Here is a 115,316-nt window from a genome sequence, read left to right on the forward strand (position 1 = left end):
GTGTATGAAACTCACACGTTTTGAATCTTGTTAACCAAAAGGTTGTAGTGGAACTTTTAGTGCTAGAATCAAATAGTGTTGCAGTGGCAATAACCAGAGAGGTTAATCAGCGTTCGATCAGCAGGCTTGTTATTGGACGCTCATGTAATGTTGGCTTGTACGGGTAAGTCTTATCCTTTTCTGGTTTAATGTTATGATTATTCCATAGCGTTTTCTCCATGATATATGTGATGAGACAAATTACAGGAATAATGATATTACCGAGAAAATATCAAACTATGTGTCAAACCTATGCACAGTCTATGTTGTCTCAAAAGGAGTGTATATTCTTTCGAAAGAGAAATTACCTTCAGCTTCAGACACAGAGAGAAATGAAATTTTAAGAGATACTGGTAGTGAGAGAAGCTCCAGCTGTTCTTCAGGTTCAGGGACTATCTCAGGTTCGGAGCTTTTTAAGCAGAGAGACTCATGTATGCATGATTGGAAATATTGTATTCGATTTTCATTTTTTATTTTATTTTTGGGTAGATGCAATGTCGTCAACAAATGCACTCAAATCCAAGTCTCTTGGTCTGTCCAATAAGAGATTGCAACATCTCCCGACAATAGTAAGAGGGGTTTCTGGTCGTGTGGAAACCGACTCTGATGAAACAAGAAGTGTGTGTTCGGATGCTCCAGAGGAAGTAAGCAAGATAGAAACATCCTATACTTTCGATGACAGAAAAGACGGAAACAGTCATATATCTAGCAACCCTGAATATCAAAATGTTACTGATCCAGGTGAAGATTACTTCACAGACGACCAGGTAGGTTTAACTTTCCATATTTGAACCTCTTCTTGTGGTGTTTCAAAAAAAAAACCTCTTCTTGTGAAATTATGGACAGCATTTGAAATGAGACGTGAGTTTTCATTGATATCAGGACACACTCCAAGAAATTACAAAGTTGAGAGATGAACTTAGACAAGCTCAGGAAATGTATGCAGTGGCTCAAGTAGAGACCTTGGATGCTTCTAGAAAGGTCCACCTCTAGTGTATTTCCTGAAGCTTCAAAGAAGAAATGGGTTTGTGTGTCTAAATAAAATCTTTCTTCTATGGTTTCAGCTCAATGAGCTAAAGTTGGAAGACCTAACACTAAAAGATCAAGGAACAAAGGGGTTAGCAGAAAAGGAAACACAGAAGAAGAGAATGGAAGAGAAAGAGACTGCACAGAGAAGAGAAGCTGAGATGAAAGTAGCCCGCGAAGCCAAAGAGAAGGAGAAGCTTGTAGAAAGCTCCCTTGTGGCTCCTAAGGTGGCTCCTAAAGTGCAATACCAAGAGTTCACTTGGGAAGAAATCAGTACCGCAACTTCATCATTCTCTCAAGAGCTTAAGATCGGAGAAGGAGCTTATGGCGCTGTTTACAAATGCAGTCTTCATCATACAGTCGCCGCTGTCAAAGTTTTGCATTCCCCTGAAAGTAATCTATCTAAGCAATTCGATCAAGAGGTACATATATATAAGGCTGCGCATTTTATTCGTTAAATTTGATTCGATTTGTTATTCATTTCGATCCGAAAAATCCGGTGCCCACCCCAACGTATGCATTCCTAACGTTTTCTCCCTACTTTAAAGAGAAAAATAACTGACATTTTCATATTCTCTCTTAGCTGGAGATCTTGAGCAAAATCAGGCATCCACACTTGGTTCTCCTCTTAGGAGCATGCCCTGAGAGTGGAACTCTAGTCTACGAGTACATGGAGAACGGTAGCTTGGAAGATAGAATCTTCCAAGTCAACAACAGCCAGCCACTCCCGTGGTTTGTACGTTTCAGAATCGCTTGGGAAGTTGCATCAGCGCTAGTTTTCCTCCACAAGTCAAAACCGACACCAATCATCCACCGTGATCTTAAACCAGCCAACATCCTTCTTGATCGCAACTTCGTAAGCAAAGTAGGAGATGTTGGTCTCTCCACAATGATCCAAACCGACCTCTTATCAACCAAGTTCACAATGTACAAACAGACGAGCCCCGTGGGAACATTATGTTACATCGATCCTGAATACCAACGAACCGGGATGTTATCTCCGAAGTCAGACGTCTATGCGTTGGGAATGATCATTCTCCAGCTTCTCACCGCTCAGCCGGCTATAGCACTGACCTATACAGTAGAAATAGCCATGGAGAACAATGATGACGACGAGCTGATACAGATTCTTGATAAAAAAGCAGGTGGCTGGCCAATGGAAGAAACCCGGAAACTAGCTGCATTAGCTCTACATTGCACAGAGATCCGAGCTAAAGACAGGCCAGACCTGGAAAAGCAGATTCTTCCAGTTTTAGAGAACTTGAAGAAGGTTGCTGAGAAAGCAAGAAAAACGATTGCCTCTGCGCCGAAGCAACCTCCAAGCCATTTCATCTGCCCATTACTTAAGGTAATATAACTTGGTCATCACGTCATCCGTTTGCTTGATAAAGAAGTCTCAGGTTGGTTTAGAGAAGAATGTTGTTATGATGTTTGCAGGATGTGATGAAGGATCCATGTATTGCGGCTGACGGATACACTTATGACCGGAAAGCCATAGAGAAGTGGATGGAGGACTACCGTAGCTCGCCGGTGACTGATTCCCCCTTAGAAAACATGACCCTTTTGCCCAACCACACTCTTCATGCAGCCATTGTCGAGTGGTGCCGTAGAAATCAGTAAGGCAAACAAAAGCGAGCGCACCGTGAGGAATGATGTTATTGGAGATTATGATATTATTATGGAGAATGATTGAAGCAATTATATGAAATTGTTGTGATTATATATCCTTAATTTTATGATATGTATTAGTACTATAACACATGAGATTGACCATGACTTGATTTTTATTAATCATATATATATTCCCAACTGATATGCTATTTTGTTACATTTCAAACATGTGATTCTGTTTTCTTTTGGATTTGATTTTCAAGCCGCAAGATAGAAATTACAGAATAGTCTTAATATGTAATTAACATAAACTAGTCCAGAACCGCGCGCTAAGCGTGAGTTGTGTTTCTTTCTAATTTGATTTACAGATTTAAAATTAAAATAATAATGACAAATTTTGAGATGATAATGTTGTGTTAATTTTGCCTTTTTGTGATGTTTATTTGAGTTTTAGATCAAGTATTTTGGTTTGTACCTTATTTTCAAGGTGCTGATCATATCAATATATATAGGATTTTTTTATCAGTTACAGTGCAAATATTATATTTAAATATTTTGTATAACACTTTTTCTTGACATCCGATCTTTACTTTATGACTTATAAAATCATGATAATTAAATTTAAAGTCAATATAACATGGCATAGACAATACTTGAATTAATTAGGGTTGTTACTCAATTGGAATTTCTAAATATAAACAAACTAGTGTTACTTACCGTGCTATACACGACCAAAATCTGTTATATTTTTAATTATCTTATTATAATTGTAAATTTAAATAAATTAGTAATTTTAAATATATTATAATGGATCATATTGCAGTAAATCTATTGAAACTATTTTATACAAATACCATATTGTGTTATGTTTGGTTATCACACTACATTTTTATCTTTAGAGATTTCTTTATTTTTCAGTTATTTAACTCCTTATCTGCTAAATTCCTCATACAAAATATTCATATATTAAGACTGGAGTCATAGATCTATTGGGTAATAGTTTCCTAGTACATTTCATTATAATTTGGGTGGAAGTCTATGTATGTTAAATGTTTTGATCATTTGACTATTCTCCCATTACATTACATTGCATTATTCATTTTTGTAAATTTTACAATATGTAGTAAATTAGTAATAATCAATATAAAATGATTGAATGAGTCTCCAATCTGTTATCTTGTCATAGAAGTAATCATATCAGAAGAACATAAATTAAACAAATGAAAGCATGTATATTTATATTCAGTTTTGGCCAATAGTGTACAAACAAGTTTTGTTCATAACAAGGATTTACAATAATTAATTTTCAAACTACTTAATTAACAATCAATACACATTAACAATTTAACACGGTATTCACGCGTAGCTGCTATGCGTGCATGCAAGTATCTGTTTTCAATGCTCTATTGTTTTTGTTTTAAAGAGTTCTGATTAGGATCCTAGCCAAATTTTATAAAGAGTGTAAGAATCTGTCAAAACATAGTTATATGATATCACCTATAAAATATAACTAGACCCTGATCTGCGCGCCAGCGCGGATTTGAATTTTCGGTTTTTGGTTATTTATTTAACTAAATAATGTATTTGTAATATTTGATATATTATATTCACCAAGTAAATAATTTTTTTTTGGTATCTTAAACCATCTATTTACGATGAATATTCGATATCATATAAAAAATTAAACAAATAGACGTAATTAGAGAATTGTATACTATATATAAAAATAATGGTTATTAATGTAAAATATGAAAAAATATTATATTATGACTTAGTATGACATAAAAGATTATAAATTAATTATACATGTTTAAAGAAAATAAAATAATTTTTAAACTTCTATGAAAAAATTAACATATAAAAAATGCGATGAATTAGTCATCAAATTGTAAATAATTTCATAATTTTATTAATAATAAATTATTTATAGTCTTTGTTTTTCGTCAAGATAATTATTAAATGTCCATAACATTAATATGTTCAAAGACCATATTATGAAATCCCATGTTGTAACCGTTTTTTTCCGGGAAGTGTAACAAAAAAAAAATTACATTTAACTCTTCGTTTTGTTTAAGTTTGGGTCGGTAAAAGATTAAAAAAAATCTCTCTATCTTTTTCAATGTTCAATTTGAAGCTTATTATGCGGAAATCATACGCAAATATAGGCAATTGGTTGGAATCTCTATATCTTTATATTCTTATAAATTTTAAATTTATTGTTTCATCTTCTGCAAGCAAATCAATTACCGAAGTAATAGATCAATTGGTTGGAATCAAATCTATTCTTATAATTAGTGTAATTATGGTTACAGTTTCTATATTTAATAGGTACATTAAAGATACGACATTGAAGATATTATGTTTTGATTAATAGAAGATATTGGATTTTGAGTTTGTATTTATTGATTTGTTTTTTTTATAAAGCTTAGAAAATCAATGGGATGATTGGTTGGTTGATACATCTTATAAAGAAAACGAAAACTATAGGTGGTTTGAATATTGTACATCGATCGATGCATGATGTAAGTTGACTATATAAAACTTGAACATGATCATTTCAAACTAAAGTATAGGTAGGTTATATGCATTTGTTATATTGTAGTTAATATATTTTAAATATTAGATAAATCAAGTGATTCACGTTTTCGTAAAAATAAAATTCAAGTTCATTATTGGGCCGTACTCGTACGTAATAAGCTACGTTAAATATGATGTATTTTTAGGTTTATTTAATGACATTAAGTTTAAATTTGATTAAAGAAAACTCATTAATTTAACTGGAAAATACAAACATTAAAATAAGTAGGTTTATTTAATTACATTAAGTTTAAATTTGATTAAGGAAAACTCATTAATTTAACTGGAAAAGACAAGCATTAAAATATGTAGTTTAATTTAATTCTTAGTGGCATGAAAGTGTAAATAAGTTAGAAAACTTAGGGGTATTTTTTAATGGGTACTTCTCTTTTAATAATAGAGACTAGACCCAGACCTGCGCGCCAGCGCTGGTATGAATTTTCAGTTTTTGTTTATTTATTTAACTAAGTGATGTATTTGTAATATTTGATGTATTATATTCACCAAGTAAATAATTTTTTTGGTATCTTAAACCATCCATTTATGACGAATATTCGATATCATATAAAAAATTGAACAAATAGACGTAATTAGAGAATTGTAGACGATATATAAAAACAATGGTTATTAATGTAAAATATGAAGAAATATTATATTATGACTTAGTATGACATAAAAGATTATAAATTAGTTATACATGTTTAAATAAAATAAAATGATTTTTAAACTTCTATGAAAAATTTAACATATAAAAAAGGGCGATGAATTAGTCATCAAATTGTAAATAATTTCATAATTTTATTAATAATAAATTATTTATAGTCTTTGTTTTTCGTCAAGATAATTATTAAATGTTCATAACATTAATATGTTAAAAGGCCATATTATGAAAACCCATGTTGTAACCGTTTTTTTTTTCCGGGAAGTGTAACAAAAAAAATTACCTTTAACTCTTCGTTTTGTTTAAGTTCTGTGTCGGTAAAAGATTAAAAAAAATCTCTCTATCTTTTTCAATGTTCAATTTGAAGCTTATTATGCGAAAATCATACGCAAATATAGGCAATTGGTTGGAATCTCTATATCTTTATATTCTTATAAATTTTAAATTTATTGTTTCATCTTCTGCAAGCAAATCAATTACTGAAGTAATAGATCAATTGGTTGGAATCAAATCTATTCTTATAATTACTGTAATTATGGTTATAGTTTCTATATTTAATAGGTACATTAAAGATACGACATTGAAGATATTTTGTTTTGATTAATAGAAGATATTGGATTTTGAGTTTGTATTTATTGATTTGTTTTTTTTATAAAGTTTAGAAAATCAATGCGATGATTGGTTTGTTGATACATCCTATAAAGAAAACGAAAGCTATAGGTGGTTTGAATATTGTACATCGATTGATGCATGATGTAAGTTGACTATATAAAACTCGAGCATGATCATTTCAAACTAAAGCATAGGTAGGTTATATGCATTTGTTATATTGTAGTTAATATATTTTAAATATTACATAAGTCAAGTGATTCACGTTTTCGTAAAAATAAAATTCAACTTCATTATTGAGTCGTACCCGTCCGTAATAAGCTACGTTAAATATGATGTATTTTTAGGTTCATTTAATGACATTAAGTTTAAATTTAATCAAAAACTCATTAATTTAACTGGAAAAGATAAGCATTAAAATATGTAGGTTTATTTAATGACATTAAGTTTAAATTTGATTAAAGAAAACTCATTAATTTAACTAGAAAAGACAAGCATTAAAATGTGTAGTTTAATTTAATTCTCAGTGGCTTGGAATTGTAAATAAGTTAGAAAATTTAGGGGTATTTTTTAACGGGTACTTCTCTTTTAATAATATATAGATTATGAATAACTCTTAAAGAAATTTCAGATGAACAATTCTATTTTCTTATAAAATTCATCACATAATACAAAATACGATTCAAATACATAGAATTTAAAAAATAACTGGAATTCTACACCTAAGCTTGGAAGAACCTATACATTAATCAGTAGGACCAACTTTTGTGATTAGGCATTAACCAAATGACCAGCTGTGGACCGGACCCCCCACAGAACATCTACGAATATTCGGATCATCCACCCAATCGGATCTGATCTTTAGATCCGAACCCTCAAAACGAACAGACACTTAAAAAAAAAAGACTTAATCTCCTCACACACGTCACCGGCCAGTCCTGTCTTTACCATTCCGATTAGATTTTTTTTTTTTCTTTCTCCATTGAATTAAAAAAAAATCGAAGCTTTCTTCTTCCTTACGAGTTAGGATACTCCGTTAATCCAATTTATACTTTTATATTCCTTGTTCAATAAACCCTCATTCGATTCAAATTTCTCGATTTGATTGCTAAAGAACCAATTGAACTTTCAATAAAACCTAAAGTTTGTGTGTTTTGATCGATTTGATTCTCCGATGATGATTCACGTCATTTTCCTCGTTGTTTCCTTGTTCTCCTCCGCGTTTTGCGGTGAACTCTCCGACCCGTCGTCGATTATCAAGTACCCGTCGGAGGAGCCCAAGAGAGACGACGGAGACGAGGTCAATTTGCATTGCACGAGCTGGAGATTCGCGGCGGAGACAAACAACCTCGCCTCGTGGAGCACGATTCCAGCGGAGTGCGCCGACTACGTAAAGGACTACGTGCTGGGTAAAGCTTACGTCGCCGATCTCGAGAGAGTCTCCGAAGAGGCTTCCGTCTTCGCGAGCACCGTCGATTTCTCCGCCGGCGACGGCAAAGACGCGTGGATTTTCGACATCGACGAGACTCTCTTGTCCAATCTTCCGTACTACATCGACCATGGCTTCGGGTACCTACACGTTTTCTCAATCTCAAAACTTGGTTTGGTTTAGTTACTCACTACCGAACAATGTTGCAGGCTTGAGCTGTTTGATCACTCAGAGTTCGATAAATGGGTAGAGAGAGGAGTGGCACCAGCCATAGCACCAAGCTTGAAGCTTTACCAAAGAGTTGTAGATTTGGGGTACAGAGTTTTCTTGCTTACCGGGAGGAAAGAGAGCCACAGGCTTGTCACTGTTGAGAACCTCATCAATGCCGGTTTCCAGAACTGGGACAAGCTCATTCTCAGGTATATTCTCTTACTCATGTAGCTCGTTGGTTTTACTCTTAAAGCTTTATTTATTTGGACTTGCAGATCTCCAGATGAACAGCACAAGATGGCGACGCTGTACAAATCTGAGAAGAGGGATGAGATGGTGAAAGAGGGATTTAGGCTTAGAGGCAACTCGGGTGACCAATGGAGTGATCTGTTGGGTTCCTCCATGTCTCAACGATCTTTCAAACTTGCAAATCCAATGTATTATATCCCCTGAAGATTGAAGGCAAGGGGAGCGTCATTCAGTATTATTATTTTCTAAATTGTATAGACTTACTTACCCGAGAGTAATCAAAGTTTTATGATTACCTAAGCTTGTAATTTGTCAGCTATTTTATGTATTAAATGACACAGAATTCTCTGTTTCAGTAACACTTGTTTCGAGGAAAAGAAAATAAATATAGAGTTTACAAGTAATATTACTTCCATTGTAATGCAGATTGGAAATTATTAAACTTTGGTTACTAACATCGTCTTAACAATTTGGAGGTAAACACAGGGACTATGTTACTAAATGAGGAGACTCATACGATAAGGCAAATCTTTATTACCAAAAAATTCAATCATATTATTAAATCATATTATTAAACTGCACAAATGCTAAGGCATTCCTTAAAGTTTCTCCTTGTTTCTCATGGTTAATCTCATTTAAATTTCCAATAACGATCCAGGGTTCTGATCTATTATGTGTAATCTTTCCACACCTATATGTTAGCTTTTGGACAGGATCCTCGTATACAAAAGTAAGAAATACTGTTTTACCATTATGCGTTGTTTCGATATCAGTAAATGATATTAACCATAGATTAGGGGTCATAAAGATGCTAGATCTTCTATTCTTTCCTCTTGGTTCCAATGTATGTAAATATCGATATCCAAAATAAAACTGAAAATTCTTAACAAAAATCAAAATTTTGTCTTGTTTCAGAGAAAAATAAAAAAGATGAGATTTTTCTCAAATAACTGATGGTATATTTGCGCCCCATACCTTAAGAATACCAACTTAATATTTTCATGATATACACAATCTTAATGAACATAACAATCTAAACGAAATATTTATGTTTATTATAAAGAAGATAAATGAGCAAAGCATAAAAGAATTCTGGTATATGAGTATTGTTTACTTTTCTGGCAACAACAAAAATGTCTTGTATGTACTTCGACTTCAGTACAATATATGTAGTACATCAGAGACGATGGCAAGGCCACTTTTTATATTCATGTTCTTTGAGCACATCACATCAGAGACGATGGCAAAGCCACGTTTGGTCAGGAACCTCAACACAACAAGGCCTGGGTCGGTTTGGTGCTTAGCGCAAGAGTCGTTACGTATTGTTGTGCCACAGAAGTAAAACAAAAAGGAGGAGAATTCATAAAGCTGTCAATCTCGAACACATTTTTTATAAGGGAAGGACAAAAGTATAAACACAAATATTGTGGTCACCAAGAATAGGAACTCGATCATAAGATCTGGAGTATCCTCCTCATTCGTTAAGAGTTCAACCAAAGACTCAACCACCGCTCGAGAGAACCTGCTATTGTTCAACACTTATGAATTACTCTTTGGTCCCTTTTATATGCCTTTGAAGAACATTTCAAGTGAAGCTCTTTGCATTCCCTTTTTTTTCAATAATGTTGGACAATTCTTTAGTCCCTTTTTACCAAATAATTATTATATCTTTCTGATAAATGTAATATTACCAAATCTTCTATATGTAAAGCAAAATAATAAACTCCTGAATAAAGAAATGTGAATTTTTTTTTATGTTAAACCTAAAATTGTTCTTCTCTCTCATTTTTTTTTTAATGTTGGCATTTCTCTTCTATTTAAACAGTTGTTTCTGGATTTTCAGTTTGGAGCTCTTCAAGAATGACATTACACTTGTCCATGGTTCGGGCGTCAAGAAGGCCGTGGTTCCATAGTTTCACCATAAACATTCTCCAGTCCCTACACAAGTACTCACCTTTATCAACAAAACCACTTTCTTCTATGAAAACAATATTCAAACTAAGAATATGGAGGAAATGAGAGTTAAATTACCAGATCAAATCGGGTCTTTGAACCATGATTGGTCCATGTAATCTTGAGAACGCCTCACATGCCCATGGAATGTGACCATCTGCTAATACTCTGCAAAGTGTCAAGGTAATGATTATCCTGAGATTATCCTCTAAGATATGCCTCTAAATTTGTTTGCAGTAAGAGTAAACATCATAGGTGTTATTAAAAAGAGATAAGACACATACTGTTGCTTCCTCACGAACGAGTTCCACATGTGCATCATCTCCTTCTCATCCTTAGTCACATCCACGAAATCATCGAGCATCTGAGAGAAAGTAAAGATTTACAGATAGTAAAAGAGAGAAAAATCATTCACTGTAAAAAAGTGAGGAATCAGACAAACTATGTAACAACCGAGAACAAACAGAGACAGTTTCGTTTTATAACAAGTGCTATATAAGCACATTATTAATCTGGTTCTACTGTTCCATATCAGACCATGAGGCTTGCTCACATATTTCTTATTGAGACCCCTACCATACTATTTAATAACAATTTAGCTCCTATAAAGTTCAATAGAAAGGAATATGGAAGACTTGGCTGCATTGGCATCATCATATTCATACCCTTCTATCTTCAAAATCTGCCACATCATCATCAACTTCATCTTCACTATCTCGGTCAGAAAGTACTTGTTCTATAGCCATGGGCTGCGATAGTACAAACACAATCAGTTGTAATCTTCGTAAGAAAGAGAGCTAAAGAAGAAATATGTCACCTGAGATCGGTGAGAGTGAAAGAACTGTCTCTTCTGAAGGAGGCTACGGCTGGAGGAGATAAAAACATTGAAAACATCAGTCACCTACTTTGGGACAGAGAATCAAAGAAAGTAAAAACATACTTCCTCAAGTCCGACCGTTCTATAGATAGCTTCCTCGTTTTTGCAAACTGCAGCATCGTACTTCCAGCTACTGACTGCACATTATCTGGATCACCACCTGATTGCACATCTGCAGGAGGAACTCTTTGACCAGACGACTCACCAACCCCATTTCCATGTGGTATCCGGCTCTTCTTACTTCTAACAGGATGAGCATCTGATAATAAAATTTTAAAAAGATGTACCAAATGATCCAATGATGTTGAATGCACATAAGAAAGTAAGACATCAAACTAGACAGGCTCTCATGGAAAAAGAAGCCAAATCCAAGTAAGCTGCATTACAATCGACCACTAACCATCAGTCTTATCTAGCACCTCGCAGCCTAGACCAAGTTGGCGCCCCTGCCTTGAGCTCCGTACTTGACTCTTTTGCTTCCTACGTCTGTATTTCTTTGAACTGTCACATAATATTCTTATGGTCTGTAAGACTGACACCCAAATGCTAGTAAGATAAGTAAAGGGGAAGATAATAGGCCATATAACTTACGAGAAATACAATGTTTGTTGCTTTGGGTCAACGCCGCCCTCATTAATCTGAGAATTTTTTTTTTATGAACATTTACATTTAGAAAATTTGGTAAGAGTGATCATCAAATTGGAAAAACTACGAAGACATAGAATATATTATCAAAAGTTAAGTGTCAAAGTCATTCCATTGTGATTTTAATCTCTTAAGTCAATGAGAACAATAACTATTTAACCACTCCAACAACTCATTGAGGATGTTAAGTTGGAAATTGAAATTACAGCACAAAAACTAATAAACATAAAGCGAATAAAGGAGATGCTCTAACCTCGGCGATCATTGTCTCACTCTTAAGAAACACATTTACAGCCTGGTATTCTTCACTTACCTAAAACCCAAGCGGAGCAGATTAGTGCCAAAATAATAGAAAAAAAGGAAAAAACAATACTGAGAAAGATCTCTAACTGAATTTTGAAGTTACTAACCCAAAACTCAAAATTGAAGAGATCATGGGTTGCTGGCAAATGATATTTCAGGCCCTACAACATGATTGGGAACAAAAACAAGGATTGCATCACTACAAGTACTAGTCACTATAGCTTTATATCTCTGTCTGAGAATGGAAATGAAAGTCCACCTTGAAACTGCCACATTTTACTAAGCAGATTGAACAAGAAAAGTCTTCAGTTACTGCAAGACACAAAGCAAACAGAATCCAACATGTTACTTACAACAAGAAAGATGATACCAAGATGGTCTTTACCTACATACGTTAGTGATTATAAAATACTACCTTCAGTCTTCTGCAGCTTGTTGTTATAGTATTTGTAATTGAAAACTACATTCCCTTTTCTCAACCTATGCAACGAATGTAGCATAGTGATTTAGAGTCGACATTATAAGTTGTAGGTAACACTTACAATTCAAGAAAACTGACAACTCTGGATTAAGAAAGGTCAACAGAGTTTATATAATTGCAATAAAACAATTGCAACAGAGTTTATACAATTGCAATAAAACACAATGAGATGAGGAAAGAAAGATTGTAGACTAAACTAAAGTTACCTGATAATTTGTACCAGAGAAGAGGCAGAGATGTCATTATATGAAAATGAACTATACGGAGATTTTTCTGTTGCCCCAACCAGTTCTGCAGATATGGTGACTTGCACTTGCTGGGGTGAGCTCTTCAAACAAGAAGTACAATAATTATAAGATACCATTGCACAACATTTTCAGAACAACGGATGGAAGTATAGCAAAGTTACCGAGGTGAGGGGGTTGCTGGGAACTTGAATCGAGACACACTTTTCCTCAGCCATAGACTTTAGCTGCAGAAATGGACAAGTTATATCAGTAATGGTTTCATTTAAATGGTGAAGAGCATAACATACTTGAACAGTAATTAAATAGAAAGATTTAGGAAATAATATTTACCTTAATGAAGCAAGGCTGCATTTCAACAAGAGAGACTGAGTTTACTTTCTGTCCCAATTCCAAGTCTGCAGAATTCTGCCACGTTGCATAGAGAGATTGAAGAGGTATTTTGCTCCATAGGCAATGTCCTCCTATATTTCCTGCAACAACAAAAAAAAACTCTTATTATCATAGAAGAAAGAGACTTTGAAAATAAAAAGATAAAAAAGTAGTATAAAATAACAATAATAGCATGAGGTTAGAACAAAAAAAAAAAACAAGAATTTCAAATCAGATATCATTTAAATCCCCAAACCGTGCTTGCATTTTTCATTACACATAGCTTTCTCTATTGTATACATAGAAAACTCAGTTTCTTTGGTTCCTTAAAAATAGGGCTGGGAGTTCAATACTCAGTAAATTTCATCTTAGTCTTACTGCTTTCTGCTTTGAAGAACTCTTAGGGTCAACACATAGCTATATCATTTAGCTATTAAACAGGACTGAGGTTTCTATATTTCCACAATATGACATGGAAAAAAATAGCACATAACTTTTATAATAAAAAAAATAGTACCTGAGTGTATAGTGCTTGAATCAATGCCAAACTGAGAGTTTTGCGCACCAGCTACAAGAAAGAAAAATCATTTAATCAGTTTATCTGTTGGATACAGGACATATATATGAATGTCTTCAAATAAATCTAACTCACCGAAGCTGATAAATAAGATAGCTAGAGATCCTGATTTTGCGTCCAAGGCAAGCCTGCTCAAATCAGGGAGAAGAAAGTTGGCTTGAGCTTGACTAACTCCATCGACCCCCAGGACACTAGTAAGGATGCATGCTCTACTGAACCTATATACTGCCGAATACTACAATTTGAAAATTTCAAAAGGAAAAAAGAAGAATGTTAGTGACATCAGATAATGATCAATCAAATTCATTTTGAGGTTCAAACGCATACCTCTGCAGCAGGCTTAGGAGAAACGAGTCTTGCCAGCAAAATATACAGAGGGAACAGCTTTTGAGTTTGTACCCCAGCATCTGTAGTCCCAGAAAGGAACACACTCATTTGTATTCTGCATCAAAGCGGAAAGTCTCATAAACTTAACAAAGCATTAAGGTGACTAGAAGAAGAAAAAACAATGAAGATTCTGAACAGAAGACAAGAAAAAAAAAAAACTTCACCTGCTTTTATGTTTTGCTTCAATCTTATAATTCAAACATCTCTGAAGAAACAAAGGCTACACCAGAGAGGGAGGAAAGAAATAGTTAGGATGGACTCATAACTAATCATACACATCCCTCAAAAGAAATGTAAAATGAAAAACATACTTTCTTAATAGCATGGCGCTGGATAATGTTGTAAAATTCAACGGGCTTGCAATACGCTTCCAAGCTCTCTTCAGCAGCAATCTTCTCCTCTTCAGACAAATGCACACGGGGGTCTTCATTGCACATCTGATCTGTGCTTCTTGAACACCTGCGATTTGCAAGCAACCTCATTACAAAGTGTTCTCCTGACTCATTTCTTGAGCTTTGTAAAATCTAAAAGTGTGTCAAGTGAAAGAGAACATACGAAGAGGTTTGACGAGTGACGAGAGGGATGCCTGGCATTCTCGCTTACGAGATCATCTTAAACTACTATTGCTTTTTCGCCTTCAGCCTGCGGAGAAGAAAAAAAAAAAGGGTCTTTCGTCAAAACAATCCACAAGTCGAGAATCAATTCCAAGCAATTAGAAGAACAGAAAATGGAAGAATGACCTTCGAAAATTCCGGAAAAAAGTCCAAAATTGAGGATAATAGGAAGAAAAGAATAAAACTTAAGAATTCAAAGAGATGTCCGATTGAAAGAGAGGATTAGGAAGTGGAGATGGAACAGTCTAACCCACACACACACAAAAACCCTAATTTTGAGAATTATCTTGGAAGCCAACAACAGAAGAGTGCTTTGGAGCCAGTAACCATTCTTGTCTGATTCTTACCGAGGCCAAATCTCTAAAATAACACGTCTAAGTTTATATCACAAAAATAGCACTCGAAAACTAAAATAACCAAAATAGCAATTTTTTAATTTTATCCTTTGAAAATTTTAATTTTTTTATTTTTCAAAATTTGAAATCTTCTCAACTCTAAACCCTAGACCCTAGACCCTAAACTCTAAACCTTAAACCCTAAACTTTAAATCTTAAACCCTAAACCATAAACCCTAAACCCTAAACTCTAAACCCTAAACCCTAAACCATAAACCCTAAACCCTAAACCATAAACCTTAATCCCTAAACTCTAAACCCTAAATCATAAACCCTAAACCCTAAAATCTAAACCCTAAACCCTAAACCCTAAACCCTAAATCCTAAATCCTAAACCCCACCATTTAACTCTAAACCTTAAGTTTGTGACTTTTGATAAAACATTAAATGCTATTTTTGTGACTTTTGACCTTAAATGCTAGTTTGGGAACATAAACTTGATTTATTGTTATTTTGTCTTTTTCTCTTTAGCTTATATATATATTAAAAATGGGTTTTCTGCAAAAAAACCCTCAATGTCGTTTTTTTTTCAAATTAATCCGCGAACTCAAAAACTCACGGGTCAACCCTCCAAGTGCCAGTCAAACCGCAATATAACCCTCGGCCATATTTATGTGTATTTGACTGTGTATAATTTTAACATTTTTTCAATACTAGGCCGTTTTGGCGCTAATTTTTTAATGAAAAAAATTTGTTGAACCCCACCTTCATTGTGCATTTACGCAAGCTCTCATGTCCGAGAAAAACAAGGTCATTTCGTTTTAGAAATCTATATAATTGCGTTTGTTAAGTAAACAAATATATTTGTTGGCCGAGATGGTTATATAGCATGCACATGGTATTTAAGGTTCAAATTTCAAACCACGATTTCAACAATTTTTTTTCATTAAAAAATTAGCGCCAAAACGATCTAGTATTGAAAAAATGTTAAAATTATACACAATCATATACACATAAATACAGCCGAGGGTTATATTGCGGGTTGACTGGCACTTGGAGGGTTGACCAATGGGTTTTTGAATTCGCGGATTAATTTGCAAAAAAAAACCACCTTGAGGGTTTTTTTGCAGAAAACCCATTAAAAATTGACAATCATGTTAAGAGTTTGAGATTTTTTTGGGTCATATGTTTAAACGTCATTCACATATACATAAAAGATTGAATTATGTTCAGGTTTAGTTCGAAACTTAGTGGGTTTGGTGGGGATTCGTCTACCCATTTATGTTTTGTAAATATATTATAAAATCTAAAATTACTTCAAAACTCAAAAATATATAAAACATAGCATATGACCAAATATTTAAATATATATTAAACCAAATATTTAAGTTATTTATCCATGTTTTAGATTCATTGAAATTTTTTGGGTACCTTTCAAGACTAAATTGAGGTTTATGTGGGTTTCATGGGTTTTTCATTTTTTGAAGTTTTATCGGATACTTATTCGGATTTGGTTTAAACCTAAAATATTGTAGAAAAACACTCATTTGGGTATTATGTCGGGTTTGATTCAGGGTCATTTTTATCAGTTCGGTTCGGAATTCTAAATATATTTTTAATCTCCCACTAGAATATATCATTAAATAACAAAAACAAAATTATTTGTTTTATATAATAAAATTTAGAAGTGATTAGCACAATTGTAAATTATTTATAAGACAAATTATAAGAAAATATTTAACCTAATTATTCAAGAATATCCTATAAATATATATATACATATATAATTATTTTTTTATGGTTTTCCTGAAATATTTCTTGATATTTAATTTTTATTAGATTAAATATTTAGTACTATTATATAATAATAATAATTGATAGTAATATTAATTAATAATCTGTTTTATATATTAATATAAAACTAAATTTTGATATTATTATATAAAAGGTCATTATATAAAATTATTTAAAGTATATAATATATTAAAATTGAAATTCTGTCAAAATTATTATGTGAAAGCATTGAAGAATAAAAAATGTATAGTTTTACACTTTTTAGTGATTTCCTAATTTTTTTATTAACAAAATTTCATTACATATCAAAAGCTTAATGTTTTTCAAAAACTCAACCAAGCAAGTTCTTAGTTAAAGTGTAAATTTCAAAAACTTAATTGTATAAGTGACAAAAGTTAAAAGCATAAACCAATTAGCATATGATCAAAGAGTACCTACCATTACAGAGATGTAACGAAGAGACCGAAAATCTACTATTAGGCAAATCAAGCAGAATACCGTAAAAACGAATCAAATTGAAAAATGACGCTATTTAAGATGCCGATTTAAAAAAGATACATGATTGATTTTAATGTTTGATATTGGTGAAAATGATTTTTTTTTTTTTTGCAAAACTATGTGGATATTTATAAGGGTTAATTTGCCTACTACCTATATTGGGAAACAATATTAACTGAATAATTATATAATAAAGTGGGTGATGGATGTGACAATTTGACATAAATGTGGACATAGTTCTTTTTTCATGCATGTGCTTGCATTTTATAAAATATACAACTTGCATATTATATTGTATATATTACACAAATAGTACAGTTCAATCAATTTATGTTAATACAATGTATTTTATTCATTTGCTCCATTCGTTTTAATAACTGCGAAGGGTAACAAGAAACACAAGGTGTAGGAAGAGAGTAAGGAGGAAGAGATATACCACCGGTAGGAAGGAAAACAATAATAATAAAGAAATAGAAGGAGAATGAAGAGGAAGAAGAGAATAAGCACAAAGAAAATGAGGATCAAGTGAAAAAATATGTAGGAGGATAACGGAAAAAATGGTAAAAAAGAGGAAAATATATAGAGAAACTGCATTCCCTATACACCGCTAACTACATAATTTTCATAGATGAAATTCAACATTTCTCGCTGATGTGTTTTTTTTTAATGTCTGTATCACCCATATTCATCATACAACACAACCTAAAAGCCTAACTGCTATACACTATAATCGATACACTCATCGTTTCGAAATCAACCCTATCATCTCTCATATGTCCCAATTTTATTGTTTACTCCGCTGGAACCCTTGTTCCAAATTAAGATTAATCTCACCGGATTCTCTAGGCTCTGTCAATTGTAAGTTTTCTTCATTAAATCTTATGTTGTTCATGACGAAATCATATGTTTTTTACATTCTTTATTCCGATTGGGACGATTAAATTTTTTTTTTTCGTTGTGAATTATTTTCCAGCATTAGGTCTCATATCATTTATCCTTCTATCTAAGGTCTTGATATCTATTCTATTAAACCAGGATCCTATTGTCCTTTTTACTTTAGTCTGCCCTTTCTTTACTAACATTGCATGTTTCATTAAGGGCAATCAAGTAATATTAATAACACATCTATATTGGGCCATTTTTTTTGGATCCAGCCCACTGTCCACATCAGATCTCTCTTGGGCCATTTGAGCCGATTAAGAAATCAGATCCAATTCTCACATTTTTTTTTTCTTTGGGCCATTTAGTCCAAGTTTAAAAAAAAAAAATTCAACCATTCTTAATTTTTTTTTCTTAATATAATTTAAGCATTCATAAAAAAATAGATTTTTTCATTGAAAAGTATAAATATTTATTAAAAGTATATAATTATTTTTATTAAAAATATTAACCACATAATAAAATTAATTTATCAGAGTTATACCAACTTAATTCATTAAAAAAATAAAGTTTAATTTTTTAAACATAAATAGTCATTTAAAATGAAACACAATAAAGAAAGATAAAAAGTTTAAGTCTTTTATAAAATAAAACACAAATATATGAAATATGACATTTACTAAATATTTGTCAACTGAAAAAAAAAGAAAATAAATCCGCGGATCAAAATCTAGTTATCTATTGTAAGTAGAGATGGAGACCATCAAGTTACCATGTCGAATTTTTGCTGCTGGCAAGGAACCCGTTGGTTTAAGAGTAAGTCCCTACCACAAACCATAGAGTCGCCGGAACTGGAGCCGGAGCACCATCGCGCACCACCTTCGGCTCTGTGTCGTCATGCTCGAGAGGTTGCAAGCGGAGTTGAAAGAAGTTATTCAAACGTATCAGCCACCACGTCTCAATCGATTTGCAGCATACGAGACTGAAGGATCAAAGCTTGAGGTCGAGGATGTCAGATCGAGCAGTTCTGGTGTGTCCACGAACCGATCGATTCCAGTAAGATTTCGGGTCGTGGGAGATCTGAGTTTTTCCACCTTTTGCGATTTTGCATGTTTGGTCCCTGATCTTTGTGACTTTTCGATTTTGGCCCCAAAACTTTCAAATAATCAGATTTTTCATCAATTTTCCCCAAAACCTCAAAATGTGATCCTGTTGCTTTCAAGGTTCTTATGACTCTTAGTGAAAGTTATTATACCTTTAGCCGACCATTGATCAAAACATTCAGCCAACAATAATGATATCCGGATAATTGATATAAACTACTTAACTTATTAGAGTTTGAGTCTATAGTGATAATCGGCTACTGATCAAAAAATCCAACTAACAATAATAATGTATGGATAATTATTTAAGTTAGCGGACCAATAACATAATAACTAGCTAATATGTAAAATATCCGGATAAATTGGAATATAACCGTGCTAATTTACGAAGGATATCAAATAATCACATTTTAACCGTGCTTATTTACATATCAAAATTGTATTTAAGTTAACATTACCCGAAATAAAATCAAGGAAGATGTAAACAAAAACATATGTTTATTAGCCGGCTAAACTAATTTATAGACTATAAATTACCATCTTTCTCTTTCCATAGGGTTATCAGTGTCATTTTACTGTTTCTCTATCCAACTTTTACTATTTTTTCATCCTTGCAAATTTTATTATTATCTAATATTTTCTATGCAATTGGCTCAAAAGTATAAGGAAGAGAATGAGGAAAAAAAGATGAAAAGAAAGAGAAAAAAGAAAAATGTTGTAATATATTATACTATTTATATAAAATAAAATAGTATACTATAATATTTATAATATAGTATCAATGATTATATATTGTTTTGTGAAGTAGAAAAAAATGAAATATGAAAGAAATTATGTTTTCATTGGATTTAAAATTTTGTTTTTCGAGAAATTTAAATCAATTAAATAATATCACAATATTTATATTAACATAAGCATGGTTTCTATTCTATATGTTATAAGCCAAAAAAATATCAGTTAAGGCCTGGTCGTCATGTTTTACAAGCAATGTGTGTTCAATTTATGATTGAACATAACCGTTCTTGAGTAAAACATCAAAAACTTCTTTTTCCACTATCGTGAGGCTGTTTTAAGCCCGTATAGGGACTTTAAACTTCCAACTGGATTCGGTGGTAGTTTCTAGCTAGGAGAAGAGATATATCCAGTAATTTCATATAAATATTTTCATTGAGGTCTCCATGTAAGAAAGCAATTGTCTAATCCATCTGGGTTAGTGGCCATCCATGTTTAGCTGCAAAATCTAGGATAAGTTTGACAGTGACAAGCTTCGCTACATGAGAGAAGGTATCAATGTAATCCACACACTAGAGTTGTCTATATTCTTTAGCTACCAAATGGGGTCTATATCCGTCAACGGTCTTGTATGCATTGTGTTTGATTTTATATAACCAGCTACATCTAGTTGGGTGTTTGCCTCCAGACATAGAAACCACTGGAAAGTACAAGTCCTGACACACGTATGTAGTTCTTCATTCATCGATTCAATCCATTTTCTGATCTAACAGCTTCCAGCAAATTCTTTGGTTATGTCTTAGCAGATATAGTAAAAATGAAGTTTTGATAATGAATGACCAGAAGAGAATAATCGAGAAAAAATGACAGTAAATGTGTTCTAATGGATGATGGTTCATGATAAAGCATATTGCAGTCGAATAAGATGGATCATTAATGTTCCTCTTAGGTCTGTGTGCATTCATATCGATAGTATTCTCAAAATATACTAGGAAACTACTGTCATTAGATAAATCTAGAGGAATGATTGTAGTGTTTAGACCAATAGAAGGAGATATGGTGTTTTGAATATGGATTATTGTATCTGGAAAATGTAAAGGAAGAATCAAAGAAGAAAACAAGTATAATTTGGAAGACTTAAGATATGAAGTTTGAAATAGAAAGACATCTTCATGGATAGCAACATTTCTGGTGATAGAGATTGAGTTAGTTTCCAGGTGAAGGACTTTATATCCTTCATATCCTTATAGATAACCAAGAGAAACATATGCATTTGACAGAGGAGTGAACTTATGTATGTCTCTAAGATGAGATGATGCATAACAAAGACAACCAAAAGTTTTTCAAAAAGAGTAATCAATTTTTGAGAAGTTTGAAAAGATTTTGCTTTAAAGAAGTGGTGAAGATACATATTTATAAGGAAGACAAAGGTTTGTATGCATGCAATCACTCCAATATCATAAATGAAAATTGGAATAAAAAGATGCCACATTTAAGATGTGTTGATGTTTTCTCTCAACAACAGAATTTCGTTGTGGGATATAATCACAAAAAATAGTGAATGATCCCTTTTGAAGCAAGAAGGGAATTGAAATAAAGCTCATCAGGAGCAGTATCTGAACGAATAGCTTTGAATGTCTTTGAATATTGTGTTTCTACAAGGTTGAGGAAATAAGGAAAAATTGTAAAACATAAACCGATGTAACTCTTGCTCAATTATCTACAAGAGTAAGGAAAATATCTAAAAACCCCTCAATAGAAACAACATAGAAAGGATCCTGTATATCCAATTGGACAAGTTCAAAAGGATATTTTGAGAGACTATTAAGAGAATCAAACATCAACATTTTTGTTTAGCTAAATGATAAGTCTTGCAGCGTGGCAAATTTTGAAGCTTTTTGGAATAAAAAGTTCTTTGGATAGAACTTGTATCTTTTGAAAATAAGGATGAACCATCCTTGAATGACAATGAGAGCTTGTATTAAAAGTGTTGAGATTGCATACAAAATTTTGTGTGGAAGATGATGACTGAGATTCTAGATCGAGCTAGTGGAGATTGTTAAGAAACTTACCTTTCCGAATAATCAAGCCATGAATAAGCTCGTGCATGCACAATACTGAAGAAAAGAGCTTACATTTATGAGATTTACATGAAAAGAAGGAATGAATATGACGTTTTGAAGGGAAAGAATATCTGATACTGACTATACCAGATTGATTGATTACAGTTCAAGTATTATCAGAAAGTTTCATAGTAGTTGTGGAAGCGGAAACCCGCACAATCGGAAGTTATAAGAAAATATCGGTGATCCAGATTCTACGATAGCCAACAACAAGTAATCAGGGACAAGATATGCGATAAAAATTATTCTAAAAGTAAAAACAAAAACGAGAAAAGAACAAATATGCTCTTTATTCCGAATTTACGCAAAAGCGTTGAAAAATGAAACAATACAAGGGGATAGTTTGAAAGAGAGAATACAATAGAACAGTATGGAAAGGCAATAAAGCTTCAAATTTCCGTTAGATTAACCACATAAGCCTAAAGTTCATATGCAATCGCAGCTCGTGTGTAAACAGTTGATAATTATAAAGCCTAAGTTCTAAGTTGTAGAGAGTTCCAACAGCGAAATTTATGTTTCTATTTCTCTGTCCTAGACTTGTTTATATACACCTCCAAGGTTGGCTATCTTTCCATTTTTCCGTATATCCCTATTTGTCTTGTTTCCGTAGTTCCCCCGATCTTTCCTATTTTGAGATTTTGAGTTTGTCTCTTATTCTCCGAATAGCATTTTTTTTTAATTTATACAAATTTATCTTAGCTGAAACGTTGTTAAATTCGGCACGACATATGCACATTTATTAACTCAAAATTTTCGGCTTGTAAACTTTTATGAAAAGGAACTTTTTCATTGTTAGTTCGTAGTTTTGGCCATTAATCTTGAATGACAAAATTTGATCCTAACAATGATAAGTTAAACTGAACAAAAAAATAAGAATTCATAATTCACGTTGTTAACATAATGTTTGTGTTCAAAAATCATCTCTTATATTATGAGTATTTATAATATTTTTTATATTATGAATATTTAAAAAAATCAATAACTATTGGAGATGAAAATTTATTTATGATAAACTTGAAAGATTACCAAAAAATATTTTCAAAAGTCAAATATATATAGTCAAACATTCTAAATATATAGTCAAACATTCTAAACATAATTGTATTTCTAAAATGGACCATCTTGTAATTCTATAAAGCTCTTTTCCAGTGGCCTCCGGTTTTTCAAGTCTATTATTATTCAAAGAAAAAAACAACCAATGGCTAGAGCAGCTTTTTCACTTGTTCTCCCAATCATCTTCATTGTCATGTTTTGCTTAGGTATACATTTATTAAGATTTATTCATGAAAGTGTTTTCAATTTTTCCTGTCACAGAACAATTATTTTAGTGCTATCTTCATTCATTAGCACATATCCCAAATACTGTATTTGTTGGGGGTCGGAATGTTAAGACCCAAATATTGTAACTGATTGTCATGTTAGCGTTAGCTAGGTATAACTTTATACATGTTTAAATTATGTTCATCCCAATATTTACAAAATTTTAACTCTTGTACACCATTAATTTTAGGTTCGGTTTGTTCACTGCGATGTTTAATAAATATTTTTATTTATTTTTTATTTAGTTGATGAAAATATGGGATGCGGTCAATATATCGGTCCCTGCCCTGTTCGTGGAACTTGTGATCAAGCATGCAAAGCTCAATTTGGACCAAAGGCAGATGGCATATGTGACTTCACGGGTACTAAACGGTGTGCTTGCAAATATCCTTGTATGACTGATAAGACTCGGATTTGATTTCTATTCTGATTTGAAATCCTAACTTCATTCAAAATGTAAGAAAATATCATCATTAATAACAATGCAAAAAAATGCAACTGTTATTGTTTTTGGCAATAATTTTAACAAATTCTAACTATTTTGTAACTTTGAAAATAGTTAGAAGCATATAAAATGTTTCCAAAATATTAAAGACATCCAAAGTAAAATGATACTATAATATTTATAAGCGTATCTAACCATTTCGATAATATATATGAATATATCTAACCATTTCTATTAAATATTAAATAATGTATAGAACTTTAATTAAATTTATGATAAAAGCTAATGTAAAGGCAGTAGTTTAAACTCCATAAAGAAACAATATTTTTTTTATGTTTTGTCAAAAATGAAAGAAAATTATCAATGTTAAAGAATTCAATAGACAAAAAGATATTATAACAATTTATGAAAAGAAAAGTATTTTTGAAATGCTGAAAGAGAAAGAAGAGATTCGTCAAATTATTTTGAACTTAAAAAAAATAATTCAAAATTCAAAAACAAAAACGAAAACGAAGGAGATCAACAGTATCAGAATGTGCAATTAAAAAAAGAAGTTATATATGGTATGAAAATTCTCCTTGGTGGTGGTACCAAATGCACAAATGTCTTCAAAAGGAATTAGTCAGTCAGAGTCCCAGAGTTTGATCATACTGTATTTATAACTCATGGTAAAAAAGGTATTATTGATGTCTTTATATTATACTAGGAGCACATACGCGTTTCACGCATAATATTTTTTATTGTTGTTAAATATGTTTTTTTTTGGATGATGTAAATATGTAATTGTGCAGTCGTCTTTATTTGTTAAGAGCATTACTTGGTATTTCTATTGTATTATATAATAGTATGTGATAAGTTAATATATTCTATGTTTTTTTCCAATAATGTATTGTTGCGTGTATAGTAGTACTTAGTTAATAGTGAAATGAGCCTCTGATGTAAAGCATATTAAATTTCAATAGCTTTGTATTTAGACATTTGTAGATTTGAAGATTAACAGTTTCAGCTTCAAAACTGTATTTTGTTTTTTCGGTATTCAACTTGGAGAAAATATTCAAAATAACATACTTGTTGCTTGTCCTCCATATGTGGATTGTTTTACTGCGCTTGAAAGAAGAGGGAGAGGAAGATGTTGATCTTGGTCAGTCTGTGTATGAGATCTACAATCATAATGTGGAAGTCAGGGTATTTAAAACCGGGGTACGTGCTAGAATTGGTTTTGCTATGCTTTAGTTTCGAAATAAATCTTTAAGATTCCTTAATAAATTAGATGGTGTTAATCTTTGTTGACAGTGCAGGTTAACTTGCTTCTGTTGACGTGGATGAAGGAATTTGAGAGAATATTTTATGGAAATGTTTATGACCCGGCGCTACTTCCGGACGCTAAACCAAATGATCTACAAATCAAGTTATGGAGGTAAAGCTTCTATAAAGCTTTATGCATTGAATTTGGCAAAGATTACGTAGTAAAATAGCTTGAGTCGAATGTAGAATGCATTATTGTAGCAGCCATAGATATTGGAACTTTCTCAGATCTTTAATGGAATTGGATTGTAGGAACATATTTTCTGATGATGGAGCAACAACACCTGATGAACCAGATTTTAAAGCTAAAGCATGAGTTTCCCTCTCTTTAGGCTTTGTATACCAAACTGTTTGAGACATTGCTTGTGTGTTTCAGGCAACAGAAAGATATGTCCGTGGAGAAGTCGGTTCTCTTTCTTTAACAGGTGAATAACACTAACCTATTTTATCTTTTAAGGGTATGCTTTTTATATAATGTTCTGTTTTGTAATGCACAGATAAAAGAGTCCATATTCTCCGGCAATTTCTTCTTCAATCCCTTGGAGAACAAAGCATCAATGACTTAAAAAAGCTGTGGCGTTAACCAGTCTTTCATTTGTTTATTTTTTTCTTCGGTGTCCTTATATCCAACTAGGGAATCATACACAATGGAATATGCTGGCTTTTTAGCATCCAGATGATCATGAAAACATGGTCAAAGTTAATTAGATCCTTGAAGTACATCTTTGACTTCAATTAATATCATAACGGTCCTTATAATTCTAGTGATTTAACCGAATCTCATTGACACATGGTTTATGTATTCCTTTTAGTTTTGAGTACGGTAAGGTTGTTTTTAACAATTGAACTGTCTGAAGTTTTAATTTTAGTTCAATTTAATGTCTCAGCTCATTAAACTGATGAACTTATTGGGATCATGGGAGGGAAGCATATTTTCTAAAATACTTTGGGCAAAATCCGAAATCTGAACAAAGTTCCAAAATTTGCAATTTCGACAACTGGATTATAGATTAGGTTTTAGTAATAAAATAAAAACTATCAAAACAAAATGCTGAGCATATTTACGATACAGAAAAATATTTCAATATCATAAAATCAGAACAGGAATTACGAATTAACTACTAAAACAATGATCATCGATATAGTAAATGAATAACTTGGGTCTATCAGGGAAGATTCAGAAGCTAAACATGGATAACATCAAATGCACATAGCATTAATCAGATCAAGTGTTGGATTAGATTTATTGCTTCATCATTATCACCACCGCCTATATAAATTCAAGATTAATCTGATTTAAAATCAAAGAATTATGATAAAAGTTTGCAAAATCATTTATGGGTGGGGTAAGAATATGACTCAGTGGTGGCTAGTAATATTAGGTTCGATTCTGCCAGCAAATTACTTCAGCTGAACTCAGAAGAGGGAGCGTTATATCCTCATCGTCATCTCCACACCACCAAAACAATTTCAAAATTCAATCGAATTTTCAAAGGAAAAAATTAAATAAAAAAAAAAACAAAGAGAGAAGGCTCAGTTCAGCGGGATTATCGACACGGAAACGAATCTCCGGTTAAGGAAGAAACGCCTCATTCCGGTCTGTTGAGCTTGATATTTTCCGAGTCGTCACTGCCTTCTCTATTTTAAATGAGAGGACATCTTTTGGAACAAAGACGAAACAATTTAACAAAAACAACGATAGAAGGATCTTCAAGAAAGATAAAACAAGGCAAGATGAAACTGATGATGATGAGGGCTAACGGCGAATGTTGTCTAATTATATATATTGTCAGGGGGTAGTTAGGGTTTTCTTAGGTCTTCGTTGGAGGCCCATTATCAAATCAGCCCGGTCGTTAGTTTTCGAGGATTTTTTTTTGGAGTTGGTTCAGTGTTATATTGGTTTTTGGTTTGATTTGGTTCAGTTAAATTGGCTAAAACTTCAAGTTACACAAGAGGTCAATATCGTATTCTTGTCTACCATATGAACCAACCAATCTGATTGTGTATACGATGAGATTTTTGAATTGGTTCATGCTTCACAGACAACTTGATTGATTTTAACAAGTGGCAAGTCTTTTGGAAATCACCACTTCAGGACTATCTGAGGTATGCTATAGTGAAGTGACCTTGACTGCTATCTCTTTGTATACTCAGTATCTCGTTTAGGCATCGGACTGATTCTTGTATCTTTGATTCAGATAAGTACGCATTTTGATGCCGTTAATGAAGTTTAAAAGCTTCACAGTGTGCCAGAGTTCTACAAGGTTCATTTTCTTTGCTGTATGCTACTTTGCAGCTACTAATACTTGATGCTATTTACTATTTCACTAATACTTAACCATCGGTTCTACGTCATTTTTTCTTTTCCTTTAGGATACGCGGCCGCATACATCATTGGTCTGGGCGTTGGGTGATATTAGAACTTCCCTAAAGGGAGCTGTTTACAGGGAACTGAGTATTGAGTATTGGACTTGAATGATTCTATTGATTAGTAGAGCTTAGCTCTTGTATGTACATCGATGGTTACAGTAAAGGTAAGACAATATTGAGATCATAATTACAGAGAATAAGAACGTTAGAGAGAATCTATAATATGGACTTTCCATTCTCTTACACACCCCCTCAAGACGGACGGCCATTGGAGAGTCCGATCTTGACACAAAGAGAGTCAAACCGAGAGCGTGGGAGTGGTTTAGTGAGTGCATCAGCTAGCTGGTCTGCAGATGCAATATGTGAGACACGAAGCTCACCACTCTGCACGAATTGTCTAACAAAGTGATAATCAAGTGCTATGTGTTTCATTCGTGAATGAAATACCGGATTTGCAGCTAAGTATGTGGCTCCAATATTGTCATAATAAATCACTGGTGATAAGAGAATGTATATATGTTTATTGAATTACCGCCCAGCCTCCCTCTCTTGTACTCTACACGCAGAGTTACAAGCCAATACAAGAACTCTCAAGACGACTCACTCGTCAAGAGCCAGTGATCAAGACCTTCTAGTCTAGATCCTAGTTACTCAGTACTCAAAAACTACTTGACTTTACAAACAGACTCCTATTTATAATAGACGAATGACTCAATTATCTAACGTCTGTAACTGCCTGTAACAACCCATAACCGTTATTGATCTGACTCCATATTGTCCACGTCAGCTGTGACGTTCTTTCCTGCTTGAATACTTTTCTCTTCATGCTTCTTCTTACGATAATAGACTCTCCATGGCTTATCAATACGTCCCCCCCCCCCACAATAAGACTGAGCTTGTCCTCAAGCTCGAACTCTGGAAAATCTCTATGCACATCCCGTACACGTAACCACGAAGATTCATGCTCTGGCAAACCTTTCCATTGAATCAATGCTTCCAAATGTCCCTCTGAATCATAGCGCAAACTTGTTATCTTCTCAGGCTGTAAGATAACTTCATCATTCTCTGAGAAAGACACTGGTAGTGTAGTCACCGTATGATCCTTTCCCAACACCGGTTTCAATTGGGAAACATGAAATACCGGGTGAATCTTACAGTCTGCAGGTAATTGCAAGCGATAAGCCACTGCTCCTATGCGTTCCAATACCGTAAAAGGCCCATAATATTTTGCCGAAAGCTTCTGACAAAATGTCTTAGCCAACGTCTTCTGTTGATAGGGTCGGAGCTTAAGGAAAACTGAAGAACCCACAGAAAACTGCAAGTCACGCCTGTGCTTGTCTGCACTATTCTTCATAGCTGCCTGTGTTTTCAGTAAATGTTCCTTTGCTTGCTTCAACATCTCATCACGTTCCCTTAACATACCCTCCAATTCCGAATTAACAGTCGAACCTTCCTCAAACCAAAGTAATGCTGGCGGTTCTCTACCATAAACCAACTTGAAAGGGGATGTATGAATCGACGTATGATACGAAGTATTGTACCAATATTCACACCACGCCAAGTACTTGTACCACAACTTCGGATTAGCAGAAGTAAAGCATCTCAAATAAGACTCCAGGCACCTGTTTACCACTTCGGTTTGTCCATCTGTTTGAGGGTGGTAAGCAGTGCTAAACTTTAGAGCTGTACCCGCTAGTCGAAAACACTCCTTCCAAAATTTACTAAGAAATACTCTGTCTCTATCTGATATGATCGACGCAGGGTAACCATGTAGCCTTACCACTTCTCTTATGAACTTCTCAGCCACTGATGTCGCTGTTATGGGTGCTTCAACCCGATGAAATGAGCGTATTTGCTCAATCTATCCACTACCACCATGATAACGCTAAAACCTTCTGATTTAGGCAAGCTGTCGATGAAATCCATCGAAACCTCTGACCAGATCACTGTAGGTAGCGGAATTGGTTGTAACAGACCACCAGGACTCAATGTGGAGTATTTGGGGGTCTGGCATATAGTGCACTCCGACACATAGTGTTGAACATCGTCTTTTAACTTAGACCAATGAAACAATCTTTGAATCCTCTTGATTGTCTTCAACACACCAGAGTGACCGCCAAATACCCCGTCATGATATTCCTGGAGTATAATTCCAATATACTTTGATGTCTTAGAGATAACCAATCTTCCTTTGTAAAACAACCTTCCCTTTACGATAGTAAACCCCTTCTTCATCATTTTACCATGAATAATATCTTGAATTTCTTGTTGTATCACCGGATCTGCATCTACTTCTTCAAAAATATCTTGAATTTGTAGGTTCGAAGATACCGTCAAAGCTCCAAATAGCCCTTCAACCGTGAAGCTATTCGCGTGCGGAATCCGAGATAACCCGTCTGCTGCTTTATTCTCAATCCCAGCTCTGTAAACTATCTCAAAATCAAACCCAAGCAGTTTAGTGAGCCACTTCTGATAATCCATTGATACATCCCTCTGATCCAACAAGAATTTCAAACTTTTCTGATCTGTATATACTAAGAAACGCCTGCCCATCAAGTAGTGTTTCCATCTTCTAACTGCCAGCACAATTGCCATCAATTCTCTTTCATATATCGGTTTCATTTGCTCTCTATTCGACAAAGCTTTACTGAAATAAGCAATGGGACGATGATTTTGCATCAATACCGCACCTAACCCAAATCCTGAAGCATCTGCTTCTACCACAAAAAGTTCCTTGAAATCAGGTAAACCGAGAACTGGAGCATTGACCATTGCATGCTTCAACTGATCAAAAGATGTTTGTGCTCTGCCTGTCCAGTCAAAGCTGTCTTTCTTCAACAGTTCTGTCAAGGGTCTTGCAATAACCCCATAAGCTTTAACAAAATTCCTATAGTATCCAGTCAAACCAAGAAAACCCCTCAAATCTTTCACATTTTTCGGTGAAGGCCACTTCTGCATTGCCGCTGTTTTACCCGGATCGGTAGCTACCCCTGAAGCTGAGATGATATGTCCAAGGTACTCCACTTGCGACTGCCCAAACGAGCATTTCTTGTGATTTGCTAGCAAACCGTGCTGTTTAAGTGTCTCCAAAACTTGTCGCAAGTGTTCCTGGTGATCCTCCATATTCTTGCTGTAAACCAGTATGTCATCAAAGAAAACTAGAACAAACCGTCTAAGAAAGGGTCTGAAAATAGCATTCATCAGTGATTGGAAAGTAGCAGGCGCATTGCTGAGGCCGAACGGCATAACAACAAATTCGTAATGACCCTCATGAGTTCTGAAAGCCGTTTTCTCAATGTCTGACTCCTTCATACGTATTTGATGATACCCTGATCGTAAATCCAATTTAGAGAAAACTGTGGCTCCAAATAACTCATCCAGCAATTGATCTATGACAGGAATTGGAAATTTGTCTGGCACTGTTATCTTGTTTAACCCTCTGTAATCTACACAAAACCTCCATCCTCCATCTTTCTTCTTAACCAGTAATATAGGACTCGCATACGGGCTTCTTCTAGGACGTATAACTCCCGACTGTAGCATTTGAGAAACCATCTGTTCTATCACTTCCATATGTGCACGAGGATAGCGATATGGTCTGACTGCTACTGTCCCAGCTCCTTCTATCAATCGTATTGAATGCTCATAACCCCTCTGTGGTGGTAATTCTGTAGGTTCCTGAAAAATACTTGAATATTGCTTCAGTAATCCTTCTAGTGATTGTGGAATCACACCACTCTTCTGATCTTCGCTTGTAAACAAGGAGCAAGTCCCGTTTTGAAGGGATATACCCGCTGATATTGTTTGCAATGCTGACCCCTTAGCTTTCGCGTCTCTATCACCCACCAATGTGACCCTTCCCGTTGGGGTAAAAAATGACAATTCTTGTTTCTCCCAATCGACCTCACATCTGCCCAATGTACGTAGCCATTGTATGCCTAGAACCACGTCTACACTTCCCGGGTCCAAAACCAGAAAATCTGATTTGATAAGCACTGATTGTAGTTGTAGAGAGACTCCTTTACAGAATCCTGAACCGTTGACCGTGATACCTGTTCCCACCAACACTTTAAAGGATGATGATTGAATTTCTGTTAACTGAGCCTTCTTCACTATATCTGGAGATAGAAAGTTGTGAGTAGCACCACTGTCTATTAAAACCACCACTCTTGTTTTCCCTATCTTCCCTTCAATCTTTGTTGTGGTTGGAGATGACCAACCCATGTACGAGTAAAACGTTAGTTCACAAATATCCGTCGTTGTACCGAATAATTCCTCACAAGAATCATGGAATTCTTCATCAACCAGCTCTACTTCACTCCCTTGTACTACCACCATCACTTGTAAGTTTTTGTTCTTACAGGTATTTGAGTGCGCTCTTGACCACTTCTCATCGCATGAGAAACAAATCCCATTCTTCCTCTTATGCTCAAACTCAGCATCCGATAGTTTAACTCGACCTTGCTTCGGATTCAACGATGTAGCTGATTGTCTTGCAGCTTGCTCGAAAGGTTTAGGCTTGTTAACGCTGTTTTGAGCTGACGATTGTAATGAACGAAAGGTGGAGCTTGATGATTGTTTGGTCACGCGATTCTCTTGACCTTTCACTGAAGCAAACAACTTGCAAAACTCACTGTCTTCCATCTTGAGGACTGTCTCAATATGATCTGAAAGTGTTTGAGGTTCCTTCATTTTGATCACTTCCTTCATTTCTCGTTTCAAACCATTAAAGAAGATGTCAATCTTATGTGCTTCCGCCAATTTGATTTGAGAAACCAACTCCTGAAACTCCCGAACATACTCAGCAATCGATCCCGTCTATTGTAAACAAAACAACCTCTTCCCAGGAGTTTTCTCAAAAGATTCTGCAAATCTGGCCAACAACCTCTTCTTGAAATCCATCCAATCTACAAAATCCCCATATTCAATCTCATAGTTGAACCAGCAGAGTGCGTCTTCTTCTAAACTCAAGGAAGCTAACTCTAACTTGTACTCTGGAGTAGCGTTCATCACCCGAAAGTACCTTTCTGCTTGCGCAATCCACCCAAACGGATTTTGACCAGAGAATATCGGCATCTCAACACGCTTATACAAACCTCTACGAATCTCATCTCTATTTTCTATTTGCCGATAACCTAACTCGTTTTCACCCCGGTGTTGATCGATAGTCGAAGGAAGTACCTGATTCGTGTGAATCGGAGCTTGCTGAGTCTGATTCGCTCCGCTCGACTCAGGTTGCGTAGATATGAAATTATGTTGTTGAATCGAGGTGATAAACGAAGTTAAAGTTGATTCGAGGATCGCGAATCTCTCATCCAACTTCGCTTCCTTCGACTGATTGTTTATCTCCGTAACAGCTTCGAATCGACTGAACCTCTCATCCAAGCTGTCGAATCGCCGTCGTAAATCGTCGACGTTGGAGTCCAGAGCTCCAATCCGTTGTATCGATTCTTCGAGAGTCGTTGATCTCGTCATCGCCTTCGATCGTCGCGAGATCCGAGAGCTCACCGCACCAAATGATAAGAGAATGTATATATGTTTATTGAATTACCGCCCAGCCTCCCTCTCTTGTACTCTACACGCAGAGTTACAAGCCAATACAAGAACTCTCAAGACGACTCACTCGTCAAGAGCCAGTGATCAAGACCTTCTAGTCTAGATCCTAGTTACTCAGTACTCAAAAAATACTTGACTTTACAAACAGACTCCTATTTATAATAGACGAATGACTCAATTATCTAACGTCTGTAACTGCCTGTAACAACCCATAACCGTTATTGATCTGACTCCATATTGTCCACGTCAGCTGTGACGTTCTTTCCTGCTTGAATACTCTTCTCTTCATGCTTCTTCTTACGATAATAGACTCTCCATGGCTTATCAACTGGTTTGGTAGAGGAAGGAGCGCCAAGTTCATGTAGTAGCATCTGGAGCCAGCAAACCTCAGCAGTAGTTGCAGCAAGTGATCGATATTCCGCTTCTGTGGACGAGCGAGCAACACCAGTTTGCTTCTTCGAGGACCATGCTATCGGGTGGCGACCAAGGTAGACGATGTATGCGCCAGTGGAGGTGTAGTCGTCTTTATTACCAGCCCAATCGGCATCCGTGAACGCATGTAAAGAAGGAGTATTGTGAGCAGAGAGAAAGAGGCCTCTTGTTATCGTCCCGGAAAGATAACGTAGAATTCTTTTCACAGCTTGCCAATGATATGTTGTTGGTTTGTGCATAAACTGTGACATTTTATTGACTGGAAACGAGATGTCTGGCCGGGTGAGGGAAAGATATTGCAGGCTCCCAACGACCGCACGATACTCAGTTGGATCAGCAAGAGGAGTACCTGAAAACAGAGTTAAAGGTGTGTTAGAACACATAGGTGTTTTAATTGGATTGCAATCTGTCATATTTGTCCTATGTAATAAATCTGAGATATAACAAGATTGATTTAAATAAAGACCATCCTTAGTTCTCTGCACTTCAATGCCAAGGAAAAAGGATAAATCATCTAAATCTTTAAGTGAAAAACGTTGAGATAAGGATTCGATAAACCGTGATGTGTGGTCTGAGTTGTTGCCGGTGATAATGAGGTCATCGACATAGACTAGCATGTAGATGAGGACGCCATTCGTGTTGTAGATGAACAGAGACGCATCTGCAATAGAATTTTTGAAACCTGATTGCAGAAGAAACGTTCGCAGTTCATTGTACCACGCTCGGGGAGCTTGTTTAAGGCCGTATATTGCCTTGCGTAATTTGCAGACAGCTTGAGGATGATCTTTATCAAGAAACCCCGGTGGTTGCATCATGTAGACATCTCCTTTGAGGTGACCTTGCAAAAAAACATTATTAACATCAAGTTGACGTAAGTTCCAGTTACGAGAAACAACTATACTGAGAACAGTATGGATAGTCGCAGGTTTTACAACCGGACTAAACGTATCATGATAATCAATTCCTGGACGCTGAGTAAAGCCTTTGGCGACTAGACGGGCTTTGTAACGAGCGATCGTGCCGTCAGGATTCCTTTTGATTGTGAAGATCCACCTGCAACCTACAACATTGACTTTGTTAGTTGCATCAGTTAAAGTTTTTAAATCCCAAGTGCGATTGCCTATTTGAGCATTGAACTCCTCGCTCACTGCTTTGCGCCAATGGGGGCTCTTTAGTGCTTCTTTTGTTGACGTGGGTATCTTATCTAGAGATGGAGATATTTTGGTATGGAGGTTGAGTTTCTGAACAGGTTTTCTGGTTCTAGTACTAACACGAGTTGGTTGAGAGGCTGTAGGTAATGGATCTATGGAGGTAGGAGCTTGGGTTGTTGTAGTTGGAGCCGTTGCAGGTTGAGTAGCAGAAGTATCAGGTTCTGTCTCAGGAGGGCCAGGTTGAACTATGGGCGTAGAGGCTTGTGGTACAACTAATGGATAGGGAGAAGTCGGTGGCTGACTAGTTTGTGGTACCACCGAAACTATAGGAAAAGAAGGAGTGAGACTATCTGCAGCATCATCTTCTTGGTCATTTGTGGTAGAAACCGAAAATGGAAAAACCGTTTCATGAAAAACTACATGCCTCGAAGTATAAATTCTAGATGTTTGTCTATCTAAACAAAAATATGCGCTTTGTGTCATGGAATATCCAAGAAAAACACAAGGGGTGGATTTTGCATCAAGCTTATGGGATGCATATGGATGAACCCATGGAAAACATAAGCACCCAAAGATGCGAAGTTTTTCATAACTAGGGACATGTCCATGTAAACATTGAAACGGAGTTTTAAAATCTAAAACCGAAGTTGGCATTCTATTAATGAGATAGACCGCTGTTGCAAAAGCATACGTCCAGAGCGTTTTAGGCATTGAAGCGTGAGATAGAAGAGAAAGACCTGTCTCGACAATATGTCTATGACGACGCTCAGATATCCCATTATGCTCTGGAGTGTGAGGCGGGCTTGTCATATGAGAGATGCCATGAGAAGCCAAAAACGAGGTTAAAGCAATATACTCACCCCCATTATCAGTGTATAGAGTTCTAAGCTTGGCTTGAAATCGATTTTCAACCAAGGCTTTGAATCTAGTAAAGACTTCGAAAACTTGTGATTTTTGTTTTAACGGATAAAGCCATGTGTAACGAGTAAAATGATCGACGAAAATTACGTAATATTTGAAACCATCAACCGAGATCAGTGAAGATGTCCACACATCGGAAAAGACAATATCAAGACGAAAAGACGAGTGTAAAGTCGAGTTTTGAAAAGGAAGCTTGTGCATTTTATTGATAGAACATGCATTGCATGGAGAAGCCATTAAAACATTCGAACTAATAGGTAAATGAAATTCAGAAATAAGTTTTTGAAGAATTGGAAAAGCGGGATGACCAAGACGCGAGTGCCAGTCAGACATGGATGTCTTCACAGCTGAAGCAAAGGCAAGAGATGGACGTTTGGGAGATGTGCTGATCGGCCATTCGTAAGTTCCGTCTTTAGGTGTTCCCTCCAGACGTAGAGCCCCCGTTAGCAGATCTCTGACCTGAAAATATGTTGGAGTGAAAGTAACAGCCACACCATTAGTGGTACACAATTGAAACACAGAGATAAGATTCTTTTCAAGTGATGGAACACATAGTACACTATTAAGAAAGAAAGGTTTAGTATAAGAGGGAAGAGATAAAGAACCATGAAGTCCGGACCCATCACCGAGTAGAACGTCATCACTTCCACCATACGGATTATGCAAAGAGAGATTAGCCAAGTCCGACGTCATGTGATGTGAGGCACCGCTATCAAACAACCATGTTGATGAATCGGACATGATGGCTTGATTTGCTTGTGGCTGCCATCCAGTATTGCGGTTCTGAGTCTGCCATGGTGGTTGAGTACGCATCTGAGGAACCGACGAAGGTTGTGTAGAGCCTTTAACGATACGGAACTCAGGACAATAGCGTGCACTGTGACCCTGTATACCACAGGCTTGACAGCGGTCTAAGTAAGGTTCAGAAAACCGTTGTTGAGTGGACTGCTGATTGTTGTTGTGGCGTGACTGACTATTGTTGTTGTTGTGTTGCTTCCATGGTTGACGTGTTCTAGTATCAGTGGCATGAGCAACGATTGGTCCAGGGACAGAGGGTTCCTTACACATGAGCATGGCTTCACGGTTGAGAAGCCTTTCGTGTAGTTCAGCAAAGGGAATAGTAGTATCACGCCCATTGATCGCATCTATCTCAGGTTTGTAGTCATCACTTAGACCATCAAGAATGCGCTATGTGAGATCTTCTGGGTCCATCGGTTTGCCTAGTAGAGCAAGTTCGTCTGCCTTCGATTTGATGGTGCGAAGATAGTCACTTATGGTTTGAGTACCTTTCACACAGATTTCGATTTGTTTCTTGAGCTGGCGTATGTGACCGCGAGTGGGATTCCCAAAAGTGGATGCTAACAGATCCCATACCTCCTTTGTGGTGGTAGCACTAGAGACACCGTCTGAACCGGTAAAGAAATAGCTCCGATGATTGAGCTGTAGAGGAGTCGATCTTGTCGTCTCCACGGTGTATACGCAGGATTTGGTTGCACTTCTCCAGCAATGTTATCTGTCGGAGATGGCGCTGCGTTTGTATTCTCAATAAAGTGATGGAGTTCGTGACCTTCAAGCAGTGCTCGAATTTGTCGACTCCACATCAGATAATTGGCAGTCGTGAGTTTGGTAACACCCGACATATTGACGGATAGTAAGGAGGTGCGAGGATTTGCGGGGTCAAAGACCAGAGCACGTTCAGTGGTATTATCAGCCATGGATATAGTCACAGAGGAACAGAGTGAAACAGAGAGAATAGAGAAGGGATTTTGGAGAACGGAGAAGAAGAAGAATGGGAACGCCGGAAAAGGAAAAAGAAAAATAGGTTTAGCCCTATGGTGGCTCTGATACCATATTGAGTATTGGACTTGAATGATTCTATTGATTAGTAGAGCTTAGCTCTTATATGTACATCGATGGTTACAGTAAAGGTAAGACAATATTGAGATCATAATTACAGAGAATAAGAACGTTAGAGAGAATCTATAATATGGACTTTCCATTCTCTTACACTGAGGATGCTTAGAGCTGCTGGTTTCGTGCAGAATCTTATCTTCACCTCTTAAGTTTTGTGTAAGATAGGAAACAAAAAAAACACGCCGAATTTGTAAACTCCCAGATGTATAATCTCTCTTTTGTTACAAGACCTATCAGGTATCTTTTTTGTAAGGACATAGAAGCATGAGTTTATGCTGTGATTAGGAAAAGATAGATATTGAGATGGCGTTTAACTCTAAAACCTCTCCATGAATATTGTGTATTGAAGGAATCTGATAGACAATATAACCAATTAGTTTATTGAATATCAAGTTAATACACAAAATCAAGAAACTTTCTTCTTGAGATCATACACTAGATACCTTTCTCTTTGTGTTCTACACAATTTCTCACAAAAATGTCTAATTCTAAATGAAGAAGATGAGTCACTTATATAAGACTTCCGATCGTTGACTTTGACTCTAACAGCCAACTCTACTCATCCATCTTCATTCATGCCTTGTCAGCTTCTTATTGCATCATGCTTGCCAGCTCATCTTTGTGCATACGGTACCAATCAGAATCAACAGATTTTTCTGTAGCATGGTGTTCCAGAGTTGACCGAGCCACCTCATCAAATCTGGTGTGGTAGCAGCGAAGACCGAGTGATGAAAACGCAGTTAAGCTTGACATGATAGGGCGCAACACTAATCATGGCCGCCTCTTCTGTTGTTGATTTGGTGTGTTCGTGCTCGTTCTGTTCATAGAAACATCAGGCATGTGACTTTCTTGCCAGGGTACACCTGGTGGAGTCAGACTGGCGTGAAACGTGGCTGTGGCGACCAGTAAAGCGCTACGTGCCTCTGAAGGGGAGTCTCTATACTTTTTGAAACTGAAATACTTAACAAGATCTTTGTGACTCCCTTTCTCCCACTGGGCATGTGGAAGTAAAAGCGGTTCACTCGACATTAGTGGTACCGATGAGTTTCTCATAGTTTTCTCTATCGCCAGCTTCGCTTGGAAACATAATCAGCAAATCCAATGCAGAGAGAGACTCATCTTGTTCATAGCATTCACCTCAAATGTCCTTGACTCTTATGGAATTGCTTGAACAACACTTCAATCACCTGTAAGGTAAAGAGGAAAAAAAAAACAGATTTGATTGGTGATTTTTTTCTTGAAGAGCTGTGTTACCCTGTTTATATTTCTTGTGCAACACTTCAACCTAATTCGTCTCTGTGCTCAACTCAGCAATGGCTACCACCGCTCCGATCTCTTGTGGCAGAACAGCAAGATGCAAACCGGTTTGACCTTGAACAGTATCGTCTTCTATGCCATCAACACAGCTCGATACAATCTCTCTCATCACATCGGTTTTACCTCTAACCGCTGCTACATGAAAAAGAGTCTTCCCATCTAATACCTTTAAGCCGGCAAAGCTTCTTATCAATTCCCAAAATCGCCCTCACATTCTGTACTTAGCCAGCTGCTTGCTGCAGCTGCTTGCTGCAGCTGCATGAAGAGGGCTAAAACTTTCTTTCTTCACGCAAACGTGTTTAACAACTTGCTAGGAAGAAGAAAACGCCAAGGCCTAAGAGGAAGACAAAACCTTGTATCTCTGTGTTACTCCATTTGTTTCTAAGTGAGTGATGGAATATGTGTTTGTAAACTCGGTTTATGGTTGTCGACTTTTGGAAGGTTGTTGCAGGTTTTTAACGATTGTGATTGCAGGTTTTTGAATGATTGTGATGTATGAAAGCTTGTTGCAGGTTTTTGAAATGTCGTTGTATGAAATGTCTCAGGTTTTTTGAAAAGTTTGTGGTTGCTCCATTTTATGTTCTTATTTTTGCAGAAATGATTCTAGAAATATAACTAGTACTAATTGGTACAACTAGTATTATTTCCTAGTTAAAAGAAGACAAAACATGTTAAATCGAATAAAACTGAACAACTTGGAAACGTGTCATCAATTTCAAATTACCAAAAAAACATTATTCTACAAAGTTATATTCAAAACTTTTAGGTGGTGTTATTCGTTGCAGATATTAGACTCAACTCCAACAGATTTAAAATGGGTAATATTTTGAGTGATTCATTAATGATTTATAGTTCTTTCTTATAATCAATACCAATAGATTTTAAAATAGATAAGATTTATAAAAAAATATTTTTGAATTATCAATCCAAATATGCTTGATTTTAGAATGATTCACTATTGATCTCTAGTGATTTGTCTCCGAATTGAACGTTCAATTTGATTCTCATATGCAGTGACGAGTGTTAATAACAAAACGTCTATATTAGAATCATCTTCCTCATAAATAATTTGTTCCATTGTTTCGAAACCTGCCACAAAATATGATAATAATACAGATCATAACAATTTTATAAATAATAAGAAGGTTTTTAAACTTCAAGGGCCTCAAGCAATCAAATATCATCATAGATTCGTAACTCTTGTGAAATTATAATGTAATCATTTATTACTGCCAGTTAAAAGAGCATTGAAGATGATTCAATGGAGTCAAAATAATAAGTTGATAGAATACCTTCGTTGTTGCAGAAAGAAATCTATTGTTGGGAATCTTGGGATGAAAATATTGATTGAGAGTCAAGAATAAAACTGAAAAATCTGATTCACCATGATAAGACTCGTCTGTTATTTGAAGAACAAGAAAATATGAAAGAAAAAAAAAGAAGAAAATAAAGATGACACACACCCGTAAGAAAAACGTGGGTTGATAACTCTGAATTTTCAACTGAAAATCTTTAGGTAAAGCTTGGATTCTGATTGCTAAAATTTACTCATAAAAGTAATATCAAAATCATTCAACTTCTATATAACTCTTTTTACTATGAAAATCAATCCATGCATGAATAACACTAGATTTAAAATCATAATTAGATTGAATAACAACAAATTTTAAATTCTTATGTTAATGATATTATAAATACAAGAACCAATAACACTAGATTTGAACTCTTTCAATAAAAAATATGTTAAATACAAGAACCAATAACACTAGATTTAAACTCTTTCAATAAAAAATATTTTAAATACAAGAACCAATAACACTGGATTTATAAAAAGAATTTAAAATTAACTATTGAATAACAACAGATTGTTCTTGGATTTAAATTATATTCAAGTCCATCAATGAATAACACCTTTAGTTGTACAACTTTGTAAAGAGTTGTATTTTGATGGTTTACATATATTATTAGTAGTAGTATCATACACGAAATTAAACTTTTTCAATTGTATTTATGTTTTTGTATACTCAATATTTATGATGTTTCTAACTTATTACATATGTATTAAAACGTGCATAGTATTTTTTTTCCTTTTTTAAGAGATTGATATTTCTAAATTAACCTTAAAAGTATATGGTAAAATATGTGAAAATATGTTGTTTATCTAACCAATGTTGAATATTTTTAGTTTCATCACAAAGATACTATCAAATCTATGTGTAGTAGACCTATTTAGTATTTTCATGCTAATCATATATGTAAATATGTGGCTCACTTGACCAAACACAAATAATCACAGTACAACTTAGTATACTAGTCATACTAGTTATACTAATTGTACTAGATGTACAAGTATTTTGAAATGTACTTGTTGTACGTTTTTTTGTTCACTTGACTTATAACTAGAATTATACCTAATAAAACCAAATACATTGCTATACAGAAAATAAGATCCTCAAACACAAATAACATCCTTAAAACAAAACTAACATAATCCACAAAACACGAATAACATCCACAAATCAAACACAATAACACATAAGAGTTACACACATGAAACACAATCAACATCATAAGTTTCACTATCAAGCATGCCAGTAATAAGCAAGGAATGTCTGGTAAACTTTTCAAGCATACTATCTTTAAGGTCCATGTCTAAAAGAGTAAATTCCCCTAGAGAAAAAAAGTAATTAATCTTAAATACTGTTATTATAAAGAAGATTAAATGAAATGTTTATTTGATTTATTATACTAATTTAAAATAGAACTAATGGATATATAAAGAGCCTACCTTACTTTCCACCTAATGATATGAAGCTTGACAAACACTCGATAGTAATGACAACTAGCGATATGACTAGAAGTCTTTTGATGAGGTTTTCAAAATAGTGTGGTGGATCAACTCCATTCTTCTTTCGGTGGATGATCATATAAAAATAACAAAAGATTAATAATTTAGGTTTATGCTAATAGCTTGACAACGTGGTTTGTCAATGATTCTTGGTTGATATTTATTCCAACTATACAGTAACTCAAGAGTACATGTTGTGGCCTGAGAAAAAAAGTCTTTTTTGTATCTAGTGATGAAAAATGTGTTACAACCATTGTTACGGTTGTGCAAGTTGTCATAGTCAAGTACTTTAATATTCAAAACTATTGAGCTAATTCTGTGCATTTTATTAAGTGCATTCATGAATTAAATCTAATTATTCATTAGTTTTATTAAAACTCTACTCATATGATCTATTATCTAATAAACAAATTCAGAATTTTATCATAAAATAATAATAGAAGATTTTAAAAAAAACTTCAGACTAGATCACCTTCAACTTTAGACAAACTGTTTAACAGAAAATGACATATACACATCTCTTTTTGGTTTCTTGAATATTTTGTTGATGCATATATACCACAAGTTTTAATATCCAATTACGATGTAGAAATGCCAAAGATGATTTACATAACCAAACCGAATTGAATTCCTTAACAAGAAGTGAACCATAGCAAATCAAACCATAACAAAGGTTCATTTAATATACAACTCAAAAACATGAATCTGAAGAGAAATAGAGATCAAATTCCAATACTTTGCATACATGCTTAAATTTGAAAAACAAGCAGAGCGGTGAAATATTTGTAACATACTTTCTACCAAATTGTATATATAATATTTGTCTTAAGAGTTAATCATTGATTACTGGCAAAAATATAAAGGAAAGAAACTCTGCCAATGTTGTCATCTCATTAGATGTCATTGGTAATTTTCTAAAAATCACTTTATTAGCTTTGCTTAAAAGCCTTCAATTTGCATATGCATTCTTTGGTAGCCGATCTTCGTTTATATCTAAAGAATGTAACTATATTTGAAAGTTAAAGAGAACATGTTATAAGTGAACATATTACAAGAAGTTCACTCATAGGCAAACTTCAAAATAACACTCGAAGAACCCATATCTGAAAAATACCATGTAAGAGAGTAACTATTGATTCTTAGATCTATAAACAAAGATTGACATAATTAAATCTATCAAAACGGTTTAAGGGTTTGGTGATGTTTGACAAATCTTCCGTCAATGTTTGCCAAAACAAAAAGTGTTTTCATGCAGAGTTACGAGAAATCATTATATTAGAATACCAAGGAAAATTCTCTATTAACAAATAATGATGCAGTTGTTTACTGTTTTTGGATAATGGCAGATGGATAATGTGGGGTGTCAGTTTCTTGTTAATTCAAGTAATAGGAGGAAATGTTTTTGTTGATGAAAAACAAATCAAATATGAAAGTTTTTCTCCACATGATTTGTGTAGATTATAACATGATTAAGGAGATGAAAGCAGTCGAGCTTTCTTATATGCTGCCTAAATACATATTGGGACAAATGTCCAGCAACAATTTTGATGTTTTTGAGTAATAATATACAACTTAGAAACTTTATCACAATGTCCAAAACGAGCAGTATGCACATTTGTGTCTAATTAAGAAAAAATCATGGCGGTCATGATGTGAATGGAAATCAAAAGTGTGTTGTCAAAGATGTGAAGAATGGTTCTCGTTTTAGTAGTGTAAACGGTCAGATTGGTCTAATGGGCCTTAGTGATGCGAAGATGCTTGACGGGCCGCGTCAGGAAAATCGAAGCCCATTCAGAAGGACTTAAAAGACGGAGCTGGTGATTGAGCTGAAGTCGTCGTCTTCTTTTCTTTTCTGTTACGAGAGCTGTAACTAATTCTCTGTAACGATCAATATCTAGTGCATTCCGGGATACCGATCCTGAAGAGAGAAGTACCCGGAGTTGGAGTGGGGAACTCTATAATTCGTGTGTGTACTTTAGTTCTTTACTCTTTAAACCAACATCACACGAGAGCGAGAGAGAGAGAGAGAGAGAAGTGAGCGAGTGCGATCGAGAACGTATCGGTAACAAGTGGTATCAGAGTGCTGGTTTCGCTGGAAAGGATACTAGATCGACTCAGGGTTCGCGAAGGAAGAAGGATCAGTTATATCATCCAGATCTGACGAGAAGCAGTCAAGATCATCTAGATCTAACTGGAAGCGAGCAAGAAGGACGAAGAGATAAGGAAGAAAGATTCGACGGGGATCGATCTATAAGATCTCCAGGGGAGTGATTCTTACCTTTCTTTGATAAGACCTTAGATCAATTTTGCCTAATATTGTATAATAATAAACATCCAAAACTAGTTTATCCTAGAAGTGCATTGATCTGAATCTGGAATTAGATTGCTACTGATTTATTCCTTTGAAATCTGATTGTTATCTGCAGGTGACAAACAGATTGAGGTGGAGTCAGCATGGATCCTACGCCGGGGAAATTTCATATGGATAAGTTTGACGGCAAGGGCGACTTTGGATTATGGAAGTATAAGCTGTTGGGGCAGCTAGAGATTCAAGGTCTAGGTTTAGTACTGAAGGAAGAATCCGAGCCAACTTCAGAAGAGAAGTCAGATGACTCAGATGTTAAGGAAGCTAAGGTGGATCCTAAAGCAGCTGAGAAAGACATCAGGGTCAAGAATCTATTGGGGACGTGTCTGAGTGATACTATCCTAAGGAAGATAATGCACGAGCCCACAGCTTTGGGAATGTGGAGAGCTCTGGAACAAGACTATCAGACGAAGTCTCTTCCAAATCGGATATACTTGAAGCAGAGCTTTGCAAGCTTCAAGATGGAAGAAAGAAAATCGATAGAGGAGAACCTTGAAACCTTCTTGAAACTAATTGCAGACCTGGCGAGCTTGAAGATCATGGTGAGTGATGAAGATCAAGCCATTCAACTCCTTACAAGCATCCCAATGCCATATGAACCTCTGGTTCACACACTGACATATGGGACTGGAAAGGAAACACTCACAGTGAATGAAGTCGTTTCATCGGCTTACGCAAAGGAGGCAGAGCTGAGACAAAAGGGAGTTCAGAGCAAGTCTAGGCAGGGAACAGAAGGGTTGTATGTGGAAAGCAGAGGGAGGTCTGAAAGAAATGGATCTCGAAATTCAAACATCCGAGGGAGGAGCAGAGATTATGACAGAGGAAGATCAAAGTCAAGACCAAAGTTTGGACCAAAAGCTTACTGGATCTGTGGAGATGAAAATCATTGGAAACGCGACTGTCCAAAGAGAGGTAGACAAGATAACAGCAAGCCATCTACTTCAGCAAACGTCGCTTCAAAGCTACCTACCTCCATAGCCTTGACATCAAGCTTACTTTCAAAGAGTGATGAATGGGTGCTAGACTCTGGGTGTACATTCCACATTACACCCAAACGGAAGTTTTTATCACAGTTTGAAGAGTTCGTAGGGAACAAGGTCCTCATGGGTAATAATACTCACTGTGTGGTGAAAGGACAGGGCACTATCACTATTGACAGTCCAGATGGAACAGTTGTAACCCTCAGTCAGGTGAGATATATTCCAGACATGAGAAGAAACTTGATCTCCTTTGGTCAATTGGAACAGTCAGGATGCAAGTACACTGGCGCAGGCTTCAAGGTGGATTTCTACAGAGGAGATCAGAGAGTGTTGACAGGACAGTATGACCAAGGCCTCTATTACCTTCAAGGGTCAGTCAGAGGAAACATGGATAAGGAGTCTTGCAACACAGTCGACATTACAAACAGATGGCACTCACGCTTGGCACATATGAGCCAGTCATCAATGGAGACTCTTGCAAGAAAGGGTTACTTAAAGAAGGAGGAGGTGAAGACTCTGGGGTTCTGTGAGGCATGTGCGATGGGAAAATCTCACAAGCTGAGTTTTCCAAAAGCAAAGCATTCAACAAAAGGAATACTTGACTACGTTCACTCAGATCTGTGGGGTTCGCCAAACGTCACTCCGAGCCTTTCAGGATGCAAATACTTCTTGACATTCATCGACGACTACTCCAGAAAAGTATAGATATACTTTCTCAGAACAAAGGACGAAGCATTTCAGAAGTTTGAGGAATGGAAGATACTCGTTGAAAACCATACACAACGAAGACTGAAGTGTCCAAGGACTGACAACGGCCTCGAGTTCTGCAACAATTCTTTTGATAAGGTTTGTAAAGACACAGGGGTGAAGCGACACAAGACATGTCCTTATACCCCTCAGCAGAACGGAGTCTCAGAGCGCATGAACATAACAATAATGGATAAAGTAAGGAGTATGTTACACGAAACTGGGTTAGGAGCAGAGTTTTGGGCTGAGGCAGCTTCAACAGCAGTGTATATCATCAACAGATCACCAGGTTCAGACATCAACTTCGAGATTCCAGAAGAGCTGTGGTCAGGTTCAGAACCGAGATATGAGCATTTGAGAAGGTTTGGATGTGTCTCCTATGTCCATACAGTGGCTGATAAGATATGTCCTCGAGCGACAAAGGGAGTACTTCTTGGCTATGCTCTTGGTACTAAGTCTGGCTCTTAGACGAGGAAAAGGTAGTGATCAGCAAAGATGTGGTGTTCAATGAGGAGAAGTTGTACAAGCAAAGGGAAGAGGTCACAGAAGTGACAATTGAAACTGTGAAGCAAACAAGCCCGAAGAAGAAAGTTTCATTCAAAGAAACTTTGGAGGAGTTTGAACCAGAAAACGAAACGGAAGGAGAGTCTTCTGCTCGAGGTGGAGTTAGTGTGCTAAAGGACCCAATAAACCTTTCAGACAGCAGTGACTCAGAGGAGGAAGATGAGTTGGCTACTGATGAAGCAGGTGAAGATTTGACCGACTACATACTGGCAAGATACATAGTCAGAAGGAAGATTAAGCCTCCATCGAAGTTCGGCGATACTGATCTTGTAGCATACGCTCTGGCAAGTTCAGAGGCCATAGAGATTGAAGAGCCAAAATCCTATGAAGAAGCAACAAGAAGTAAAGATTAGGGCTTGTGGAACGGAGCGATGAGTGAAGAAATGGTATCACATGACGTAAACCAGACTTGGGAGTTAACTGACAAGCCGAAGGACCAGAAAGTAATAGGCTGCAAGTGGGTTTACAAATACAAGCTCGGTATCCCAGGAGTAGAAGAACCAAGGCATAAAGGTAGATTGGTAGCAAAAGGTTTTTCTCAAGTTGAAGGGATAGATTACAACGAGGTGTTTGCCCCAGTTGTTAAGCACATGTCTATCAGGCTGCTTCTGTCAGCAGTTGTGAACTTCGACATGGAACTGGATCAGATGGACGTAAAAACGACATTTCTCCATGGGATTCTACAAGAAAGGATCTATATGTCACAACCTGAGGGTTTCGTGAAGAAGGGTCAAGAAGAAAAGATATGTCTCTTGAAGAAAGCGCTTTACGGGTTAAAGCAATCTCCACGTGAATGGAATCATCGTTTTGATGATTTCATGACAAAGAAGAAGTACATCAGAAGTCAATATGATCCCTGTGTATACATGAAGGGGAAGACAATAGAGTCGAAAGTTTATCTACTGCTTTATGTAGACGATATCTTGATAACGTCACATAGCAAGATGGAGGTTGATTTATTGAAGAAGCTTATGAGAACGGAATTTGAGATGAAGGATTTAGGTCCAGCTCGACGTATTCTTGGTATGGACATTCTGAGAGACAGAAGTAGTGGAGTGCTAAGGCTATCTCAAGAGAAGTATCTGGAGCAGGTCCTAAAGACTTTTGGAATGCAAGGTGTAAGTTCAGTTCAGACTCCGATTGGTTCGCAATTCAAGTTAAAGGCAGTGTCAAAGCCAGAAGAAGCAGATCAGATGAAGAAAATGGAGGATATTCCGTATGGAAGCGCAGTAGGTAGCTTGATGTACGCTATGGTAGGCTCGAGACCGGATCTTGCTTATGGTTTGGGACTAGTCAGTAGGTACATGGGGAAGCCTGGAACAGAACATTGGGCAGCGGTGAAGTGGATGTTGCGTTACGTTAAGGGAGCTGCGGGTTTGAGTTTGTTGTTCACAAAAGGATCAGACTTTCAGGTCAGAGGGTATTGTGATTCAGACTACGCATCAGATCGAGATCGGAGCAGGTCAATTACAGGTTTTGTATTTACAGTGGGAGGCAACACGGTGAGTTGGCGTTCGTGTCTACAAAAAGTGGTTGCGTGGTCTACTACAGAGGCTGAGTACATTTCGTTGTCAGAGTCGAGCAGAGAAGCGGTGTGGTTGAAAGGAATCTGCGAAGAATTGGGGTTCAAGCAGCAAGCAGCAGAGATATACTGCGACTCGCATAGTGCGATCTATTTGGCTAAGAACAGTATGTTCCATGAACGCACAAAGGATGTTAGAGTCAAGTATAATTTTATACGAGAGCTGGTGGCACATGGATTTGTGAAAGTCTTGAAGATTCACACTTCAGAGAATCCAGCGGATGCACTTACGAAAGTTTTGCCAGGAGAGAAGTTCAGTGGTCATGTCAAGACACTGAACATTTCTGAAGCTTGAAGTGAAGCTTCACGAGCCAGGATTATCTCGGAGGTTTCAGTAAAGAGAGATGATGCAGAGGCAGATAAGGCTAACGGTGCGGGAAAAGTTAACAGGTGTTTGACTGAAGGTGGAGCTTATGCTCGGGAAGTCTCAGTGATTGAGAGAGTGACAGTGTTACCAGGATCAGGAGTGCACAAGATCAGTATCAAGTTCTGGTGCTGAGAGAGAAACAAGAACCAAGGTGGAGTTTGTGAAGAATAGTTCTCGTTTTAGTAGTGTAAACGGTGGTCTAATGGGCCTTAGTGATGCGAAGATGCTTGACGGGCCGCGTCAGGAAAGTCGAAGCCCATTCAGAAGGACTTAAAAGACAGAGCTGGTGATTGAGCTGAAGTCGTCGTCTTCTTTTCTTTTCTGTTACGAGAGCTGTAACTAATTCTCTGTAACGATCAATCTCTAGTAAATTCCGGGACACCGATCCTGAAGAGAGAAATACCCGGAGTTGAAGTGGGGAACTCTATAATTCGTGTGTGTACTTTAGTTCTTTACTCTTTAAACCAACATCACACGAGAGCAAGAGAAAGAGAGAAGTGAGCGACTGCGAGAACGTATCGGTAACAAAAGATAACAATATTACAAAATTTGATAGTTTTGGAAATGTTCGATACAAGACTACGAAGTCAGCGCAACTTCGAAAAAGCGAAACCATTAAGGTTGATGACATATTAACTAATAATAAGGATTATAAAAAAAATTACACAAGCCTTTAATGATCGAAAAGTATGGTTCCAATAGCAAAATGTTTTGGAAATTCGTTGAATAGGAGTAAGCCTTACCGACAGACTAAAAGGAGGGCTTATGGGGGGTGGGGGGGGGGGGGGGGGGGGGGTGGGGTGTGGGATGGATGGACTACAAAATTTAATTAACGTCTTTCAATAAACTAAGATCGATTCAAGTTACGTTGTCCACAGAACATATGTAAGAAAATAAACTCTAAAATTTAAAGAACTTAGTCGAGTATAAAAAAAAGTAAAGAAAATTAGCTTAAAATATGTCTAAATAAAAAGGTAGAGGTCATGATCATTCACAAATACACACAAAGACGTAAAAAAGATTAGCTACAAACTTATAAACTTTTCTAAGATTTTATTTATTTATTGATTTGGCTCATTTTTTAATAATTTAGTAGATATTTTGATTACTTAATCGATGTTTCTAACGATTTAATTTTATTATAATTTTTGAATAAGTTTTTCAGAAAAATATATTTTTAAATATAAAATTTATTTAGAATATTTTGAGTATAAATGAAACATAGATTAGAGAGTGGGATTTGAACAAAGAAAAAAAAAAAAGATTAGAGAGTGGGGTTAAACCCAAAACTAATACAAGGCCTTGGGTTCAGAAGTTATTAGAATTGGGGTTTGTACATTGACAACGACCTTAAAGATTTTATTCTTAAATAAAAAAGAGCAAAGGGACCTGAAACGAAAGATGCAAGATGAGGCCGTAGACTCTTCAGACAGCATGAATGTTCCCGACATAGTTTTGCAGTCATCATCTCCCAAACTCTCACAGAAGCAAGACTACATCTTCCACGGAGGGAGACGTCATGTGAGGCCGTACTACTTCGAGTTCATCGCTCATGTAAGTATCTGTAAATATCCCTAAAGCCGCCACATTGAGATTTGAAAATTGGCTACGCCAATTTGTAGGTGAATAAACGGTGGACTGGGAAAACAATTGTTGATTTGTTCGCCGATGAGTTCAAAGGCAGACCTCGTGACTACTATGTACAATCTTCCTCTCAACGGAATGTGATTATCTCATGAGTATACAAATTTTGAATTTTGATTTTTTGTATCCAAACATTTTGCAGGTTGGTACTGTTAAAAGTGGAAGAATCAAAGTTGATGGAGAAACTGTACCAGCTTCTTATATTGTCAAATCTTCCCAAAAGATCACTCATTTCCTCCACAGGTGGTTGTTCTTCTTAATAGCTAAACTTTTTTTGTTCACATGGTTGCATCTTACAACTGGTTTTGCTAATTGCAAAGTTTACAAGTAGCTCCAGTGTTTTTGTCTAAGTGTATATCTAAAGTTGGAATGTGTGGAAGGTTTCAGGCATGAGCCACCGGTGATGACTGATGATGTAGAGATCCTTCTTAAAGAACCTGATGTTGTTACTGTCTGCAAGCCAGCTTCTATCCCTGTGAGAGAGTATTCCCTTTTGATTATTTTTCTCACTTCATGTGGTCTCTGTTGAATGTGAAGCCTGTTTTGTTCGGAAATCAGAATGATTAAATTAGACGACTCTACGCCAAAAACATAGTTTTCTTCACTTTCTGAAGTTGTAATGTCTGAAGCATTAGTATATATGAAAACATTGTGGATACAAAACAAGCCTTGTATATACATATAGGTGTTTTTTTTTTTTTTTGCTTTTATGGTGTAAGATTGACATGTTGGTAACAGCACCGATCTTTTTCTTCTTGTGCAGGTGCATCCGTGTGGTCAATACCGTAAGAACACGGTTGTTGGAATCCTTGATGCTGAGCATAACCTTGGCCCTCTATTTCGTATCCAACTACCAATCATTATTAGATGAGGATACAATACGAGTTGTCTTAGTTGATCTTTATTGTACTCAATCCCCATCATTGCTCCTATGTCTTTGAAACTCATGTAATGAATCTTTCCATTGACCTTAAACTTGATCTTGCCCCACCCTTGTCTCATATGCTCAACTTCATGGAAAATAGCTTCAAAAGTTGCAAGAAATTGACATGAAACTTCTTCATAAATAGGATAGGCCATGGAATAGAAGCTCTCCATCTTCATGTGCTGCATCATTGTCCTAACATCTCCTTCGATTCCTAGCTTTTCCATCATCTTGGTGTCAGCGAAGCGTGTTGGAACCCAAAAAACACCTTTAGCCAAGTGATGGTATAGCTCAGCAGCTGTTGGTGTCTTGCTCTTGGTATAGGAACAAGAGCAAGACACCAACAGCTGTTGAGCTATACCATCACTTGGCTAAAGGTGTTTCTTGGGTTCCAACACGCTTCGCTGACAGCAAGATGATGGAAGAGCTAGGAATCGAAGGAGATGTTAAGACAATGCTGCAGCACATGAAGATGGAGAGATTCTATTTCATGGCATATCCTACTTATGAGGAAGTTTCATGTCAATTCCTTGCAACTTTTGAAGCTACTTTCCATGAAGTTGAGCATGTGAGACAAGGGTGGGGCAAGATCAAGTTTAAGGTCATTGGAAAGACTCATTACATGAGTTTCAAAGACATAACAGCAATGATGGAGATTGAGGACGATGAAGATCCAACTCTCCCAAAATTCAACAAGCTTCCTACAGGTGTGTGGACGAGTATCCTGTGAAGATAGCGCACTCCGTTTTCCAAAATAATACAATACGAGTTGTCCTTGCATCATTTTTCTCACAGCTATTCACCGATTAGACCGTTTGGTTTCTGGATTGCTCATCATAGCAAGGACTGCAGCAAAGGCTGATTTTTTCAGGCAACAGGTACTACTCGTTTAAGTTAAGTTAGTCTCATTTAGTCCATATTCCATAAGATGTTACTGTCTCTCTGGTAAAATCAAAAATGTCATAACTTAGTACTTTTCAGATAGAGGGTGGATTGGTGAAGAAACGCTATATTGCAAAGGTTATTGGCGTGTTTCCAGAAGATGAGGTATGAGCTCCTTATAATACTGTTGATGGTTTAATCGCTGACTTCATATGCTGGTACACGAATTTTATTTACTACGGTATTAATCAACATCTAAACTGACATAATATCTCAAAATCAACCAACTTATCTTGAGGAAGCATAATAAGGCAAAGACTTGGGACGTTTATTTTGAAAGTTTATATGAAGTAGCTGCATGGCTTTGATTTTTCAGAAAGTGGTCGACGCCAATATAAATTATAATGGCAGCGAAGGAAGAAGCACAGCAGAGGTAAAAGCCACACTAAGATAATGTCTTCCATTTACACTTATAAGTAAAAACATTAGAATGCCTGTATTGCGTTATGCAGGACGCCAGTTCGAGTGGTGATGATAAGAAGGTGAAGGGGAAGCCCGCATGCACCAAGTTCACTAGAATCGATACAAATGGGACTCATAGCCTCGTCTTGTGTGAACCAGTGACAGGGAGAACTCATCAAGTAAGCAAGTGTTTATACATAATACTTAACGCATAGCTAGCTTATGAGGAGAGTACATAGGGACAAGTTTAGCCTTGTTTCTCATTTTGTTTTTTTTTTGGCGATTGTAGATAAGAGTGCATCTACAATATACAGGGCATCCCATAGCGAATGACCCGCTTTATCTAACTCAACACGTGGATGATCTTGAGACCAAGATTGCCAAAAGAATTGATGCAGGTGAGAGAAAGCTTGTCTCCCCAGAGGACTATATGTATTCCAGTGAAGATTTCAGCATCGATCCAATGTGCACAAACTGCCCTAAGCTGATCCCACAAGGGTATATACATAAAAGACTCTAAAACCACTATCAGTGTTCTTATTGTATTGAGCTAAACGGTGTCTCTCAATGTTTGCAGGTACGAGGAGCATGATGAGGCTCTTTGGTTGCATTGCGTTCGTTACTCTGGAACCGGATGGGAATACGAGTGTCCTTATCCATCTTGGGCTTCCCTTACATTGCCATTTTCTTAGACAAGAAACTGTAATTCTTATTACCAACAGTTGTAGCAACTCACTTGTTTAAGGGTTGTACTGTTATAATGATCTGATCAAGTTGATTTGTTGGATTCAAAAATTCTCTCTCATCTCACTCCCCCATACTTTATGAAATGAACTTTGTGCCAGTGTGCTAAAAAGAGGACCACTGTTGAGTTGGATTAGAGAGACTAAGCAGTAGCAAAAAGCCATTACATATTTAATGAGAAGCAACTTTGTAGTTGTTCTTCACAGCTAATTTGATTTTCACTAGGCTTATAAAAAAGAGAGATCAAACTTGGTCTTCTCCTCCAGTGTGGTCTCTGCTTGTTATATTCATTTCTGGAATGCAAGAATCTGTCTATCAAATCCTTTGCTTACGCCAGACAAGCTTGACGTAAGATCTTCCACTGTTCTAAACCCAATCTGTGCCCAAAAACCAAAAACAGAAACAACAGAACATGAGGATCCAACCCCAAAACTTGCAAAACAATATCAAATGACAATATAAGAAGCCAATTCTAGCTTATTGCAGAAATTGGTTGTGATGCACATAGTTTTGACAGATTTTATAGATCAAATAGAAAGCAAAAGGAGTAGAATACCTTATCAAGAAGTATCTCTTGGAAATGTTCTGGACGTAAGACAATGGTTCGGTGATGCATTGCAGTTGTCTGCAACCACAGGAGACAAACATAGATTCAAACTATATAATACATAGCTAGCTTGTGCACTCTGAAACATTAGAAATAAACTTGTGTCTTAAGTACACACACCTCTGAGACACGACGATTCTTTTCATAAGATTTCCAAGGCTGAGGTTCCATTACAAAAATACCACCCTGAAAAAAGCAAATCCAACAACTTTAAAAAGCGCATATTATGAAAAGCAAAAAGAAAATGGGCACACACTCAAGTACAGTAAAGTAGCTTACCGGATTAAGAAGGCGCCAGATTTTCGAAAATAAGGTGATCAAACCATCGTCACCCCAGTTCAAATGAATCCACTTTGTCACACTCAAACTGCACCCAAAATAAAAAGAAACTTGTCATCAGTAAATTGTTACCTTTCGTTTCAGACTTATGACAAACAACACAGATGAAATTTCAGAAGCACGTTGAGGTTTTGAACACTATTGGTTTCTGCTCTTTTATTTTCAATCTCCAAAAAGACAAGAGGCCAAACGTACGAGTAAACAGAAGGGGCAAAAGAACCTTTACCATAGAATTGTATCATAACGATTCTCGTCAAGGTTTCGGGTATGAACAAAATTCTCTTTCTGAAACGACACAATCTGAAACAGGTCTTTAGTTTCTCTGTTGCCTGTCTTGATCTCACCATTAGAGAGAGAAATAGATTGCTCCTGTGAACCAGCTGCACCCCCTCCCACTGAACTAGATTTCTTTTCACCTGGCTTGGCGTGATTCTGCTTCCTAACAAAATTCCTAAGATGCCATTGAGCATCCCCAACTCGACCTTAAATCAAAGAAAATCTAGTTCAAGGCCGAAGAACTGATGATTGCTTACGCAAGGATGCACATTATGGAAAGCTTCAAAACATACGTATCAGGATAAAGTATATACTGTTCTGTGTTTCACTCGAGTTTGACTTGATATGAGCTACTTAAATTAAATCGAACAAAACATTTTTTCTGCGGACTTGAACGATAAAACACAGTGAAAACAAAAAATTCTTACTTGAATCAATATCAACTCCAAGAATGCTCCGGCAACCAAACTTATTAGCTGAAGAAAACCAAAAGGAGAAAACAATTATCAGAGAAGACGATTATATAAAAGATTGTAGATGCTAAGTAACAGCTTCAAAGTATCTCCAAAAGGAACGAACAACAGAGAAAGGTTCAGACTTTAACATAGCAAGAGAAACAATCTACTTAAACTGGCGCATTTACGATAATCAAGTGAAGCTTATTGTTTAGTAGAAACCAAACAACGTATACTTGTAACCAAATACTAGTTAACAGTCTTAAAGAACACTAATCTTCACACATCTAACTGATCTACAAAATCATGAAAGGATTGTGATAATTATTATTATGAAAAAGCAGAAAACATATTTACCAATATGGATAGTCATGACGCCGCTGTTGCAGCCGATGTCAAGACAGACCTTGCCTTGAAACCATTCTTTCTTCAACACTTTAAGCCGTGGATCCTCATCCATATCATTGCTTATCTTAACAACACCATTACATGTCCAAAAAGATATGCAAAAAATCAGCAGGCAAAACACTTGAAACATCAAAAAAAAAAAGGATGAGGAGAGACTATATATGAAGGAATGTGACTAACTCGATAGCCATAGTAGTTTTTGTAGTTTCCGAATGGAAACGACTCTTGGTTTTTCTTCTTCTTCTTGTTTGGGTTTTGGTTCGCTTGTTGTTGCTGCTTCGGCTTCTGATTATCTTCATTAGCAATCACTTTCTCTTGTTCTTGTTGTTGAAGCTGCTTCGCTTCATTAGCTACTACTAGCTCAACACTCTTCTCGTTGCTTCTACTCCTCTTCTTCCTTTTCTTCTTCTTCAGGTCGTCCTTGTCCTGACCCATTTGTGCGACTGAACAAAAGCCCCACGAGATTATTAGGGTTTTCCTTTGTTTTTAAAATGAGATGGGCTTCAGGCTTAGAAACGAAACTACACGAGGAAGAAGAAGAAGAAGAAGCTTGCCACAGAGGTTGAGTAAGCGGCGCCAGAGCGAGGTCAGAAGAAGAAGCGTCGTCGAAGAAAAAGGGTTTTTAGCAGAATATAAAAACCTCAGCGGCTGAGGTTCTTATATTCAGTATTCAGGTAACAACTCTACCTGACAATTTCTCAATAATTATGCTCTAAAAAATTTTTTTAATTAAATAATATATCTTTTTCGAGGGTAAATATATTTCAACAGCCCATTTCTATAAATATCAAAAAATAACATTATATCTGAAATATTTACTAATTATTAATTACTAATTTTATCTATTAAAATAGAATTCAGAGAATTTTTTTTTATCTGGATCATCATTTAATTTTTTTTTAATTAAATAGCTAAGAAAATGGCAGAAAGTGCATCAATGAAGCCATAAAAAAAAAACAATTCTTACATTTTGTAAGTGATAAAAATCACAACTTTTGTAAGTTTTCAGTAATGTGAAGGTTATTCTCAATAAAAAGATTGAGTTTTATGACAAAAAAAAAAGAAAAGAACCCAACATATTTGCTCTTCTCTCATCAAATATTGTTACAGAAAATCTAAAACATAGTTCTTCCCTCCTTTTGCCTCACTCTCTGTTTAAGCGAAGCAACTTTGCGCACGGATTGGTGATAATAGCCTTCCTCAAACAAAAGGCAGCTGCTACCCTTTTTAACACCAATTTGCTTCAATCAGTATGGTCTATAGCGCATTGGCCGTCTGAACCTGGGAACTCTCCTGCACATACCATAAAACCCATTCACCACTTATCAACAACCACTGATGAATATGTATTAGACACTGAATCAAACAAACGGATCGAACCGTTGCTACTTTCTTTTGATAAAGAGGAGGTAGTGAAGTTTCTTTAAACGTACCCATAAGCATACGGAGGATAAAATGGAGGTCCGGGCATGAAGCCCCTCATGGGTCTAAAGGGGCGCCTTCCTCGGAACTGTCTCATTCCGGGGACGTTAGTCCTCTTTGCAGATACCTGAAAAGATGCATGAAACAAAGTATTAGGATGACAAATCTTTAGCTATAAGCCCAATTAACTGAAGAACGAGTTTTCACCTTTATCTGACGACCATGCAGTTCTGACTCGTTCAAAACAAGAGAATTCTGAACGGCTTCTTCTTCCACGAACTCCACGTAGGCAAAACCTTTGGGTTGGCCAAACTTATCTGTCAGAATCGTAACCCTATTGACTGTCCCAAAGGATTGAAAATGCTGCTGGACTTCCTCTGGAGTACATGCGTAGTCCACCTAACATACACAAAACCAAACAGCCACATAGGAAAACTAAAGAATCAATTGAGGACTAACGCTTTTTGCAGATACTGATCATAAAAAAGATTGGAGATAAGGTTCTAGGTACTTAGAAGGCAAGTAGTTTAGCAACTACAAGCAAGTTTCACTCATGCTAAAAGCAATTATAAACAAACATTCTTTCGAAAAGATACAAAACATTAATAAATGAGAGACATGTAAGACGTAAAAAGTTGAAGCCTCACATTGCCAACATATATTGAACGCAAATCCACTTCCTCCTTCTCAGCCGCACTAATAGCACTTGATGGATCTTCATTCATATGCAACCAAACAAAGGGCATTAATCCGATTAGCTAAGGGTATTCAAGGTTATAATCATTTAAGCACCAAAACAAAAAACTACTAGTGAATTTATATCTTGAGAGATTCGTTGACTCACTAAAAGGTATCCTCTCAAACTAATATGTCAAAGATTGAAGCTGAAACAAATGCACATAAGAACTTCCGCCCAAAGATTCTAAGTACATATATGTAAACCTTTGACAACAACCCTAATCAACAAGTCATGCTCTAAACCCTAATCTGTCAAGCTCCAAGGTCTATATATATGAAAAAAAATATTCAACTCATTCAATAGAGCAAAAAAGAAAAGCCGAAACCTTGAGCAGCAGCCATATCGTTCTCAGCTTTGGCTTGCATCTCACGCAAAGCACTAGCTTCTTCCTCGATCTCCTTAAGTCGTTTCTTCATGTCCTCTAAATCCTATCCAACCATAACAAACTAATTCAATACAGTACAGTAGGAAACAAGGAAGGGTCAAGTAAAGCTGGATCGAAAGAAATCAGAATACCCTAGAGGCAGAGCCTGGCTCAAGCTCCTCCTCGTCTTCGGCAGCGGCGGCGCCTTCTTCTCCGGCGTGTTCTTGATACTCGTCAGTCTCCATCTCGCCTTCGTCCTCCTCTGGGATGTCTCCACCGTACACTTCGTGCTCTTGCTCATCTTGCAGCGCCATCTCTCACTCAGCGACTGTCGTAAAGGTAAAGTTTCGGAATTTTAGGGATTGGAATTGGATGGGGAAGAAAGGGGAAAGAGGTTTGTTCGTAATTTCTTATACAAATTCAGTTGCGTCGGTACGGTTGGTCCGGTCCTTTTACAATAAATAAAGATTAATCGGTAACAATCCACTCAAAATGCTGTATAATTTGTCATATATCTTTGTTTTTTTTTTTAAAAAAATTATGACTATAATACCCTTATCTTTATCTATTTTCTTTTTTTATTTTTATGTATTCTAATTTCTTTATCTCTCGTATAGATTCTTCAAATCATCTTCTAATTCAACACAAATCTTTATTTTTTTATTCTGATTCTTTTGACATCCATAATGCTAATCTTATTATCTCACCCCAATTCCAATGTTTATAATTTCGACTCACAATCAACTTTTAGATAATATATACGTTAGTAGGTATTTTATTACTTACCTACTATTATTTAGATTTTAATGGATTCTTAATCGATACATAAGTGTTATCTATTACAAATAGTTTTAGGGCTATTTGATAGATAACTAATTAATTGTTAATAGTTTCATTAACTGATATATGATTTGTTAATCGATACATTTGTTTGATACATAGATTGTTAGATGATACTGAAATTATTAGCTAATATGTTAGTTGATATATAGATTGTTACCTACTATGTAAATATTTAGCTGATAAATCTAAAGTTACTTGTTTTCGATAAAGCATGAGGATATTTTCGTCTGTACAGTGTCAAAAATTACTTTTTATTGAGTTATCCATAATTATAATTATGGGCATTGACCTAATTTTGATATATTTCACACATTCACTCTACATTAAATGGGCTGAGCTTACTTCTGTACAGGGAAAGAAATACGTGACGTGTCAGCTGGGCCTACTTCTGTACAGCCGTCGGTATCGGTCAGATCTAATTATTTTGTCCACCAAAAATGACTTCAACCTCGATACAGCAAGCTCCCAACTAGGCATGTTAAAATGGACCAGTGTTTTAAATCCGATCCTTGAACCTGTGATCCTATATGAAAGCCGATTTGAGTTTTAAAAAATAATTTATTATTTAGAAATCCGATAAAATCCACAAAAAAAATCGTTAAAACTTAGAACTGGCTACCGGTTAAACCACTAGTTGAAATACTACGAAATTTTTACTTGCTTTTCTTAATATATTTCAGTTATATTATTAGAATCTGTTTTCTATTTTAATTAAAAAGTTAGTTTTTTAGTTTTCCAAAAAAAAAAAAAATCTTAGATCATGTTATTATGAATCTATTAACAAAACTAGTTGATGTGATTTAGTATTTGTTTATTTTTGTTATCGATAATTTATTACAACTTTATATTTTTTGTTGGTTTATTTTTAATTTAAAGTTTAATTTCATTATTCACATTAGGCATTTAAATACTTAAGGATTTTAAGTCTTGATATATTTTATTATATATCATAACTTAACTTGTTATAAAAATTGTTAAATTGTTTTTTTTAATATTTTATATGTGAAATGGAAATAAAATAAATAAAACCAAAGTTAAATATTTTCTAAATTTTTTTTAAAACATAAAATATTCTTATATTTTTCAATAGTTAATATATTATTGTATAAAAAATTAATTAATTTATTAACTAATGGTTTGTCCGCGGTCGATCCGATAATCCGGTGACTTGAAAAGTTGTTTGGTTCAGTGTCCGGATCGGGATTATACATGTCTGTCTGTTTGGGCTCAATTCGTCAACTGACATACCCATTAAATAAATGGATATCCATCATTTAAGCCCGTTTCTGAATATATTTTTTCTTAAAACAAAATTTTATATTTAAATATTTAAAAAAATTAAAGATAATTTTAAAATTTTAAAATTTTCATAACTTTTATAATTTACTTTTTTTAAAAACAAAATGATTATACTATATTTAGTTTGTGTTTTCTTTGAAAAAAAGTTTATGTTAAAATTGCGTTTAGAATTTATTGATATTTTATGATATTATGAGTTAATTAGTATTTAACATTGTTCTAAAACGCGCCCGCGGAGTCCGATTATGCGGCGCCGGAGCGCTCGGCGGAGGTCCATCGTGGCGATTTCACCATCCTCGGCCAATAAATTGGATTGAGCAAAAAGTTCATTCTTTTTGAAGTTTTAGGTTTTTAAATCGCATGCTGGAAGGTAGATCTATGAGTTTGATGCATAAACAACAAAAAAAACTCATAAAATTTGTGGTTTTTGACAAATCTGTGTTGAACGCGGCGGAAAAAATATTGCATAAAACCTAAATAAAACGCAGGGAAGAAAATGACATAATTACAATTATGCCATTCACTTAAGAAGCGGACAAAAATAACCAAAAAGTACCTCATGGGCGTCGAACCCGGGTACAGATAATCCCGTTTAATAATTAAAACTATGTCCCGCATATACCCCGTTTAATCCCAGACTTTTTCGGCAACTCGCTAGGCCCGGGGTTACCGCCCGGGTAATGCCTAGCGTAGTTCCGAACAGGGGTATTTAATAAAATAAAGTGTTTATAATTTTCAAAATCTGTTTTAATTTGAATTTCTATTTATCATGAAGTTTTAAAATCAAATTAAAACTATATGAAAATATGATAAAAAGATTATAGGGTTTAAACAGACAGGGTCGAAACAGAGGACGACCAAGACCGAATCACCTTAAGGACAGGAGAGTTAGCTAACTGTCCATGATATGTAGAGTTAGGCACGACATATGCATTCCAGAAACGCGAGATAGCTCAATTGACTTGAGTAGTATAAAAGAACGAGTTCGCTCAAAAATTGAACCACAACATTACGATCACACTTAACACTTACAATATTATGCAAGAAAAATATCCCTCGCAAACTTGTAAGTGATTTTCGTGTTACCTATGTTCATCGTAATTCCTTCTAAAATTTGCGAGTCGCACGTGCTTCATCATAATTCCCTCAGCCTTAAGAGCAACAATAAACAAAGAATCAAATTGATACGTCCATATCTTACAATTTCTATATCAATACATCATGAAATCCCCTATGAAAAAACCATTAACTCAACTAATAGATTACTCACTCATGATCAAAGAACAACAACAAAATGATTCAAAAGAAAACATAATATGATTGTATGAATTAGAGATAGGGATAGAAGATCTTCTCCATATATAGAGTACATGAAGATATCTCTTTCTAAGAGTCTACAAAAGCTTTCAAGAGTATCTCTCAATCTCTCCGACAGTCAAGAATAGGAAATCAAGATCAAATATAAAATCTAGTCGATTTCCTAGGTAAAAAGATCTTCAAAACGTGTCTCTTCACACATATGGAAAGTTCTCTTGATGTGTCATCGATTGACCGATTCATGTTGTGTGGATTGGTCCATCCTTGACCTGGATCATGCGACTTCATCGCGTGGATCGCTCGATCATTGTCACACTAGAAAGATTGATCCCATGTGTGGGTCGATCGATCCTCGTCAGTTTTCCGGCACAATTCGACCCAATGCTCCATTTTCTCCAAATTCCTGTCCAAATGCATTATTTTCCAACAAGCTAGCATGTAACTTGTAATATCACTTAAGAACTACAAAAAAATCCGAGAAAACCAACCATTCTTGATAGAGAACCAAGTTTTGAAACCGATAAAAACACATAACATCAATCTACTGTAGGGAAGTTGATGTTAGGAGTTTTCAAGGTTTCTAAGACAAATGCTGTAGTATAAATGATTGTCGAACCAGTTCTGAGGGATATCAAAGCACTGAGAATGCAAGTACTCACTTAATCTAAGTGCAACCAATGATTTAGATGGGTTTTAAGCTATGACTAAAACTAGAAAGCGATAACAGAATGATACTTCTTGTCTAAAGGAAAAGAGAACTCATGGGCATAGGGATTAGACCTTGGGTGATCAAGTATCGAACTAAGGATGACAAATGATCAATCAAACTATCAACCTTAAGCCTAGACACAATTCTAAGCAAGCTCTATGTCTAGATGAATGCTCATTTGCTAACATATCTCAAACATCAAATGTCTTTGGTTGAATAATATGAAAGCAATCATAACTAGCAAGTCCAATGGCTATCTTAGCACCTCTAACAACAAATGTCTTTGGCAAAGTATGCTAAAAGCTAAGAAGAGTTGTCTCGGGCATTTCCTCGAACACCTTTCGGGGGGGAAATGCCTAAGGTTCAACTACTCAGTGGCCAACTCAGAAGATGCTTTATGCTCACTCTACTAGCAAGGAAATATGAATGATCTACACTAAAACATCCTAGTTCTAACCTAATCACCCTCAATCTCCCTAACCCATGAATTCAAAAGGTGATTACTCACTAATCTCCATGATTCCTCTTAAACCCATGTTGGATTTCAGATTAATCATGTAGAGAAACACAGGAAATAGATAAGAACACAGAATTCTCAATAATAAACTGATCAATTGATTCAAAGAGATGACTTTCCAAAGGTTTTTTGGTGGTTTTTCTAAGAACAAAGATGATCCCCCTCTTGGTGGCTCCTAGAGTATTAAAACATAGGTTTAGAAAATAAAAACGTGCATAATGAAATGACCAAAAGGCCCTTGAGAAATCACAAGTTCGAGTAGAAATAAAACGCGCAGCGACCTCAGCCCGTCGCTCCGACAAGTCGCTCTAGGCTTCGGGAGCGACCTCGCTGTGTCGCTGCGAGAGGTCGCTCCGGGTTCCTTCTCGCGTCTCTGGGTGATGAAACCGCGAGCGACTTCTCCCTGTCGCTCCCATAACGTCGCTCTCAGCTGGAGCGACCTCGCTGTGTCGCTCCGAGAGGTCGCTCCGGGCTCGTTCTCGCGTCTCCGAGTGATGAAACCGCGAGCGACTTCTCCCTGTCGCTCTGGTTAGGTCGCTCCAGTAGGGTGATCAGAGCGACTTGGTGGTGTCGCTCCAGACTGGTCGCTCCCATGCCTTGCTCGCCCAATGACCACTCTAAACACTCATTTTTGAGCTCCAAATGCCTCCAAGTGCCTCCAAGAACTCCATGTGGTACTCCAATACCTGATAAGGACTCATGTATGCAAAATGCAACCTAAACATGGCTAAATCCTAATCTATATGATCAAAATGCACATGGATAAATGGATAAAACAATAGAAATATGCAAGATATCAACTCCCCCAAACTTGTTCTTTACTTGTCCACAAGTGAACTTTCTAGAACTCATAGGGAAAGAGGTTGAAGGTGGGAGCTCATAGCCAAAAGAAACACCACTAGCAAACACAATTAGCCCACTCTCTTATTACACTCTAGCTTCTCTAGGCCTATCTCAACTCCTTTTGTCCCTACACTCATCATCAAGCATCCACACATTCAAATCTGCCAACTCTCACATTCATTAAGCATAAGATATCAAGTGAATTCTTGCAAATGGTCAGTTGGTCCAAGTCATTTGGTTGGGTAAGGGAAGGTTTTTATTCAAGTGATTGAAGAGGTTCAAAACATATGATCTTTAAGGTGGTTTACTCTCAAAACAAGTAGCCTTGACATTGCACATAATATATCTAAGAAAGGGACCAACTCATGCATACAATGCTCAATCTCCATTGTTCTACCCTTTTCCCAAACATATAAGTTACACATTCACTCTCAAATGTCAAACCCAACTCACACCTCTCACCAAAAGATTCTAAAAACATCAGCTCTTTTTCCTTGAAATCTATAAGGGATTTTTCACAACCTCAAAATGTCTCTCAGCTCCTAACAACTTTGCTAGCCCTTTTTTTTTTTTTTTTTTTTTTTTTTCTTTTTTTTTTTTTTTTTTTTTTTTTTTTTTTTTTTAGGTTGGGAGCCAAGACTTTTCAAAACTAGAGCTGGAGGTTCTCTACTTATCCCAATAAATCAATTCACTTGAGCACAAGAATCTATCCTTTTTATTTCTCCCAAATCATGATTACAACGCTCACCCTCCCACCTATAGCTAGACAATAGAGTGTCCAATCCAGCAAAAATGAAGATCAAGCATTGTCGTTCCCGATACTCTCAACATTATGCACATGTAAAACTTTCCGAAGAAGGCCTCACTCATCAAACAATGAAAGCTTAAAAGGAAGGAAAGGTTTTGGGAGTGGTCTACCACTAGAGTTTGTCAAAAAGAATGGCATAAAAGATGTGACAACTCAAGTGTGTATAGCCATGACTCAGTACACAAGAGACCCTAAGCAAGAAGCATTAAGTTCATTCAGTTCAAATAAGGTTGTAGCTGGCTTCAAAGACTGAGTTTCTACAATCAACAAGTTTCAAGAAGAGTTTTCAAGGCTCGAAACATACAAGTCTTTTCGAGAGGTGCATGGCTACTCAGGTGCAACGTAGTGTTCTTTACAAGGCATTTAAAATCATTGCTCCCAATGCAAGTGAATGCAACCTATATGCTCTAGACTCTCCTAATGGTGCAAATGATGCAAACTAAATGAAAAATCTTTTTTTTTTTATGCAAATAGGTGTGCAATGCATGACTCAAATGAAACACAATCAAAGCAAACATGATCAAATGCTTGGTACCTCCCCCAAACTTGAGATACACAGTCTCTGTGTGGTCAAGGAAAGAGAGAGATACCGAGAAGAAAAATAATATGCAAAAATGAAATGGTATATACAAGGGAGAGAAAGAAGTACCTCCTATGGATAGTAGGTGGGGGCAGATGCCCCAGCATCGTCGTCGTCAGGAGGGAAGGTGGTGTAGTAACCACCAGATGCTGAACCGGAGCCTCCATACCATGGTTGGCTCTCAACCTCGTCAATCTCGTCCTCACTGTCTGAAGAAGCGAGGGATGGGGATTTGTTGCCGGAAGTGGAAGGTTGAGTGGGTGGGTTCCTCCACTTACGCTGAAGCTGCGCAGCAGTGAGGGGGAAGCCAAGAGCATCAGGCGGGGGTGGAGGCTGGGGGTTTGAGGTGTTCGCGAAAGCGAAATCGGCTGAGCTACATCCAGCTATTCCTCCCCTAGTTAAGACATCAGCTACTTTCTTCATGAACTTTGCTGAAGTCTTTGCCTGCTTCTTCACAGTCTTGCTGAGCGCCTTGCACTTATCCTTCAGCTTTTCTATCGTTCTGTCCTGAGCTTTGTTCCACCTCTGGAGACGACCAATGTGGTCATGAGCATCACGGAGAGCTCCAGGGGGAAGGACTCCGTCATGGGGCTTGAAGTAGTAGCGCGGAGGTCCATAGATATGCTCAGATGTGTCTGCAACAGGCGAATCAGGTTGCGTAGGGACACTCCTTTTCCTTGATGGAGCTGCTTGAATTGGATCGAGAGGCCCGTGTTCTCCGAGAAAGTACTCCTGGGGAATGTTGAAGCTGACAGCTCCAGGTATCTCTAAACTCGTCAGGTTCCGGTTTGGAAGAACCACCTCGACTGGCTTGCCCTGCAAGTAGTAGTGGTAGACGTAGTCCTTCCCATACATCCCACTGAAATAGGTGGCAATCCTCAAGTAGGTGCCATCAATGAACCTAGGCCCCGCTGCGTCCTTTCCCAAGGGAACATTCAGAAATTGGAGCAGTGGTGTGATCATTCCGCCTATCCCCATCTTTGGGCGTGAATCAGTGGTGTACCACGCCCAGTCTCTGTAGTGCTCGAGACGGCCCACAAAGAAACTGACCATCCCAAAGGTAGCATAGATGTCAGTGCTGGGAAGGGGTAACACTCCAGGTTGAGCGTAGGGACGGATAGCCGGACAGAGCAGTCGCATGTCTTCCTCAGTAACCGTACCCGCTTGCTTCCGTGGGTAAAAAGCATGGACTAGCAATCTGTGGAGGTAGCGTACAGACGGGTGTCGGATGTGTGAGTTCTTGTCCGCCCCGGTAGAGTGCTTGTTTCCAGTGATCAACTTCCAGAGCTCTGTGGGGAGGTTCTCACACTTGGGAAGTGAGTGGTCTTCTAGGTCTTGGAACCCCATGACCCTCCCAATGTCCTTGAAGTTCATGTTGTATTCTCTTCCATTGACCTTGAACCTGATTTTTCCCCATCCTTGTCTCACATGCGCCGTGTCGTGGTAAGTGACCACAAGAGAGGATAGGAACTGACAAGTGACATCCTTGTAGAAAGGATAAGCCATGGTGAGGAGTTTTGGCATCTTCAAATGTCCCAGCATCGCCTCAATATCAGACTCTAGACCCAACTCCTTCAGCAAATCGAGGTCGGCAAACCTGGTTGGAGCCCAAGTGACTCCATTCTTCAAATGATCATATAGCTCCTCCACAGATGGAGTTTTCGCTCTGTCTCGATCAACAGCAACCCCTTTGCCCTTTGACATCTTGGCTTTCTTCGTAGGTGCCGGCTCATCTTCACTCTCAGTTTCACCTTCCTCATGGGTGGGAACTGGTACACTTTTCCCTGCCCTCTTCTCGTGTTCTTTCGATTTCCTTGCAGCCAACGTCTGCTGTCGCACAGTCCTCTGCGTCCCTGAGCCAGTTGGCTCGCTGGTTAAAGCTTTTCCTCTTAGGGCAAACTCTTGACTTTCGGCTTCTTGCCTCTCAGCTTCCAACCTTCCCTTGGTCTTCTTAACCATTTTCACCTTGCTCTGGATGAAAGGAAATGGTGAATGGGTAGTGAAGAATAGACTACAGGGGCGAAAGCTTGGATTTAGAAACAAGAACTAGTTGATTTGGGTGAGAATTGAGAAGGTTTTGGGAATTTTGGTGTGGGTGAGTTTGAGAGAGTTTGTGAGTTTGTGAGAGGAGGGGAGAGTGATAGAGATGGAGTCGCAGGGGTTGGGGTAGGTTTAGGGTCGTCCGGTTCGGTCTAGGGTGGTTAGGGTCGGTTTACTTGAATTAAACCGGGGTTTAGAGTTAGGAAACTTACCTGGACCGGTTCGGGAGCGACGTGAGGGTGTCGCTGGGAGAGGTCGCTCCCGAGTCGTTTCCTCGCGTCGTGTTTCGACTAAAACGCGAGCGACCTTGGAGTGTCGCTCTAGAAACCTCGCTCTGAGCTGGAGCGACTTCAAGGTGTCGCTCTAGGACGTCGCTCCGGGTCAGTTTTTTTTTTTTTTTGAGGTCCGTTTCGTCGAAACCGCGAGCGACTCCGAGGTGTCGCTCCCATAACGTCGCTCCCATCTGGAGCGACCTTTCGACCTCGCTCCGAGACCTCGCTCTGAGGCGATTTTTCTTGATCCGGCGACGAAAACGCGAGCGACCTTGGAGTGTCGCTCTCGAAACCTCGCTCCCAGCTGGAGCGACCTTGAGGTGTCGCTGTGAGACCTCGCTCCCACGCACGACTCCTGCTCAAAACTGAACCGATCAAGCACCTGCACACAACTTCTCTCTTTTTTTTTTTTTTTTTTTTTTTTATGCAATAAGATGAAAAATGAAAATACCAATGCAATATATGCAAGGATACGCATGGGACTTCCTCCCAAGTGAGCTTGTTTTAAGTCCCGAGCTTGACTTTGCCTCCTTTTAGATTAGGCCGGGGTAGGATCAGACAGTGGAGTTGAAACTCCATCTTCCTCTGGTGCAGTAGCCATGTAGAGCTTAACCCTTTGTCCATTGACTGTGAAGTCTCTTCCATCAGTGCTCCACAAAACTATTGCTCCATATGGCCTAACCTCCTTGACTTTGAAAGGACCGGACCACCTTGACTTAAGCTTTCCTGGAAACAACTTCAGCCTAGAGTTGTAGAGAAGAACTTGATCTCCTTCTTTAAACTCTCTCTTCAGGATATTCTTGTCATGGAAAGCCTTAGTCTTCTCCTTGTAGATTCTTGAGTTCTCAAAAGCATCCATTCTTATCTCATCAAGCTCGTGTAGCTGAAAGAGCCTTTTCTCCTTGGCACTCTTGATGTCAAAGTTCAGCAACTTTATTGCCCATAGTGCCTTGTACTCAAGCTCCACTGGCAGATGGCAAGCTTTCCCATACACTAGGTTGAAAGGTGTGGTGCCCAGTGGTGTCTTGTACGCTGTCCTATAAGCCCAAAGTGCATCGTCAAGCTTATTGGACCAATCCTTCCTTGTAATCCCCACAATCTTCTCCAGAATAGATTTGATCTCCCTGTTAGAAATCTCAACTTGGCCACTTGTTTGGGGATGATAAGGAGTTGCCACCTTGTGCTTCACACCGTTCTTCTTGAGAAGTCCCTCAAGCAGTTTGTTAATGAAGTGGGAACCTCCATCACTGATTACAACTCTTGGAACTCCAAACCTTGGGAAGATGATGCTCTTGAACATCTTGATTACAACTCTAGCATCATTGGTGGGGCTTGCAATGGCTTCCACCCATTTGGAGACATAATCAACAGCCACAAGGATATATTTGTTGCCAAAAGATGATGGAAATGGTCCCATGAAGTCAATACCCCAGACATCAAACACTTCAACTTCAAGGATTGGATTTTGAGGCATCTCATTCCTCTTGGTGATGTTTCCTCTTCTTTGGCAAGAATCACACTTCGAAACAAAGTCTTGTGTATCCTTGAACATATGTGGCCACCAGAATCCAGCTTGTAATACTTTTGCAACTGTTTTGAAGGTGGCAAAGTGACCTCCATAGGATGATCCATGACACTGTGCAAGGATCCCATCAATCTCCTCATTTGCAACCACTCTCCTATAAAGCTGATCCTTGCAGAGAATGTAGAGGTAGGGCTCATCCCAGTAGTATCTTTTCACATCCTTATAGAACTTCTTCTTGGCATAGCCCACAAGATTCAGAGGTTCTTTTCCTGTGGCTAGGTAGTTCACTAAATCGGCATACCAAGGTTCTTTCTCCTCTGTTGCTTGGACTTCTTCCAGCTTCCTACCAGTCTCACAGACTGCTATCACTGCTTCGATAGCCATGATCTGCTCCTCAGGAAGTCCTTCGTCAATAGGGATACCAGACTCTACCCTCAACCTGGACAAATGATCAGCTACTCCATTCTCAACTCCGGGTTTGTCTTTGATTTCCATATCAAACTCTTGGAGCAAAAGGATCCACCTCAAAAGCCTGGGTTTTGCATCCTTCTTGGCCAAAAGGTGTCTCAAGGCAGCATGATCGGTGTAGACAATGACTTTAGACCCAACCAAGTAGCTCCTGAACTTCTCAAAGGCAAAAACAATTGCCAGCATCTCTTTCTCTGTTGTGGCATACCTCATCTGAGCATCATTGAGGGTTTGGCTGGCATAGTAGATCACATGGGTTTTGCCATCTTTCTTCTGCCCCAAAACAGCTCCCACAGCATAGTCACTGGCGTCACACATGATCTCAAAAGGAAAATCCCAATCAGGTGGCTGGACAATTGGGGCACTAACGAGTTCACCTTTTAGCTTCTTGAAAGCTTGTAGGCATTCCACATCAAAACTGAAGGTAGCTTCCTTGCACAGCAGCCTGGTCAAAGGTCTAGTTATCAAGGAGAAATCCTTGATGAACCTCCTGTAGAATCCAGCATGGCCAAGAAAACTCCGGATGTCTTTCACTGTCTTTGGTGGAGGCAGACCAACCATAACATCGATTTTGGCTTTATCCACCTCAATCCCCTTCTCTGAAATCTTGTGTCCTAGCACAATCCCTTCCTTGACCATGAAGTGACACTTCTCCCAATTCAGCACAAGGTTGGTGTCTTCACATCTCTGTAGGACCCTGCACAAATTTGACAAACAAGCAGAAAACGAAGATCCATAGACAGAGAAATCATCCATAAATACCTCCACAACATCCTCAATCAGATCAGAGAAAATTGACATCATGCACCTTTGAAAGGTGGCTGGAGCATTACATAGACCAAATGGCATCCTTCGATATGCAAAGGTACCATATGGACATGTGAATGTCGTTTTCTCTTGATCATTGGGATGTATGGGGATTTGGAAAAATCCTGAATACCCATCAAGGAAACAATAGAATGGGTGATTTGCAAGTCTCTCAAGCATCTGATCAATAAATGGTAATGGAAAATGATCCTTTCTAGATGCAGAGTTTAGTTTTCGGTAATCAATGCACATTCTATGACATGTGATGGTTCTTGTTGGTATCAATTCATCCTTGTCATTCTTAATCACAGTGATACCACCTTTCTTTGGTACAACATGCACAGGTGATACCCATTTAGAATCTGAGATAGGGTAAATAACACCAGCATCTAGGAGTTTAAGAATCTCTTTCTTTACAACATCCTTCAGGTTAGGATTTAACCTTCTTTGATGCTCGATAGAAGTCATTGATTCATCCTCAAGATGTATCCTATGCATGCACAGAGAGGGTGATATCCCCTTGATGTCATCTAGTGAGTAACCTATTGCCTTTCTAAATCTTTTAAGTGTTCTCAAAAGTTCAGATAGCTCACTTTCAGTAAGTTCACTACTCACAATGACAGGGTAAGTTTCATTAGGACCAAGAAATGCATACCTTACACCATGGGGAAGAGGTTTAAGCTCCACTTTAGGTGCCTTAAGTTCACTCCAGTCATCTTGCTTGTTGTCCTCTTGTTGAGTGACTGAGACTTCTTGGTGAACCATCTGGGGAAGCTCCTCGTACTGATCCTCACTGAAAAACCCCTGGTGTGAATCCAGCATCATCCCATAGGCAGTACTCTCCAGGTTCTCAACCACCTCAGCCTCTTTCTCTACAGTCAAAGCATGCTGTAGAGGGTCCTCTAGTGACAACTCTTCAAGGATTTCATCAGCAAGGGCGTCCATCTCTTCAATGTAGAACACCTGCCCTTGAACTGTTGGCCTCCTCATTACCTCCTTGATGTCGAAATGGAGAACGTGCCCTTTACCCAGATGGAGATCAATCTTGCCTTCTTTCACATTAACAATGGCTCCAGCTGTGGCTAAGAAAGGCCTTCCAAGGATTAAAGGGTCTTGAGCTTCTTCACCCATTTCAAGCACTACAAAGTCTGTAGGGATCTCATAATTTCCAACCATCACTGGGAGGTCCTCTAAGATACCCACAGGGTACTTAACTGAACGATCAGCCAATACCAGAGAAAGTCTACACTTCTTGTACTGAGTGAAACCGAGCTTCTTAGCAACAGATAGGGGCATCAAGCTGACACTAGCTCCCAAATCGCAGAGACACCTATCGAATACCATAGGCCCAAGAGCACAAGGTAATGTGAAGCATCCTGGATCTTCTAGCTTCTTTGGTATGACCAGCCTCTGAATGATAGCACTGCACTCATGAGTGAGAATCACCATGCCCTCCATCTCTTTCTTCTTTGCAGCTACAGCATCTTTTAGGAACTTACTGTACTGAGGAATCAGCATGAAAGCATCAATAATGGGCATTGTGACCTGGACTTCACTCATTTGCTTGTCAAACAGAGCTTTGTACTTCTCTAGCAACTGCCTCTTGAATCGACCTGGGAATGGAAGCTTAGGTTCATAGGCAGGAGGAACAAAAGAACTTTCACTTGCAGGAGTGACAACTTCACCATCTTTAACTGTTTTCTTCTCTTCTCCAACCTTTCCTTTTCCTTTGGCTTCCACTATCTTTTCCAAGATCTCGTCATTGGTCTTCTCATCAACAATCACCACTTCATCATCTATGGTGATGGCAACCCCCTCACTTTGTTTCTCAGCATCCTTGGTGAGAGCTCTCTGAGGTAACTCCTTACCACTCCTGAGAGTGATAGCTTTCATGGTTTCCTTGGGGTTTTGCTCAGACTTTCCAGGTAGAGAACCTTGTTGGCGATTTTGTTGAGTGTTCATGGCAGCAAACTGGTTCTCCAAAGCTCTGAACTTGTTGTTGAGCTCATTGTAGCTCCCATCAATCTTTGAGTGAAGATTCTTCAACTCATAGCCAACATGCTTCTCACTTCTTGTTTGAGATTCCAGGATTTGTTTCAGTAGAGCATCAGTGCTGCTGACTTGAGGGGTGGAGGTAGAGGGATTAGATTGTTGTTGGGAAGAATTGTTGCCTTTGTTGTTGAAACCAGGAGGAGGGTTTTGCTGTGGTTGATAGCTGCCTTGCTGATTGTTTCGAGGCTGGTAACCACTCTGATGGTTGTTGGAATAGGATTTCTGTTGGTAGTTGTTGTACTGAAAGTTGGGCTCTTTCTTGTACCAGCTACCATTGTTGTTGATGAAACACAACTCTTCCTGACCTTCCAAACCTTCAACTTCATGGACAACAGCTGGTGTCTCTTGGGTTGGGTTGCCAACAAAGTGCAGCTGCTCTTGGGTAGCTTTATCAGCAAGGAGGATGTCTATCTTATCTTGTAGAGCTTTCAACTCCTTCCTCGTTTGCTTATCATCAGATCTACTGCCTCTGTCGTGGTCTCCACTGTAGACTGCATCACTCTTAACCATGTTGTCAACCAGCTCCTCTGCATCCTCCTCAGTTCTCCCCAAGAAGAATCCATTACTAGCTGTATCCAGTCTGGCCCTGTACTTAGGAAGAGCACCACGGTAGAATGTGCTCAGCAAGCTCTCTTTAGAGAAACCATGGTGTGGGCATTGAGCTTGGTACCCCTTGAATCTTTCCCAGGCTTCACTGAAACCTTCCAAGCCCTTCTGTTGAAAGCTGGAGATCTCGTTTCTCAGCTTAGCAGTTCTTGAAGTAGAGAAGAACTTCTCCAAGAATGCTTTCTTGCAGTCATCCCAAGTGGTGATGGAGTCGCTTGGTAGAGACTTCTCCCACTGACGTGCTTTATCCCCTAAAGAGAAAGGGAATAGCTTGAGCTTTAAGGCATCTTCGGAGACACCATTGGTTTTTGACAACCCACAGTAGCTGTCGAACCTGTCCAAGTGATCAAATGGATCCTCTAGAGCCAAGCCATGATACTTGTTGTTCTCGATCACGTTGAGGAGTCCTGACTTGATCTCAAAGTTGTTGGCTGCCACAGCGGGTGCTCGGATTCCCAATCGATAACCATGAATGTTTGGACGGTCGTAAGTGCCAATGGGCCGAGCTGCTCGCTGTTGGTTAGGTGGACCATTGTTGTTAGCGCCATTGACGCCTGCATCTTCTTGATGAACGTCTCCCATGTCAGTGTTCAGTCTCTGCAATTGAGCCTGATGTTCTTCTTCTCTTCTCTTTCTAGCACACTCTCTCTCTAAAGCTCTGATGTCTGCTGCTCTTGGAACTAGGTTTGATGGACCCCTGCTCCGCAAGTTCATACACCTGTAGATTAAAGGGAGGTGAAGAAGAGTCAGTAACAAAAGAAAATAAAAATGACTTAGTCTCAAGCAATTGACTAAATCTCAATGTTTAAATCTACTCAGAAATTGGCAACGGCGCCAATTTGATGTTAGGAGTTTTCAAGGCTCCTAAGACAAATGCTGTAGTATAAATGATTGTCGAACCAGTTCTGAGGGATATCAAAGCACTGAGAATGCAAGTACTCACTTAATCTAAGTGCAACCAATGATTTAGATGGGTTTTAAGCTATGACTAAAACTAGAAAGCGATAACAGAATGATACTTCTTGTCTAAGGGAAAAGAGAACTCATGGGCATAGGGATTAGACCTTGGGTGATCAAGTATCGAACTAAGGATGGCAAATGATCAATCAAACTATCAACCTTAAGCCTAGACACAATTCTAAGCAAACTCTATGTCTAGATGAATGCTCATTTGCTAACATATCTCAAACATCAAATGTCTTTGGTTGAATAATATGAAAGCAATCATAACTAGCAAGTCCAATGGCTATCTTAGCACCTCTAACAACAAATGTCTTTGGCAAAGTATGCTAAAAGCTAAGAAGAGTTGTCTCGGGCATTTCCTCGAACACCTTTCGGGGGGGAAATGCCTAAGGTTCAACTACTCAGTGGCCAACTCAGAAGATGCTTTATGCTCACTCTACTAGCAAGGAAATATGAATGATCTACACTAAAACATCCTAGTTCTAACCTAATCACCCTCAATCTCCCTAACCCATGAATTCAAAAGGTGATTACTCACTAATCTCCATGATTCCTCTTAAACCCATGTTGGATTTCAGATTAATCATGTAGAGAAACACAGGAAATAGATAAGAACACAGAATTCTCAATAATAAACTGATCAATTGATTCAAAGAGATGACTTTCCAAAGGTTTTTTGGTGGTTTTTCTAAGAACAAAGATGATCCCCCTCTTGGTGGCTCCTAGAGTATTAAAACATAGGTTTAGAAAATAAAAACGTGCATAATGAAATGACCAAAAGGCCCTTGAGAAATCACAAGTTCGAGTAGAAATAAAACGCGCAGCGACCTCAGCCCGTCGCTCCGACAAGTCGCTCTAGGCTTCGGGAGCGACCTCGCTGTGTCGCTGCGAGAGGTCGCTCCGGGTTCCTTCTCGCGTCTCTGGGTGATGAAACCGCGAGCGACTTCTCCCTGTCGCTCCCATAACGTCGCTCTCAGCTGGAGCGACCTCGCTGTGTCGCTCCGAGAGGTCGCTCCGGGCTCGTTCTCGCGTCTCCGAGTGATGAAACCGCGAGCGACTTCTCCCTGTCGCTCTGGTTAGGTCGCTCCAGTAGGGTGATCAGAGCGACTTGGTGGTGTCGCTCCAGACTGGTCGCTCCCATGCCTTGCTCGCCCAATGACCACTCTAAACACTCATTTTTGAGCTCCAAATGCCTCCAAGTGCCTCCAAGAACTCCATGTGGTACTCCAATACCTGATAAGGGCTCATGTATGCAAAATGCAACCTAAACATGGCTAAATCCTAATCTATATGATCAAAATGCACATGGATAAATGGATAAAACAATAGAAATATGCAAGATATCAGAAGTGACAAAGTCTGAAGCACCACCATGGAAATGATTCAGATCACACAGAGGCGCAAGATCCACTGGGAACCACGACACCACCCCATAAATTACCTTGAAAGGACTAAACCCGAACTCATGTTCGTTGCATGACTGTGAGCAAATTCAGCTTGAGGAAAGCACGATTCGCGTGATTTGATGTTCTCAGGAATCAGAGACCGTAACACGTTGCCCAAAGATCTGTTGACGACTTCACCATCTGATTGAGGATGATAATAAGTGCTCATATCTAAACTGACACCCAACATCGTCCACAACGAATTCCAGAAAAGACTCAAAAATCTCTTATCTCTATCCAAAACAATCGACAATGGTAGACCATGTAAACAATAAACCTCACCAAAGAAGAGCTGGGCGACCTTCACTGCTAATACGCTTACACAAAATGAAATGAACCATTTTTGAGAAACGATTGACACACGAAAGTATAATCATTGCCTCTCTGATTTCATGGTAATCCCAAAACAAAATCCATGTTTAGGTCAATCCAGAGTTGAGCAATGACCGGAAGAGGGAGGTACAATCCAGCATTCGAAGCATGCCTTTTTGCAAGCTGACAAGCTCGGCAACATTCAACGTAACGCTCCACATCACGGAGAACACCATGCCAATAGTACGATGCAGTTACCAACTGAAGCGTTCTGTCACGCTGGATGTGACCCTCCTTGTGCAAGTCGTCGATTGTTTTCAGTCGGAGACTACAAAAAACAATGCATAACTGAGCTCCATTGAAACCCCATCGAGTAGCATAAAATCGTTTCTTTTTTTTCTTATTCACTTCTGCCCAAACCTTCCCGAAGTGTGGGTTCGTTTTATAAAAGTCTGACAAAGAGGCAAAACCCATGACAGAAACATATCAGTAATGATTTGATTTGTATATAATAATAATTTGATTACTCTAAAATAATTGACCAAAATATTTGTTTGTCTAAAAAATTGGCTTAAATTAATTAATATTTTTATTTTATTTTTAAATGAAAGCTTTTATCTAATCGTGAATTCAGTCAACAAATTCTGCAAATATAGTCATATATAGCATTGACATCACATTTGGTTAATCAATATTAGTCACATTTACTATGTCATATTTTTCCTCCAATCAAATTATAATATTTTCAAATTAACTATTATCACTTAATAATATTATTATTATATAAAAATGGCTATGATGTTCTTCGGGCCTGCTAACTATAAAACTAAGGGTCCGATTGTTAATGATGTTGTTGAGGCTTTGTGGTTTTGTAAAGCCATGAAAGTCAAAAAATTTACCAATTAGGGTTTTAGGCTTTAAAAATCTGTAAAAATCTTAAAAGTCCACTTTAAAAAAAAACTGTTTTTTGTTCACTTTTTTCGAGAGCCACCTTTTGTTACTATAAAGTTTTTTTTTCTTTTTTTTTTTTTGAAAAATTGGTGAACTTTTTTTTTTGTCCAATTTTGACCAAAAATAAAACAGAACAATAAGTATAATGATTTATAAATCAATTATTATTAATTAGTTAGATTTTTAACATTAGGAAAAATTCGTAACCTACTATTATTAGACATTAAATTGTTAAAGCCTACAAATTTTAATCTTATTTAAAATAATAAAAATAAAATTGTTTCTTACAATTTAAATTAATATTTAACAATAAATAAATAAAATATATTTATTGATAAATTTTAACTGATTTCTTATTTTATGGACTTGCATAAAAAATAGATAGAAAGAAGTAGGTAATACCTTTTGGCAATATTTTGAAAACCAGACTGAACATTGACACTCGTCATGGGTCAATGGTCGGACCGGTCCAACCGGTTCAATATGGTTCTAAATTTTAATTTAATTTTAGATTAAGTAATTATATAAATGTATAAATAACATTATTTTTGTAAAATTTATATTATTGTTAGAATCTAAAAATGATATGAAAATCAAATGAAAACTTTTAAAATAATACAAATGTCACAATTTCTAAAGTTCTTGATGCCAATCCAGTTTTTAACTTTTTTAAGTCACAGCTATAGCTTTTAAAGCCAAAATATTTATAGCCACAAGTCTAAAGCCAAAGCCTAAAGCGAAAGTTGTTACCAACTTTAAAACTAAACCAAACCCTGCATTATCAAGAAAATAACAACGAATAAGCTAAAAGTTACTTGTTATATCACTACAAGAAAACATGTGATTTTCGACCACAGTTTGCGACTGTATAGGTAGTCGTTAATATTTACGACTGATAGGCGACTGATTTGCAACTCATACAATTCCGTCGTATATAAGTCGCAAAATAATGACTACGACAATCAGTCGTCGTTACGTCGCTAAATTACGACTTATCCGCGACTACGAGGTTGTCAGAATAATACAAACACAATATAGTCGATAAGTGGCGACTATTTAGCGATCGATTTCTGTGGTTATAACTTAGTCGCTAATCGGTCGGTGAAAACCGGTACAAAACACGTGGTTTACGTTTTATGGTTGGTGTAACTAATTTTTGCTAGCAGTCGGTATTTAGTCGCTAATAAGACATAAATTTTGCTATATAATCTAAACGATCTTTTCCACATTTTTGCTCAGAAAGCGTAGAAAGAAAGTTTGACAACACAAAAAATCCTCATAAAACAAAAAGAAAAAAAGATTGTTCGAAGTGTTACAATGTCGGGAAATTACAACTATTCCAATTTCCGAGAATGGATATACAAGAGAATCGATGAAAAGATGGGAAATTTCTCATAAGAGTTCATAGCAGGGGTGGATCAATTCATGACATTTGCAAATAGCCAGCCTATCACGCAGAGCAATGGGGGTAAATTTTTCTGTCCATGTAGTGTTTGCAAGAACGATAAATTTCTTCCGGGGTAAAAAATTTGGAAACATATATATAGTAGAGGATTCATGCAAGACTATTATGTTTGGTATAATCATGGAGAAAAAATTGATATGGAATTAGGAACGAGTCATGTTGATCCGACACCTTTAAGTGGTAGTGAAGAAGTTGGTAATGAAGATAGATATGTTGATATGGTAAATGATGCATTTCGTGATAATGTGAGTTCTGATAATTATCACCAGGATGGTAGCTCCCAGGATGGTAGTTACGAGAATGTAGTAGAAGATGTATGCAACCATTCGAAAAAGTTTTACGACTTGTTAGAAGGAGCAAAAAATCCCTTGTAAGATGGTTGTCGTGAAGGTCACTCGCAGCTATCCTTAGCTGCTCGAGTCTTGCAAACTAAGGCAGATTATAATATGAGTGAAAAGTGTGTGGATTCGGTGTTCCAAATGCTGAATGACTATTTACCTGATGGAAACATGGCAACTGACTCACACTACGAGACAGAAAAGTTGATGCGCAATTTAGGCCTCCCATATTTTACAATTGATGTTTGTATCAACAATTGTATGATATTCTGGAAAGAAGATGAAAGGTGGAAACATGTCAGTTTTGTGGTGCAGAAAGATGGAAGCCTAGGGACAAACGCCGTAGAAACAAAGTACCATATAGCCGTATGTGGTATCTCCCTATAGCTGATAGGTTGAAGAGACTGTATCAGAGCAAGAAGACTGCAGCGGCAATGAGGTGGCATGCTGAGCAACAAGCAAAAGAGGGAGAAATGTGTCATCCATCTGATGCGGCGGAGTGGAAAAACTTTCAAGAAATACATCCCCGGTTTGCCGAAGAACCGTGTAACGTTATCTTTGATTATGTACAGATGGATTCGATCCATTTGGGATGTGATGTGCAGTCCACAGATTAGTACATGGAACCAGCTCAGCATGAAGTTCAGGACGTTCTGAACATTTCAACCGAGGTTCATGTTTTTCACCGTACCAGACAGACTGACCGCGCAGTGTACTGGACCGTCCCGCATACGTCCGGAAAGGAGCTTTGGCTGGAACCATGGTCGGATGACCGATCTGACCGTACTGGAGCTTGCCTTTGCCGTCCAACTTCACAAGATAAGGCTGATGGTCAAACCAGAATCAACTTAGGACGAGCCAATTCTGATTCAGACCATAGCTTCTCTTTTTTGGCCCGGTTGGCTCGTACCGCATGTACCGACGACCGTGCTGATGATCTCTCTACCTTGTTCGATCCGATCATGGACTTTTCCTTTGGATATTTCTCTAAGGTAAGGATCCTTAAGCTATCAGAAGACTTGGGCTTTGTTGGAACGCAACTTGTCCGATCAGAACGTCCCGCGGCCCTTGCTGATCGTCCCGCCTATGTGCTAATCCTTACCGCTTTGGACTTAGCTGGTTCGGATGCATCTGAACGGAAGCCGATCGGTCCCTTTGACTAGTCTTCTCTTTATTTTCGTGCCTTGACCAGATCTAGTCAAGTTTATTTAATGTTTTGCCTTGTTTTCCTACATTTCCATTTAATGTCTAGATCTACAAAACTCTATAAGTATGTAAACTCTTCTAATGAATAAATGAATCGATTTTGGCTAAAGCTTTTGAGTTAAACTCTTTGTTCTTTGTTTAGAACTTGTCTTGTTTCTTGGTGAGTCATATCCAAGCAAACACCCCTCAAACTCGTTGGTCTTGTGAGTCATATCAAGCAACGGTTCGAGATTCTTCTTTTGGTGGTCTTGTGAGTCATATCAAGCACCAACTGAAGCCGGGAATATCGAAGGCCATTCCGCAACCTTCGTGCGACCCTTAAATCCATCTAGTTCTCCATTCGGATTTCATATCCAGACCTGATCCATTCGAGTGAGCCGATCTTAGGGTCTTTCAAGTGGTATCAGAGCTGCTCGTTTGGTATCTTCTAAATCATTCATCTTTCTCATCTTCCATTTCTAAATCATAAACATTTCTTCTTCTATCTATCTTGAATCCGGGCCCCTCATTACCATCCTCTATCAATAAAAAAAAAAGATCTATCTATAAAAAAAAAAGAATTCGAAAAGTTTTCATTTGGCGATTGGTGGTGGAAGAGAAAGCCTGTTGGCTGAGGAGAAATCCAGCCTTTGAGGTGGTTAAAACGGATTCCAAAACCAAAAATCTCTTACCTTTCTATCTTGAAAAAAAATCCCTTTTGTCTGCTTGGATTTGTCCATTGGGATTCTTTGATTTGTTCTCTTAGAACATTGAGTAGAAACTTGTGTGTGATCACCAAAAATCTGAGAGAAACACTTGTGTGGGTGAAGATCATACACTTGAGAGAGTGAGGATTTTTATCTGCTAATCTTTTGTGTTGAGAATTTTCAGGATAAGATGTTTGGCCTTCTCAAGGAGACTAGCCAAGAGAAATACCAACGACAGGCTAATTTTCATTCTTCATCTCAAAACTTATTGAATGTTTTTGATGAGTTTGTTACTGTGCAGGAAAGGCCAACCCTTAGAAAACCATATAAGGTGCCAGACCGGAGGTGCAAAGAGCAGTCCAAGTCGTCCAAAGGTGAAGCTGATCCAAAGAGGCGTTTGCTTCAGTTTGATGTCCAAGAGTTTTGTGATGACTTTGTGGAGGAAGTGGTGAAAACCCTCAAGGACGTCAACCAGACCCATAAGAAGAGCACATCCACACGTGCACCTGTAGCTAAGCCATCCTTATTCATCAGCAAGAAATCCAAAGGTAAATCTGAAACCCATGTTGAGGAGTTGAAAGATTTTTCAGATTCTTTACCCATCTATGATGAATATGATGAAGAGCACATCCACACGTACAGTCGTAGTCACCTCTTCACTAGCCTCTGCAGTTGCCTCTTCACTAGTCTCTGCAGCTGCCTCTTCACTAGCCTCTGCAGCTGCCTCTTCACTAGCTTCTGCAGGTGCCTCTTTACGAGCTTTCTTCCGAGGTCTTGGATTGTCTTCCTTCACTACCTTTTTCTTCGCTGGACTAACAACCGCCGGCTTTGTATTGACCCAAGTACCGGTGACTTCCCAGCAATCCATGGTCCACTTCCACGGTTTCTTCACAAACATGAGTTTAATTATGTTCTCCTCGGGCGTGTCCTCAACATCAAACTCCCATTTTGGAAACATTTGACCATTGTCCTTCTGAACAAAGTTGATCACTCTAGTCTGCAGTAAATAGAAGATATGAACTTAGATATTTGACGGATTAGGAAAGATGGAAAGAAAAGACTTCGCAGAAGACTTATAATTAAGTCGTCTGATAAGTCTTCCAACTGGACGACTTAGTAGAAGACTTATAATTAAGTCGTCTGGAAAGTCTTCCAGCTCGATGACTTAGTAGAAGACTTATAATTAAGTCGTCTGGGAAGACTATCCAGACTACTTAATTATAAGTCTTCTACTAAGTCTTCCAGCTGGAAGACTTTCCAGACGACTTAATTATAAGTCTTCTACTAAGTCGTCCAGTTGGAAGACTTATCAGACGACTTAATTATAAGTCTTCTGCGAAGTCGTCCAGATTGAAGTAAATACCTGACTGAGGATAGCCTCTTTAAACTGTTTGCGTCCTTTGCGACCCTTGTAAGACAGTATCGGTGGAGACGGATTGTTTGGGAGAGGATTACCATAAGTAGCACCCAATTCCGGAAGAGCTGTGTACACCCAGACCTGGAGAGCTTGCGCAAACCCATTAATAGTGTAACAACCCGAAATATCTCTGCCCTTCACAAAGTCCATCAGCACCTTAAACGCGACTCTCCCCCATGGATAATTCTCAAACCGTTCTAGCTCCATCACTAGCCTTGTCAGACTAACCCGTGTAGGGGTTGAATACTTTCTCCCTTCAATGTATCCAGTGAAGATGGCAAGGTATGCGAGCCGCTTGCGATCATCCTGAGACCACCCTTCGCATCTCTCATATGCTGCTATTATCTCCTGAGTAGATGGCCCAGCTTCGACATGAACTCCCAACATCTCCCAAAAAAAAGTCAACTCCTTTGTAACAACACAGTGAGGTCTCTCAAGGTCCTCGATGTACTCGCAGTTTATACCAGTGAGGTTTTCAAACTCTAACAGTGAAAACCTCACAGGTTGTGGACCAACGAGACTTCACAGCTCATACTTCTTCTTTATGTCCAGCTGGAAACCGAGCATGTAGTGAACAAGCCTTGAAGCCCAATCAAATCCCAGCTCTTGGAACTTGTTGAAAACTCCCAACTTCGACTCCTTCGGCTCTTCATATTCGTCATCATGAAAAGCTTTCTTTAAAGCAGCATGCAACGTCCAACAGCATTCGTCATCGTAAGGATTAAATTCTTCCCTGTCAAAAGCCATCGTAACTTCAAGCTTCCTTCCTCCCATGTAACTTCCATTGAGTAGTAAAGCCTTCCTATGATCTTCTTTCAGATCAATGAAAGCAAATCAAGAAAATGTTCAAAAAAAAAAAAATGAAAGCAAATCTGGAAAAAAAAAAGAGAGTAATAAATATCTTGGTTTGCATTTAACTTGAGTTATCACAAGTAAGGGTGTAACACTTAAAGGGAACAAACACCCTTGTGATCTCTCCACATGAACCAAAATGTTCAATCAATGCCTTTTCGACATCATATCCCTACGCATGGACGGATCATATCCCTTAACCAAAATGGTATGCTTATTATTTGGTTGATAATCCCGTGCCAAAGCACACTCTCTTTTGATTGTAGACTTTTCTTTTGGGGTTTCTTTCACCTACACATGGATCAACTATAAAGTGTCAAGCAAGCTACAAAAAATAGAAATAAAAGTAAACACTTATATGATGTAAGAAACATATACCAGTAGGTTCTTCATAGTTCCAGCCATTGTCAATAATATCTCCTGTTGTTTTTTCATAGTTTCAGTCATCTCTTCGATAGATTCTCTCAACTCTATGATTTCCTGCCAATAAAAGAAAAAAATGAATAAAGAAAGCAGCAAAAACAAATCTTACGAGCTGTAAAGGCGTGGTTAGAGAATCTTATTAACATCATAAGCATCTTCAATGGTAGAAGTCAGTCTATCAATAGCGACATGATTAGCAGCTATTTTCTTGGAAGCTCGAACATTTTTCACTGACATAAAAAAGAGGATATGAGTTAAACTAAATTTGAGTATACATGATACAGTCAACTATTGGGATCAGGACTACTGGTAGATTCAGTTCGACCAAATTATAATAGTTTGCACTTTGCAACAAGCTAAAGAAACTGTATCGACTGTTAATCATCTCACTTGTTTCTCCAAATTGGAGATGACTGATGAGTTTAAAGTATGATCAGAGTCAAGAAAAAAAAATATTAGCCAAGTCACTGGTTTATACAAAGCCAGTATCCAAAAGGATCTGTATCAAATAAATGATCTCCCAAATTGCAGATGGTTTTAAATACGATATGAGAAAATAAAGAAAGAGCCGCCCAAAAGATCACTATCTAATTAACCTTTGTGCGAATGCTCGGTGTCCTTATTCGCGTTATGAACGGTGGATTTCTTGCGCTTCTTTTCGCCTGAAAGAGCACATAAGGTTTTTGACAGGAAGTGGCAAAGAGATAAAATTCCAACCCAAAAGAAATCCAGCTTACTACCTTTCGTGGAATTGCTAAGGTCATGTGCATGTTCAACCTAACAAAAGAAAAAGAAGCAAAAGAAACCATTTATAAAAAAGTTACTAGATTTTGATGCGCGGATTTATTTTCCTTTTTTTTTTCAATTGACAAATATTTAGTAAATGTCATATTTCATATATTTGTGTTTTATTTTATAAAAGATTTAAACTTTTTATTTTTTTTATCGTGTTTCATTTTAAATGACTATTTATATTTGAAAAATTAAACTTTATTTCTTTAATGAATTAAGTTGGTATAAGTCTGATAAATTAATTTCATTATGTGGTTAATATTTATAATAAAAAAAATTATATACTTTTAATAAAGATTTATACTTTTCAATGAAAAAATTCATTTTTTTATGAATGCTTAACTTATATTAAGAAAAGAAAAAAAATAATTAATAATGGTTGAAAAAAATTATTTGAACTTGGATTCAATGGCCAAAAAAAAAAGTGAGAATTGAATCTGATTTCTTAATCGGCCCAAATGGTCCAATAGAGATCTGAAGTGGACAGTGGGCTAGATCCAAAAAATGACTCAATATAGATGTGTTATTAATATTACTTGATTACCCTTAATGAAACATGCAATGTTAGTAAATAAAATGACAAGATAAGGTAAAAAGGACAATAGTATCATGATTTAATTGTATAGATTAAAAACTGAGTAAATAAAAAGAACAAAGAAGCTGAAAATACATCGGTAGATGTGGAGCTTTTCTTGAGCCTCGTGTTCCCTTTGTCTATGATAAGTTGTTTTTAGCCTAAAACCCTAGACTGCGTTTGTGTATAACCTTCTGTTCTCATCTAAGCTAGGGTTTTATGGGCCGTGATCATAAAAGTATATGGAAACCCGTTAGAACTTCTTTTTTTTTTTTTTTTTGGACAACAACATTTTGAACTACTAAGCTGATCCAATCGATTCAGCAAGCCAAACCGGTGGGATAGAATCGACATAAAGCATAGCTGAAGGAGAACTTCTTGCACCACGTGCAAGTTTGTCCGCCAAGGTGTTTTGTGCTCTTGGAATATGTCTGATCCGAAAGTCAGGGAAGAAAGTCTTACTGCGACTGAATTCTTCCATGTGTGTAGAGAAAGCTGGCCATTCTTCAGGTGTCGACACCATCTTCATCAATTGAGAACAATCCGTCGCAAAAACTACATCAAAAAATTGTAGGGTCTTCATGCACTCCATTGCCCAAATTAGTGCTTCACACTCAGCATGCAGGGGTGACAGGCTTCTACGAAGATTCATCGCCCCCATCATAACATCTGTCGAGCCACTCTTTCGGCATAACCACCCTTGTCCTGTAAATATGTCATCTTCTTTCCAGGCTCCATCAATAGAACAAACTCTAGTATTTTCCAAAGACGTATAATCCGTCTGTTGTAAGTTCTCACGTTGGGAATTTTCCAGAGGTCAGTTCACTAATAATTGAGCCTCCATCCAAACCGTACATTCCACATCAGCCAGCCGAAGAATCTCCAACGGGTTTCCATTCCTGTTCGAGTAAATCTTATCATTTCTTGCCTTCTATATATACCATAGTATCCAAGGGAAATAACTAAAGTCATCCTCCTTCGGCAGTCTCCAAAATAGATAATCCATACTGGTGAAAACCGAAGATGATGGAAAAATTGCCGGGGAGGACGAGATCCTCGAAAGTGCCCATGTTTGTAGTGCTGGGGGACATTCGATTGAAATTTATTTATTTATATTTATTTCTATTTATTTTCATTTATTTCTATTTATTTTCACGAAAACCTCTGTTATTAAATTGAATTTTTTTAAAAAAAATAAACTTGTCAAAATAAGGATAGGAGAATACAAATGTGAGAAAATTGGAAATTGTACTATACTAGATTTTATACAAAGAAAGTCATGGACATGATTTTTTTTCCTTAAATTCTTTTAATGCTAAGTTTTCAATAAGTTAGTATAAATATCAAGCTAAAATATTAAATAATTTTAAATTTTATTAATTTGTTTTTTATACAGATTTTAATTTTATTTTACCACTATGATTCTTTGAAAGTTTCATTTTTTAAAAAAGATCTCAATTTTGTTAAAAATATGACAAATCATCATTCTAAATTATTATTTTCGAAAATTTCAAAATTTACAAAACATTTGAACTTAATTAAATCAATATCGGATATGGTAAATAATTAGCAAAAGTTAAGACATTTAAAATAATTAACTTAATATCTATAATAATATTTTGAATTTAACATAAAATTAACAAATGACAAAATTTCCAAAAATTATTTATTTCAAAATAAAATAAGAATCGACATTACATGTGTGGTATTGTTGGCATAATAGGTTAATTGGTATGTGATTAAACCCTTAATCATATTAAGAGGCCTAAAACGTAAAAGAACCCAACAAAGTGTCAGTCTATTTGCTTGGTCTAGAAGGTGAGATAATCACAAAATAAAAAACCTATAAATAGAAAGAGCGAGAAAAAGGGAAAATGGATAAGAAAATGAAAAGAAGATTGAAATAACTCTTCAAGAGAATCAAGGGATGGCTGATCTGAAGGGACTATATAAAAATGACCTTGGGCTTTCAAGCAAGGGATTTAGAGACAAAATACTTAAGAGATGTCTGCTAGCTTTAGAGAACTTAGGGTGTAGCTGGTTAGACTAGCGAATTTAAGACTTGGACGTTTTTCAGCTTTGTTCTATTGCTGACGAATCTTACGATATCTTGTGTAATTTATTCTAAATCACTTTTTTTTGTTATAATCAATAAAACGTTTTTGTGCATCTTTGTCATATTTAATGTCGTTTTCATTCTCGTTTTTCTTGTTTAAGTGGTTGTCGCAAAAAAATCTAATTCTTTGAAAAAGGTAAAAAATTTCTTAGAAATTTTGATCGTGCGAGTTTCAGCTCCCACATGCATTTTAAAATTAAATGATAAAATAAGTTAGAATTTTATATATAAATCCAACATATCCTGACCATGGGACGAGTCTAACTTAATTTTCTGACCAATTCTCCCCATTCTCGCGCATGGTCCTGCCGACCGAAGATGTTACAATATAAACATAGGCTTTGAATGGTAATAACGGATTGAGCGGTGCGGGATAAGCGTATTAAACACTGCGGTACATTCTAACTGCAGTTTATATAATAGAAACACATGCTACAGAACAACTGCGGTTCATCTAAAATAAGCAGTTCAAAGCAAAGTATGAATGATATATATGAAAAGTGTCAACACGGGATAATATATATATATATATATATAATATATTTATATTTTACAAACTAAAAATCAGTGATACTAATATAATTTTTAGAAATATAAATTTATTTTAAAAAGTAATTTATATATCTGAAATATAAAATTTAATAAACTATTAATGAGATTTATAGTTAATTATTTTATTTAAAAAATTATAATTGCGCTAGTTTTCTTTAAACAAAATCAAAATAAGATATCTGAAAATATTTTATTTAATTTATAAAACTTTACAAATTAAGATAGCACTGATACTAATATAATTTAAACAACTATTTTATTTACTTAATAAAAATATTTTGTATATATGAAATTTTTTATAAATCATATTCACATATTTCCTCATCTAATATATTGTATTGTCAAATTTCAAAGTGTAGCAGTCCTCGTTTAAATGATCTTATTTAACGATTTCGTTATTTTGAATCCTTAAATTAAAATCTTATTGTAAATATTTTATTATAGCTATGTATTGAGTAATATATTTTAAAAATAAATCTTCAAAACTATCTATAAGTGATATATTTTAAAAATTATTTTGATGAAATTGAGTGAACATATTTGTATTTATATAGAAAACAATATGTAAATATGTAAAGATAATATAAAGATCTAGTAAACAAAAGTATACAAATCTATTTAGTTAATAATTAAAAGTTAACTAAAAATAGATAATCACTCATAAAATATTTTATTGAATATATATATAGTTATATATACATGTTGTGAATAGGCACGGGCGTTCGAGTCTTCAGGTTGGGGGAGTTCTTTTCGAGTTCGGGTCCTTTGGTCCTAAACATTTGCACCCAATAGGTACTTGTAAATTTTTGGCACGGGTTCAGGTCGGTTCTTCTTGGGTTCGGGTCTATAATTAAAATACACGTAAAATACCAGTAATTTTTAGGTACATATCAGGTCCATGTCGGGTTCGGTATTAAAGATGAAACCACATCAAATTTAGTCAAAATCTATCATATATATCTAAAATTTTACAAAATAAATTTAAATAAACTATTAATAACTAAAATAAAACATTTTTAAACACTCTATATTTTACATTTAAAGTTTCATATTACATGAAAATATTACAGAAATAATAACAAAGATTGTTTACAAAAACATATTTCAACTAAATCGTAAAATAAAATATAGGAAATAGAACAAAAAAATCATAGTTTTGGATATTCATATTTTTAAGTCGGATATGAATCAGTTCTTATCGGGTCGGGTCTATTTGGATCGGTTCTTTTCAGATCTGGATCTATTCGGATAGGTTCTTTTCGGTTTTTTCGGGTAAAAGAATTTTGGACCCAAAAAGTACTTGTAAATTTTCGGTCCGGTATCGGGACGGGTATTTTTGGATCGGTTCCGGTTCGAATTTTTGGGTTCTGGTAAAATTCCCAGGAATATAATATAAAAGAAAAGGTGCTACTATTGAGATTTATACTATCAACATTCAAATTGTTTTGTAATAGTTGACAAAAAAATAAATCTTAAAAAGGAATTTTACTTTGAATTGTAAAAGTAAACACACCATTTTTGCTTCTTTAGCTTTTAGTTGCGTTTTGTCATAGTAATAGTACCGCAGTTAGCATTTCACTTTTATTTTATAATTTTTAATTAAAATTTATACGCTAAAAAGTTGGATGAATGGAGGCAGCTTAGTCCCGCACTGTGGAATATGCGGAACACTGTAAACATTCATAGCAATACAGACATCAATAGAATGCAATATCTCGGGGAAAAAAAGTCACACAATGCTTGTTAAAATGAATGAGTGCAGTAAATGTTAGCTGGAACATCATAACAAGCTATCATCTTCACATATTCGCAACGGCAAATCTCCAAAATAGCATCTTTCTAAGTTTATATCACAAAAATAGCATTCAAAAATTAAAATGACCAAAATAGCACCTTTCTAAGTTTATCCTTTGAAAATTTTAATTTTTTTATTTTTCAAAATTTGAAATCTTATCCCCAAAACCTCATTTCTCAACTCTAAACCCTAAACCCTAAACCCTAAACCCTAAACCATAAACCCTAAACCCTAAACTCTAAACCCTAAACCCTAAACTCTAAACCCTAAACCCTAAACCCTAAACCCTAAACCCTAAAATCTAAACCCTAAACTCTAAACTCTAAACTCTAAACCCTAAACCCTAAACCCTAAATCCTAAACTCCACCCTTTAACTCTAAAGCCTAAATTTGTGACTTTTGATAAAACATTAAGTGCTATTTTTGTGACTTTTGACCTTGAGTGCTAGTTTGGGAACAAAAACTTGATTTAGTGCTATTTTTGTCTTTATCTCTATTCGCAATGCTCCAAACTCAATAAATGAGTGTACTAGAATTGCAGCTGGTCCTGTATGAGTGATTTATGACTTCTTTCAATGTGACGGAAGGTACTGGTTAGCGTTCACGTGAGACAAGAAGAAGAGGTGTTCATTCGTCAATGTACCACAGGATGGTGTGGGGGTAATATTTTAGTTGAAATTGGGCAACAACAACAAAAACGTGCGCTTTCTCCTTTTCACTTATCTTGAAAACAACAAAAATAACTTAACAACCTTTGTGTCTTTTTGCACGCTCATTGTTTAGCGAGAAAGTGAATTTTGAATTCATTTTGCTGATTAGTTACCTGAGAAAGTATCACTATTAGATATCAACCAAATTCGTGGTATTAGCGTGTATCTTGGCCTCTCATATTTGTCTAGAATTATTTTATGGGAGATTATTATTGTTGGAGATCAGATTCACACCATTAACAAAATCCATCAAGCATGCATTTTATTCGACCTAATCCTTCTTTTAATTTTCTTTTTTGACGAATTGAATGTAAAAAAAAAAGAAACGAGATCTTGCACAACTTAAAAGGAAAGTGTTCCCCGTTACTGAACCTTATAAAAAGGGACTGAAGTTGCAAAAGAAAACGATCCATAAACTTTACAAAAAGCGGCACAATACTACTTTTTTATTAACCTAGAGTTTTGCAAACTCTATATTTGAAGTTTCAAGGTGTTCTTCTCCAAAAACAAAACTTCAAATTTAACTTCAAAATTATTTGTAATTTACACTATATTCCTTATATTTTTCATAATTAATATAAATCCATAAAACTTTTGTAAATAATTAGCACATATATAAAAATATGATAGTAATATTAATTAATAAAATCTTACACTAAAATTAAAGATAGAACCTTTTTGAATATTTAAATGAAATTTAAAACATGGTTTTATATCCACATAATCACAAATTGAAGCGTAGTAGATATTCAAATTGCTTAACAATCCAAAATCCGCACCTTAGCGGCACAGTACTTTGTTTAACAAGTTTTAGTTTTCACCGTGAATTAAATCTTATAAGGTCTTTGTGGTGACATAACTTTATTTCGACCAACAACTTCGTAATTGCCAAATTTATCATTAATGACGAGGTTTTTTAAATTACATCAGTTTTTTTTAATAATCCTAGGGATTTCAAAAGTTCTCTAGATCCAACAACTAATCCTACAAAACCTTGCTTTCGAATACGGAACTAGTCCATTTAAATGGCATGGCTAGGTGGCCAAGATGAATCAAACTCATGGCGAAAGTTCCAGTTGGAACTTCTTTACCAATAAGCCAAAACGACTTGATTAACAAATACATCAATTATTATTATCTAGAAACATTTAAACTACTATATATTCATTCCCTTTCATAAATAGTATCATTTTAATATTTTTACTATTATACAAAAATTATTATTTTAAAATTTTAATACAGTTTATATTATTTACAATTTAATATTAATTGTAATTAAAGTTGTTTTATTTTATAAATAATTTTATGTATTTAAAAAATTATTAGTTAAATAATTATAGTTATTAAGTACATAAAAGTTTTAATAATTCTTTTTTTAATTTATGTGAAAGTATCAAAACAATATTTTCACGAAATGAAAAAATATATACTATTGTATACTTATGATTTTCATTCTTGGATTAATAATATCTGGTAGCAATATACTATGTTTATCACAGTGTATATATATATCAGTTAGCGCATCACCACTAATGAACCTAAAAATTATTTTACTGGAAATATTTCAATAATAAATCATCAATTTAGATATAATAATATTGTTTAAATTATTTTTATGAAATTTTTTATAAATATTTTAATAATAAACCACAAAACATATAGAGAAATACTCTGAAATAATAATAAAATTATTTTATTAATTTTTTTTTAAAACAAAATTGCCAAACAAAATTTATCAAAAGATATAAAGAAACATACTCCTAGGGTTAATGGCTAAGAATAGGGTTCATAATTTTGGAGATAGGTTTTATGGTTAAGAAATTAATTAGGGTTTAGAATTTATGATTTAAGATATAAAGTTGAAAAAAAAATATATAAAGTTGAAAAAAAAATATTTTTAAAAAATATTTAAAAATATTATCATATTACATGTATATTCTTTAAGGAAAGTAATTTTTTAAGGAATGCTATTTTAATAATTTTTCCTTTGTCTACAAATTTATGATAAAAAATATTTTTGCATTCTTAAGAAAAATTGTCAAAACATATATATGATTCAATGGTTTGTGCTATTGCCGTCAGGGCCAGCCCAGAGGGAAAACCACCCAAATCATCGATTAGGGAATCCAAAATTAAAGGTTATATTTTTGTTTGAAAATGTTTTATTGGTATTTACAAACATGTAGAGGTTTTTATCTAAAAATTACTTATTGGACATTATTAATTAGTTAGAATAATGTTTATGGACTTTTCAACAATATTTATAAATCTGTTAAAGTTAAATATATTATTGATATTGCTGTTACAATTCACCAACTGAAAGGGTTTGTATCATATTTTCAAAAATATCGGAAGATGGGTTTTGAGGAAGCAAACGCTAAGGCTAGGCAAATTGGAAAAAAATATAGAGACTGAAGCTGAATTTTCTAGAGTATCATTAGAAGGAAAACACACTATGATGAAGACATTGAGATAGTTTATAAAATTTGGTTATTATCACTAGTGGAGATCTTTAGGATTTATCTTCATTTAAAAACTAACATATGCAAGTTCCGATACTTTAAGGGCATCATGTTTGAATATGAAAGCTTCCTTACAAAATAATACACATTCAGACATAGTTGGTGATGATTTATTTATAGAACTAAAGATTCAGTTCCTCAAAAAAAAAAGAATTAAAGATTCTTTGAAAATCAATACATTGTGGAAGTTTGAAAGCCTTTTGAAGTGTTTGATTTTTTGAAAAAAAATGGAGGATTATTATCAAAACAAAGAAATTGCTTATCGTATTTTGTTGACAGTTCTGGTAGCGATCGCCACAGTTGAAAGAAGTGTTTTTTGAAGTTGAAGCCGATAAATAAATATATGCGGTCTGTCATGCTCAAGAGAGGTTAAATGAGTTGGTTATGTTGTCAATTGAGATGACTACGGTTGAAAGACTTGACTATATGAGTTTTGATAGATGATTTTACGGAAAGAGATGCAAGAAGAGCTATATTTCAATAATAAGTGTCCTGGAAAGCTAGTTTTCGTTATAAACAGCATGGATTTTGATTTTTATGAAACTTTAAAAGTTTTATATCATTTTATGATTTTAATAAAATATGTACAAGGACATAGTTTTAAATTTGGGTTAGGGCAGTATAAACATGAGACTGGCACTGAGTGTCGTACCGTGATACCATACCAGATTAAAATCTCTAGTAATATTTGGTTATCCACTTTTCACATTGATATAAGTAGTCTTACGTTTCATAATTTTCTACTTTTTAATGTGAAAAAGTAAATTTTATCTTCTTTCTAGTATATTGATATATATATACGGAAATTTGCCGAAAATGACTCAAAACTTGATTTTAATTATAAAAGTGTACCTCAAATTTAATCAAATGCAAATGTAACAAAAAAAAGTAGTAAAATTACAACGAACCCTTTATGATCAAACAAAAAACTTGTATTGAGTTTTACTAATATAACCGTCCGCGTGAAAATACCTTTTTGGAAGTCTTTTCGTACATTAGATCTTAAAAATCATTTAAAATTTCCATAAAAAATATTTATATGGGAGAAAAATGAAATTATGTAATAATAAACATTTAGAAATGATGAAAACTTAGATTTACTTATCATCATCTTCTTCTTTCCCTTCATCTGAAACTTCATTAACATCTTCACATGCTTGCTTTCCATCAATGTTGGCATCATTAACAATCCTCATCTTGCCTCGGTTTGATACACAAAGACGTACATTATGCGTTTTACATATCTTGATTAAGTTCTAAACTCGTCTATCACTTGTGACATGAATAGGAGGAGTATCTGGTGCCATATGTTGCATCATCGCGTCTGGTAACAAGTAAGATAACTCTACATCATCTATGTTCATGTCCATGTTATAATCTTCTTGAGCAATTTCAACAAGTTCGGCACGTGTAGAACCATCACTGAAAAAACCATTATGGCTCCTTTCACATTATTAACCGCAAAATCCCAACAATTATCTTTGACCACCCATTCTCCATTGACTATGTGTAACTGACGAATCATCTGCAAAATAATCAGATTAAAACACATTAGCAAACATAGAACATCAACTTAAAAAAATTGTTTGTAACCTCGTAATTATCACCAATTAAGTTATGAATTACACTCAGGAGTTCCAATATTGACTAATACACATGAATTAATAAGAAAATATTAAAAATTTATTTTAAGTTTTGAGAAAATTGAAGTTTAATAAAGATTGACGTAGAAGTCTTCCGTTTAGGTCATTTTTGCAATTGCAAATTTACAAAGGAGGACTTCTTAAGAAGTCTACTGTACATCAAACATCTAGAGAAGTCTTCCTTTGTAAATATTGGCTTACTTTTGAATTTTAAAAATCCTCGAAAATACCAGAGAAGACTTCTACATAAATTGCAAAACTAACATGTTTATCCGAGAAGACTTCTCGAGAAGTCTTCTCGTTTTTTTGTTAACAAAGAAAAGTTAGAAACAAACAAACAAAAACAAACAAAAAAGTCAATTTCAAAACTAACCTATGCATTGACTAGAAGACTTCTCTAGAAGTCTTATTCGCGAACAGATCTGAAATAAGAAACAATTTCATACCTTGAACCCGTGAGATGACTTGCTTAGCTTATCCAAGCATCCAAAACTTCACCACGAAAGCTACCAACTCGTTAATGACCAAGAATCATTAGCTTCAATGTCTCTATGAACCTTACAAAGTTTGGAGTCAAAATCTTGGGGGTTTAGAATGAATTTTGAGAGAAAGTGAAAGAGATGTGACTTGTGTGCATAAAAATGAGATATGAAGAGAAAAAATGATTTTTTTGGTGCATCAAAAGCTTCAAATTGGTTGTTCATGGTGGTTGGTGCATTGATAGCAATATTGTAAATACTCGGTGAAGATGAGGATGATAGAATAAAACATTCATTTTCAAAAAAAAAAAAATAATGTCATTTTCGTGAATAAATCGAATTTCTAGTGTAAATAGAACAAATGAAAGTTTAAAAAAAAGCATGGATCATTTTTGTTTTTATTTCAAATTTTGAGTCATATTTTGAAAAACTCCAATATATATTATTTTCTTAACTAAATGTGTATTTACTGAGCAGCTTGATCCATTGTTGTGTTGATATTGATTTGTGATATTTTAGAAGAACAAAAATGTGGAAACAGTTATATAGAGGAGAAGGGCAGCAGCATAAACAAAAGAATGCAATTTGGATGAAAGAAATTAAAGAAAAAATACGTCAAACGAAAACAGAAGAATGTAAAGAGAATAAAAACAAAAATAAAATAAAATATGTAAGAAATTTCAGAGATTACATTAAAAAGGGCCAATCGAAAGTGGAGAGAAAACTGAAGGGGATTGTATGAATCTTCTTCTTTATGAAGCATCTCAGTCTTATCAGATCTGGAAGGAGTGTAACCGTGTCTTCCACAAGCAAACTCCTGCGCATAAAACTCAGTTTCTTTTGATCTGATTCAGCATGTGTTTGAAGTACCACATTAATTAGGAAAATTAGTATACAATAAGTCAGCTGAAAAGGTGTATTCTCTATGCAAATCATATACATCGATGTCTGTCCAATACAACACAGCTATAGATTATTATTATTTGCAATATGGTTTGGTTAGAGAGGTTAATGTTGGTGGTAGATTTTAATGGCTTAACTTACCGATTACTGAAGATTTAGAATCTAAATTAGTGAAATAATTTATAAAAGAAAAGGGACAAAAAATCGGTGGATACAGTAGAGAAATTAATCAAAAAAAAAAAATACTGTAGAGAAAAAAAATAAGGTAGACAAGTTTGATGGTTTTATATTTATTATTTTTAGAAAAGACAAAGCTAGGGTAATATTTGGACATGTATAAAGAGATGAAGCGGGGATGGAGAGGATGGTATGCGGAACACAAGCAAAGAGATAAAATATGTTTTGTAAAGAGTCGCCGAGTCTCCAGACCTTGAGCACAGCACAGAGCCTCAGCTCTCTGTTCCCTAAACCATCAGCACTCATCAACCCCATTTTGACAGGACGTCGAGACAACCCGTGTCGTCGTCAAAACTTCCGTGGACGATGTAAGATCACAGCCTCACAGTCCAATATTGCACAGAAAGGTAAATTACTGAAAGAGAAAGTTAAGAGAATCAAAGTTAAGGGATTCATAACTGCTGAAGAAGGGCTGCTGGAGAGCTTAAGTTGGTCGAGACCTCTCGATGTCATTACAGATATCCGCGGCAGATCACTGCTCGTCGAGCTTATTAGCGCCGAGACTGACACCCGTGAGTTAAAAAAAAATATCAAACAAACATTTGTTTAATAAAGAAAAAAAAGGAAGCTAAATAACATATTAGGAGTACTAAATATTTAGGTTAACGAAACCATATCTCAATTCAAAGTAATAATAATTATAACCCCACGTACGTAAACACTTGGCAGGGACGGTTATGGAGGAGGATCCAGTAGAAGACTATGCACAACGTGTATGGTTCGAATCCCGTAATGAGAAGTACGAGTGCGTGTTCGACATGCCCGAAGACTTTGGAACTGTGGGGGCCATCAGGGTACAAAACCAGCACCATAGAGAAATGTTCATCAGGGAGATGAAGCTTGAGTTACCCAGCGGCTCCGTAACGTTTACATGTAACTCATGGGTGACCCCCAAGTCCATTGACCCAACCAAGCGGATATTTTTCTCCAACAAGTCCTACTTGCCATCCGCAACTCCGGAGCCTCTCAAAAAGCTGCGGAAGGAAGAGCTGGAGACCTTGCAAGGCAACAACCGCGAGCGAGTTGGTGAATTCGCCAAGCACGAACGCGTTTACGACTATGATGTGTACAACGATGTGGGTGACCCTGAAAAAGATGAAAGACTTGCCCGTCCTGTTATGGGAGGTCTCTCTTATCCGTACCCGAGACGGTGCAAGACTGGTCGCAAACCCTGCGAGAAAGATGCCTCCTCAGAGAAACGCGAAGGGGAGTTCTATGTCCCCAGAGACGAGGAGTTCTCTACAACAAAGGGCACTGCATTCACGGGCAAGGCCATCTTAGCAGCTCTTCCCTCCGTGTTCCCACAGATCGAGGCTGCTCTGCTTGATCCCAACTTGCCTTTCCCACACTTCAAGTCCATAGAAGATCTCTATCAAGTTGGCATCGACATTCCCAAGGACGCTGGCCTTTTACCTATGATCCCCAAACTTATCAAAGTTGTTGCTGAAGCTCAAGACAATCTTCTACAGTTTGAGCCCCCTATTCTTCTTAACAGTACCAACCTCCCTCCCTGTTTCTTCTTTAATTAGTCCTCCCTTAATTATATCAAATCCAATTCTATACTACAATTTATCTGACTTTCCTTTCATTCTGATTTTTGATTCAGAGGATAGATTTTCGTGGATCCGAGACGACGAGTTTGCTCGCCAGACACTTGCAGGCCTTAATCCATATTGCATTCAGCTAGTTACAGTGAGCTATATACGTTTTAACTAATATTTTAACTTGTTCCAGTAAAGCAAGATCCATGCATGTGTAATGGTCGGTGGGAAAAAAAAAAACATTTTCTGCTTTTAATGAGTTTACTTGTTATTCTAGGAGTGGCCGTTGAAAAGCAAACTAGACCCCGCGGTTTATGGTGATCCCAAGTCACTCATTACTTGGGACATTGTGGAAAAAGAAATCAGAGGAGTCATGTCAGTTGATGAAGTAAGATATTTAATATCTACATGTTTAACAAATATGAATAATTGCATATATATAGAGGATTTCCGTTATGAATAAATAATGTTTGTACGCATGCAGGGCCTAAAGAATAAGAGATTATTCATGTTGGATTACCACGATTTGCTTCTACCGTCTGTGAACAAAGTGAGAGAGTTGGATGACACCACCTTATATGCTTCTAGAACACTATTCTTCCTCAGCGATGATAGCACATTGAGGCCCGTTGCCATTGAGTTGACTCGTCCCCCTGATGTCAACAGGCCCCAATGGAGTCAGGTCTTCACACCAGGCTATGATGCTACCTCCTGCTGGCTATGGAATCTTGCTAAGACTCACGCTGTTGCTCACGATGCCGGTTATCATCAGCTTATTTCTCACTGGTATTTAACACAATAGAATAGACTCTCAGACATAAGGTTTTTTAGACAACAAGTTTTTGAACTTAACTGTATATATATTACTGCATATATTTGAATTCTAGAAGCATATATGTTACAAAAAAAAACTGCATATATATTAATTGCATTACACATGTTATTCTAATAATGAGATGGGAAATGTTTACAGGCTGAGGACTCATTGTTGTATGGAACCATACATAATAGCTGCAAACAGACAACTAAGTGCCATGCATCCTATCTATAGGCTGTTGCATCCCCACTTCCGCTACACCCTGGAGATCAACGCTCGCGCACGTCAAAGTCTCGTCAACGCAGGTGGAATCATTGAGACTTGTTTCTGGCCAGGCAAATATTCGTTAGAGCTAAGTTCAGATGTTTATGCTAAACTATGGAGGTTCGACAGGGAAGGTTTACCTGCAGACCTCATCAGCAGGTAACTTACTGTTAGGGTTCTGTCTCTAGCTCTTGTGTAATATTTTGTCACACAATAATTAAATTACTAATTAAGCTAACAAAAAACATTAAAAAAAATTTGTACATTGACAGGGGGCTGGCTGTGGAAGATGAGACCGCAGAACACGGACTGCGGCTAACGATACCAGACTACCCATTTGCGAATGACGGTTTAATGTTGTGGGATGCACTTAAGGAATGGATCACAGAATATGTGAAGCATTATTATCCAGATGCGGCACTGATCATGTGTGACGAGGAACTCCAAGCATGGTGGAGTGAAGTGAGGAACATAGGGCATGGAGACAAGAAAGACGAACCATGGTGGCCTGTCCTCAGAACACAAGATGACTTAATTGGCGTCGTGACCACGATTGCGTGGGTGGCTTCAGGTCACCATGCAGCTGTAAACTTTGGACAGTACGGGTATGGAGGGTACTTTCCCAACCGACCAACCACAACAAGGATAAGAATGCCAGTGGAAGAGCCAACAGAGGAAGAGCTAAAAGAGTTCTATGAGGAGCCAGAGAAGGTGCTGCTTAAGACATTCCCGTCGCAGAAGCAGGCGACGCAAGCGATGGTGACTCTCGATCTTCTATCGACCCATTCACCAGACGAAGAGTATCTTGGAGAAGAGCCAGAAGCATCTTGGGTCGACGATCCTGTTATCTTTGCTGCATATGAACGGTTCAAAGGCAGGCTCAAACATCTAGAAGAAGTGATAGATGAGAGGAACGTGAACGTTTCTCTGAAGAACAGAGCTGGAGCAGGTGTTGTTAAGTATGAGCTTTTGAAGCCCATCTCCCAACCCGGTGTTACCGGAATGGGTGTTCCCTATAGTGTTTCTATCTAAATGCATTATTGTTTCTCTAGAAAAAAAATAAAGTGAACGATCCATTTCCCTTTTCGTTTTCATAATACTAAATCTGAACTGGTAATGGATAGCAAATATTTTGCTTACTAAAAAAAGTTTTGCTTGTACTCGGAGGCGGTTTGTAGCATTAAAGAACTGTCCAAAACTCTTCGTCAGCATAAGCTGAAGAGAGAACACCGCAATTTCAAAAAAAATACAATATCCCTTGATAACATATCAAGAACTTCCAATTATCTATCTCATCGTGTCACTCACTACAGAGACACATTTATACCCCCGGCCTTCTTCACGGCCTGGCACTTTATTATATTTATAAGATAACTTTTATAAACGTGTTTTTTGCAGTTTGTTACTTTTGCAAGGAAGAGAGAGTGTGTTTTTTTGTAGATTTTACTGGTTCCCGGAGATGGGAGCGTCACGGCCTCTCTTGAAATCATCCCAGCCTTTGACCCAGGGTTGTCCAGCTGCTGCACGCGTCTCTGGGGCTGCATGTTTGTTCAGATTCGTCATGACTTTCTTGTGCAACGCCAGAAATACCTTAAATAATCACAACAAAGAGACGACTGATTATGCTTCAGATTATGCTTTTTAAACAAAGGATACATCATGAGGTTAACGGTTACCGGATTTGAGCTCACTATCTCGGGAGGCTGTTCCTGAGAAGTTAGCCATTTCCAGAGATCAGGGTTTTCCTGCAGAGGGCCAACAACGCTATTATCAAACAATTAAGTTCAAAAAAAGATTATAATCACACAAACTGTGTCATGGCTAGTCCTCTTGGGAGAAAAAATTACCACAATACATAATATAACTAAACAGTTGAACCCTATGACACACAACCTAACCCCCAAAGATCTTGTAAGAAGATACACAACTACAGAAACTGCTATACAATTCATCTATGTATCTCAAAAACAATGTGCAGATCCATATACAAACCTCTGGGATGTGAAATTTTTAACTGATAAGAGAGTCAAAAGGAACACATACCAAATCAAGGACATGAATGAGGGATTTGACAGCGGTTTCATCCATGGAATTGACATTCTCCTCAACCCAGTTACCCAAAACCAGATCAAGCTCCAGAAACCCTCGTTGCTTGCTCCTATACAACAATCTATTCACACACAAAACTCAATCACCAAACACTAATATTTTTTGTTACAAATTGAAAAAAAATAAATTAACCATGCCTGTTGATGGTTATCCTCTTCTTCTCTTCGCTGGAGAGATCAATATCAATGTTTTGTGGACTCGAGGTGTTCCCGCTGAAGAATCTTGCCCCCAAATCAACTCCATTTCTAAAAGACCAAATAAAAAAACCCAGAAATTAATGATAAATCATCTCTTGTCGTAAAAGGTGGAAGAAAAAATTATACTGGAAAATAGGAGGTGCAGCGGAAGGGGTGACGGAGCTCCGTCTAACCACCGCAGTGGAGCGGATGATCCGGTGGACGTTAATCAGAGCTTTTCGGCTGGCCATTTTTTGTTGATGCTCTTCTCGATCGTGCCGCAGCGAATGTACAAGGCAAAGAAGTACAACAAAAGTGGTAATGGGCCTACATTTGTCGTGTCCTTCTCCTGACCACATTGGAATACAGTTTCGTTAAACCGAAATCTTTAACCGCAGAAAAACCAGTCGGTTAATATCGAATAAATATGAATTGAACCAAAATGCAAAAAAAAATTAAATTAGAAAACGAGAGGCCAGAGAGAATTCACGCAAAACCTTGGAGAGACAGCTGACCTTTTTTGACCCACAAACAAAAGGACGAGATGAATCTTGCGAGAGGGAGATGACAACGACGACGAAGTTCTCTCTGGTTTTATGGTTCTCAGATGTAAATAGTCTAGGAAGTTGTGACTCATCATCAAGGTTCGAATATAATTTCCTGTTGAAAAGAGTTTGTACTGTTTAGGAAGACATATACAAGTATATATAAAACACAAAACAGACTTCAAATAACAAGCCGACCTTAGCTCAGTTGGTAGAGCGGAAGACTGTAGTTGTTGCTGTAATCTTTAGGTCGCTGGTTCGATTCCGGCAGGTCGGAGTTTTTTCTTTTCCGATTTTAAAATTTATAAATATAGTCTCTGAAACTTTTAGATTTTCCGTATAAACCCCACAAAACCAGAACCTCCTAAACTTTCAATAACAGTAATGTTTCAGATTGTAGAAACAGACAAGAATCTATGGAAGCTCAACTTCACTCTTCGAACACTCAAACTATGGTTTCTCGCTTACCAATAATCTTTGCAAGAACACAACCCATCTTCAAACCTATGAAACCGTATCCGATCCCTTATTATAATCACTCTATTCAACAACCTGGACACTGATTTGATCCAGTTGTGGCAATCACTACACATCCTTATATTCTTCTGAATCCTAACTTCTGATCCTGGACTACTCTTCAAGATCCCAAACGCCAGCGCGAGCTTTTCGCTATGGTAGTTCAAGTTCTCCTCTTTCTCCTCTTCAGAGACATCCATCAACACCAAATCAGTGTCGGGCACAAAGCCTTGAGACTTTGTTCTCTGTATCAGCTCCTCCAACAGTTTGTATATACCCTTTGTCTCTACATGAGATGCATCTCCCGCCTTAAACCGATGTATCACTCCCCCGAACTCCACCCAACTCTTCCCTTTCGCTTTGCGGATTCCTTCTCTCTTCATCAGCTCTCTCACCTTTTGCGCGCTCTCCCACTTCTTCGTGGAGCTGTATATGTTCGAGAGCAGCACATAGTCTCCACTCCTTGCTTTTGAAAGATTCTGTATGGCGGTTTCAGCTAGCTTTGGGTTCTTGTAAGTTCTAGAGGAGCTAAGAAGAGACCTCCATATCACCAAATCTGGCTCTACAGGCATTGATTCTATCAACTCATAAGCCTCTTTAACCTTCCCTCCTCGTCCTAACAGATCAACCATGGCTCCGTAGTGCTCCAACTTCGGCTGTATGGAATACCTCTGACTCATTAGATCAAAGTAACCTTTCCCTTCTTCGAGCAAACCGCAATGGCTACACGCTGTTAACATCCCAAGAAACGTTATCGAATCCGGGGAAACATGTTGTCCTTCCATCTCTGAGAACACTCTGATCGCTTCTTCGGCTAGTCCATGCGTCGCAAAACCTGTGATCATCGCGTTCCAAACAGACACATCGTCCCTTTCAACTCCATAGAAAACCTCTCTCGAAGTTTTAATATGTCCGCACTTTGCGTACACGTCGACAAGTGCGGTACACAGTATCGGATTAAGCTCAACACCACCATCCGTCATCATCAACGAATGCACCCACTTCGCGCGATTCAAGTCTCCAAGACGAGCACAAGCCGCTAAAGCCGAAGCGAAACTGAACTTATTCGGTTTAATATCCGAAAAGCTAATCATATCCTTAAGAGTTTTCAACGCTTCTTCGTATTGCACGTTCCTGACATAACCGCCAATCATCAAGTTCCAAGTGATGACGTTACGATCGCTCGCTTTACGAAGAACCTTCTTAGCCAAACCGCACTCGCCGTTTATCATAAGACTCTCGATGACTAGGTTTGTGTTGGAGACGCCAGGAGAGAGTGAGAGGAACCGAGTGAGGAGGCGGCGAGCGATGTGTGGGAGGTTGCAGCGTCTGTAAGCTGCGACGATGGAGGCAACGAGAGTTGGGTGTGTTCCGTAACCGAGTTTAAGGATGTGAGCATGTGCTTGAAGAAGAACACTTTTGGAGTTTGATTGAGATTTGCATGATCCAAGAAAGGATGAAACTTTATAAAGCGGAGATTGGTGGTGATAGTTCCTCGGAAATGTCTGGTCCGAATCTAGAAAGGAGAAGGCTTTCTTACCGGCGAGTGTAACGTGGTTTGAAGCGCAAGATGGCGAGGGGGAGGTGACGGAGAATCTTCTGATTCCGGAGATGGAAATGGAGATTCTCTGCATCTCCCTTATACCCTTTCGCTCGGCTCGAATTGAAGCAATTTTCAATTTTGGAGTCTAATCAAGGATTTTTTTTGTTTTTGTCTTTTGTTTCTACACTAGTATCTGATAGAGTTGGGCATTTGGATATATCTCTTTGGACATGGGTACAAATGTACGGATCTTGGTCTGAGTTTTGGTTATTAGGCCTAATTGTTCAATAATTAAATTTCCAATGGTTAGTCTTCCCATTTGGAGTTCAATACGCTTTTTTTTTTTTGTCAACATTCTCTTTTTATAAGAGAGTCCAAATGGGCATTACAGAGAAAAGTTACGTAAGGCCCAATTAAATAAAGAAACTCGTTTATATGAAGCCCAGTTTACTTATTTTTACTTCGAGATTCTTCGGATATGTACTAGACATTCCACGCGTCTCTTAAAGAAATTATCCCTGCCGCGTGTCTTCACGTGTTGTTGTATAATCACCAAAGACACGCGCCTATACGCGCCACCGCGGAGAATGGAAAGTTTGAGACGCAGCTCCGTCACAAAACGGCGATCTGTATCATCTTCTTTGTGGACACATTTATGAACTCCCCTTAACTCCTATCTTTCGCTCAAGCCATTGTCTTTGGAGGAGTCTCCATCACTACACCGGATAATAAATTTCTGGGATTACACAATCGTTCCAAAAGACACTTATCGGACCATCTTCATATAGAAAGATGCCAATTCTTCTAAATCGCCATTAGTATCAGCTATTATCAATCCATCACCACCTCCTACTTCTATCAAGGAAACTTCACCTCTAAACCGATTCTACGGTACCACTTCATGGGTGAGTGAAGATTGATTCCTCTAAAAAAGGAGTACGTGCAAATCTGATATAACAGAAGAAACTCAACTTAAAAAAACGGTATTTGATTTATGGACTGCAAAAGAGGAGGATTATATAAAACATCAAAATCCATCGAAGAAACAAACGTAAAACCATGAAGATTTGCTTCGATAGAGATTGAAAACACAAAAAATCGTCATAGCAAAAACTTTAAAAAATAAGATCCGCTAACCGGAAGAAAATATTTACAACAAAAAAAGACAAAAGCTAAAGATGGTAACCGGCGGCGTGAGCTACCGGCCACCGAACAGTGCTTATACGAAAGTCTTCGTTTTTGATGAGAGAAGTTAGATCTCAGAAGAGAAATGACGAAAAAGTCACACCTTACTAGTCAACTCGCTAATCGCTATACAAACGCTTTGCTTTATTTAGCCTTTTTCTAATAACATTTTTTGACCAAATGCTTAATAGCATTTATTACCAAGTCGTTTTCACACCACCTTTGTTCTTTTTTTTTTGTTTCTTTGCTCAAACCAAGTTAGTATTATGTACAGTATTATTATTTTAAAAACCAACAAATTATTTTTGCCTGCTTAAGTGTCATTCTAAGAAATTGTAGAAATATTGTAAATTGGCTTTTCCAAAATACAAACTATTTTAATGTTGGAAACATTTTACAAATTTTTTTTCACTGGAATTTATGGAAAAGAACTTAGCCCAACAAAGTTAAGCCCAACGTACTATACAAACAAAAGGTCAAACGAAAGACCAAAGTAAAGGCCCTCGGGCCAAACGAAAGAGCCCAAAACAAACGGGCCAAACAACACTTTGCTAACCATGGGCCGAAAGCCCATTGGAAAAACCCGTTGAAGAAGAAAGCACACATAACCCTCCAGATGTCCGATCGCCCTGCGATCAATGAACACGTGTCAAGGCACGAATCCCTTCCTTCCACCGGAACCAGAGAGAAGAACGGCGAAGCTCCGCCGACGGTGAAAACGAACCACGAAAACCATCAGAATGGTCTTCCAAGAGGCTCGAATTGAAAAATCTATCTGGCGGATCTACGAAACGACGAAGGATAATCAACCGCCTACAATCGATCCTACATCTCCGACTATCATGCAAAATCAAGCAGGCATCTTTAAAGATAAAAGTAAGCGTGAAAATGCAAAAACCCAAAAACGATTGGAAAGGAGAATCGTCAGAGCTTCAGAAAGAGAGGCAGTGAGACGGAAGAGAACAGAATCGTAGATCAAATGGATCCGGAAAAACCCGGACTTTAGGCGGCGATAGCGATGCTAGAAGGAGCCATCACCTCCCGGAGACAAAAGCCAGTCTACCGGTCGGATGAAACCGAAACCGAAAAACCAAAAAACGATGGTCTCTCTCACTCTCAAAACAAAATCTAACCTCTCTGAAATTTTTTTTTGAAGATAAGAGAGGAAGAATGGTGGAGAGAGAACTCTCTCTCTAGGAGAGGAGAGAGGCCGACTGGAAACATTTTACAATCTAAAAGTCCAACTAATAGTAATAAACTTTTAAATTAGAAATTGTGTTTCCACGTAACACATTACACATGCATGAGATTCTATTGGGGGTTGACGAAGAAAGTGTAAACAATGAAAAAGAAACTCACGCGCTTACTTACCCCTCCTGTATTTCGCTCTTTCCAAACTGGCACAAAGCAAGCAGCATCACTTCCCAATTAATTCACACCTCTCTCTCTCTCTCCACACTCACCGCTTCTCCGATGCCGTTGCATAACGACGGTGACTGTACCTTAACGGAGCTCATCTCCTCTCTCCTCGACCGCATCCCCAAGCTTCTCAGCTTCAAATCCAAATGGTCCTCGATCCGCGTCAAACTCGCCGATCTCAACACTCACCTCTCCGATATCGCCGCCTCTTCTTCTTCTTCTTCTTCCAACCAGCTAGCTCTGGATCTCCTCCTCTCCGCTCGAGAGACGCTGCACGACGCCGCCTCCGTCGCGGCGAGGTGCGAGGGACCGGATTTATCTGACGGAAAGCTCAAAACGCAGAGCGACGTCGACTCAATCACGGCTCGGCTCGATCGCCACGCGAAAGACGCTGAGGTTCTGATCAGAAGCGGTCTTCTCAACGAAATCGTTTCTGTTTCATCTAAGAAGGAAGCTGCGGCGAGGAATCTAGTTATCCGGTTACAGATCGGTGAACCGGAATCGAAGAACTCGGCGATCGAATCGTTACTCGAGCTGCTTCAGGAAGATGATAAGAACGTGATGATCTCAGTAGCTCAAGGAGTTGTTCCCGTTCTTGTTCGGTTGCTCGATTCGTGTAGCCTGAGCGTGAAGGAGAAGGTTGTAGCTGTGATTTCAAGAATCTCGTCCGTGGAGAGTAGTAAACACGTGTTGATAGCTGAAGGATTGTCTCTGCTGAATCACCTCCTTCGCGTGTTGGAATCAGGGAGTGGTTTTGGTAAAGACAAGGCTTGTGTTGCTCTGCAAGCTCTGAGTCTGTCCAAGGAGAACGCTAGAGCGATTGGCTGTAGAGGAGGTATCTCGTCTCTTCTTGAAATCTGCCAGGCGGGGACACCTGGCTCCCAAGCTTTCGCCGCGGGCGTGTTGAGGAACTTAGCTTCGTTTGGAGAGATTAAGGAGAATTTTGTTGAGGAGAACGCTGTTTTTGTTCTTGTCTCTCTCGGTTCTTCAGGTACGGCGCTTGCTCGAGAGAATGCTCTAGGATGTTTGGCTAGTTTAGCCTCTAGGGATGAGGATATGATGATGTTGATTGTTAGAGAAGGAGGGATTAAGTGTTTAAAGAGTTTCTGGGATTCTGTTTCCGATGCTAAGAGTCTCGAGGTAGGAGTTGTGCTTTTAAAGAATCTAGCTTTGTGTCCTATCGTAAGAGATGTTGTTACCTCGGAAGGGTTTATCCCACGTTTGGTTCCAGTGTTGAGCTGTGGGGTTCTTGGTGTTAGAATCGCAGCTGCGGAAGCTGTTTCTTCGCTAGCGTTCAGCTCGAAAAGCAGAAAAGAGATTGGTGAAAGCGGATGCATCGGTGCATTGATTGACATGTTAGATGGTAAAGCTATGGAAGAGAAAGAAGCCGCTTCGAAAGCTCTGTCGACGTTATTGGTGTGCACAAGCAACAGAAAGATTTTCAAGAAGAGTGACAAGGGTGTACTTAGTCTTGTTCGGCTCTTGGACCCGAAGATTGCGAAATTGGATAAGAGATACACAGTCTCTGCGTTGGAACTGCTTGTAACTTCTAAGAAATGCAGGAAACAAGTCGTTGCTGCTGATGCTTGCTTGCATTTGCAAAAGCTTGTGGAGATGGATGTTGAAGGAGCTAAGAAACTGGCAGAGAATCTTGCTCGGAGTAAGATTTGGGGCGTCTTCGCAAGGCCATAAGAGACTGGATACGTTATTAACTTGTATGTAAGGAACACTGACGAATCTTGTCGTGTCGCTTTTCTCTATATGCTGTTTGATGATTGATTGTTCATAAGGTTTGGTTGATTGAAGTAGGGAGAGTTTAATTGTTGATTAGTTCTGTTGACAAAGAATAATCTCTGTAGAGTATGTAATCGTCTGTTTTTTTTTTTCTTGGTGAGCTAATCATATCAGAGTTTGATCTTTCACAACTTTTGTTCATGTCCTCTAAAACTTCAAGAACCTGGTCCTTTCTATCAAGTGTTTGATTGATTTATCTAAATCTAGGAACAGAATAATGCTTCTTCAGTGTTTGTGTTTGTGTTTGCAATCTCAAACTGTTTTCTTGCATATTTGAGTTGGAATATGTCTTGTCTGAACATATCTCAAATAATGTTGGTCGGAAAGCACATGGCATTTGTTTTGTTTATTCCTTTATTCACAAATCTTAAAACTTATTTTTTGTTGACCCCGTATGATTGGTATACAGCTGTTAAGTTCTCAGAATTAGTCCAATGATTAAAATCACAAATCTGAAATCTTCACATTGCTTGGATTCATTTAGTTCACAAATGATGTAAAAAAAGTATTAAGTTATCTTCAGTTTATTTCTCTACAAATTGGGAGCAGATCAGTTACTGATCTTTCTTACATTTATATCGTTACATTTCCTGGAATAAATGTTCTTAGATCAAACAATAAAGAGAGCAAATGTGTTTATTTGAACGATGGGAGTGTTACCATCATGCTGATATTTACTTAATACTGTATAATGATTTGAGCTGCTGACTGATCAACCTGCTGCTGTGAATAGCTGATTGAAGCTCTAGATTATCTGACCACCATTGTTCTAACCCGTGAGCCTCGAGAAATTTTTGTTTCCCTTTGGACATCACGAAAAGCTTTGCTGCTGCTTGAGGAATAGTGTTCACAGCAGGACTACTGTTCTCCTTGTTGTTCACTTCTCTCTTCTCATTGACTCCATCCTGTTCAGTGTAGTGGCAGCAGATGTAGTCGCTGTCGTTCACATATAAATGAGGCACCCATTTCCTCAAATCCACTGAAGATTTCTGATTCTGCCCGTAGAAACTCGGTACCCAGTTCCTAAACCCTGAACCACTGCCAGGACTAGGAGGAGCCGTCTCTGCTTCATTACCATCTAGTATCAAAGGCTCGTTCTTTTGAGGAAGCATTGACATGAGTCTTCTCCAAGCAAACCCAGCTTTTTCACCTATATTTCTTAAGCTCATAGCGAGAGATACAGAAGGTGGATTGAACAAATGAGCATCCACAAATAGCCCTTCTTTAGCCAAGGCTTTACCAACCTGCAAAGCAAAACCAGCTCCTAAAGAATGACCGACAATACACACGTTGCTGCTCCCGTATCTCTTAGCTACCGACTGCAGCGCCTCGAGAGCCACGCTAAACCTCACCGAGCCTTTAAGGCTCTCCCAGGCTAGAAACCGGAGATCATCTTCGATGTCACGTCTCATTGTAAGGCTCTTTAGTATGGTTCCTCGGAGAGCGAGTACTGCTTTTGGTGCCCCGCTTGGTCTGATGACGACTAAATCAGACATCGCAGCTGCTCTGTCCCATTCGAGAACAGCTCCGAATATTGATCCGTCTCGCTCGTCGATCAGCGTCTGCGATAGCTTGTACTTGAAAGGAATCCACCATTTGGGCGCGAGAGCGTTTTGAGCGTTTCTGTTCTCTTGTCTGTCGAGTTCAAGTAAGTAAGCTGCTTGGATAAAGCATGCCATTACTGTTCTCTTGTAGTTCGGATCCTTCCTACATTCACACAAAATCAACCCAAAAAGGTTAAAACATTAGACATTTTCATACTCTAATCCGATTCATCAAAAGTAAAAATACTTGCAGAACTAAAAAAAAAAGTAGTTATTTTTAGAAACTTCTCAGTTCTCTCACAGGACATGAAAGTTAATAACTTACACCATCTAAGTATAACATGTTCCAAGTTTCAAATGGTTTTGTCTAAAGCAACAAATTAAGCTAAACAAAAAAATTCAACCAACTCTGAGTTTGAATCTCTTCTGATCTGAGAAACATTGTCTTTTTTTTTTCTTTTTTCTTCTAAAAACTGTCGTTAACAACAAGGTAAGAACAGAAACTAGTTTCAGATGAAATAAGAGAGAGAGCAATCATACCAACTGGAACTGATGAGATCTCTCCAGTTAGGAGAAGCAACGTTTCTGGGTCCCGAGACGTGAAACGCGTAAGGGTGATGAGCGTCATCTTCCTTCACCACCACCCTCTTCGTCTTCGGAGTCGCCGGCGTAGTAGTAGCCGCCATTAACATCACTTCGGATTCAGTTTCCGTCATGTCTTCTTCCACAGCTCCACAATTCGCCATCAACATTCCCTCTCTCTGTTTCTTTTTCTACGCGACTAGAGAATCAGATCACACCCTCTTCTCGGTGGGAATTTAACTTTGGAGATCAATGCAAGTTGGCAAATTGAAACCGAATCGGATTCGAGTTGAATTGTTTTCAAGCGTTGGAACTGGAAAAAGAACGTAAAGATAGATAAAAAGTTGCAAGTTTTTAGATTTGTGAATTAATTAGAAGGAAAAACTTTAATTAATGATTTTGAAACGCCTGAGATTTGCGGATCTATCAAACGGTCATCTTGTTTTTGTTGTCGACTTTTAATACTAAATACCTTTTAAACCCTTAACGTTTTGTCGTGGAAGGTCTTTCCTGAAAGGGTAGAGTAGGTAAACGATAAACTTAGTTGAGTGGAAGCCAGAATGCAAGCGCTTCTGTTTCTTATCATAGACGGGGTTTGGGCCTGGGCATAAAATCCATAATCCATAATCCAAAATCCGAACCGAACCCGAACCAAAAAATCTGATCCGTACCCGGTCCGAAATATAAAAAATACCCGAATAGATCTTGTAAGGTGGTACAAAACATATCCGAACCCGAAATCTTACTAACCGAACCCGAATGGGTAACCCGAAAAACCGAAAAAGTCAAAAAATCCGAAAAGATATCCGAAAAAACCGGTCCAAATGTCCAAACTAATATACAATGTAATTATATGAAACATGAATATATATTTCAAATATTCAATTTCATATTTATTTTGATATGATATCTAACAATAAGTATTTAAAATTTAAATAACTACTTTAAATACTTAATTATATATGAATAAGTATATATTTCTTATGTTTTGCTTTTAAATTTTAGATTTCATTTCGGGTATATCCGAACCGATCCGATATAAACCGAATCTGAATGATATATGGTTACTTTATGTGTTCTATGATGTGATACAAAATCGATTCGAACCCGATGTGTTATATCCGAACCCGACCCGTACTTGTAAATTTACAAGAATGGAACCTAGGAGATGTTATCAAAAAGAACCAAAATCCGAAAAACCCGATCCGAACGCCAACGGGTACCCGAATGTCTAGGCCTAGACAGGGTCATCTCAAATTATATTATGGCCCTGGTAAAAAAATTAATTATATATTTTAAAATATAATAAAATAATTTTAAAAGTTAATGGTTTTATCTCTATATATTTAAAAGTTTCTCTTCTAATTATAAACTATAAATTTAAGAATACATTACAAAATTGAAAATTTAAACCAAATTTATGTATTTACTTTAGAAAAAAACAGGTGTGAGATTCTTTACTAGCTTTCTCGATCGATTTATCAATTAACCCAAAAGATTCAATAATTTTCAATTTGAAGGACAAAAAGATAACCGCAGCGAGGATCGACAAGAATAATAGTAGCAAAAGATCAAATAAAAATCACGGGGAATGGTGGTTTTGTGGCAAAAGAGACATCATTTTCTCCTCTTTCCTTATTTTCCTTTTCTCAAAGAAGGAATGTGTTGGGGGGGGGGTTGGATTCTGAAGATGGTCATTGTTTTATTTGGATCTGAAACAAGCTCTCTTTGCTGCTCGAACGATATCCTCTACCTGAGGAAGAGCCAATCTCTCTAGGTTAGCTGCGTAAGGCATTGGCACATCAGCTCCTGCTATCCTCTCCACCGGTGCATCCAAGTATGAAAAGCTCTCCTCTACTACAGACGCACTGATCCACCATAACACAAACATTAATCAATGATTCTGACAATAGAGATATCGTAATCCAAAATTGATTCGTTTCTAACCAGATTTCTGCACAGACTCCATGCTGAGGGAAACCTTCTTCAACTGTTACCAATCTACTTGTTTTTCTCACTGAAGCATTGATCGTTGCTCTGTCTAGCGGGCGGATTGACCGCAGATTTATTACCTAACCATTTAATTAAGAAAACAAAAGTTTTTAAGAGGCTTACGTATCAGAAGTTTTAAGCAGAATCACTAGACACAAGACTCTTCATACCTCAGCACTTATTCCCTCTTCTGCGAGCTTCTCAGCTGCCTAGAATCAATCATGTACATTAATTTATTCAGAGACGGAACAATGATAAGCACCAATTTTGTCATCTAAGAGGTATATTTGAGCTATAGGCAGGTAACTAGCATTTTTTCTAATCTCAGTTTTGGTTACAGAAAGTGTTGCCGAATGCGGGAAAATGACAAACCTTGAGGGCAAAACCGACCATCTTCGAGAAAGTGGTTATTGTTACATCCTTTCCTTCTCGTTCAATCTGTTATAGCCCAAAACAACACTATGGGATCTAACTTACTAGATATAAAGACAAAAACAAAAAAGAAGGTGAGTGAAAGTACCTTGGCTTTTCCTATGGGAAGACAGAAACTTGAATCAAGTGCTTCTTCTGAAATTGGAAATGATTCACCATATCTGCATGATGGGTTTCGCATGAGGGCCTTACCTAAGTGAACTACATGACCAAATCTCAAATTAGGTAGACTACTTACAGTAACTCGTTTTCAAGGAAGACAACAGGGTCAGGGTCTCTAATGGCAGCTTTAAGAAGACCACGAGCATCTTCAGCTGAATATGGAGCGAGAACTTTCAACCCAGGAACTGAGGCGTACCATGCTGCGTAGCACTGCAAAATGTAAAAAAATTTAGGCCCTTCTCTGAGACACACAGTCATAGTTCGATGTGATCATTACCAGACTTAAGCAATAAAGTTGCACATCCTGTCCTAAGAACCTTGTTCTTAATCAATCATTTCAAAATGCCTAATTCATTTAGGGAAAGTTTGATCAAAGTTAAAGGCTTAAAGCCCGAGCCAGTTCCTTGATCTTATTGGATTATCATTTTAACAGAAGCCAAAGGTTATGTTTGAAAGAGTGAAAAATAGCGATTTTAATTTGTGGAGGAAAAAGGTCTGTTGTACAGAAATTTTCGTTAGCATTTACCTGAGAATGCTGAGCACCAACACCAGCAGCAGCACCATTGGGTCCTCTAAAGACGATGGGTACATTTATCTGTCCAGCAGACATGTAATTTGACTTTGCAGCAGAATTTATGATATGATCAATTGCCTGAAACAAATTGCAATAGAGATCTTAGGATACATATTGAGATTAAAAAAAAAAAGAATGTCTGTGCACTTCAGTGTCAATGATATGCCTGGAAACATATTTGCACCACAGTGCATGATCCCATAACGCAACAATGATGCCTACTAATCAAGTCAAGGAAAGAAAAATAAAACGCTAACCTGCATAGAAAAGTTAAACGTCATAAATTCTACAACAGGCTTTAAGCCAGCATAGGCGGCACCAACTCCAATTCCAGTAAATCCAGCCTAAAACATGATAAAAAAAGATGTGTGTCAGAAATCTTCAGAGTCTAGTAACATGGACATAAGGATTTGTAATTGCAGTGCAAGAAAATGAAATAAGAAATCCAAACCTCGGTAATAGGGGTATCATAAACTCTCTCAGGACCATATTTCTCCAAAAGGCCTTTAGTGATCTGTGAGTACATAATAAACCTCCAGTATAATAAGATAATGGCCAAAACTATTAATTTCTGTAATGTTTTATCTTGTAATTCTAACCTTGTAGGCACCTTGATATTGTCCAACCTACAAAAAAGAAAAAAAGATACAACCTGGAAACATCAATAAGTGCCAGATAATATCAATAATGTCAGCCTGCAACTAACCTCTTCACCCATGACAAAGACTTTAGGATCTGCAGACATTTCCTCATCGATTGCAGAATTAAGGGCATCTCTGACTGTCATCTAAACAAGGATTTGCACAGGAAAATGTAAGTGGTCTTAAAATGGCATGTACGAAGGAATAATATCTTCATTTTATATCATAACTAAAACTCACAACATATTAAGTTAGTGTGACTGTGAGTTCTCTAAAATCCACCGTTTTAAAATGAAAAAAACACCAGGAGAGAAAGCAAAGAGTCATTAACAGTTGTTACATGATTGATTTATCTTAGCATTTCGTCTATTTAATGACTATTGCTCACTCAGCCACCAGTGATCATCAATCAAGCAGCTTAGTAGAGAAATCAGCAGCTCTACAATACCTCTTTTGAACCAGCTGCGTAGCTCCTTGCGGAAACCAACCCGGATCGCATCCTTCTGAAAGACTGTTTCAAAACCCCATTTTCGAAAATCAGAATCCCAGATCAAAAGCAAAAGTGAGTAAAAGGCTCTTACCGAAGCAGAGAAGCCTCCATCGACGGCTCTTCTCCCCAAGATTCCCCACATTTTCTCGCTAACTGGAAAACAATAACCACTCTTCTCAGATCTTAGATCTAACAGACGAATCATAATCCGGGGAAGATAAATCCAAGGACCAAGTCGAGAAACAGAGTAGATCGATAATTTATTACCTTAGCTTTACAGCGCCGGCGAAAAGCGATCGGAGACGGCGGATTCGAGAGAGAGAGAAGAAGAAGACAAACTCAAAGCTGTTTTCTTTTTCTTTTGTAACAACAACAAAGCAGCACAAGAGAGATTTCAACTAGAGTAGGTCTCTTCTTCGTCAAATCACAGGAGCCATACGATTAGTAGGTCTCTTCTCACCAAATCACTGGAGCCGTACGATTAGTTTACTACCGATCATGATCATTTATGGTTGACATTCTCGGATTTTACTTTTTCCTTTTTCTTTCTCAACTATATTATTCCATGGTTGATGTTTTTTTATTATAAAGGTTATGACGACCCAACAACCATTATATGTTACTAAATGATGCTCATGATGAAATTTATAAAACAATACTTATATTAACTAAAACACTGAATCATAAAAAATACAGTATATCATCCGTTATTTTTTCAATATAAAATCAATCAGTAATTCCAAAAAATAAGATCTTCTTCTAAAGTAATCTTAGTTATTCTTTCTAGGGACTTTAATTTTGGTTTGTCTTTTTATCGCCTTTATGGTTGTTTGTTACGGATTCGTCCAAGATCAAGAAAAGAATTCAAGTGTTGAAAGTTTAAAGTTTCTTGGGTGCTTCAATGGTAGAGGTTCAAAAAGAGTAACAATGTCTGCGAAACAGGCCTGGCCCAATATAAATTGCAGCCTTCTAGTATCAAACCTGTCACTGTATAGACAGAGAAGCAATGCATAACCACTAGATTACATGTAACATTTGTACAATCCGACGCTCTTAAAATCTTGTTATAACTAGGGGCACAGTGTAGCATCCCCATCCCGCAGTCTGAACTGGATCAGTCCAAGGTCGGACTGATCAGACGGGACATGCATGTTGGACATGTCATATGGATAGTACTGGTCAGGTTAAGACGATATTGTCTGTCCGAACATAGCAGTCAAGCTTGTCGGACTAAGCTGGAACGATTCAGACGAGGCAGCTGGACTTGTCATCTGAGATCAGTTAGTCAATGTGTGGACTGACTGGTATACGTTCTGACGGGAACATATACTGAGCTGAACATGAATTGATTAGCTAAGGAGAATGGCGGGATCAGTTACTGGAACGGTTACAAAGTAGTTACCGGAACAGTTACATGATGCTTCCAGGTGGTTACTGGACGGCTTAACAGACTGGGACGGTTTATGAACAGTTGAGTTCTGGAACCGCTAAGGCAGTTAAAGAGCAGTTGGAACTGCTGGGAGTTACTGGGAAACCGTCAAAGACGGTTACGGACTGATAAGGAACTGTCCGAGAGCGGTTACTGACGGTTTTGGGGTGGGTACTGTCCAACCACTGATTTAATCTGATTTTCACGGATCATAAGAGGGACATCTCTTCTGGAGACGGTTCTGAAGAGACAACAGGAGAGAGAGAGCGGAGAGAAAAGGAAAACTGCCAGGACGGTTACTGGGAGCAGTTAGGACGGTTGGGAAGAGGAGAAACCGTCCAGAACTTCCTTTTTATTCTGAACTTTGAGGACTGATGGGGGACACGGGTTCTGATACAGACAACAAATAACAGAACAGAGAGAGAGAGACAAGAAAACTGATGGAGAGAGACGAAGATCACCGGAAAGGATCGTTCGGATTCTGATCCGACTGTCCTAGAGCCGAGCGATGGTGTGTTCGGTGTGGTCTGAGTCGTGTCAGACGGACTGAAGATGGAACGATGGTTCTCGATGTAGTTACTGCGGTATATGGTGGTTACAGTCCATGGGACGGTGCGCAAGCCGCGGGAAAGGGACCGCTGGCTTAATCTGTGCAGTCATTGTTGTGTACTGATGGATCGCGACGCATACTAGAGCCTGCGGTGGTTAAGATCG

The 115,316-nt window shown here is 37.2% G+C and overlaps 14 protein-coding genes, 1 long non-coding RNA gene, 5 other non-coding genes and 2 pseudogenes across 22 annotated transcripts in view; 9 read left to right on the forward strand and 13 right to left on the reverse strand.

Annotated features, from left to right (window-relative positions):
- Window positions 1–4,161, forward strand: part of LOC125581909 (putative U-box domain-containing protein 53) — a 6,455-nt gene extending 2,294 nt beyond the window's left edge. The window contains exons 3-9 of the mRNA XM_048748111.1: window positions 42–149; window positions 236–440; window positions 529–806; window positions 922–1,020; window positions 1,104–1,487; window positions 1,649–2,413; window positions 2,503–4,161. Of these exons, the coding sequence (XP_048604068.1) occupies window positions 42–149; window positions 236–440; window positions 529–806; window positions 922–1,020; window positions 1,104–1,487; window positions 1,649–2,413; window positions 2,503–2,685 (2,022 nt within the window). The 3' untranslated portion in view covers window positions 2,686–4,161. The remainder of the gene's footprint in view (window positions 1–41; window positions 150–235; window positions 441–528; window positions 807–921; window positions 1,021–1,103; window positions 1,488–1,648; window positions 2,414–2,502) is intronic.
- A 3,233-nt stretch (window positions 4,162–7,394) lies between these two features.
- LOC125581910 (acid phosphatase 1-like) lies at window positions 7,395–8,815 on the forward strand. The gene is made up of 3 exons (XM_048748113.1): window positions 7,395–8,092; window positions 8,162–8,371; window positions 8,438–8,815. The coding sequence occupies exons 1-3, from the start codon at window positions 7,698–7,700 to the stop codon at window positions 8,613–8,615; spliced, it is 783 nt and encodes a 260-aa protein (XP_048604070.1). The 5' UTR covers window positions 7,395–7,697; the 3' UTR covers window positions 8,616–8,815.
- Window positions 8,816–10,056: 1,241 nt separating this feature from the next.
- LOC106415868 (polycomb group protein EMBRYONIC FLOWER 2) lies at window positions 10,057–15,225 on the reverse strand. Of its 2 annotated transcripts, XM_013856680.3 has the most exons (22): window positions 14,992–15,225; window positions 14,807–14,893; window positions 14,563–14,710; window positions 14,416–14,471; window positions 14,192–14,306; window positions 13,940–14,099; window positions 13,805–13,855; window positions 13,249–13,388; window positions 13,080–13,142; window positions 12,877–12,998; window positions 12,605–12,669; window positions 12,449–12,501; window positions 12,297–12,350; window positions 12,140–12,199; window positions 11,833–11,879; window positions 11,642–11,742; window positions 11,305–11,500; window positions 11,182–11,230; window positions 11,030–11,113; window positions 10,649–10,728; window positions 10,443–10,532; window positions 10,057–10,349 (listed from the first exon to the last, which is right to left on the reverse strand). In XM_013856680.3, the coding sequence occupies exons 2-22, from the start codon at window positions 14,842–14,844 to the stop codon at window positions 10,229–10,231; spliced, it is 1,893 nt and encodes a 630-aa protein (XP_013712134.2). In that variant the 5' UTR covers window positions 14,845–14,893; window positions 14,992–15,225; the 3' UTR covers window positions 10,057–10,228. The 2 variants fall into 2 exon arrangements, with proteins under 2 accessions (XP_013712134.2, XP_048604069.1); XM_048748112.1 differs by lacking the exon at window positions 12,140–12,199.
- Window positions 15,226–22,345: 7,120 nt separating this feature from the next.
- LOC125581911 lies at window positions 22,346–24,158 on the forward strand. Its single transcript, XR_007319674.1, has 2 exons — window positions 22,346–23,588; window positions 23,895–24,158. It is a non-coding gene; the product is annotated as an uncharacterized LOC125581911 (long non-coding RNA).
- A 926-nt stretch (window positions 24,159–25,084) lies between these two features.
- LOC106403553 lies at window positions 25,085–26,168 on the forward strand (annotated as a pseudogene).
- Window positions 26,169–26,570: 402 nt separating this feature from the next.
- Window positions 26,571–26,663, reverse strand: LOC125582843. Its single transcript, XR_007320287.1, has one exon. It is a non-coding gene; the product is annotated as a small nucleolar RNA snoR31 (small nucleolar RNA).
- A 91-nt stretch (window positions 26,664–26,754) lies between these two features.
- LOC125582864 lies at window positions 26,755–26,852 on the reverse strand. Its single transcript, XR_007320305.1, has one exon. It is a non-coding gene; the product is annotated as a small nucleolar RNA R30/Z108 (small nucleolar RNA).
- Window positions 26,853–26,926: 74 nt separating this feature from the next.
- On the reverse strand, window positions 26,927–27,036 carry LOC125582826. Its single transcript, XR_007320275.1, has one exon. It is a non-coding gene; the product is annotated as a small nucleolar RNA Z107/R87 (small nucleolar RNA).
- A 1,448-nt stretch (window positions 27,037–28,484) lies between these two features.
- LOC125582201 lies at window positions 28,485–29,189 on the reverse strand. Its single transcript, XM_048748771.1, has one exon. The coding sequence runs from the start codon at window positions 29,187–29,189 to the stop codon at window positions 28,485–28,487; it is 705 nt and encodes a 234-aa protein (XP_048604728.1).
- A 9,325-nt stretch (window positions 29,190–38,514) lies between these two features.
- On the reverse strand, window positions 38,515–39,435 carry LOC125582202 (annotated as a pseudogene).
- A 10,448-nt stretch (window positions 39,436–49,883) lies between these two features.
- Window positions 49,884–53,221, forward strand: LOC125581912 (RNA pseudouridine synthase 7-like). The gene is made up of 10 exons (XM_048748114.1): window positions 49,884–50,067; window positions 50,300–50,400; window positions 50,545–50,632; window positions 50,921–50,999; window positions 51,878–51,960; window positions 52,064–52,129; window positions 52,341–52,397; window positions 52,477–52,605; window positions 52,716–52,924; window positions 53,004–53,221. The coding sequence occupies exons 1-10, from the start codon at window positions 49,915–49,917 to the stop codon at window positions 53,116–53,118; spliced, it is 1,080 nt and encodes a 359-aa protein (XP_048604071.1). The 5' UTR covers window positions 49,884–49,914; the 3' UTR covers window positions 53,119–53,221.
- A 50-nt stretch (window positions 53,222–53,271) lies between these two features.
- LOC106406882 (probable RNA methyltransferase At5g51130) lies at window positions 53,272–55,933 on the reverse strand. Of its 2 annotated transcripts, XM_048748116.1 has the most exons (9): window positions 55,810–55,933; window positions 55,436–55,698; window positions 55,205–55,319; window positions 54,821–54,868; window positions 54,343–54,598; window positions 54,057–54,144; window positions 53,898–53,963; window positions 53,727–53,795; window positions 53,272–53,547 (listed from the first exon to the last, which is right to left on the reverse strand). In XM_048748116.1, exons 2-9 carry the CDS (start codon window positions 55,688–55,690, stop codon window positions 53,458–53,460), a joined length of 987 nt encoding a protein of 328 aa, XP_048604073.1. In that variant the 5' UTR covers window positions 55,691–55,698; window positions 55,810–55,933; the 3' UTR covers window positions 53,272–53,457. The 2 variants fall into 2 exon arrangements, with proteins under 2 accessions (XP_048604073.1, XP_048604072.1); XM_048748115.1 differs by having other exon boundaries at window positions 55,436–55,901.
- A 252-nt stretch (window positions 55,934–56,185) lies between these two features.
- Window positions 56,186–58,224, reverse strand: LOC106406844 (polyadenylate-binding protein 1-like). Its single transcript, XM_013847580.3, has 6 exons — window positions 57,933–58,224; window positions 57,742–57,844; window positions 57,325–57,392; window positions 56,885–57,076; window positions 56,689–56,804; window positions 56,186–56,548 (listed from the first exon to the last, which is right to left on the reverse strand). The coding sequence occupies exons 1-6, from the start codon at window positions 58,092–58,094 to the stop codon at window positions 56,503–56,505; spliced, it is 687 nt and encodes a 228-aa protein (XP_013703034.2). The 5' UTR covers window positions 58,095–58,224; the 3' UTR covers window positions 56,186–56,502.
- Window positions 58,225–72,500: 14,276 nt separating this feature from the next.
- LOC125582654 lies at window positions 72,501–72,607 on the forward strand. Its single transcript, XR_007320111.1, has one exon. It is a non-coding gene; the product is annotated as a small nucleolar RNA R71 (small nucleolar RNA).
- Window positions 72,608–82,138: 9,531 nt separating this feature from the next.
- Window positions 82,139–84,413, reverse strand: LOC106359816. The gene is made up of 5 exons (XM_022696562.2): window positions 84,225–84,413; window positions 83,121–83,301; window positions 82,669–82,754; window positions 82,480–82,581; window positions 82,139–82,392 (listed from the first exon to the last, which is right to left on the reverse strand). The coding sequence occupies exons 1-5, from the start codon at window positions 84,411–84,413 to the stop codon at window positions 82,249–82,251; spliced, it is 702 nt and encodes a 233-aa protein (XP_022552283.2). The 3' UTR covers window positions 82,139–82,248.
- Window positions 84,414–94,962: 10,549 nt separating this feature from the next.
- Window positions 94,963–98,550, forward strand: LOC106361173 (lipoxygenase 2, chloroplastic). Its single transcript, XM_013800884.3, has 7 exons — window positions 94,963–95,359; window positions 95,517–96,341; window positions 96,454–96,539; window positions 96,666–96,776; window positions 96,873–97,174; window positions 97,362–97,628; window positions 97,742–98,550. Exons 1-7 carry the CDS (start codon window positions 95,008–95,010, stop codon window positions 98,499–98,501), a joined length of 2,703 nt encoding a protein of 900 aa, XP_013656338.1. The 5' UTR covers window positions 94,963–95,007; the 3' UTR covers window positions 98,502–98,550.
- Window positions 98,551–98,658: 108 nt separating this feature from the next.
- On the reverse strand, window positions 98,659–100,103 carry LOC106361176 (succinate dehydrogenase assembly factor 2, mitochondrial). Its single transcript, XM_013800888.3, has 5 exons — window positions 99,902–100,103; window positions 99,716–99,823; window positions 99,513–99,639; window positions 99,146–99,214; window positions 98,659–99,059 (listed from the first exon to the last, which is right to left on the reverse strand). The coding sequence occupies exons 1-5, from the start codon at window positions 100,003–100,005 to the stop codon at window positions 98,913–98,915; spliced, it is 555 nt and encodes a 184-aa protein (XP_013656342.1). The 5' UTR covers window positions 100,006–100,103; the 3' UTR covers window positions 98,659–98,912.
- A 389-nt stretch (window positions 100,104–100,492) lies between these two features.
- On the forward strand, window positions 100,493–100,576 carry TRNAY-GUA. The gene is given in 2 exon segments: window positions 100,493–100,529; window positions 100,541–100,576. It is a non-coding gene; the product is annotated as a tRNA-Tyr (tRNA).
- Window positions 100,577–100,610: 34 nt separating this feature from the next.
- Window positions 100,611–103,702, reverse strand: LOC106361174 (pentatricopeptide repeat-containing protein At5g50990). Its single transcript, XM_013800886.3, has one exon. It carries the CDS (start codon window positions 102,447–102,449, stop codon window positions 100,764–100,766), a length of 1,686 nt encoding a protein of 561 aa, XP_013656340.1. The 5' UTR covers window positions 102,450–103,702; the 3' UTR covers window positions 100,611–100,763.
- A 1,180-nt stretch (window positions 103,703–104,882) lies between these two features.
- LOC106361172 lies at window positions 104,883–106,879 on the forward strand. Its single transcript, XM_013800883.3, has one exon. The coding sequence runs from the start codon at window positions 105,017–105,019 to the stop codon at window positions 106,652–106,654; it is 1,638 nt and encodes a 545-aa protein (XP_013656337.1). The 5' UTR covers window positions 104,883–105,016; the 3' UTR covers window positions 106,655–106,879.
- Window positions 106,880–107,248: 369 nt separating this feature from the next.
- LOC106361171 (GDSL esterase/lipase At4g10955-like) lies at window positions 107,249–109,321 on the reverse strand. Its single transcript, XM_013800882.3, has 2 exons — window positions 108,841–109,321; window positions 107,249–108,463 (listed from the first exon to the last, which is right to left on the reverse strand). Exons 1-2 carry the CDS (start codon window positions 109,050–109,052, stop codon window positions 107,431–107,433), a joined length of 1,245 nt encoding a protein of 414 aa, XP_013656336.1. The 5' UTR covers window positions 109,053–109,321; the 3' UTR covers window positions 107,249–107,430.
- A 1,014-nt stretch (window positions 109,322–110,335) lies between these two features.
- On the reverse strand, window positions 110,336–113,660 carry LOC106361169 (pyruvate dehydrogenase E1 component subunit beta-1, mitochondrial). Its single transcript, XM_013800881.3, has 14 exons — window positions 113,441–113,660; window positions 113,265–113,326; window positions 113,132–113,194; window positions 112,749–112,829; window positions 112,642–112,668; window positions 112,494–112,556; window positions 112,300–112,386; window positions 111,995–112,120; window positions 111,545–111,678; window positions 111,395–111,467; window positions 111,247–111,312; window positions 111,045–111,083; window positions 110,830–110,954; window positions 110,336–110,750 (listed from the first exon to the last, which is right to left on the reverse strand). The coding sequence occupies exons 2-14, from the start codon at window positions 113,313–113,315 to the stop codon at window positions 110,585–110,587; spliced, it is 1,101 nt and encodes a 366-aa protein (XP_013656335.1). The 5' UTR covers window positions 113,316–113,326; window positions 113,441–113,660; the 3' UTR covers window positions 110,336–110,584.
- Between the last annotated feature and the right edge of the window lie 1,656 nt (window positions 113,661–115,316).

Source organism: Brassica napus, chromosome C2 (assembly GCF_020379485.1).
Source record: "Brassica napus cultivar Da-Ae chromosome C2, Da-Ae, whole genome shotgun sequence".
Taxonomy (NCBI): domain Eukaryota; kingdom Viridiplantae; phylum Streptophyta; class Magnoliopsida; order Brassicales; family Brassicaceae; genus Brassica; species Brassica napus.

Coding starts and splice junctions, on each gene's coding strand:
- LOC125581910 (XM_048748113.1), top strand. CDS start 7,698: ATGATGATTCACGTCATTTTCCTCGTTGTTTCCTTGTTCTCCTCCGCG. Junction 8,093..8,161: donor TACATCGACCATGGCTTCGG/GTACCTACACGT, acceptor ACAATGTTGCAG/GCTTGAGCTGTTTGATCACT. Junction 8,372..8,437: donor TGGGACAAGCTCATTCTCAG/GTATATTCTCTT, acceptor TTGGACTTGCAG/ATCTCCAGATGAACAGCACA.
- LOC106415868 (XM_013856680.3), bottom strand. CDS start 14,844: ATGCCAGGCATCCCTCTCGTCACTCGTCAAACCTCTTC. Junction 12,200..12,296: donor TCTTCAATTTTGAGTTTTGG/GTTAGTAACTTC, acceptor CTTGGGTTTTAG/GTAAGTGAAGAATACCAGGC. Junction 10,533..10,648: donor TCGTTCGTGAGGAAGCAACA/GTATGTGTCTTA, acceptor GACACTTTGCAG/AGTATTAGCAGATGGTCACA.
- LOC125582201 (XM_048748771.1), bottom strand. CDS start 29,189: ATGTTAAGGGAACGTGATGAGATGTTGAAGCAAGCAAAGGAACATTTA.
- LOC125581912 (XM_048748114.1), top strand. CDS start 49,915: ATGCAAGATGAGGCCGTAGACTCTTCAGACAGCATGAATGTTCCCGAC. Junction 51,961..52,063: donor CTGATTTTTTCAGGCAACAG/GTACTACTCGTT, acceptor AGTACTTTTCAG/ATAGAGGGTGGATTGGTGAA. Junction 52,398..52,476: donor AAGGAAGAAGCACAGCAGAG/GTAAAAGCCACA, acceptor TGCGTTATGCAG/GACGCCAGTTCGAGTGGTGA.
- LOC106406882 (XM_048748116.1), bottom strand. CDS start 55,690: ATGGGTCAGGACAAGGACGACCTGAAGAAGAAGAAAAGGAAGAAGAGG. Junction 54,869..55,204: donor CGTCATGACTATCCATATTG/GTAAATATGTTT, acceptor GGTTTTCTTCAG/CTAATAAGTTTGGTTGCCGG. Junction 53,548..53,726: donor AAGAGATACTTCTTGATAAG/GTATTCTACTCC, acceptor TTTTGGGCACAG/ATTGGGTTTAGAACAGTGGA.
- LOC106406844 (XM_013847580.3), bottom strand. CDS start 58,094: ATGGCGCTGCAAGATGAGCAAGAGCACGAAGTGTACGGTGGAGACATC. Junction 57,845..57,932: donor AGCCAGGCTCTGCCTCTAGG/GTATTCTGATTT, acceptor ATGGTTGGATAG/GATTTAGAGGACATGAAGAA. Junction 56,549..56,688: donor TATCCTCCGTATGCTTATGG/GTACGTTTAAAG, acceptor TGGTATGTGCAG/GAGAGTTCCCAGGTTCAGAC.
- LOC106359816 (XM_022696562.2), bottom strand. CDS start 84,413: ATGGTGTCGACACCTGAAGAATGGCCAGCTTTCTCTACACACATGGAA. Junction 83,302..84,224: donor ATGTCGATTCTATCCCACCG/GTTTGGCTTGCT, acceptor TTCTTTTGTTAG/GTTGAACATGCACATGACCT. Junction 82,582..82,668: donor CCATTGAAGATGCTTATGAT/GTTAATAAGATT, acceptor TTTTATTGGCAG/GAAATCATAGAGTTGAGAGA.
- LOC106361173 (XM_013800884.3), top strand. CDS start 95,008: ATGTTTTGTAAAGAGTCGCCGAGTCTCCAGACCTTGAGCACAGCACAG. Junction 96,342..96,453: donor GCCCCCTATTCTTCTTAACA/GTACCAACCTCC, acceptor TTTTTGATTCAG/AGGATAGATTTTCGTGGATC. Junction 97,629..97,741: donor CCTGCAGACCTCATCAGCAG/GTAACTTACTGT, acceptor GTACATTGACAG/GGGGCTGGCTGTGGAAGATG.
- LOC106361176 (XM_013800888.3), bottom strand. CDS start 100,005: ATGGCCAGCCGAAAAGCTCTGATTAACGTCCACCGGATCATCCGCTCC. Junction 99,824..99,901: donor GCTGCACCTCCTATTTTCCA/GTATAATTTTTT, acceptor TTGGTCTTTTAG/AAATGGAGTTGATTTGGGGG. Junction 99,640..99,715: donor AAGAGGATAACCATCAACAG/GCATGGTTAATT, acceptor GTGTGTGAATAG/ATTGTTGTATAGGAGCAAGC.
- LOC106361174 (XM_013800886.3), bottom strand. CDS start 102,449: ATGCAGAGAATCTCCATTTCCATCTCCGGAATCAGAAGATTCTCCGTC.
- LOC106361172 (XM_013800883.3), top strand. CDS start 105,017: ATGCCGTTGCATAACGACGGTGACTGTACCTTAACGGAGCTCATCTCC.
- LOC106361171 (XM_013800882.3), bottom strand. CDS start 109,052: ATGTTGATGGCGAATTGTGGAGCTGTGGAAGAAGACATGACGGAAACT. Junction 108,464..108,840: donor GATCTCATCAGTTCCAGTTG/GTATGATTGCTC, acceptor GTGTGAATGTAG/GAAGGATCCGAACTACAAGA.
- LOC106361169 (XM_013800881.3), bottom strand. CDS start 113,315: ATGTGGGGAATCTTGGGGAGAAGAGCCGTCGATGGAGGCTTCTCTGCT. Junction 112,669..112,748: donor TCTTTGTCATGGGTGAAGAG/GTTAGTTGCAGG, acceptor TCTTTTTTGTAG/GTTGGACAATATCAAGGTGC. Junction 111,679..111,994: donor TTGGTGCTCAGCATTCTCAG/GTAAATGCTAAC, acceptor TACATTTTGCAG/TGCTACGCAGCATGGTACGC.